The sequence below is a fragment of the Pelodiscus sinensis genome, chromosome 16 (assembly GCF_052426305.1).
Source record: "Pelodiscus sinensis isolate ZL-2025 chromosome 16, ASM5242630v1, whole genome shotgun sequence".
Lineage (NCBI taxonomy): Eukaryota > Metazoa > Chordata > Testudines > Trionychidae > Pelodiscus > Pelodiscus sinensis.
Genome location: NC_143067.1, coordinates 26185266 through 26328591, shown reverse-complemented (window position 1 = coordinate 26328591; position 143326 = coordinate 26185266). Strand labels below are relative to the sequence as shown.

The 143326-nt window shown below is 49.2% G+C and overlaps 2 protein-coding genes across 4 annotated transcripts; one reads left to right on the top strand and one right to left on the bottom strand.

Annotated features, from left to right (window-relative positions):
• Positions 1-61266: 61266 nt before the first annotated feature.
• On the bottom strand, positions 61267-111910 carry ARHGEF37 (Rho guanine nucleotide exchange factor 37). Of its 3 annotated transcripts, none has more exons than XM_075900219.2 (13): positions 111779-111910; positions 85824-86041; positions 84605-84728; positions 83671-83818; positions 78290-78489; positions 72833-72963; positions 71998-72102; positions 69433-69543; positions 67391-67720; positions 66139-66267; positions 65563-65758; positions 64330-64502; positions 61267-63644 (listed from the first exon to the last, which is right to left on the bottom strand). In XM_075900219.2, exons 2-13 carry the CDS (start codon positions 86025-86027, stop codon positions 63411-63413), a joined length of 2085 nt encoding a protein of 694 aa, XP_075756334.2. In that variant the 5' UTR covers positions 86028-86041; positions 111779-111910; the 3' UTR covers positions 61267-63410. The 3 variants fall into 3 exon arrangements, with proteins under 3 accessions (XP_075756334.2, XP_014436566.3, XP_089625655.1); XM_014581080.3 differs by lacking the exon at positions 111779-111910 and adding an exon at positions 97831-98159; XM_089769529.1 differs by lacking the exon at positions 111779-111910 and having other exon boundaries at positions 85824-86945.
• Positions 111911-121531: 9621 nt separating this feature from the next.
• LOC102451718 (uncharacterized) lies at positions 121532-125713 on the top strand. Its single transcript, XM_006138102.5, has one exon. The coding sequence runs from the start codon at positions 121759-121761 to the stop codon at positions 124621-124623; it is 2865 nt and encodes a 954-aa protein (XP_006138164.4). The 5' UTR covers positions 121532-121758; the 3' UTR covers positions 124624-125713.
• The last annotated feature ends 17613 nt before the right edge of the window (positions 125714-143326 follow it).

Genomic DNA, 143326 nt, shown 5'->3' with positions numbered 1-143326 from the left:
TTTTATATGAATTTATATCCAGAGGTTCTGATCTGAAGATGCAGGCCTTGTCTGCCTTATAGTTTTAGCTACCAGTGTCACTACCTTGTAGCTGCAGCAATACAAACCCGTAGTGCAGAGCAATGGGGTAAACTATTACCTAGGATAAATGTCCCAGTTCAAGTCATGGTTTATACAATGCAGTGCATCTGTGTGAGGGTTTTGACTGATACAGCTACAGCAGTGAAATTATGCCTGTGGCTAAACCCAAGAGTAGAGAAGGCCAAAGGTAAGATTCCAAAGGGTGAGATGTTTTTCCTAAAGGAACCTCTGAAATTGTCATTGTAGTCCCATCACTATAGGTATATTTACACAGTTAGAAGAGGGTTGTGGAGGGTTTGCTCAGCTGTGCCTGAAGGTCTTTGGCTGGGATGCAAAGTGCTGACAAATAAGTTTTGATACGCTTGGAGTATCCTATACACTGCAGTGCTTGTACATTGCAAAGGGCCTTGCATATGTGGCTAGTACAGTGAAGTTACATACTGGGTATGTTATTTCCAATGCCTCAGGGACTGCATATGCTGCTTTTTAGTCCTCTGTTTATATCCCAATAAACCAGCCTGAAGATTGTTGTCTTCATACCCATCTGGGTTCACACAGCAGGACCAATTAAAAGCAGACCGATGCAATAACGGCAGAAGGAGGAGTGCATACAGAGCTGCAGTCTGGAAAAAGGCCAATTAAGGCAACAGAATTTGGCTCATAAATGTGCCTCTCTATCACCTTTGCAGCATCTCCAGTTGTACTTTTGTCCAGTGTTCTGTGTCATTTCATTCCAATTGTCATGCCACCAGGAATGGATCTAGTCCTTGGGATCCACGCCTAGATATCTGAGGTGGCCCAGTGAAGCAAAGAGTCAGTGATCAAGAGTTGCTCCAGGCTCGGGAAGAGCTAATAGCCTAGGAATGGGGAGCAGAAGGAAGAATCTGGGAAGAGGAGGGATGTGGCTCAGTGTTGTTTAGAAGCACTCTCGGGCTATGTCTAAACTACAAAGATTTTTCGAAAAAGGATATGCAAATTCCGTGGGAATTTGCATATCTTCTTCCAATTGCATTTTTGAAAGAGGATCTTTTGAAAATGAAAGTAGTTTGGATGCAGTTTTTTGGAAGGGAAAAAACCCTTTTTCAAAAAACCACGTAAACCTCCTTTTTTAGAATGAGCGTTTTTTTTAAAAAAGGTTTTTTTCCTCCCCCAAAAAAACACATCCAGACTACTTTCATTTTCGAAAGATCTTCTTTCAAAAATGTGATTGGAAGAAGATATGCAAATTCCTGCAGAATTTGCATATCCTTTTTCGAAAAATCTTTGTAGTTTAGACATGCCCTCAGATATCACAATAACGATATGACAATGATAATGGGGTGCAATACAAGAACCTGAACACAACAGAAGTTTTGGGGATCAGCATCTCACTTATGCTGGTGTCTTGGCACAGTCTTATCCATCCTGGATCTTTTACCCACAGGGAGTTTAGTGAATATCTTACAATCTTTTTGCCAATCTCACTCTGTCACAGAAACACTCCCTCTGGTTGGGAAAGCATGCAAGCAAACCCTACGCTAGTCTGGAGATTGGCTGTATCATGGGACTTAAACGTATTGTAATTGCTAATTCTTTGCCCTCTATAGACGAGAAGCAGAGCAAGAACCAACCGTTAATTGTCTCCCTTATTCTGTTCACTTCCTTGTCTTTTCCCATTACACTGTGGTTAAGAATGGACTAATACACTAGATTTCAAATAACTAGCATGTCCAAACTCATGACCATTACTGATCCTGGGAGCAGATTTTTTTGGTCTCATAACATAACTTCTCCATGTCATCATTTCCCTCCCACTCTTCACAGTTCCCAACATGGACTGTTGGATTCTTGTTTATAAAGCTCTTTGTTATTCTTAGAATCTGAAATTAGAACTCAAAAAGGCTCCCATGGTGCCCATCTCCTGGGGGCCAGCACAAGATTGTTTACTACACAATATTTTCCAGCACTTCGTCCAGTCTAGTTTTAGCTGATCCAAGTGATGGGGTTTCTACCACTCCCCTTGGGAGAACTAGTACTGCTTGCTGTCCAGAAGCTTTCAAGCTTAATTTTACCCTTGTTTTATTCTTGCACTGCAGCGTTGGAGGAGGGGACACTTTGTGTTATTCAGTATTTTTGTTCTCTCTTTCTCTTTCTATAGAATGTAAAGTCATGTGCTGCCTGTAGCTTTTCAGTGGAGTCAATCTCAATTATTGTAGCCAGAATGATTCTTGGGTAAATTCAGGTTTCTGTATATTGTCCCTAAACGTTCTCTTTAGCCCTTCAGTTGTTAGTTCTCTCACTCTCTTCCTTACTTAGGTATTCTCAGTACACAGACACTGTATTACATAATCTCTATCAGTCTAGTCAATCCCCTGTATTCCTTGTGCAACACGAGCTATAGTGCCAAATGTACACTTTTGCTGGTTGCAATTGCATCTAGATGTGGGGCTTTGGTCAACACAGCTCTGACACCAAAAGTTTGTAAATGTAGACCTGGCTGCAACTAGACGAGTATAGCTATTCCTAGATGGGAAATGTAATAAACTACACTGGTATAAGCAGATTTATATCAGTATAACTGCATCCACACTAGAAGATGAACAGGTAACTATTGTGGTAAAAAATTACACCCCAGACCACCATTATAGTGGCACAGATGCCAGAGGATAGACAGGACCGGCCCACAACATTTTGGCACCTGAGGTAGGGAGTGCAAATGATGCCCCCATGCCACCTTTTCTCCTGTCTGCCTGTTATGTCTCTTGTTCCCTCCTTCCTCCAGCACAGCACTCCACCATCTCTGTGCATCTAGAGCAGAGAGAATACATATGCACCAGCAGCAGACACAATTTTCTACACTTTGGGTCCTAGAGGCGCCCCCCCACACACAGTCTGGCACCTGAGGCAATCGCCTCAGTTCGCCTCATAGTAAGGTCAGCCCTGAGGATAGATCCCGGCTGCTTTTCTAGTACAAGGCAGGCATGGGCAAATTCTGGCCCACAGGCCAGATCCAATCCACAGGATTAATTCCTGGCAGGCTCCCACTGCTATGTTTACCTGTGCTTTCTGTAGGTATCGGATGATTGCAGCTCTTGTTGCCCGCAAAACGCCATTCGCAACCAATGTGAATGGTGGGAAGTGGTGTCCCAGTCCATGCTGCTTCCTGATGCTCGCATTGGCCATGAATAGCAATCCATGGCCACAGAGAGCTGCAATTGTCCGATACCTGCAGTGACACAGGTAATAATAGTGCCTGTATAGTGAGTCCATGGGATCCTGAGATTCATCCATGGCCTCTTCCCAACGGAGTGATGTGCATACGCTCTTGACATATTGTACCATTAGGTGCACCAAGGTATGTGTCAACATCACAATGGTTTGATGCCAAAAAAGATCTATTCTTGTGCTGCTATGCGCGAGTAACCAGGACCAAAAAGGGCACAAAAAGACTGTGTCCTGTTGATCTTAAGCAAGAGGTAAGAGAGTAGAATTGTGGGGAGTTGCCAGCCAGAGCATTATGGGTTGTTGACGACATGAATCCATAACTACCTGCTGCAGTTTTAGTCTCAGCATGTGCCAGGAGCATTACCCAGAATGCAAAGCGGCACAGGCACTATGGAATACTTACCCACAGTGCATCACTCCCAAAATCGACAGCAGTCTCTCTAATGGGAATATGCTCCTTCGAACTACATTGAATTCTTCCACACAGTGGGGACATGGACTTTCAACTTTGCAAAGTTGGGTAACCAGAAATTTACCTTAATACATTTGACCTTGTAGTATAGACATGGCCTTAGGTGTGCCTTGCCAGAAATCTGCAGCGCCCATGGTCATCATATATACAGTAGCCCAGTGTCTGTGCATCTGTAACGCTGACGTATATGGCCACACCCCTTGGCCGTGAATGTCAGCGCCCCGCCCCCCTTCCCCTTGCTCCCTGGCGGTTCGGGCCCCACGGCTCCCCGGACACCCCCCACCCGCCAGAGCTGCTTCCCTCTCCCCTTCCTCCGGGCCCCCCCCATCCTCCCCTCCAGCCCCCAAACCTCCCCAGCTCTGCTTACCACCCCCCTTCCGGCCAGCCCCGCCCCCTTCCCCTCCCTCCGTGGCGCGCTCCCCCCAGCAGGGGAGCAAGCGGTGGCAAGCGGCCCTTTGGGGTCCATGCTCCCCACGTGTGGGGAGCGCAGACCCCAAACAGCTGCTTGCCGCCCCGGGCCCAGCTGACCGCCGCTCCCGCTGGGCCCACCTGAGCGATGCTCCAGCCGGGCCCCGGTGGGGAAGGAAGCGGCAGCAAGCCGCCACGGAGGGAGGGGAAGGGGGGGGCAGTGACGTACACAGCTGGGGGCGGGGCCGTGTACGTCACTGCCCCCCCTTCCCTTCCCTCTGCGCCCCTCAGCTGAGTGCTGCGCCCCTCAGCCGGGCCACCGGGGGAGCCAGCAGTGCAAGGGGCTGTTTGGGCTCCCCCGGGGTGGGAGGTAAAGGGAGTGCGGTGATGTACACGGCCCTGGCCCCAGCCGTGTATGTCACCGCCCCGCCCCGCCCCCGTCCCTCGCAGCAGCCCGGCTGAGCAGGCAGCACTCAGCCAAGCACCACGGTGTCGGGGAAGGGGAAGGGGAAGGGGAGCGGGGAGAGATGGAGGGGAGAGAGAGGCAGGAGGAGGAGGAGAAGAGAAAGAGATGGAGAGAGAGGCAGGAGGTGGAGGAGAGCTGGGGGGGGGAGGAGGCAGTAGGAAGAGAGACAGACAGACAGACAGAGCGAGAGAGCTCAGGAGAGAAGTTCTGAAAATCCCATCTTATGACGGGCTAATTGGCTAGTTGTGGAAGAGTATTGCCCCAAATGTTGGTTTCATTTTTAAAGGAATTTACCAAATCCAGTATGAACCTGTCACAGAGGTCTCACTGCCACATCACCTCCTGCCAGTAGCACTGGGAATTAGCTCATCAATAGGGCACCTCCCTCTGGCTGGTGTCTCCCTGTATCCTCACTCCATGTTTCAGTTCCGGACCCACATGGCTCCCAGACCCCCAATGTCCTCTTCAGGACACTGCAGGCACTACCGGAGGACAATTGTTGTCTCTCATCTCCCTTCTGGGGGCATGTTTATGAGTCTTTGCACTCTGGGGTCCTCCTCTCCCAGGGAACCCCCAATTTCCCCGCACCCACCTTGCCTCAGTGACTCACTGCCAATCTTCAGCTAGCTCCTGCCTCAGGGGCAACCTGAAGTCTGACATGGCCACTCAGCATTGGCCAGGGGGTGCGGACATGCTGCCATCTCCTATCCTGGCTGCCCCCTGAGCCCTAGTACTCTCAGGACTTGCTTCAGGCCCTGCAGCCTGGGAGTGAGGCCAGGCCAGCACTCCCCAGCACTGTTCAGTTTTAGGTAGCTCCCCGAGCTTCCTTAGCAGCCAGGTCCTTCCTGCTCCTCAGCTAGAGCAAGTGTGTCTTCCTTCCTCCATCTGGGAGCCCTTATTTATACAGCCCCCAGCTAGGCTCTACTTGGCAGTATCTGCCTCAGCTGTGGCCTTCACTCTCAGCCCTCTCCCAGGGCTAGGTTTTACCCTTAAAGGGCCAGTGTGGGGCAGATGCCCCATCACAGACCCACAATGTCTTCATAAGACTAAAAAGTAAAACACCAATGCAGCGCTTTTCAAAATTGTAAACATTCCACAGAAACAGGAATAAATCATGGAGCTATGGGCTGAAAACTTGGTCACAAGAGTGAGGAGAAAGAAAATGTGAAATTAATCCGTCTAGTGTCATTGTGTCCAGTCTGAGTCACTAACTCTTGTGAGTCACAATATGGATGATGAATACAAGGGCCAGCTATATTTCAAGGTAGAATGTGCCATTAGGAATGTATATTCCTGTATAAATTATGATGGCAATGCAAACATACACCCTTCCTGTCAAGAACAGATTCTGTTTTCTGAGTATTTGTTATTTTAAAAAGGTTCAGTAGACATTTATTGTGTGAGTAAATGAACAAATATGCCACATATAGATGATGGAGAGTAAATTAGGTTGTTAAAATCTGTGTTTTATTGATCATCTATGATTGGTTTAATAATCTGAGGCCTGGTGTACACTACAAGCTTAGGTCAAATTTAGCTGCATTAGATTGATTTTCTAAACAATAAGTCCACTCCACCAAGCCAGTTCCATGAACTTTAAGGGCCGTTAAAGTTGATTTCTGTACTCCTGCTTTCACAAGGAGTAACTGCTTAATTCAATCTCGCATGGTTGACTTTCTGGTAATGCAGACACAGCGCTGTGAATGTTGATGTTCTTGGCCTCTGGGAGTTGTCCCACGGTGCTGTGCAATGACCTGTCTGGCCCTGACTTTCAACTGTACTGCTCTCCAGGTGAACAGGAAAAGCCCTGGGAAAATTTGCATTTCATTTCCTGTGTGGCCAGTGTGGCAAGCAGACCTCAGAGCAGGCAGCACACCTGAGCAACACACTTGACCAGGAGTTCCATAAACTCAAGTTCCATGAGCTCCATGAGTTTCCAGGGTTGCAGATGAACACCAGCATGGAGTGTGCAGGAGATCCTAGGCCTCACTGCTGAGTGGTGAGAGGAATTTGTTCTCGCAGAACTATGACCCAGCAAAAGAAACACAGATATCTAAAAGGCATGGAGGGAAAAGGATATGCCAGGAACACCCAGAAGTGCTGCATGAAAATAAAGGAAACAAGGCAGTCATATCAAATGGCAAAGGAGACAAACTGATGGTCTGAAGCAGGGGTCTCCAAACTACGGCCCGCGGGCCGGATGCGGCCCGCGAGGCCCTCTCATCTGGCCCGTGGAGACTGTGACGGGGAAGAAACTCCCCGCACTAACAGCCCCTCCCCTGGAGAAGCGCCGAGCGGCGCAGCGCCGCGGAGCTGGGGCGGGGAAGAAATTCCCCACACTGACAGCCCCTCCCCCGGAGAAGCGCCGAGCGGCGCAGCGCAGCGGAGCCCAGGGGAAAGCCCACGGGGAGGGGAGCGAGGGCACATAGCCGCAGGCGCGGCAGGCGAGGAAGGCGGCAGGACCCAGGAGGAGAAGGGGCAGGGTGAGCGGCACGCCCCGTGCGTGCCGGCTCAAAAGGGGGAGGGGCCGGAAGGACAGGGGCGGCCGGCACTCACTTTCTTTTGGGCAGGCAGCCAGGAGAGGGAAGCCGGAGGAGCCAGCGGGACGGAGGAGGGACCCTGGACCCGCGCAGCCCTTGCCCTGGGCAGCGAGACTCCCCGGCCGCGGGTGCGGGGGATCGGAGCCGCCAACGGACGGCCACACGCCCTGCGGACCGACGGCCGAGCCCGGGCTCTGCGCGTCCCTCACAGCAAGAGGGGTTGGGACTTGGCGTGGACAATTGCTCCCTATTGGCCAGTGCGTTCTTATCCTATTGGCTAGCTCTCTCATGAGGTCACTAGTGGGCTGGGCTCTATTTTGGCATCCAGGAAACAATTTCACCATTCACACTAATACAGGTGTTCATGTGTAGTGTATCAATGTGTTATTAAATAATAACTGAATAAAATAATATTAAATAAATAATTAAAAACAACATCCATGTTTTGATTGTTTTTTATTTGGACCTCAAGTGTGTAGTCGGCCCCCGAACTGCTGTTTGATAGTTAATGCGGCCCTCGGGCAGAAAAGTTTGGAGACCCCTGGTCTGGAGCATCACTGCAAATATGCCACTTTTATGAGCAGCTGCATGCAATCCTTGGGGGGGGACATGACCAGCTTTCCTAGTCAGTTTGTGGGTTCTTCCAAAGACATTCAAGCAACGTCAGGAAACAGCATGGAGGACAGCATGGTGGAGGAAGAGGAAGAGGAGAATGGTTAGCAGGCAAGAGAGGCAACTGAGGTCATTGAGAGCCAAGAACTTTTTATAATTTTGGAAACAATCCCCTCCTCCCAGGACATCTTGCAGCTGGGCACTGATCCTGGAGAAGGCTCTTCTGGTGAGTTCACATTTTTTATCTTGCTAAAAGTGGGTTAAGGCATATGGATGTGATCTGTAGTGGCCACTATGCTGACACAGTAGGGTGTCTCCAGAACAGCTCTCTGGAGACAGAGCAGGAATCCTCCGTGCACATCTCCATGAAGCTCTCATAGGGGAACTCTTTGATCCCTCTCACAGAGTTTCTGGGGAGGCTGCCTTATTCTATCCTCCATGGTAGGATGCCTTCCCATGCCAAGCCAGTGGTAAGTGCTCTGGTGTCATTGCAGCTCAAAGCATTGCAGCATAAGGTTCAGGTTTCTGGCCACTTTCAGTCCGCATCTGGTCCTCATCACTGTGTGTGATTTGGAGAAGACTGATATCTCGCATGGCAACCTGGATGAAGCAGGGGAAGCTTTCAGTTGTTGCTTCTGGAGTAAACCTCTGTTTGTTCATCCCCAGTGAAGCATGGTGTGAGCCCTGTCCTCCCCTGTTGTCACACCTGACTCCCTCTCCCTGCCTGCTCACTTGCTCACTCGTGTGCTCCTGCAACAAGGAAAAATCGCACTCCCCCAGCAAATGGGAGGTGCTGAACACAGGAGCACCATGCAAGTCCCTGCCCAGCCACAAGGCCCAGAGCCCCTCCTTCCTTCCCGCCTGCTCGCACACTCACTCCTGTGGCAAGGGAAAGTTGCACTCTCCTGGTAAATGGGGGATGGGGTGCCAAGCACATGGGTGCCACAAGAGCCTCTGCCTGCCTTGTCCTGTCACCACAGAGCATGAGGAAAGGAGAACGTGAAGAGCCTGGAAATGAAGCACCAGGAGAGAGTGCAGTTGTCCATGGTGGATGTAATATGAATCTGACCATTCATAAAACTGTCTTTCAAAGCATCTCTGATTATTGCTGCCCATTGCAGTTCTCTCTTTATTGCCCTGGTGTCTGGCTGCTCAAAATCCCTGGTTTGGTGCTGTGCCTCAGCATTCCACCCAGACAGATACATTTCCCCCTTGCTCTCACAAATATTATGAAGCACACAGTAGGCTGCCACTATTATGGGCATATTGCTTTTGCTGAGGTCTAACTTCCCTTTAAACTCCCTATAGCACATTCTACCACCATTCTGCACTTGCTCAGCCTGTTGTTCAACTGCTCCCTGCTGTGGTCCAGGCAGCTTCATGAGTCATAGGAGCCAGGGGTAGGCTGAATCGCCAAGGATCACTATTGGCATTTCAACGTCTCCAATTGTAATTTTCCAGTCGGAGAAAAAAGTTCCAGCTTGTAGCTTGCCAAACAGGCAGGAGCTACTAAAGATGCGTGCGTTGTGCACCTTTTTGGACCATCCCACGTTGATTTCCTTGTGATCCACCAGCCCCTGCAGCACTATTCAAGTACCCCTTGCAATTTATATACTCCTTTCCAAGGTGGTTGGGTGCCAAGATGAGGTGTCCATTCCATCTATCACCCCATCACAGTTAGGGAACCCCAGCTCAGCAAAGCTGTCCACTATGTCCTCCTTGTTTCCCAGAGTCACTGCCCTCTGTAACAGAAGGGTATTGATTGCCTTGGCTACTTGGATCACAACAGCCCCCACTGTAAATTTCCCCACTACAAATTGATTCCCAGCTGATTGATAGTTGTCTGGCATTGCACGCTTCCACAGGGCTATTGCCACTCACTTCTCCACTGTTGGAGCGAGTCTCATTCTGGTATTCTTGCGCTTCAGGGCAAGGGAAAGCAATTTGCAAAGTTCCATGAAAGTGGCCTTACGCAGATAATAGTTTTGCAGCCACTGCTGATTGTCCCATACCTGCATCACAATGTGGTCCCACCAGTCTGTGCTTGTGTCAAGATATTGGAACCAGCATTCCTCTGTGTCCAGAGGCTCGAATGCCGGTGGCATTTGCCAGTTGCTCAACTCAAGTACTTTGCAGAAGAGTATGTTCTTGGCCTCCTGAGATTCTTCCTCATTTTAGCCAGCCCTGGATACTCCAGCATTAGGTACACCAAGGCTAACATCAGCATCATAAAACTTTGATGTTGAACAAGAGCCACAATGGAGTCCATGCTCAAGCTGCTATGGCATCTGCGTGGATAACCAACAAGAGAAAAAAAGGTACAAATAGACTATTTGCCATTGCAGAGGGGAGGGAGGAAACAAGTGCATTATGTTCCACTGACAACATGTACCCAGAATCACCGCTGCACAGTTTTGATCCCAGCATGCTTTGGGAGCATAACCCAGAATGTAGGTTAACCACAGTGCCTCAAAGTCAATGGTAGCCACCATAGTGGGAATGTGCTACTTTGAACTTCGTCGAATTCTTGCACACAGTGGGGACATGCACCTTCAACTAAAAATCAACCTTAATAAATTCAACCTTATTTCATAATGTAGATATGGCCTAAGATTTTGATAGTCAAATCTTACATTAGTAAAAGTGATATGGAATTTTATTTACCACTATTGGGCTTTGGTGGATTGATTAAAATCAAGGAGATTTAAATAACTGATTTAAACCACAGTTTAAATCACCAAAAATCATTGATTTAAATCAAGTTTCCCATTGATACTTCTTCACATTTCTTCCAACACTGGTGCAAATCTGATCACTAAACCATGTTAATTTGCAGGTCAGTCCAGCATTTTACAACAGCTAAGAGGGTATACATTGTGTATTTTTTTAGATACAGTAAACTTCCGATAATCCAGCACCTTTAGGACCCAGGGGGTGCCGGATTATCAGATATGCCGGACTATCGGAAGGGAGAGCTATAAGGGGTCTAGGGTGGAGTGGGGGGGGACGCCACCCCAGACCCCTCATAGCCCCCCTTCTGATAGTCCGGCTCTGCCCCAGGTGTCCCCGATTCAGCCGCTGCTGGTCAGTTTCAGCAGCAGCTGAATCGGGACGCCTGAGGCAGAGCAGCTGGGGTGTTGCCAGGTTGGTCCAGTAGCGCCGCCCCTTGGCGCTGTGAGATCAACCTGGCAGCACCTCAGTTGCTCTTGGGGACGCCTGGGGCAGAGCAGCTGGGGTGCTGCTGGGTTGGTCCCACAGCGCCAAAGGGTGGCGCTACCGGACCAACCTGGCAGCACCCCAGCTGCTCTGCCCCAGGCGTCCCCAAGTCAGCCACTGCTGAAAGTGACCAGCGGCTGACTCCAGAAAGCCTGGGGCAGAGCAGCTCTGCCTTAGGCTTCCCAGAGTCAGCCGCTGGTCAGTTTCAGCGGCGGCTAAATCAGGGACAGTTGGTCCCGCAGTGCCGAGGGGCAGCGTTACAGGACCTACCGGCAGCACTCCAGCTGCTCTGCCCCTGGCTTTCCCGATTCAGCCGCTGGTCAGTTTCAGCAGCAGCTGAATCGGGGGAGCCGGGGGCAGAGCAGCTCCAGTGGTCCGGCTGCCCGGAGCACTTCCGGGTTCCTGATGGTGCCGTACCATCAGGAGTGCCGGACCATCAGATGCCGAACCAATGGAGTTTTACTGTAACTTGAATTTTATTAATTTAGAAAATAGTACATAATACTCATTACCTGTGTCAAGTGCAGATGCAGCAGCAGTACATTAGGAATGGTAAGAACTTAATCACACACACAAACACGGTAGCACTTGTACGTTATTAAACTAAATCTTAGATGTTACATAAATGTTTCACATTTGCAATTGCAGCAGTTTCCTGAGTTGCTGGCTGATGGCTATTCTTAGCTCTTTTAATTTTCAAATTTTATTATCTCTAACAGACAAGTCATCAGAACACTAAATGTACGGTGTCCTTAAAACTTCTACAACTAGCTCTGATCTTCCCCACTCCCACTGCCGTTTTGATGCAGATCTGATTTTAAGTCACCAAAAAAGCTAAGACTGATTATGCTTAGAGTTCACTTAATTTTGGAGTAAGCCCCATTGAAAACAAGCATAGGATGGGGTTCCTTTGGGAAAGATGCGTTATGCTGAAGTAAAATAGGGACTAGACTTATGGCATTACCATTATGGCCTGTGACCATGATATTCCAAAATAAGAAGCATGTATTATATAATATAAAATAAGAAAATGACACTCAGTGGCAACTGGCAACTCTAGATTTCTCTTAATATAGCTTTCTGTACAGGCAGTCCCCGGGTTACATACATGATAGGGACTGTAGGTTTGTTCTTAAGTTGAATCTGTATGTAAGTCGGAACTGGCGTCCAGATTCAGCCGCCAGTTCTGACTTACATACAGATTCAACTTAAGAACCCCAGGCATCCCCAAGTCAGCTGCTGCTGAAACTGATCAGCGGCTGATTCCAGGAAGCCCGGGGCAGGGGCTTCCTGTAGTCAGCCACTGGTCAGTTTCAGCAGCGGCTGACTTGGGGATGCCTGGGGCAGAGCAGCTGGGGTGCTGCCAGGTTGGTCCAGTAGCGCCCAGAGCGGCTACTGGACCACAGGCATCCGGAGCAAAGCCGCGGAGCACGGGGCAGCGGGACAGCCCAGACGCGCCGTGGCTGTCCTGCTGCCCTCGGGCTCCGTGGCTTTGCTCTGCTTTGCTCCCCGTCCCCCTGGTCTGCAGACCAGGGGGACGGGGAGCAAAGCGGCGGAACACGCGGGCAGGCGGAACACTGCCTGCGTGCTCCATCGCTTTGCTTCCTCTCCCTGGTCTGCTGGAGACCAGGGAGAGGAAGCTCCCCGTTCATAACTGCAGATCCGACATAAGTCGGATCCGCGTAACTCGGGGACTGCCTGTACTGTTCACTTAGGTGAGATATTCTAAACCTAGATAACTAATTAAACAAGCCATAAGGATTAACTAAGCTAAACTTTTTTTCTAGCAACATCCAACATAGCAAACAGTTTGGGAATTTACTTGTTAAATCACTTATACTAAAAGGCACAGAGAGAGTCTTGAAGAATGATGCATTGTAAACTTGATCCACATGGTTCTTCAGACATACCCACATCTTCATCCACATAATTTTCTTCCAATAGGCAGTTGTCCTTATGATGTTTCATTCTTGCATCTCGGCCCTGCATTTTCTTCTTGCACTTCTTACACTTGATACATTTTCCTTTTTTAGCCAGGGAACAAATTTCTTCAAAATATTCTTCAGTAGGGTCTGGGAATGACAGTTTCTCTGTGGCAAAACTGTAGGGGAGTATAAGAAGCTGTGTGTGTGCTGAATAATAATGTCTTCCCTTTTTCTTTCCAGTCCACTCCATTGTTCCTTTCTATTCTACCTTTGTCCTTGCCTATATATTTTCTCTCTGTCTTTTGACAATGTCTTACCTAACTCTGCCATGCTCGGCCCAGGGTCACCACCTCATAAGCACAGAACACAAACAATCCTATCCAGCCTGTGTCTGTCTTTGCTCATGTTAGTCTTCTGAGAAACAGAAACTGAAAGCCCAGAACTTTCAAGAAGCAAGAGCTAGTTGTTAGGCTGGACAGACAAGAGCCTTTAATTATTTTTATGAGACTATCAGTGTACGTGTAGCATGTTTGTAATGAGATTCAATTGCACCTATTATTTTTAAATTACAAATTTAGTATTTTATTGATGATTATACAAACATTAAAAAATCTGATTTAAATTTTTAAAAATCTTTATTTATTTATTTATTTATTAAAAAATATTGATTTGTATCCACTCTTTATGGGGCTAGATATTCACACATCACATGCAAATGCATGGATAGAATTTATGTGCTATCGAGAGCACTAATCATGGCAATGGTTGTATCTGCATTTGCCTGAGCAGTCCTAGTAATTGTACCAACATAGAAGTGCACTTGCACTCCATTTTAAGTGCCTACATGCTCCCTCTACTCTGTCTGACTTACATTGTCTGACATTTCCAACCATAAGCATCATCTTGAGATTGTCCTTTTAAAATTCTTGTTCTCTTTCTTCTTCTCTGGGTAGCTTCTGGTATATGTTACTTCATTTTGGATTCCCTGATTCAAAACTAAGAATGTTCCAAACTGGACAGGAGAAGAAGAGAGTTTGATTAGGAAATGGAGCTTGTCCATTTGCCAAGTGTCTCTGTTATTCCTCCTCGCTCTTCTCTCTTTGGGTATGTCTATGCTTGCCCCCTAGTTTGAAGCATACCAAAGTTGCTAATGAAGCGTGAGATTTAAATATTCCGTGCTTGATTAGCATATTCGCGGCCGGTCACCATTTTAAAATGCTGGTAGACCGAATTAACTCGCTGCGTGTAGTCCGATCCAAAACCCTTCCCTCGAATTAACTGTTACTCCTCATTAGCAACTTCGGTATGCTTCACTTGCCTCCCTAGTTCGAACTAGGGGGCAAGTGTAGACATACCCTTCGTTAGTGTCAGAGATTGCTGAAGATGAGGTTGCAGAAGATGAGGATTTAATGAATGTCCTTACAGATAATAACAACTGGACTTTGACTTTCACTTCTCCTAAGGTTTATTTTTCTCTAGCTTTTTCATTATTTGGGGATAATAACTAAGATTTAACAGCAAAATCTCCTTGGGAGAGTCTGAGGGGAAATCCTCTTTTTTCCTCTTTGTAAGGGGATGGACCATGTCTGCCTAAGGCTGAGCAGAACCTACCACTACAGGGACCAGGTAATGATTGCAGCCTTATAGACCACTCATCCACAAGGATCTCAAAGCACTCCACAAACTATGGGCAACAACACTACTGAATGTAGCTACCCCTTGTAGGGAGAGTGGCCACTGATATGTGAGGGAAAGGGAATTACTGGCCGAGGGTACAAAGCAAACTCCTCTGATTATGAAACAATATGTCCTAGGACAATTTCCATACAAAGCAGAGAGGCCTTCTGTTTGTCAGCGCTCAGCTCAAAGGCTTAGCTTCCTTTGTTTTGAAGGTTGAATGGAATCTGATCATTCTGCTTCCATATCCTGGCCTTGCCCTGTACACATCTTTACAGTCATTTTTGCCCTCCCACCTTCAGATGTCACCAGTCTCCAAAGCAATACAATCTTAGGGTATGTCTACACGACAAAGTTAGTTCAAACTAACTTTAATAGGCGCTACACTAGCGCTCCGCTAGTTCGAATTTGAATCGAACTAGCGGAGCGCTTAGTTCGAACTAGGTAAACCTCATTTTACGAGGATTAAGCCTAGTTCGAACTAGCTAGTTCGAATTAAGGGCTGTGTAGCCCCTTAATTCGAACTAGTGGGAGGCTAGCCCTCCCCAGGTTTCCCTGGTGGCCACTCTGGCCAACACCAGGGAAACTCTATGCCCCCTTCCCGGCCCCGGACCCCTTAAAGGGGCACGGGCTGGCTACGGTGCCCGTGCCAGGTGCAAGCCTGCCAGCACCCAGCCAGCAGACCCTGCACCTGGCACGGCTCGAGCCAGCCACCCGATGTCCCCCAGCCCACCCCCTCTTCCCGGGACCAGGCTGGCAGCTCCCGGGAGCTTGCCCTGGACCGCAAGAGGCAGGCACCTGCCTGGGCTAGTGCGGACATCGTGGACCTTGTCCACGATCTCCGCACTAGGCACAGGAAAGTGGCCGTCTAGGGCAGGAGAGCTGCCAGCCTGGCCACCCAGGAGCAGGTGTGCATGAAAATCAAGAGGGTCCACTGAGACCCCCGACCCTGAGCCCTGAGCTTACAATGGCCGTCCTGGGTCAGACCAAAGGTCCATCTAGCCCAGCAGCCTGTCTGCCGACAGCGGCCAACCCTAGGAACCCTGGAGGGGATGGACCGAAGACAGTGACCAAGCCATTTGTCTTGTGCCATCCCTCTCCAGCCTTCCACAAACTTTGGGCAGGGACACCACTCCTACCCCCTGGCTAAGACTACTCCATGGACCCAACCTCCATGACTTGATCTCACTTCCCTTTAAACTCTGTTCTAGTTGTAGCCTTCACAGCCTCCTGCAGCAAGGAGTTCCGCAGGTAAACTATTTGCCTTGTGAACTTTCTCTTACTAGTTTGAAGCCTGCTACCCATTCCTTTCCTTTGGTGTCCTCTAGTCCTTCTTTATGGGAATTCATGAAGAACTTTTCTGAATGCACCCTCTCCACCCAACCCCTGCTTTTAGAGACCTCTATTCTGTCCCCGCTCCATCTCCTCTTTTCTAAGCTGAAAAGTCCCAGTCTCTGTAGCCTCTCTTCATATGGGACCTGTTCCCAACCCCTGATCATGTTAGTTGCCCTCCCCTCTCCCAGCCTTTCTCTTCCCCTCTCCCACCTCCTTTTCCCAGTCTCCCCCAGTTTTGTTAAATAAAGACAGAGTCAATGTTGGAAGAAACGTTATCTTTATTTTGTACATCAATAAGAAGGGGGGCTAGAGAAGGGTAAGTGGAAGAAGGTGAGGGAGGAATGCGGCACGAGCCCCCGATGGGGAGGACTGGGCTGGCTCTGCGGGCTTCTGGGGGTGGAAGCTCTCCTGCAGCCCCCCAATTGCCCCCTCTCCCCAGATGGCAGCCTGCGGCAAGTGCAGCCGGGCTGATAGCCGAGTGGTGTGATGTGCCCAGTGTGGGTACTCCGGGCAATCCAAGCCAGAACTTCTTTGCAAGCAGGGCACCCCTTAGAACTGTCTGTCCGGGGTGGGGGTCGGGACCCTTTAAGCGCAGCCCTCGGCTAGCCTGAGACAGCATCTCCATGCTCTAAGTCCTCCTCTGATGCCCTGCCGGCACTGCTTCTGGCCATCCTTAAGCCCTGTTCAGGGTCCACTCAATGTGGACTTGCTAGTTCGAATTAGCAAAACGCTAATTCGAACTAGTTTTTAGTTCTAGACGCGTTAGTTCGAATTAGCTTAGTTCGAATTAACTAATTCGAACTAAGTTAGTTCGAACTAGCGCTGTAGTGTAGACGTACCCTAATAGAGGCTTCACATTTGGCACCATTAGGTGGAGGTGGGACAACACTGAGGAAATTCCTCCAAACACAATGTCCTTTCTGATTTTTCAAACTTGTTTTATTTTCAAGTGAGATTCCCGTGATAGACAGTAAGGGTATGCCTACACTACAAAGTTAGTTCGAACTAACAGACGTTAGTTCGAACTAACTTTCCTAGGCGCTACACTAGCGCTCCGTTAGTTCGAATTTAATTCGAACTAGCGGAGCGCTTAGTTCGAACTAGGTAATCCTCATTCCACGAGGATTAAACCTAGTTCGAACTAGCTAGTTCAAATTAAGCGGTGTGTAGCCCCTTAATTCGAACTAGTGGGAGGCTAGCCCTCCCCAGCTTTCCCTGGTGGCCACTCTGGCCAACACCAGGGAAACTCTACTGCCCCCCTCCCGGCCCCGGACACCTTAAAGGGGCACGGGCTAGCTACGGTGCCCGTGCCAGGTGCAAGCCTGCCAGCACCCAGCCAGCAGACCCTGCACCTGGCACGGCACAGAGCCACCCACCCGATGCCCCCCAGCCCTCCCCCTCTTCACATACCGCAAGAGGTGGGCACCCGCCTGGGCTAGTGCGGACATCGTGGACGATGTCCACGATCTCCGCACTAGGCACAGGAAAGTGGCCGTCTAGGGCAGGAGAGCTGCCAGCCTGGCCACCCAGGAGCAGGTGTGCAAGAGAATCAAGGGGGTCCACTGAGACCCCCGACCCTGAGCCCTGAGCTTACAATGGCCGTCCTGGGTCAGACCAAAGGTCCATCTAGCCCAGTAGCCTGTCTGCCAACAGCGGCCAACCCTAGGAACCCTGGAGGGGATGGACTGAAGACAGTGACCAAGCCATTTGTCTCGTGTCATCCCTCCCCAGCCTTCCACAAACCTTGGGCAGGGACACCACTCCTACCCCCTGGCTAATACCCCTCCATGGACCCAACCTCCATGACTTGATCTCACTTCCCTTTAAACTCTGTTCCAGTTCTAGCCTTCACAGCCTCCTGCAGCAAGGAGTTCCGCAGGTTGACTCTTTGCTTTGTGAAGAAGAACTCTCTGTTACTAGTTTGAAGGCTGCTACCCATTCCTTTCCTTTGGTGTCCTCTAGTCCTTCTTTATGGGAACTAATGAAGAACTTTTCTGTATGCACCGTCTCTACCCAACTCCTGCTTTTAGAGACTTCTATCCTGTCCCCCCTCCGTCTCCTCTTTTCTAAGCTGAAAAGTCCCAGTCTCTTTAGCCTCTCTTCATATGGGACCTGTTCCCAACCCCTGATCATTTTAGTTGCCCTCCCCTCTCCCAGCCTCTCTCTTTCCCTCTCCCACCTCCTTTTCCCAGTCTCCCCCAGTTTTGTTCAATAAAGACAGATTCCATTTTGGAAGACACGTTATCTTTATTTTGTACATCAAGAAGAGGGGCTAGGGAAGGGTAAGTGGAAGGAGGTGAGGGAGGAATGGGGCATGAGCCCCCGATGGGGAGGACTGGGCTGGCTCTGCGGGCTTCTGGGGGTGGAAGCTCTCCTGCAGCCCCCCAATTGCCCCCTCTCCTCAGATGGCAGCCTGCGGCAAGTGCAGCCGGGCTGATGGCCGAGTGCTGTGATGTGCCCAGTGTGGGCACTCAGGGCAATCCAAGCCAGGACTGCTTTGCAAGTGGGGCGCCCCTGAGAACTGTCTGTCCGAGGTGGGGGTCGGGACCCTTTAAGCACAGCCCTCGGCTAGCCTGAGACAGCATCTCCACGCTCGAAGTCCTCCTCTGATGCCCTGCCGGCACTGTTTCCGGCCATCCTTAACCCCGGTTCAGGGTCCACTTAATGTGGACGCGCTAGTTCGAATTAGCAAAATGCTAATTCGAACTAGTTTTTAGTTCTAGACGCGTTAGTTCGAATTAGCTTAGTTCGAATTAACTAATTCAAACTAAGTTAGTTTGAATTAACGTTGTGGTGTAGACGTACCCTAAGTGAATACTGCTTCAGCGGAGTCGGGTGCTGTGAGGGCTGCAATACACCAAAGCTTAAGCCAACATTCACAAACATTCACTGAAATTCCCAGCACTGGTTCCCTTCCACCACATTTCTGCCTTTTATGTCTCGATGTTTTCAGACATTTGTGTGGACGTTCGGGGGGCAAATGGCCGCTTGTTGTGCAAATTCTCATAGTAATCTAGGAACAAGAGGTTCCATTATTCTTCAGCATCCTCCTCATTGAAGTTTTACTCATCCAATCAGGGAACATGGACAAAACATGTGATTTAGACCAGTCACAACCCTTCAGCAATGAAGAATCCAAGGGAACAGCTCAGGAGTAACAAATGGACTCATAATTGTCCAAATTATCACATATCTTGTGATGAATAATGATCAGGGCTGGATTACAAACAACTTGCAAGGGTTCTAAAAGGCTAACTTGGATGGATGTTTTATGTGCAATGAAATTGCACCAGTTCTCAATGCATCCATCAATGGGGTAGCCCATGCAATTGGTCCCAATGGGCTCCAGCTTTTAACTTCGCAGGTGTAAGGTGCATGAGCACTGAATTTCTGTCTGAAGCTCACATTGCCCTTCAAAACTAAAAACCACAGGGCCAAATTTCAGAAATGCTCATGTCCATGGCCCAGAATGTATGTGAAGATGCTTGGAAGGGCCAGCTCCCCAGGTTTGCGTATACACAGACTGGGGAGAGCTGCATGCACAATATAGGCAGTCTCTTTAGAATGTGGGTGCAAAGGGTGTGGAAGTTTTTAAGCCTTTCTCACTGGTATGTTTCAGTTGTTGATCTTCAGACTCACTCCCAGCAGTTGCACAGTGCCGCTGTGCTGAAAGTCTGTACATGAGGAACAGCTGAGGTGAATATAATACACTAGCTTCTAGCCGGGCTCCCCAGCTGCTCCATCTAACTGCCACTAAAATAATTTCACATCTTGTCTGGGATGGGCCCAGAAAATCATTTCCCTGTTAATGTCTAATAACAGCATGTAAGTGTCCCATCGTCCAGGTGCACTCCAGTGAAAAGGGCTGGAGTCAGCAGCTGAGCTATCTCTGACTCACTACGCCTGCATGCTCCTTGGTGATGCAGGCAGCGTGTGATCTGTGCGGCACAAAGAATGCTACACTCGCAGGGAGTCTCTCATTGCTCAGCCGCTGTATTCACACTAAGCCATTGTGCCAGGCGAGTGCCTTCATCCAGCTGTCACCGCATGAGTTACTCTGCTCACTGCCGGCTCTGCTGATCCAATGGTCCCAAAACCCTCCTGGATGGCTCTTGTGCAATTCCTGTAAGTCCTTGGTCCACTGATGCCTCCCTCTCAACAGCACAGCACAAGCAGAAAGAAAGAGTCCAAATCTGGAGTGCACGTCACCTGCTTTTATTTCAGTCCCAAACCATCAGCACACAAGAGAAGAGCAACCCAGGCTGTGTTGGTACCTCACTTAAGACCTACGGTGGAATGAACGGGCAGGGACAGATTCTGGTCTCTGTTACACAGGGGTAAATCCAGACTGAACTGACTTTAGTGCTGTCATCACGTCTGGGGAGCCCAGAGCAGAATGTGGGCCTCCCTATTTTGGATTTGGCACATTCAAAAGAAAAAGAAAAGACTTTGGTATTTATCCAGCTGCTTCTGTTTTTCCGAAAGGACTCCTACGTACAAAGGCCCCTTTCAATTAGGCAGGCAGCAGCATGCCGGAGATATGGCAGCAGGAGATAGTGGGTAGCATTTTCAAGTGGAAACAGGCAGCTGTTGTGAAGAGCTCATGGGTGAGACATCGTCTGAAATCTTATTGTGGCTGTAAGTGAGAATGAGCTTGCTGGCCTCAATTTAATTCCCATTTGTCTGCATCAAAATCCCAGCACCTAGACTAGCACAAATCCAATGGAAAGGCCCAGGATTGGGATAGCAGGCCAGAATGGAGGTGTACTGGCAGAACTGCATAGGAGGCATGTGCTGAAATAGCAGGGAAGCAGCAGGTCAAGAGGCTGAGTTCTACCCAGGAGCAGCATTGGGGTGAGGCTCTGCAGAGGAGGAATGGGAGACAGTGTTGGCTTTCCAGCACTGGCATAGCAGGGCATGTGGCAGATCAGTGCTAAGGAGAGTTGACAGAGGTCAAGTGCCAGGGGGTTTCTACATCACGAGTGAGGTCTTTCGACAGAGCAATGCACGGTGGCAGGACTGGTGCAGCAGAACTGGGGGGCATTGACCTGAGACCTGTGTTTTGCAAAAATAGATAAGCTGTTTTCTAAACTTCATAACCATCATAAGAAAAAAGCAAGTCAGACTAAAAATGCATAGTGCATTATTGGACCTGCTCAGGTCAGCAGATTGTGTGGAACATGTAGCTTGAAACTGTGATAGTGTTTGGAGTCTTTATTCTGCACCTTTAAATTTAAAGACACTGCCTGTGTGTGGAGGTCAGCAGGCATTTTATTCTCAGAGTTATTACTGCCTGATAGAGAGGAATCACACACACTGCATCCTCCTAGGGGACTTGACTATTACTCTTTCTTGGTGATGTTTTCCTGAATTTAAAATGAAAGCCATTCTAGACGGAAAGTGCAGTTTGCTTCACATTATAAACCAAGTCCTCGGGTTATTCCATAATTGTCCGTGAAAGAGTTTCTTGCACCCGCCTCTGAAGTAGCTGGGTTTGGCCACTGTCAGAGACAGGATTATGGATTAGAATGATAAACCATGGTCTGATTTGGTCTGGCAATGCCTTCAGTCTGATGTGTATGGAAACATTGTGGTTGAGATGATGGGCCTGGTTTATTCTTCTCCTTGACATCATTGTAATATCTTGAGACAGATCAAATCCCCTGGCCCAAGTGGAAACAGACAACCCCAACTTAGTAAAGCTGATCAGAGGGCGAGGAAGGATGCATCCGCCTGAAATGCCTAGGGCGAGCAGCCTGTGCTCTCTGTTCAATAACTCGTGAGGTTTGGCATCTGCATTTGCTTAGTAAGTCAGGGTATGTCTACACTACAGAGTTAGTTCGAACTAACGAACGTTAGTTAGAACTAACTTTCATAGGCGCTACACTAGTGCTCCGCTAGTTCGAACTTAATTTGAACTAGCGGAGCGCTTAGTTCGAACTAGGAAAACCTCATTTTACGAGGATTAAGCCTAGTTCGAACTAGCTAGTTCGAATTAAGGGGTGTGTAGCCCCTTAATTGGAACTAGTGGGAGGCTAGCCCTCCCCAGCTTTCCCTGGTGGCCACTCTGGCCAACACCAGGGAAACTCTATGCCCCCTTCCCGGCCCTGGACCCCTTAAAGGGGCACGGGCTGGCTACGGTGCCCGTGCCAGGTGCAAGACTGCCAGCACCCAGCCAGCAGACCCTGCACCTGGCACGGCTCGAGCCAGCCACTCGATGCCCCCAAGCCCTGCCCCTCTTCCAGGCCAGGCTGGCGGCTCCCAGGAGCTTGCCCAGGACTACAAGAGGCGGGCACCCGCCTGCGCTAGTGCAGACATCGTGGACCTCGTCCACAATCTCCGCACTAGGCACAGGAAAGCAGCCGGCTAGGGCAGGAGAGCTGCCAGCCTGGCCACCCAGGAGCAGGTGTGCATGAAAATCAAGGGGGTCCACTGAGACCCCCGACCCTGAGCCCTGAGCTTACAATGGCCGTACTGGGTCAGACCAAAGGTCCATCTAGCCCAGTAGCCTGTCTGCCGACAGCGGCCAACCCTAGGGACTCTGGAGGGGATGGACCGAAGACAGTAACTAAGCCATTTGTCTCATGCCATCCCTCTCCAGCTTTCCACAAACCTTGGGCAGGGACATCACTCCTACCCCCTGGCTAATACCACTCCATGGACCCAACCTCCATGACTTGATCTCACGTCCCTTTAAACTCTGTTCTAGTTGTAGCCTTCACAGCCTCCTGCAGCAAGGAGTTCCACAGGTTGACTCTTTGCTTTGTGAAGAAGAACTTTCTGTTACTAGTTTGAAGCCTGCTACCCATTCCTTTCCTTTGGTGTCCTCTAGTCCTTCTTTATGGGAACTAATGAAGAACTTTTCTGTATGCACCCTCTCCACCCAACTCCTGCTTTTAGAGACCTCTATCCTGTCCCCCCTCCGTCTCCTCTTTTCTAAGCTGAAAAGTCCCAGTCTCTTTAGCCTCTCTTCATATGGGACCTGTTCCCAACCCCTGATCATTGTAGTTGCCCTCCCCTCTCCCAGCTTCTCTCTTCCCCTCTCCCACCTCCTTTTCCCAGTCTCCCCCAGTTTTGTTCAATAAAGACAGATTCCATTTTGGAAGACACGTTATCTTTATTTTGTACATCAAGAAGAGGGGCTAGGGAAGGGTAAGTGGAAGGAGGTGAGGGAGGAATGGGGCACGAGCTCACGATGGGGAGGACTGGGTTGGCTCTGTGGGCTTCTGGGGGTGGAAGCTCTCCTGCAGCCCCCCAATTGCCCCCTCTCCCCAGATGGCAGCCTGCGGCAAGTGCAGCCGGGCTGATGGCCGAGTGCTGTGATGTGCCCAGTGTGGGCACTCAGGGCACTCCAAGCCAGGACTGCTTTGCAAGCGGAGCACCCCTGAGAACTGTCTGTCCGGGGTGGGGGTCGGGTCCCTTTAAGCACAGCCCTCGGCTAGCCTGAGACAGCATTTCCACGCTCTAAGTCCTCCTCTGATGCCCTGCCGGCACTGCTTCCGGCCATCCTTAACCCCGGTTCAGGGTCCACTTAATGTGGACATGCTAGTTCGAATTAGCAAAACGCTAATTCGAACTAGTTTTTAGTTCTAGACGCGTTAGTTCGAATTAGCTTAGTTCGAATTAACTATTTCGAACTAAGTTAGTTCGAATTAACGTTGTAGTGTAGACGTACCCTGACGGACTTTATTTTTGATGTGAGACTCTGGTTACTCGAGTGGGAAATTGGTGAACAGATAAGAAGGAAAAGGCCTGGCTGGAGAGGACCTGGTGACTTTTCACCAGCAGAATTTCCAGGGCTGTGTCTACACTACAAACTTTTTGCGCAAGAGGAAATGCAAATGAAGTGCATTTCATTTGCATAATCTCTTCCGATCCTTTTTATGCAAGAGGTTTTCGTGCAAAATTGACACGTCCACACTGCTTGTTTTTGTGGAAAAACCTCTTGCTCACAAAGGATCGGAAGAGATTATGCAAATGAAGCACAAGAAAATACTAATGAGCACTTCATTTGCATTGCCTCTTCCCCAAAAAAATGTAGTATAGACATAGCCCAGAGGCTGGAACCCTTCCAAAGGATTTCAACACAGCTGCCCATAATAGGAGCAGGATTTGCTTCTTTGCTGGGCAAATGGGGCTCCACTCCAGTGAACACAAACCAGCACTCCCTGATAACAAATCTGTATGACCAGTTAAGAGAGACTTAACTGGGGAGACTGCAGTGGCAAGAACAGTGGCTGTTTTATACTTGGTGCGCTCTCTCCTCTTTGCATTGCAATATCCTGCAGTGCCTAGCTCTTCCCACCCATGAGGCCTATGCTGGGGCTGGATTTTTTTGTATTAAAAGACCAGATGGTTTCATGATCAGTTCTGATATCGCTAGCTGTGCCACGAAGACAGGAGCAGGAACACACACATGCACTAGGGTATACTCTAATTGCTGCAGAGGTCACGAAGGAATCCCTGCAAACCCTTTGGGTTGTGGTTTTGATTGGGGTTTCCCGGAAGACAGGAAAGATGCCAGGATACCCTGGAGGATGCAACCTGCTCCCAATGAAGGCCAAGACGGTTATCCCATTGTGTCCAGTGGAACCAGGACCAAGCCCTTTAAGAGCCTGTGAGGTTTGTACAGAGAGCACATGGTGGGGTGGCAGCCACTCCATTGCCTTTTGAAGAATGGCAGCATGAGCTCCAGTGCCAGCCAAGTTCCACAGGGCCCCAGTAGCACTAGCTGGGCCCAGTCTGTGCTCACAAGGTAGAAGGATTGCTAGCCAGCCCCTGTGCAAAAACTCAAGTGGGATGAAGGCTCCTTGTTTAATTAGACCCCCTTATGCACCCTTGCATGGTGAGGCATTGGAACTTGGCTGGCACTGGCTTTGAGTGTAAGAAATTCTCTGGTGCCTTGATAATAGTTTAGCAGCAAAAGCTGGTCTTCTGCATATTGCCCCTGGGACCAAGTGGGAGTTACCAGGACTCACCTTTCCCTAAGGCAGGAAACTATCTTGCCTGCATAGGCTTGAGCCAGCGTGGTAAGCCTCATGCCCTATCTCAAAGGCTTTAAGGTTTCATATTCTTTTATCTCAACATTCCCCCGTAACACCCTGTGCCTTGGGCCTCCTCCGCTCTATGGGAAGAGGGTCCATTTCCCAAAATCAGGCAGGTTACACCAGTTCCTGGTTTGGGGCTGGACCAGCGTGCAGAAATCCATCCTTTTTGCTCTGCCCGCCTGGGCGGGGCTTCCAATTACTTCTTGTGGGTGTTTCTATGGCTTGTTTGGTAAACAAGAGACAAAGAGCTCTTCCCTCACCATCTTTTTACCAGTTGTCAGTCTATTGTATTGTAAATCCCCTGCCCCCATGCCGACAGTCTGGAATTCCTCCCTCAGTTCCCCAGTGATCAGCTGAGGTGGCAGTGCTGAATCAGAGGGAATAATGACAGTGGGAGTTAATCAGTCATAGAGCAATTCAGTCCTTGATTGTTACATTTCTCCCTAGCAAGGAGCAAACAGTCACTTGCAGTCTGCAAAAACAACCAGGAGTCCTGGGGCACCTTAAAGATGAACAGATTCTGCCTGGCTCCTGTTTTAGATTGGGAAAACAAAACAGCATAAAAGACAAAAGAAAAGCCCTCCTTCTACCAGTGTGGTCCCTCGGCAGTATAGGGCTTGTACATGATCTGGAGGGGTAAAATACCAGCCAGCCAGTCCAGAACACTAGCAGTTATTTCAGCCCTGTCTACACTCACATTCCACCAGGGGAGAGTGACAAGGCGTGCAGACTGCCTAAAGGGCAGCAGTGTGTTGCTGTTTAGAACAGCGGCTGGGCATCTGGCGTGGAGAGCCGGTTGCCCTCTGCAAGCCCCAATTTTATTCCTCCACCTGTAAAAGGCCTCATGTCTTGGTAGCCCCTATGGCTGACGTACACAAGTTCTTCAAAAATTCTTGAATTGCAGGGCTCCATGCTGCCACCTTGCTTCACTGAAACTGCCCCAGGAACTCAGTAAGTCCCCTGGTTCCGCCAAGCTTGTGGCCTACCATCCAATGCTGATCTCCAATACATCACATGGTGCATCTCTTATGCTCCCTGCCATTGAACAGAAGTGGCACATTACGTGACAGTCACCAATACAGGTTTTACAAGCCCTTGTGTGATGCAAGCAGGGCACAGAAGGTCACTGCACTCCTGAGTGCCAGATGCTGCCTTCGTACAAAGTGGGAGAAAGGCCAGGTTTACACTAGCCATGTTTCCCCATGTAGCCGTGTCAGCTGGAGTGCATTCTTTTACTGACATTTCTATACTGCTGGAAGTCCCAGCGCAGAGACAGCTATCCCCACATATGAGTACGAGTGCTTTTGCCAGTGTCGCTTATTTCACTCAGGAAGTTGGTATAAGTTACACCAGCAAAAGCTGTGTCCACCCTCAAAGGCTTTGCTGATACAGTTATACCTGAGTAACTGTACTTGCAAATCTGCTCTAATGTAAGCTATGCCTGAAGCGCCTCACACACCCACTCCCTCACTGAGAAGAAGGCATTGTAAAATGGAGACAGTGATTTCTATCAAAGATACTTATATGACCCCAGTCACCACAGTCTCTGAATGCCTTGTAATCTTTTGTTTTTCAATGTATTTATCCTCCCGACAGCCCTAGGAGGCAGGGCAGGGCTATTCTCCCAGGTTTAGAGGGTGGATTGAAACATAGCACGACTATGCAACTTGCCCCAGGTCCCGCTGGCATGGAAGCCCTGGTCTCCTGAGTCCCAGGAGAGTGTCCTAACCAGCCTTCCTCACCCAGGCCTGTGTGAGATGAGAGAGGGGGGGTTTCAGCAGCAGGTTCGAACTCATTATGCCCAGCCAACCAAAACCAACACCATTTTTGAGTCATGAGAATGACCAATAACCCAACCCCAGAACCACTCACTTGGAGCGTTTTGTTGAAATGAAGTAACAATTAGTTCTTTAATTAGCAGTGACTTACATTCTCCTAGCAAAGGCTCTCCAAATGCTTTGCAAGCTCAGCCACTTCTCCCGCCACTGCAAGGCAGCCTGAGAAATCAGCTCTGGCAATTAGTGACATGTCAGATTTGGTAAGGATGTTGAATTCCCCAGGTGGCACAAACAAGATGCTGGGCAAAACTGCCAGTTTCTTTGGTGAGGGGAAGGTTTATCCTCTCGCTGCTCGCTTGCTTCCAAATTTGTTAAATTCCATGGAGATCTGAGCAAAGCATTTTGCAGCTGGAGGGCTACAATTTCAGCCATTAAAAATAAATATAAAATGACCTAGTTTTCCCCAAGTCCAAGTACTAGAAAATGATACAGTAAGTGGAATCTACAAATGGATTTCAGATACGCTGATGGAGCCACAAGATAAAAGCAAAGAGAAACCCAATACAAGAAATGACGCACCAGCTCTGCCTCCAGCATCAAGGTGAGTGGTGGAAGACTCACTTATGATTCACTCATCCCCTCCCTCAATTAAAAGACAGCTCTGAAATGGGACAGAAGCTCAGGGCTATGGCAACCGCTAGCTAACTGGGGTCAGGAAAAAACTGCCTCCGAGGACAGGCGATCCCTCATTGCAGGGTTTCTTACTCCTGCTGCTGCCACATCCCATGCTGGCCACTGTGAGCATTAGGACACTGGAATACATGGATCACTAGTCTGATCCAGTCTGGGGAGCCTTAGGTTCTGTGTTTCACACCCCTGGTTTAGCCACACTCCCAAACGATGTTACATACTTGGACTTTTCACGCAAATCAAACTTTATCAGACCTGTGTACCTGGAGCTACTCAGTTGCAGGTGCTATGGCAGGGGTCCAACATGCTGTAACTGGATTTTACAATTGCTTTCACTCTAGGGGTTCATTGTTTTCCTCCTCTTGGGAAGTAGGGAACTCACCTCCTTGCAGATCAGGATCTATCTTCCCCAACATCAGAAAGGAGATCACAGAGTGAGAGATTCTTTCCAGTGATGAGCCTTGTACTGCTCCCAGCACGTCCTCACTGGAGGCAGAAATTGCCGGCTGGCTCCACAATTAAATGGAAATTATTTGATGATGGGATTCATCAGAAAAAAATAAAACCCGCATCAAAGTTATTGAGGGTTCTATTTGTGGCTCAGGACCAGTGTTCCCTGTAAGCTGAGCACTTGCACAGCCACTCAGGAGCAATTCAAATGCCACCTAGCTCATTAGCAGAGTTCCCACAGCCAAGTGGTGCACATATACACATGCCTCAGTACACATAGAAAAATTATTCTGTACATGGATGGAAAAAATCCACACATGTATGGGAAAAGATTACAGGGAACATTGGTCAGGAGGAGTGTAACAAACTGGACTTATTTCTATAGCTTATACATCTGCATGGTAACAGCGTAAAGGACACAAGGTTTAGAGTCACATAGTTTTCCCCCTTCAGTTAGAGACTTGGCAATATGATTTCCAAAACCTTTCCTTGACAGATTGATTGACTGATGTCAATTCCTCAACAACCTGCCACTTGTTTAAAAATCTTGGCAGCACACTTCTGAGTCCAGCAACTCAGTCACACACCCTCGCCTTTCTGATTTACAAGTCAGTTCCATTTATTTATTTTCTTGACTCTGTTGCTCGTGCAAGTGACTCATGAAGGCCTTTTGCCACTTAACACCAAGTTTGCCTTGATCCATTTTTCTACCGTCCATCTGGCTCTTCCCTGAAGGATCAAAGCAGTGGGCAATGTATTAATTAGCAGCAGGAATTTTCAGCAAAGTGCTCCTGGAATATGCAGGTGTTTGACTCCCTGAAGCTGCGGCATTGCTGGAGAAAGTAATTCAGTTAGCATCCCATGCATGTGAAACTGGTTCTGCAGGGCTGGATATGAGGAATGCCAATGAGGAAGTTGCTGAGAATGGTGTTCCAACGTTTAATGCTACATTAGAAATCTAGTCTATTCCATTCTCTTTAGTTTCGTGCCTAATCTCTGTCTAGCAGAGTGGATGCCTTGGGGTTATGCAGCTGAATCTGACATAGATCAGAAAAAGTGACTGAAATTTGTTACAGGTTCTTGATGAAATAAAGAGGTGGCCAGACAAGCCCACCTCACAGCTGGGGATTATGCACCTCTTGCTGTCAGTTCCAGCCAAGAGGCCAGGGAGACCAGTCTCTCCTCTTACTGCAAGAGGGAGGGCCCCTCTGGGGCAGCGCAAGGACACACGGTCAGAGAAGTTTGTCCTGCAGAAGTTTGTGCTGCACCTGTTCTGTGGTGCAAAGAGGCCTGGGATCAAGGATGAAAGTAACTTAAAATTTTGTACTATCCTATTGCAACCCAGGTCCCTGGCAGCTCTTTAAATAGCTCCCTGCTGGCTTCTGCTGCAGCTCAGCCAGCTCTTGCTGGAGCTGCGCATGCCAGCACACCCACTTACTTTCACCTCTGCCTGGGACTCTCCACCCAACCTTTCACCACCACTGCATTCACTTCAGAAAAGTGCTGCACCTGCGAGATTCCCCCCTGGCAGGAGCATTCAAGGGTGCTGGAACAGTTTGTAAAATGGGGGTACTAAAAGCTGTTGCATCAAACTGGAAACCACTTCAAGCTAGTGTTGTAAAATCCTGTTGAAATTAGGGATGTAATAGTATAGTCAATTAACCAACTAATCAATAAGCAAAAGCTTCTAGGTTAATGCTACAGACTACATGCATTTCCCGCACCCCCTCCCTCCGCCAGTACATTTTTAGCAAGCTGGCCCACAGCCTGGCTTGCAAAGGGTCTGGGACCTATCCCTGCTGCAGCTCTGCATTTCAAGTGTATTAAGAGCCAAGCGGGCATGCAGCCCAGCTCAGTTCTGGCTCGCACAGGGGCTGCTGCCACCCCATGCTGCTGCCTCTCTCTCAGAAGTGACAGGTAGCTGATCCGCGAGGGGAGCTGGTTTTTAAGCTGGCTTCCCTCACAGATCAGCTCATGCCTGGCAGCCTATGCTGCTGCCTCGGATACAGTGTCTGCCAGCCCCGCCCCTGGGGACTATAGAGTAGTCAACTAACCGATAACATTTCACGAGGTTACTTGACATTCAGTTAACCCCGTGGTCACCAACCCATCTATCATGATCAACTGGTTGATCCTGGGGGCCCAACCAGTAGATCGTGAGACTTTTGGGGCCACCCTTTGCTGCCCCCCATCCCCAAGATGGACACCGTGCTGATGCTACTTCCAGGGACAATGGAGGTAGCACGGGCTTCCTGTGGTGTGGGGGGGAGCTCTGCAGCTGCACACCAGGTCCCAGAAGTGCACGGGCTGCTCTTCCTCCCTCTACCCCCAACAGCCGGCGCGGTACCTAAAATGCTGGTCTGTCGCGCACTGGGGACTTTGTTCCTCTGCTGCTTTCCTATGCGTGGGGGAGTGGATGGGGGTCCAGGACTGTGCTGGCTCTGGCTGCTCAGGTGGTACGCACTGCCGTGGGGAGCAGAGGGGCAAGGAAAATGCTACCCGAGTGGTTGGGGCTGGTGCGGTCCAGGACTCCTCTTCCCTGGCCCTGCGCAGAAATGCAGCAGGGGAATAAAGTCTCTAAACTCAGGGGTTGTACCATTTGACTGAAGAATTGCTAATATAGTTCCTATTTTTAAGAAAAGGAAAAAAAGCAACCCGGGTAACTATAGGCCTGTTAGTTTGATATCTGTAGTATGCAAGATCTTGGAAAAAATTTTGAAGGAGAAACTAGTTAGAGACATTGAGACTAATGGCAATTGGGACAAATTACAACATGGTTTTACAAAAGGTAGATCGTGCCAAACCAACCTGATCTCCTTTTTTGAGAAAGTAACAGATTTTTTAGATAAAGGAAATGCAGTGGATCTAATCTACCTCGACTTTAGTAAGGCATTTGATACAGTACCACATGAGGAATTATTGGTTAAATTAGAAAAGATAGGGATTAATATGAAAGTTGAGAGGTGGATAAGCAACTGGTTAAAGGGGAGACTACAGCGGGTCATACTGAAAGGTGAACTGTCGGGTTGGAGGAAGGTTACTAGCGAAGTTCCTCAGGGATCAGTTTTGGGGCCAATTTTATTTAATCTTTTTATCGCTGACCTTGGCACCAAAAGTGGAAGTGTCCTGATAAAATTTATGGATGACACAAAGTTGGGAGCTATTGCCAATTCAAAAAAGGATCGGGATATCATACAGGAAGATCTGGATGACCTTGTAAATTGGAGTGATAGCAATAGGATGAAATTTAATAGTGAGAAGTGTAAGGTTATGCATTTAGGGATTAATAACAAGAATTTTAGTTATAAGCTGGGGACACATCAGTTGGAAGTAACGGAGGAGGAGAAGGACCTTGGAGTCCTGGTTGATTATAGGATGACTATGAGCCGCCATTGTGACATGGCCATGAAAAAGGCTAATACGGTCTTGGGATGTATTAGGCGAGGTATTTCCAGTAGGGATAAGGAGGTGTTAGTGCCATTATACAAGGCATTGGTGAGATCCCATTTGGAATACTATGTGCAGTTCTGGTCTTCCATGTTTAAGAAGGATGAATTCAAACTGGAACAGGTACAAAGAAGGGCTCTAGGATGATCCGAGGAATGGAAACCCTGTCTTATGAAAGGAGACTCAAGGAGCTTGGCTTGTTTACCTTAACCCAGTGTTTCCCAATTTTATTTGGCCACGGAACTCTTTTAAACTCAGAAGAATTTTGTGGAACCGCTAATAGCAGTCTTATATATGGAGCTGAAAAAGTAGACCACAAATATGTAAGGATAATAATAAACAAATGCCAAACAAGGTCATGAGATCAACACAAATGAAAACTGGTTTCAATAAAATTCATAAATGCTTAATATTTATTATTAATTATTATTATTTTAATAACAACATATTATTGTAATGGAATTTTCTCGCGGAACCCTTATTTTCACTTCATGGAACCCCAGGGTTCCCCAGAACACGATTTGGGAAACACTGCCTTAACCAAAAGAAGGCTGAGGGGGGACATGATTGCACTCTTTAAATATATTAGAGGGATAAATACCAGGGAGGGAGAGGGATTATTTAAGTTTAATACCAGTGTGGACACAAGAACAAATGGATATAAGCTGGCTAGTAGGAAGTTTAGACTTGAGATTAGACGGAGGTTTCTAACCATTAGAGGAGTGAAGTTCTGGAACGGCCTTCCAAGGGAAGTAGTGGGGGCAAAAGATCTATCTGGCTTCAAGATTAAACTAGATGGCTGTCTAGACTGGCAAGTTTTTCTGCAAAATCATCTGCTTTTGTGGAAAAACTTGCCAGCTGTCTACACTGGCCACTTGAATTTCCGGAAAAGCACTGACGATCTCATGTAAGATTGTCAGTGCTTTTCCGGAAATACTATACTGCTCCCGTTCGGGCAAAAGTCTTTTTCCGAAAGACTTTTGTGCAAAAGGGCTAGTGTAGACAGCACAGTACCGTTTTCTGCAAAAAAGCTCCGATCGCAAAAATGGCGATCAGGGCTTTTTTTGCGGAAAACCGCGTCTAGATTGGCAACGGACGCTTTTCCGCAAAAAGTGCTTTTGCGGAAAAGCATCCTGCCAATCTAGACGTGCTTTTCCGAAAATGCTTTTAACAGAAAACTTTTCCATTAAAAGCATTTTCGGAAAATCATGCCAGTGTAGATGTAGCCGATGGGTTTATGAAGGGGATGGTTTGATGAGATAACATGATCTTGGTAACTAATTGACCATTCATTATCAGTGGGAAATAGGTCAATGGATGAATGATAGGAGTTACTATAGAGTTTCTGGGTGTCTGACTGGTGAGTCTTGCCCACATGCTCAGGGTTTAGCTGATCGCCATATTTGGGGTCGGGAAGGAATTTTCCTCTAGGGTAGATTGGCAGAGGCCCTGGAGGTTTTTCACCTTCCTCTGTAGCATGGGGTACAGATCACAGCTGGAGGATTCTCTGCATCTTGGGGTCCTCAAAGTATTTGAAGGCTTCAATATCTGAGATATAGGTGAGAGGATTATTCTAGGAGGGGGTGGGTGAGATTCTGTGGCCTGCACTGTGCAGGGGGTCAGGCTAGATGATCATAATGGTCCCTTCTGATCTTAAAGTCTATGAGTCTCCAGCACGCCGGCTCGAGCTGCTCAGGCAGTGCACACTGCCGTGGGGAGGGGGGGAGCAAGGCGTGCGCTGCCCGAATGGTTAGGGCTGGCGTTGTCTGGGACACCCCCTCCCCCCACTTTCTCACGCGCAGGGAGGCATCAGGCGCGCGACAGATCAGTGTTTCAGGGATGGGGGAGCAGCCTGTGCACTTCCTGGGCCTCGACGAGCAGCTGCAGGATCCCCAGGTACCAGTCCCTGTCCTCTCCCCCCACCCAGACCACCACAAGTACCCTGGCCCAGAACCCACCAGCACCCTGTCCCCTGCCCCAGGCCTCTGCCCTTGCACCCACTGCCACCCTGTCCCCTGCCCCAGCACCCACAAGCCTGTCCCCTGCCCCCACCAGCACAGTTGGGGCCACATTAGTGAGGCTTGAGGGGTTTGGAGGGATTGTGTTTTTGTATCTCACTTGTGTGGCCCCAACTGACTTTTCTGTGGGTCAGTGACCCCTGACTCAAAACAGGTTCCCCACCCCTCTCATAAATAAAGACAAATGCTGAAACTTTTTGTGTTTGACATAATATTTTATTTAAAAATGAAGCCTGGCCAACAAGCCCCCAATTGGGGCCAAGCCCTCATCTGGCCACAGCATCATAAAACTCCAGTACCGCCCACCCAACCCCAAATCTGAGCCTATCATACACTGGAACCCCCTGTCCTGAGCCTCTCACACCCCCAAACTCCTGCACACCCACATCTCCAGTCTTCTGCCACAACATTCTTGCACCATCCACACACTGCAAATTGGTGTCCTGAGCCCATCATACTCCCAGCCTCCCTGCCCTGAGCCCCTCACATGCCCCAACCCAAACTCCTGCACCCTCACTTCCACAAGCCTGTGGCTTACTCAGCACCCCAACCTTACAACTCAGCCCAACACTCCCCAGCCTGGAGCCCCCTCCCTGAGCCAGCATCCTCTTCTCTGCATCCTCCTGCATCCAAATTCCCTCTGGGTATGTCTACACTACAAAGTTAATTCGAACTAACAGCCATTAGTTGGAATTAACATTCATAGCGGCTATACATGCAAACTGCTAGTTCGAATTCGGAGTGCTTAATTCGAACTAGTTGGAGGCTAGCCCTTCCCAGGTTGCCCTGGTGGCCACTCTGGGACACTCTTCTGCCCCCCTCCCGGCCCCGGAGCCCTTAAAGGGACACGGTCCAGCTACAGTGCTCGTGCCAGTTGCAAGCCTGCCAGCACCCAGCCAGCAGACCCTGCACCTGGCACGGCATGAGCCAGCCACTTGCTGCCACCCAGCCCTCCACCTCTTCCCAGGATCAGGCTGGCGACTCCCAGGAGCCTGCCCGGGGCTGCAAGAGGCGGGCGCCCGCCTGGTCTAGTGCGGAGATCGTGGAGCTTAGAACATAAGAACGGCCGTACTGGGTCAGACCAAAGGTCCATCTAGCCCAGTAGCCTGTCTGCCAACAGTGGCCAGCACCAGGTACCCCGGAGGGGATGGACTGAAGACAATGACCAAGCCATTTGTCTGGTGCCATCTATCTCCAGCCTTCCACAAACAGAGGCCAAGGACACCATTCCTACCCCCTGGCTAATAGCACTCCATGGACCCAACCTCCATGACTTTATCTAACTTCCTTTAAACTCTGTTCTAGTTCTAGCCTTCACAGCCTCCTGTGGCAAGGAGTTCTACAGGTTGACTATGTGCTGTGTGAAGAAGAACTTTCGCTTATTAGTTTTAAACCTGCTGTCCATTCATTTCATTTGGTGTCCTCTAGTCCTTGTATTATGGGAACTAAAGAAGAACTTTTCTTTATTCACCCTGTCCACACCATTCATGATTTTATAGACCTCTATCATATCCCCCCTCCGTCTCCTCTTTTCTAAGCTGACAAGTCCCAGTCTCTTTAGCCTCTCTTCATATGGGACCTGTTCCAACCCCCTAATCATTGTAGTTGCCCTTTTCTGAACCCTTTCCAAGGCCAAAATATCTTTTTTGAGGTGAGGAGACCACATCTGTACACAGTACTGAAGATATGGCATACCATAGTTTTATACTTCCCCTCCTCCTTCTTCCCCTGGCTTCCCCCTTCCAGCTCCCTCCTCCCAGGTTTCCCCCTCCCCTCTCCCACCCTCTCTCTTCCCCACTCCCACCTTCTTTTCCCAGTCTCCCCAGAGGTTAATTCCCCCCTCCCCAGTTTTGTTAAATGAAGAGAGTTTCTAATTTTGAACACACGTGTCCTTTATTTTTTACATCAGGAAGTGGGACTGGGGAGGGGTAGTTGGAAGGAGGTGAGGGAGGAATGGAGCACGAGCCCCCGATGGGGAGGACTGGGGTGGCTCTATGGGCTCCTTGGGGTGGAAGCTCTCCTGCAGGGCTTCCTGGATCTTGACAGCCCCCCGATTGACCCTCCGGATGGCAGCCTACGGCAAGTGCAGCCGGGCTGATGGACGAGTGCTGTATTGTGCCAAGTGTGGGCACTCAGGGCACTCCAAGACAGGACTGCTTTGCTGTCCCTCATCGAGGTAGACAAGCAAGCGGGGAACCCTGAGAACTGCCTGTCCGGGGTGGGGGTCAGGTCCCTTTAAGCACAGCCCTCGGCTAGCCTGAGGCAGCAGCTCCACACCTGATGCTCTGCCGGCACTGGTTCCGACCAGCCTTAACTTCGGTTCAGGGCCCACTCAATGTTGACATGCTATTTTGAATTAGCAAAATGCTAATTCGAATTAGTTTTTAGGTCTAGATGCACTAATTCGAATTAGCTAAGTTCTAATTAACTAATTCAAATTAAGTTAGTTTGAATTAGTGCTGTAATGTAGACATACCCTCTCAGAGCTTGCACACCTCACCTTTTCCCACACTTAAATCCCTCATTCCCACCCCAGAACCCGCACCTCCTGTCTCAACCCAGTGAGGCAAGACTGCAGGAGTTTTTCCTGCAAACACGCTCTTTTGGCAGCCCTTGTATTCCTCGTTCCATGAGGAATGAGGGGGCTTCCAAAGGAAGGGTTTTTTCTGACATTTGGCCCAGTCTACACTAAATGCCACTTGTGCATTTGTGACTGGAAACCTCAATGTGCAGGCTGGAGGCAGCATGGACCTGAGCAAGGCAAGAGGACAGGGTTATGGGCACTGGGAAATGGCATGGGATCCAGCCAGGCTGGGACAGGTGGGAGGCAGGCAGACACACAACGCCCTCCTTCTCCCAGAAGCAGCTCTTGTGCCTCTCAGCCGATAGCATTCTACACTGATGAGAGATTCACAATCCACAGGCAGCACAGTTTGCTTCTCTTCCTTGTTTTGCCTTCGCCTTGCCCTTCAGCCTCTCTGTGCAGGAACTGGGAAGGAGCGGCTTGTAATACTGCCCTGTGTTCCCAGCTGTCTCAGGTCAAGCGGGGCGCAGGCTGACTCCAAACTGGCATTGAACACCTGCCTCCAGCTAACAGCCCTTGCCTGACCAGTTAGTCTTGGGGGCATGAGACAGAGGGCTGGTCTGAAGGAAGAGCAGCAGATGTGCTCAGGATCCTGCATGTTCACAAGGCATGGGCCAGGCTTGATACCTCCACCTCAACTCTGAGCACTGGAGGACAGGGGAGGTCATTGTCCTTGACTTCCTTGCTCCACATGCTTGAGGAAGCCAAGCATGGCTCAGACATTCTTCTCTGTCCCCTTTCCCATCAAGATGGGTGTTAGAGGGTAATCGCCCCCTCCCTCTCAGTCCCAAAGGATTATGGGGCAGGGGCGGACCTGCGTTAACTTCACGGAGGGGCCCCACCCTGCCCGCTGATGGTTTACTCTAGGCCTTCCAGTCGGGGTAGGGTTCCTACGTTCTGGGGATGAACCCCGGTATGGCCCGCACCCCCCTTTTCTTCCCGGGGCCCCTGCACAGTTTGGGTTTATCCTCAGAGTCTACCTCCCGCCAGGCATACAGTCCTCCGCGTGGGCGGGTGTTCTCCAATGCTACCGATAGTGGCTCCAATGGCCTGATAGAGGCTTGAGCCCACAGGTGTGGCGTAGGGGTGCTTGGGCCCTCCCGCACCTTAAGGGTAGGACGTCTGGCCCTTACCTGAATGGCGAGGATCACGTCATCGTCTCCTCACCACCCCTCTCGGGGGCGTTGTCGGCCGCCCATGCCAGCGCACCCCTGTCCTGGGTCTCCTTCCTACCTCCACTAGAGGCTGCGTCTGCGGGGCTGCAGTTCCCAAGGTGGCGTTGGTCTTTCCGGCATCTCTCCCCGGTTCCACGGTCGGGGTGGCGGACTTGACGAGTCTGCCGCGCAGTCGGACTCCCCAGGACCTCGTGGGCCTCGGACGCTTTCCGGGATGGTTCTCGGGTTCCGGACTGCCTTTGCTCGGTCCTCCATGCACTCGGCCCCCTCTGGCTTGGGCCTGGGATCGGCATCGCCCTCTGTTGCGTGTCCGGCGTCTTCCTCCGCACTGGAGTGTGTGCCACTGCCTCCAGCTGGTTCCACCCAGCTTCCGGGGTCTCCAGCAGCCCCTCTCTTCCCCCCTTGGGTCGGGGCCGCCGTCGCCCTTGCCGCGGTGTCCCCGGCTCCTCCCTCGGTGGCACGGACGTTCCTCCTCCCCAGCTGAGCAGGTGCTGCGTTTAAATGTGGCCACCGGCTTTCTGCGCATGCACAGCAGCGTTGGAGGAGACTGCCCAGCTCCCCATTCTCGGCGCAGGCGGCCAGCCCACCTATACGCAGAAAGGAGGATGGGGCTAGCCCATCACAATAGGCCAGAACAGTTCACACAGGTGCAGGGATACACAGACATCACCCCCTCTGCTCCAGTTCATCCCTGCTGGCCCAAAGACGATTCTGCCCTCTGTGGGTACGTCTACACAGCAGGGATAAAGCTGAAATAAGCTATGCAACTAGAGCTGCACCAATTGTGGAGCTTAAGTCAAAATAGCTTAATACGGGTTTTGGCGCTGTCTACACAGCAGGAAGTCCAAGGTAGAGCACTCTTCCTCCAGCTTCCCTTATTCCTCGTAAAATGAGAGTTACAGGAGCTGGAGTAAGAAGTCTTCCAGCTTGACATTATTTCCACGTTATGTTGAAATAACTGCTTGCTAGGTAGACTTGGACTATGTTATTTTGGAATAAGGCCAGTTATTCTGAAATAACACTGCTGTGTAGACATAGCCTGTGTGGGCTGTTGGCTCAGGCTCTTCCCCCAGAGGCTGCTCCCTCAGGAAAGTGCTGAATCAGTGCCTCTCCCCGCCCTCCCCCAGTGCACACTCCTGCCAGGGCCTGCCCACCTTTCTGTTTTCCACAACTGCTATCTTCTCAGATGGGGAGTCCCCTGGCCATAGAGTGACTTGGTCCGTCCAAAGCAGGCTAGTCCAGTGCTCAGCACAAAGGGCCAAGGAGCCAGGAAGGTCCTTGATGCCCCAATGACTCTTCAAACAGAGGGAGCCAAGCAGACCCCCCAGTAAGAAGCTGCCCCCAAAATAATATCTGTAGGCCAGAGTGGTCCCTTCATGGAGCTGCAGCTTAGGTAGTTGCCAATCTACTGCCCTGCTCCCTATTCCAAGGAGAGGCAGGCAAGGTGGGTGTCCTGCAGCCTACAGTGCTCCTGACCAGCTAAGACAGCATGTCTCCCCCTCCCTGCTTGGCATCTCACCAGCACTCCCACTGTCAGCCGAGAGCCTCGGCGCCCATCTCCGCACTGGGCACGCGGCCCACTCTGACGCAGGCATGGCCCCACTTTCTAGGTTAGATGCAGATCAGCCTGGTTCCTGTTATCACTGCCTGAGGCTGGCTATGTCAGCTTGTCGCCCAGTGTACCTTCCAGCCCTTTCACTGATCTTCCGCCTGGCTCCATGCTGTGCCAGGTGTTTGTTTAAATGGGCTGGTCTGAGCTGATTCTTCCGTCTCTGCCCTGCTCTAGTTTCTGTTGCCATATCCCATGACAGTGCCTGATTCCTTGGGGAGAGGGCACCCTTGTGTCACCTGGTGTCTGCAGGCATCAGAGTCCATACTAGCCTAAGTGGGGGAGCTCTCTGGAAGTGTTGCACCTGTTTTGCACTGGAAGTGGGGCCTGCAGCTCCTTTGGGAAACCTCCCCAGCTTCTGGGACACCCACAGGAAACCTGTGAGGGGCAGAGGAAGGAGACGCGTACTAGAGCCCCACCCCCCATCTCCTCTGAGCTACACAGCTCTACCTTCTGCTGCGGGAATTAGGGATCAGGGTGAGATGTCCCCTGTAAATAGAACAGTCCCTGCTCTCCATTAACACTGAGGGCTCGTCTACACTGGCCCCTTTTCCGAAAGGGGCATGTTAATTTCACAGGTCGTAATAGGGAAATCGGCGGGGGATTTAAATATCCCCCGCGGCATTTAAATAAAAATGTCCGCCGCTTTTTTCCGGCTTTTAGAAAAGCCGGAAAAGAGCGTCTACACTGGCCCCGATCCTCCGGAAAAAGGGGCTTTTTTCCGGAGGATCGGGGCCAGTGTAGACGCTCTTTTCCGGCTTTTCTAAAAGCCGGAAAAAAGCGGCGGACATTTTTATTTAAATGCCGCGGGGGATATTTAAATCCCCCGCCGATTTCCCTATTACGACCTGTGAAATTAACATGCCCCTTTCGGAAAAGGGGCCAGTGTAGACGTAGCCTTAGTGGGCCAGCTACTACTCTGCCTGTCTCCCATTCCAAATACTCCGCTCCCTGCCTGCTGTGCCCTATGACATGGTAGGGACGAGCCCTAAGGCACCCAGCTGAGGAGGCCTCTTGACCAGTCTGATCAGATGCAAATGGACTTTGTCACCTGCGGATCTGGAACAGGGCAGGGTGTGATCAGGTGGCAGCAGCCAGCAGCTTCTGTCTGCACAAATGTGCTCAATTATGCAGCACTAATGGCAAAACATACCTTGTGTCTAGCTCTTTAACCAGAGCAAGGGTTTAACTTTATCAGTAGCTGGGAAAACATGAAGCCACTCCCCAGGGGCAAAGTATCTCCCTCTTGGCATTGCCCTGTTACCCTAAGCTCCAGTGCTCAGCCCTCTGCCCAGCAACTCCACCTCTCCCTAGAAATCACAGGTTCTGATCCTTCTGTGGGGGCAGTTCCCTCTCTCCCCTGGGCTGCAGCTATGAGTGTGACATCACTGGACCATGGCTGTGTGTGTGAGTCAGATTATGAAAGCGTCTAGCTTACATACCTAACTCAGCAGGCATTTATGCCAGCACACATCAGGCACCCCCCGGCCACATGCAGAAGGAAATGCCAGATTTTCACATGCATGCCTGGCGAGACACACAGAGATATCTGGAATGCCCAGCAGTGGGCCTGGAAAGAGGTCTTGGAACCCTGAAGGGGCACCTGGACGATGAGCTGGGAAACCTGGCTTTGACGCCCTGTACGCTTCCAGCAGTCATTTCACCTCTCTGTGCTTCAGCTTCCTGCCTGGCAAAGGACCAGGTGATACCAGCCCAGCTTTTCAAAGTGCTCAAAGAACCATGACTTAACAGTGCGAGGGAATGACTAATTCTTGTTATTAGGCTCAGTGACTTGCTGTGTAGCACTCCCAGTCTACCTTCCCCAGAGCCCTGGACAAGAGAAATATGTGACTCCCCTTTTTATGCCAACGTGTGCCAGGCCACCCCGTTCCTTTCTGTGTGCTGATGGTGCCCAGTGGGAAAGTCTGTGTATGGAAGCAGACAGCAAAGGCCTCCCAACATACTTGCCTTGTCCAAGGGGAGCGACATGGCTCCTGGTGTTCTCAGCACGTACCTGATTACGACTTTCACAGGTTGTTCCAAGCCACACAGGGCTGGCTATCTGATTGGCACTGCACCCGACACTCACTGACACTCAGAGGCCAGGCTTCACAGCAGTTCTTCTCACAGGCACTGTGCTGTGTGCTCAGCTTCCCTTCAGAGGCCAGAGCTCTGGCTGTGGCAGAGTTTTGGGAGGGTCTCTCCTCACCCCTGAGCTAATGGGGTGATGGCATGGCCCAGAGGGACAGAAATGGGCTGCGACAGCCCTGCACATGCCAAATGAGCAGAACACAGATGATGACTGGGTAACGTTGACCAAGAGCAACTGTGCTAGGTTAGGGCTGATTTGGAGCCTCAGCCCTTGTCATTAACTGTGTCTTCGGGCAAGCACAGCCAAATCTGCACCATGCCAACAAACACACCATCACTTTCTTACAGCAAAGAGACCTCCCGAAATCACCCAGCGCATCCCAACAGCTCTGTTATGGTGCCTACCACACGGGCAAGTCCACACTAGACTTTCTCATCATCCCCTCCCCCACAACAGCTGGCAAAGGGCTGGTGCAAGGGTAGGCAGGCTTCTGCCAGCCTTTTCCACCACCCTAAAGGGGTGAGCACATTAGCTGCCAGGACCTGGTCTGCAATAAGGCTCCCGGCATGAAATGCTGGAAAGCAGGCCTAGGGTTGCCAGATGGTTTCAACAAAAATACCGGACACACTTGACATTACATCACAATCTACATTACATCTTAGTTAGAAAATACCGGACATTTCTATTTTCTCAGTTTGTTTCCCAAACAGAAAGCTCAAATACTGGACTGTCTGGTTCAAAACCAGACACCTGGCACCCCTAAGCAGGCCTGATGTAGTAAAATGCAGCGAAGGCCCACACGTCCCAGTCATGCCCCTGCTCCATTCCTCACCTCAGGGCAAGGGGAAGCCTGAAGCCTGTGAAACCCACAACCAACCTGGCGGCAACAGTGAGTCCAAGGGCATCAGGAGTTCCCTGTGGTCAAAGTCCTGATGTGCCGGGCATCCGCGGCAAAGCCCAATGGCCAGGCGCTGGCGTTATGAGGAAGCAGCTGGAGGATGCTAGTGCATTCTGGGGCATGGTGGGCCGATGGGCATGGCAGCCCCGGCGCCCCCTGTGACTGCACTTCCCATGTCCAGTGCTACCACCACAAGGGAAGCGATGCTCAGCCCAGGGGTGCGTGGTCTGCTGAAGCTGGGAAGTGTCCTGACGGGAGTGCAGCTGCTCAACACTGCCTGGCTCCTAGCAGGCCTTGCAAAACATCCCAGGGCCGTCAGTCAGCTGAGCCTGAGCACGTGCATGAGACTGACCTGCTCATCTGGCAGCCCAGTGACAGAGGCCTGGACATCAGTAGCAGTCAGCTTGCTGGGGGGGGGAGATGGGAGGAGGCGTAATGACGGCTCAGAAGAGGTAGCAGAGCGTGAAACCAATTTCACACTTTATTAGTCAATTCAGGTGTCAATTGCTCAAATCTGAAGTGCATGATCCAGCCTCCCTCCTCCATTGCTCTTGCTCCAAGCCTTCCCCTAGCAAGCACATCCCCTTGCTTTTATCTGTGAGCAACCCAAGAGCCCTGAAGGATATCCCCTGGTGCTGCCACTACCACAAATTGCCTCTCCAGGGCAGCATTGTCCCAGAGTAGGTGCTGAAGGCTGCCCAGGACTGTGGGAATACCAATGGGGTTACTGCTGAGAGCAGTGCTGCTTGGTGCACACCCACTAGCACTTGGACGCAAGCCTATCTGACTTTTGCTTTATTAGACAATCTACTGCCAGTGGATCACCCTTCGTGGAAAGACCTGGTGGTGCACCGTGACCAGATTTACATAGGAACAGCAGAAATATGCCAGCCCCAGCAGCAGCAACACCAGAGCCATTGTAAACCCACCACTAGGATCTATGCCAGGCTGAAAATCACAGCCAGCTGTCACACCAAACACATGAATGTCAACATTGCCACCACACCAACAGGACAGTGAGAGCACCACCTACCAACAGCAGCACCTATGCCTCTGCACAGACACATATCGCTCCAATACCAGTGCTCACAACTGCCTGTATCACCCACCGTGGCATCATCTCCAGCAACTCTGTCATCACCCTGGCCATGTTTTCATTCCCAAGAGACCAGGGCTGGGATCATGCTGGTTCATAGCACATTTCTGAGCAGGCTTAGAACTTCAGCTTCTGCAGGATTTAAGCTTTGTTTTCTGAAGATAATTAAGTTCTTGGCCATCATGGCAGTTGAGAGAGAACCTTTCCAATATCAAAGATAAAAAGAGGTCAAAAACAGCTGTGCACTGCCCTTATTAATTGCATTGGGTGTTGACCCTGAAGTCTAATGACGAAAGCTTACATTTCAACATTAATTATTTCCCTACTCTCTATTTTAGCAAAAGCACCCAGTTCTTCAAGGATTGTAGACAAGGCTTAGGAATGTGAATGGGATTTATGTAGAGCCCCAGCATGCCTTCTCACCCTTTTCTAGCTTCTGAATCAAGCCAAGTAACAGCAGTCAATCATGAAGAGAGCACATAGCTGACGCTGCTGTTTCAGCAATGAGAAACAGGCTGGGGACTTTCTTGAAATATTTTTCTCTTCCATTTTCAATGATTTGGTGTCTGAAGATTAGCAAGGCTGCCTGGATTTAGGCTCTGCAGGAGAAATGCTGCAACAGACTTTCCTTAGTGCCACTTAGGACTCCCTGACCTGAAGCATCGGACAGATCAAAGTCAGGGACAAGTCCATTCTGGTTCTTCCTTGATGCAAACAGCAAAGCCAAAGAGCCTTTTCCACTGGAAGATGCTACTAGAGATGCTGGGTCAGCCCTGCTCCAGCCTGGAGACTCTGTCAGAGAGAACAAGCACGCGGCTAACAGGGGCAGCAGGCAGTGTGCACAGGCAGTGCTGCTATTTCATTTCCAAAGGTGCATTTTCACGTTCAGATCATGCTGCATCCCTGAAACACTGCAAAGGGGGCGGGGGGAGACATGCTTCCTCGTGAGTGGGAAGGGGACGTTCTTCCCCCTCTCTGTACTCTCACACTCAAATGGAAATGAGGGGAGGGATTTTTTTAGCTTTCTGCAGAGCCCAGGGTTGATACGGCAGCAGCATGGTTGGTGGATGGGGCATGGACAGGGTGACCATATTTCTCTATGTCAAATACAGGACCCTTGGTAAAATTGCGCTGATGTGAGTTCAATGGCAATCAATCAGAACTATGCAGTACAAATGTTCAAAATAACATTAAGTTGACTGAGCATTCATTAAAACACATACTGTACTATCTGTCTCTATAATATTTTAGAAATGTGCATCTATCTGTCTGTCTGTCCATGAGTCCATTTGTTCAAGAACTCATCCAAAACATAAGAGTTAGGACCACCAAATTTGGTATGCAGTTTCCTTTTATCCATAACTTAAAAGCAGGGACAGGGTTTGGTTGTGCCAGGAAAAGGGGATGTGTCTGGACTTTTATTGCTTTCCAAAACATGGAAAAGGAGACCGCTGATCAGAGGAGAGCTCTACTGCAGAGTGACCACTGGGGACAGCCACCTTGTGGCAAAGGCAAGACTGCATTGTACATTTTCCCACACCAGCATTCTTGTCAACAGGGCCCACTCAAACTTTTCTGTGTGCTCAAAGGCAGGTTTCCAGTGTTCCAATTACTTCAGAGACATTGAATAAAAATTCTCAATTGCATTGTAAAATTCCTATTCCTTAATATCCCCCACCCTTGCCTCAACTGACGATTTTAGCAGGGTCTTTCTGGTATGTCTACACTACTACCCTAGTTCGAACTAGGGTGGTGAATGTAGGCAACCGAAGTTGCAAATGAAGCCCGGGATTTGAATTTCCCGGGCTTCATTTGCATCTTGCCGGGCGCCGCCATTTTTAAATCCCCGCTAGTTCGGACTCCGTGCCCGTGGCTACACGCGGCACGGAGTAGGTAGTTCGGATTAGGCTTCCTATTCTGAACTACCATTACTCCTCGTGGAACGAGGTGTACCGGTAGTTCAGAATAGGAAGCCTAATCCGAACTACCTACTCCGTGCCGCGTGTAGCCACGGGCACGGAGTCCGAACTAGCGGGGATTTAAAAATGGCGGCGCCCGGCAAGATGCAAATGAAGCCCGGGAAATTCAAATCCCGGGCTTCATTTGCAACTTCGGTTGCCTACATTAACCACCCTAGTTCGAACTAGGGTGGTAGTGTAGACATACCCTCTAAGTGATGTGACAAGTCTTTCTCTGAGCCACATGCTAAATTATTTTGAAGGGTACAAATGTGCATGTAACTTCTGTCATTAGTTTTTTTTCCTCTTGATTGCCTCTAACATCTTTGGAAAGGTGGCTGTTTGCTTACTAGCAAAAGGAAGCCCAAGTTTTGTGCAAGGGTCACTGAAGACTTTCTTGACCAGTGTTGGGCAGTGGGCATATGCCTTGAGTAAGAAAATATGCCTTGTGCCCATCAAAAATCAACAACATTCTGTCTAGCGCTGGCCTTGCGCTAGCAATTTCAGGTATTCAGGGTCAACAAATGAGCTGAAGTCTTTCAATTCTTCCACAGGAACAGTGTAAATGTGAAAGTATTTATAAACTTTCATGGCAAAGGACTCCAAATCAAATGGAAAACAGTCAGCTGCTGTTCACAGGCCATTATGAATGATGTGACTACCACAACCAAAACCAAAGATCTCTTCCCCTAGTTTGACTTGCAGTTTTCACCATATATTGTTTTCCCAGCATATTTAGCGCACACTGTATTTGTAATGGCACTGTCTGCACACAGCCCAACAAGCTTTTCACTAAAAGAAGGCTTCTCAGTCAATTGATATAGAAATCCGCACTGCGTATCAGAAGTTTCACATGGTAGAGAAAAAAACTCAATAATATTTGTGTTTACCCCACCAGAGGAGGCAGCAAGGGACTGTGTGTGGTCAAGGAGTAACTCAGAGGGCAGGGAGGGCGGTAGCTAGGGGCTGTGTGCAGACTGGTGGATATCTCAGGGTTCAGAGAATGGGTATCTAGAGCTGGGGTGGGCAATCATTTTTAATGGGGGGCCACTCCGAGATTCTGGCAAGTGGTCAAGGGTCACATTTCTATGGAAGGGGTTTGGGGTCTGGGATGGAGGTTAGGTGCAGAAGGAAGCTTGGGGAAGAGGACTGGGGTGCAGGAGGGAGTGTGAGGAGGGGCTGTGCAGGAGAAGGGGTTTGGGTGAAGGAGGGGGCTGTGATGTGGGGCATGGCCTAGGGATGCACAGTCCAGGAGGGGTTAAGGGTGCAGGAGAGGATTCTGGCCTGGGGGAGAGGCTCTAGCAGGGGGTGCAGGGTCTAGGAGGGAGTTGTGACCTGGTGAAGGTGATACAGAAGGTTTGGGTGAAGATCCGAGGCAGGGGAATGGGGTACAGGAGCAGGAGCAGGTATGGGTGCAGGAAAGGATTCTGGCCTGTGGGAGGAGTGTTGGACAGCTGTGCAGTGTCTGGGAGGGAGTTGTGACCTGGAAGAAATGGGAAAGGGTTACAGAGGATTTGGGTGGTGGCCTGGGGCAGATAGTCAGAGGACAGAGAACAGGTGGGGTGCCAGAAACAGGCTTTGGCTGGGAGGCGCTTACCTAGGTGGCTCCCTGCCAGCAGTCCTGCAGAAACCCGAGATGGACTGCTGTAGTCAGAGGCTGTTGGCTGCTCCATAGGGCTCCATTCTGGGCATGATGGGGGGAGGGGGCCAGGCTCCCCACACTGCCCCCTCCCCAGCAACATTTCTCAGCGTCTATTTGCTGGAAACTGGCCAATGGGAGTTGAGAGATTTTGCTAGGTGGGGGCGGGAGCAGCATGCGAAGACTCCCTCCTCCCTCCCAGCCATCCAGAGCAGAGAGCAACTGGCTGTTTTAAGCATGAGCTGTTCTCTGCCTAAGTAAAGGTTCTGGTGAGGTGGCTGCAGGCCGGATCTGGTGGCTTGGAGGGCTAGATCCAGCCCGGTGGCAGCCTCTTGCCTACCATGATTTAGAGGCTGTGTGCCAGAAGGGCTTTGTTCCTGAGGGCTCTGCCAGCCAGGGAGCTGAGTCCCTGACCCCTGCGGCTCTTACCAGCTGTGTGAATAAAGTGGGCTTGGAGGTGAGGGGCAGCTTCAACCCCTTGCACCAGCACCAGAAGAGGTGGGAACAGCACAACTAGGCAGATGCCCTGGCCCCAGCCAGAGATGCAGCTGCCCTGCTTTGCCTGGCTCTGCCCTGTACTTCCACTGAAGTTTGCAAGGTGGGGGAGGATACAAAATTCCCATTGCTGACCAGCTCTGCACTTGGGTTCAGGGGCTTCTGCTGCATGGGGAGTGCTGTGAATCCAGGATTCAACCCTGCCGATCCCAGCTTCAGCTTTGGCTGAGTGAGGATCGGGATTTCAGCCCCTCCGCTCCTGCTTTCAACCCTGCCAGAGTTGCCAGGGCTTGTGGCTTCAGCCGTTGGGGGAGAGGAGTGCGGGAGATCGTGGCTGCTACTCTGGAGGAGGGACATGCTGGGGATTGGGGCTGCTACCCAGAGGGGCAGAGGAGTGCAGAGGAGCAGGGCTTCAGCCTGGGTGGTACTGGAATTTCAGAGGGTGCCCCACGGATCAGGGTTTCAGCCTTGGGGTGCTGGTATTTAGTATGGGAAGGGTCATCAGGAATCAAAAATTTCAAGCTCCACAGCAGGTGCCAGGGATCATGGCTACAGTCTCACTGTCTGAAATGGCTGGCAAATCCACCCCTCCCCCCATAACTCTGACACAAACCTCTTTTGACTCACCCCACACTCTTACCCTGCATGAGAGCGCCCCCTGATGGCCACCGCCTGCCGCATTCGCCTGCTGCATTCACCTGCCATCCTTACAAAGGAGACTGCTGCGGCAGCACTGACCACGACTGACCAGCAGGGGAGCACCGGAGCTGAAAATACTGGACAATTTGCCCATTTTATAAAAAAAAGTGGGGACAACTGCAAGAGGGCTCAACTACGGGACTGACCTGTTAAAAACGGGATGGATGGTCACCCTAGGCAAGGATTGGGAATCAGGAGATCTCCGTTTCATTGCTAAATCTGCCATCGAATGACTATGTGATCCTGGCCAAACCCATCCCTGTCTGTGCCTGTTTCCCCTCCAGGGAGCTCCACTGGGCTCTCTAGGCACTATGACAACACAGAGAGCAATAGGACTAATGACGTGGTTGTGAAGATGGAGAGGGCCTAGTGCTGTGAGCACAGGCACAAGAGCCAGGAATGTTTCATCTGCACTCTATTGACTCCCTCTGTAACTTGGCATGAGTCATTTCACTGCCCCATATGGGAACTGGGCATATGATACTTACTACCTATCTCTCTGGGGGGCTCTCAGAGTTAATGAGGATGACACATATTATTATTAGATGCAAGGAGGTAGGGAACACTCCCTACTGCTGTTACCCTTAGCCATGGTGGGTCTCCATTACTCCCTGGCTCTGCATGTGTCCCGCAGGACTGGAGACTGATAAGGAGCTGGGGGAAGATGGTTTTATGGAACAGCTATGGGCTATGGCTAGTAGGGTCAGCTCCGTGCCTTGTAGCTGCCTTTGAGTCTCCTTGTTCCAAGCCACTCGGGTCCTTCCTGGTTTGCATTTTGTAGTTGCTATAGAATCATGGAATCATAGAGCTGGAAAAGACCTCAGAAGGTCATCAAGTCCAGCCCCCCATCTACACTGCATCCTTAGCTCGAAATAAGCTACACAATTTGAGCTATGCAAATCACGTAGCTTATTTTGAGTTAATTTCAAAATAGCTTATTTTGAAATTTCGAAATAGAGAGCTATTGCAAAACATCCCTTACTCCTTGTAGAATAAGGTTTACAGGGACATTGGAATACAGCCGGTCCCCGAGTTGCGAACGGTTGACTTATGACCATTCGTATTTACGACTGAAGCTGTCGTAAATGGCAGATCCTGAGTTACGAACGCGATCCGCGCTTACAAACAGTGCGGTCGCGTGTAACTCTATGGGGTCCGACTTACGAACAAATTGAGTTACAACCAACTGCTTGGTCCGTAACCGGTTCGTAAGTCGCAGAGAGGCTGTAGTGCACCCATTATTTTGAAAACTATTTAGAAATAACGGGCACACTGTCAAGATTTGGAAAATGCTATTTTGGGACACCGGAAGTATCCTGAAATAGCGCTGCTGTGTAGACGTAGCCTACAAGAGGAATGAGAGCTGAAGGAACATGCATGACACAGAGATGCAGGAGTGCGGGGTGGGGGGGTGTGGGAAGAGAGCTGCAGGTTTACAAATCAGCAGGGAATGTTGAGTTAATGTGCTGCCTGGCCATGGGCCAACACATCAGCATTTATAGCCTGTGCTAGGAGCACAGAGCTTCCCTTGCATCCTAATACCGTCATTACCACAGCTGCGCAGCTGGCCACAGACATGCTCCCAGACTCACTGGCCAGCCAGCCAACAGTGCGCACAAGGGGACCTCATGGTAGGGTGAAGCTCTGAGGGATCTGCCTCCCTATTTCTCTGAAGTTGCAGCCAAGCTAAATGAAAGTTGTTCTCCTGGGGCTGATGAACTCCCCCATGCAGAGGATCAGTCATCCAGCCTGGGACAGGTCTGGACACACCTCTTCACAGAAAAAGATAGGGAAGGGTGAGGATCCTAAAAGGCCTCTGGTGCAGCAGGGAGCAGGGATCAGATATGGGGCTCCGATAGGACTCATCAGTCTGGCACAGGCATGGGGAGAGTTCAAGCCCTAATTCTGAGACTCGCTTACTGCGCTGCTATCTGAGGGTATGTCTACACTACAAAGTTAGTTCGAACTAACGGACGTTAGTTCGAACTAACTTTAATAGGTGCTACACTAGCGCTCCGCTAGTTCGAATTTGAATCGAACTAGCGGAGCGCTTAGTTCGAACTAGGTAAACCTCATTTTACGAGGACTAACGCCTAGTTCGAACTAGCTAGTTCGAACTAAGGGCTGTGTAGCCCTTTAGTTCGAACTAGTGGGAGGCTAGCCCTCCCCAGGTTTCCCTGGTGGCCACTCTGGCCAACACCAGGGAAACTCTATGCCCCCCTCCCGGCCCCGGACCCGGACCCCTTAAAGGGGCACGGGCTGGCTACGGTGCCCGTGCCAGGTGCAAGCCTGCCAGCACCCAGCTAGCAGACCCTGCACCTGGCACGGCACAGAGCCACCCACCCGATGCCCCCCAGCCCACCCCCTCTTCCCGGGACCAGGCTGGCGGCTCCCGGGAGCTTGCCCTGGACCGCAAGAGGCGGGCACCTTCCTGGGCTAGTGCGGACATCGTGGACCTCGTCCACGATCTCCGCACTAGGCACAGGAAAGTGGCCGTCCAGGGCAGGAGAGCTGCCAGCCCGGCCACCCAGGACCAGGTGTGCATGAAAATCAAGGGGGTCCACTGAGACCCCCGACACTGAGCCCTGAGCTTACAATGGCCGTACTGGGTCAGACCAAAGGTCCATCTAGCCCAGTAGCCTGTCTGCCAACAGCGGCCAACCCTAGGGACCCTGGAGGGGATGGACCGAAGACAATGACCAAGCCATTTGTCTCGTGCCATCCCTCTCCAGCCTTCCACAAACTTTGGGCAGGGACACCACTCCTACCCTCAGCTAATAGGACTCCATGGACCCAACCTCCATCACTTTATCTCACTTCCCTTTAAACTCTGTTCTAGTTGTAGCCTTCACAGCCTCCTGCAGCAAGGAGTTCCACAGGTTAACTATTTGCTTTGTCAAGAACAACAACTTTCTCTTACTAGTTTCAAGCCTGCTACCCATTCCTTTCCTTTGGTGTCCTCTAGTCCTTCTTTATGGGAACTCAGGAAGAACTTTTATGAATGCACCCTCTCCACCCAACCCCTGCTTTTAGAGACCTCTATCCTGTCCCCCCTCCGTCTCCTCTTTTCTAAGCTGAACAGTCCCAGTCTCTGTAGCCTTTCTTCATCTGGGACCTGTTCCCAACCCCTGATCATGTTAGTTGCCCTCCCCTCTCCCAGCCTTTCTCTTCCCCTCTCCCACCTCCTTTTCCCAGTCTCCCCCAGTTTTTTTCAATAAAGACAGAGTCAATGTTGGAAGAAACGTTATCTTTATTTTGTACATCAATAAGAAGGGGGGCTAGGGAAGGGTAAGTGGAAGGAGGTGAGGGAGGAATGGGGTACGAGCCCCCGATGGGGAGGACTGGGCTGGCTCTGCGGGCTTCTGGGGGTGGAAGCTCTCCTGCAGCCCCCCAATTACTCCCTCTCCCTAGATGGCAGCCTGCGGCAAGTGCAGCCGGGCTGATGGCCGAGTGCTGTGATGTGCCCAGTGTGGGCACTCAGGGCACTCCAAGCCAGAACTTCTTTGCAAGCGGGGCACCCCTTAGAACTGTGTGTCCGGGGTGGGGGTCGGGACCCTTTAAGCGCAGCCCTCGGCTAGCCTGAGACAGCATCTCCATGCTCTAAGTCCTCCTTTTATGCCCTGCCGGCACTGCTTCCGGCCATCCTTAAGCCCTGTTCAGAGTCCACTCAATGTGGACTTACTAGTTCGAACTAGCAAAACGCTAGTTCGAACTAGTTTTTAGTTCTAGATGCGTTAGTTCGAACTAGCTTAGTTCGAATTAACTAATTCGAACTAAGTTAGTTCGAACTAGCGCTGTAGTGTAGACGTACCCTGAGAGTGGCTCCTGTGGCTTGACTCCCTGGACATGGCCAGTGCCATCAGCCCTTACATGGTATCCTAGCGACAGGTTCCCTTTTTCTGAGCCTACAGTGGGGCTCCTTGTTCACAGTCCAGCTGATGCAGATCAGTCACAGCAGAGTGGGGGGAAAAGATGGGAGCCTTCTTCCTCCCTGGCTCAGTCTTGGCCCTGCAGTGGTGCTCTGCTGTTGGCACTGTTAGTAACCTTGGCCCAGCCAGGGTGACACTGGGGAAGCAGGATACACTTTTGTCTGCCCACCCTGTGAGGCTGGGGTGTTACCTGAACAGCTGCCCTTTCTCCCCTCAAATTGTGCTGAAAGCAAATAAGGGTTTCCACTGGGTGTAGGATGTGTAGACCAGGTCCTTCATGAGGCTCCCCTACTGAAAGATGTTCCAGCTTGGAACCTAAAGAAGGAGCAGTATTACTGTAATGGGTCCTAGGAAAAATGACCTGCCCTGGTGGTATGAGATTGGCATGAGGAGCAGCTTGGCCCTAAGGTCATAGTGAGGGGGATTGCCAGGTGCTGTTCTCCCTGTGATGCTTTTGTCCTGGGAGGCAGTGTTGCCTAACACAGACGTGATACCCACATCCCAGGGAGAGCCTCTGCTGTCAGCCACATGCAGTGTATGGCATGGGGATTAACCTAGTTAGTTCTATGCTCCTTCCTCCTGTGCAGCACAGCCTGTGACTGTCTGATCTCTCTCTGCTTCGGAGGGGTGGGACTAGCCTAGTCAGGAGAGGGGGCTGCCGAGCAAGGTACGGGCCTGGCTGAGCGGGAGGCTGCAGGTCAGGCTGAGGTACTCACTACTCTCCAGGTTTGTCCTGGAGTCGCTAGGGATTAAAGATTAATCTTTCATTAAAGTTTGTGTCAGAAACCTCCTGGAACACGTCCAGCCAAAACTGGCCACCCTGTGACTCAGCAGAGTTAAGCTGTGCCATTCCTGTGGCCTGGGGGAGGGAGGTGCAAGAGTTCCTGCAGTTTTGTAACCCTGCTGCACGCTTGAGCTGTACACGGAGACCCCAGGCTGAGAGGAGTGTGATAGTTTAACTGATTCAACTGTAAGCTTGCAGAGCTAGGAGGCTGTGGGAGATCCCAGCCTCAATGGAGGGGGAAGGAAAGAGTGGTGATGGATGTTTACCCACCCTTATTGTGACCTTGAATGGGCTAGATTTCACTGCCCTTCTCCAGTGACTACATAAACCCCAGCTCCCAAAGAAAATAGCGGGAGACCCAGAGTTCAGTCTCTTAAGGAATTTCAGCAAGGATTGCAGTGTCAGCCTCCCTACATTCAAGTCCCAAAAGAAACTAAAGAAATGAATTTAATGAAATAACTTTATAAAATCTTATGATGAAGAAACAAATAATAATCTAACTTTTACACCATAACCATTGTATAACCCACAGACATTGTCTTTAGTTACAACATAAAGAGAAAACCAAACATAAAATCTGAATAGTTCAGTTCACACAAAACACAATAAGAAGAAACAGAGATGTCAAAAGCTTAGATTTAGTTCACCAAAGTTTCAGTTTGTGTCTCTGATAATCAAATCTGCGCCATATGCTGAGTCTGAGCCATTTCTCCACTTGCTTATAGGGATCCTCAGCTGGAGTCCAGGCAGCCTCTTCCCCTGCTGTGGATCACTGCTAGACAGCCAGCTCACTGATTAACCATTCAGGTAAATCCCAAGTGAACAGCTTAAAGAACCCTGTTACAAGAAAATACAAAAACTGAGAACAACAAAATAGAAATGACTCTCTCCCCATTACACATTTAAAGAGGAGCTAAAGAGAAAGTTCACTAGAACAGTTTGGCTAAAATCAAAACAACATTCCAAGCATACACCCTGTCATGGCTTCTTCCCCACTCTGGCATGATAAATGCAGAAGTGGGGGCCAGCAAGTGTACCCCAAAGCCTTATCTACCAGGCTTTGGTATAAAACTTCCCCCCAAGATCTTAAAAACCTAGATCTTCGGAATAAAACTTCCGCTGCCACCACCCAAATGTTGATAAAGAAATCAGGGGAAAGATCATTTGGGAAATCTTACCCCTAAAACAAAAATCAGGGCACACAATTAACCACTGCCAGGTTAATAAAAGAAAAGAAAGAACTTTTATTATTACAACAATATTCCTGTTGCAAGCATAATGACTAGATAGGAAGGTAACAAAATATACTCATGGAGAAACTCCATGGGCCTAGAACTTAGTTACAAAGAAAAGCCAAAACATCTTTAAGCAGTGCCAGATCTCAGATCCCATACCCAATCCTTAAAACAATAAAACCTAACGAAACTACCTAAACTTTACCCTACTTACAGAAAATGAAGAATGGTGTCTTGGAGAGAGAGAGAGACATGCTTGTCCCTCTCTGTAGCTGCAGAGAACTCCTCGAGACAAAAAAAAGGAGAAAGGACCAAAAAACCAAATTCCTTTGTCCCAGTTTGAAAAGTCCCACCTACAGTCCTATTGGTCACTCCACCTGGCTAGGTGTAGTTAACCCCTTAATCCCCAGGCTGCTGGCTAACCCTCATACTCATGACACACCCAAAACAGCAGAAGTTAGTTTTCCCTCCCAGTTTCCCCTTGCTATAACTACCATGTGCCCTGGGGTTAACACCATCACTCTCCCAGCTCTCCCAGGGCACAAGGCCCTTAGAAAAGCAATTGATCTGCTTCCTTGCATATGGAGTCTGATCCCAGCAACTGGAGCAGACCCCAAACTACCACACCCAACTCCAGAAGCTTCTGGGTGTGGAGTGCTAAATCAGCCTAGCAACAATGACCCAGACACTACTCGCTCCTACCTCCTCCCCAGGGTCTCCTGACTTACGCCCACACACCTCCCAGACCCCAATAGGAGCACTCTTCTGTAGCCATCTGACCTGACCATGTCACACACTTGGCCCAGGGGGCTCTTAAAGAGATATCTCTCTATTAGGTACATGGGTTACACTTGCACATGAGCAAGACTCAGAAAATTTCCCAAAGCCAAAGCCTCAACAGATGCCATTAACCGTGAAGAAGGAGATCCCTAACCTTGTCCAGAGTGTACTTACTGAGCTAACAGGTTGGGTCAGGCACCCCCCCCCCCCGTTCCCTCACTCCCAGCCACAAACAGCATGTTCCAGTCATGGGGCCAGAGCATTCCTGCTGGAAGGGTATGTCCTTGCCAGGCTATTTAAAGGCATGCATGCTGCCCTTTATTCTCTCACATACTTATGCTGTAAGAAGCCTGTCCCGCATGCCAGGCTGAGAGGAAGCAGCCCAGGGTCAGGGTAGTGCTGGTTGGCAGGAGCGGATGCCAAATATGGCACGAGGGGCCCGTTCAGCTTCCTGGGCCCACTTGTCCTACCCCTGCTGTATCATAGCACCATCTCCTCACTAGCAGCACTGCAGGGAAATGCACGAAATGGGCCCCGGGTTTATGTTCAGGCCGGGTCTGATCTTACTCCAGGGGCTCAGTCCTGTTCTTGCAGGGGGTGGAGTCTGGGGTCAGGGGTTTGTCCGTTCCTGCTTGCTGACCTGCCGTATCCTAATGCTGCAGCTTGGCCCAGCTATGCAGTAATTACACTGCTGCTCAAGCACCCCCCAGGGCTGAGCTTCTACAACTCCTTTTCGACTTTTCTAGGGGGCTCCGGGAAAGCAACCCATAGGTTGGCTGAGCAATGGCCCCTCAGGCCCATGCCAAGCAAACAGCTGGTTGGAGATGTCACCCATGGGTCTTCAGCAACTCAGGGTCTGAGGGTTTGCTTGGGCCACAGCCCCTTTCCCACTGGGATGGGGAGTAGCAGGCCTCATTGCTGTCCCTGAGCAACCCTGTTACTGGTGGGATACCCCTGGGGAAGAGGGGCAGACTGCAGGAGGGTGCTGTCCCCAGCCAACAATGTGAGTCAGTGCTGTGGGGTGACAGTGACCACCAGGGCTTGGATGAGTGAAATGCCACGAGCGTGAGAAAAGGAAACCCCCCCACCACCACGTCTCATTCTTGTACTCAGGGTGGGTGCCAGGGCCAGCATGGTATCCGACAGAGGCATAGGCAGATGACTGAGCCAGCTTGCTCTGCATGTGACGTATGTTCCCGACTCCTGAGTCACATGCCCCTAGATGGGTAACATGCCCCCTTAGATCTGTGCTGTCTACACTGGCCCTTTTCCGGAACAGTTTTCTGGAAAAGGACTTTTGCCCGAACGGGAGCAGCATAGTTTTTCCGGAAAAGCACTGATGATTTTACAGTAGATCGTCAGTGCTTTTCCGGAAATTCAAGGGGCCAGTGTAGACAGCTGGCAAGTTATTCCGGAAAAGCGGCTGATTTTCCAGGATAAGTGGCCAGTGTAGACACAGCCGTGCAGAGGTGAAGTAGGAAAACGTTGTCAGACCTAGGGTCTTCCAGCTTTCACCCCAATTGGTCAGGAGCCCATTTTGGGGAGCCGTGAGCAAAGGGCAGGGCAGCATTTCCACAGGGCTTCCCTTCCCCAAAGAGGCCTGGGAGTCTAAGTGCCAGAGGTGCAGGACGTGTTTGAGTGGCAGTTACTCATAATTGCTTGTGTTGGTTGCTCTGCTGATTGTGTATGACCCCCCGCCAAGTTGGCAGGAAGACGGCTTGGGAGGGAAATCCAACCTGATTTGATTTGATTAGAATGGAGCGGAAGAAACCAGAGGAGCCATCAGTAGCTCCCTGAAGGTCTGAACCCCTCTGCCCTGATGCACAAGCAATGGGGGGCATTGTTCCAAGGAGAGGGGATGAATGAGCACGGCAGGGGACTCCCATCACGTGGAGCTGCCCAAGATAGCAGTAGCTGGAAATGTTAGAGAAAAGGCCCTGAAGTGACACCAGCAAGATCGGACCCTGACCATCAGCAGCAGACCTATTTAGTAAATTAGCTGGAGTGGCAGGCAGCTTGGTGGGGTTGGACGATAAGAAGTGATGCTTTCACTGTAATCTTCTGGTCTCACTGGGCCAGCAAAGGGCAAAGCAGTCTCAGGCAGGGCCCTTGGCAGTCTGGGGCCCAGTGTTCTGGGCTAAACACACACTCCCCTCCCCTTCTAGTCTCCCCATGGCCCCAATCCACCTTCTTCAGAGTTCCACTCTAGTACACCCTCACTGTCCCCATGACCTACTCTCCCCCCAGACACCTCCATATCCTGGCTCACCTTCTCATGCTGACAGCCCCCTAAATTCAGACCTTTCTCGCTCATCCCACACAGCTCCCAGACCACTCACGAACCCAGCCCCCAATGACAGAAACACCAGTCAGATACTCCTCCGACCTACCCACACCCAGGCATTCAACCCTATTCCCAGCTTCCATGTCCATCTGTAGAGCCCTGCAAATCCATGGATATCCCTGGGAACCCACATCCAGGGATGTAGAAGCAGATATCAACAGCTATTTTTGCAGATGCAAAATGTTGTATCCTTGGCAAGACTCTACCCATATACCCCTGCCACTCAGGTACTCTGCAGCCAGCAAGAGACCACAAGCAACTTGGCCTTAAATGTGGCCTGGGCTATTTATAATGCTGGGCCACCAAAGGCCAGCTCTCCAAAGGGGATGCAATTCCTGGCAGGCCACAGGCTGCTCCACTGCCAGGAGGGGCAGCAGGGCTGAGTGCTGGGGGAAAGCGCTTACCTGGACCTTTAAAGTGCTAATGAAACCTCCAGGAGGGATAGAGAAAGCCACTTCCCCTGCCCCCCAGCAAATAAAGGCAAACTCTTCCCCACAGCCCTATTCCTGCCTCTCCCTGACCCACTCCCATCCATGAGACTGCAGATGAAAGGAACACTGTTGACAAAGGTGGATGAAACCCAAACACCATTATGTTCCTGCTGAGAGGATGATGACTCCAGTTGTGTATACAGATGTTAAATGGACTCTCACTGCAGACTAGATTCCTCCCTTCCCACCACACCTAAGGGATCTACTCACCATCTCTGTAAATACAGCACCTACCCCGAGAGTACCTCCCCCACCCAAGTAGCCTGCTCTGGTATGAAAGGCAACTGCTGTGCCTGAGCAGTGGGCAGCAGTGATACCAGGCAGCCAGGGCAGGAAGAGAAGGACGCGAGCTCTCCAAAATGAGATGCCAGGAGAGCTTGTGGCCGGCAAGCTGTGGTCGGACCCAGGTCCATCAATGGCTAATAGCCAGGATGGGTAGGAATGGTGTCCCTAGCCTTTGTTTGTCTGCAAATGGACGACAGGGGAAGGATCACATGAGGATTCCCTGTTGTTTTCCCTCCCCCTAGGGCATCTGGTGTTGGCCACTGTCGGCAGACAGGATACTGGGCTAGAAGGACCTTTGGTCTGACCCAGTATGGCCGTTCTTATGTTCTTATGATGCCACACGAGACAGGGCATATCAAATCATTGCCCGCTGGGCAGTCATTCCTGTGTTCCCTGTCAGTTAACAGAGAGAGCAGTCGGCCTAAGTGCAGGCTCCACTTACAGTATATACTGGCATTGCTGTGTCAGCCAAGGGGTTGAAAAACGCACACACGTGGCAGCTAGTGTAGCTGCAGCCATGCTCGCAGAAGAGGGTGTCTGTCCGCATTCAGGGTGTTGTTCCCATGCCAGCATGCGCTGGGCTTACACGAGAGGGCTAGGCCAGCGTAGCGATCCCAGCATGGGCACTGTCATGCAGACATAGCCTCAAGGGAATCTGTTAGAAAATCCACCCAGGTCTCCCAGGAGCAGTCAGTGCACACTGCTGAGCCACTGATCCTCCAATCCCCTGGCTCCAGCATCTTTACCACTGGCACTGATTGGCCTCTGCTGGCAGAGTCTGCAGAGCACTGAGGACTGATGAAGCCATGGCCAACGAGCCGCACCCCAACCTTCTGCACACATTAACAGAGGCCGGAGGGAGGGAAGCTAGCCCTGTTGCAGTCCAAGCTATACCTGTTCCTGGGATCACAGAGGTCTCCAGGCTCCAGAGCAGTTGCCTAGTGCATGTCATGCCCATCAGCCATGTCACTGAGTCAGCCAGCGGTGATCATTGGAGACAGGTAACAGACATGTCCTTTGCTGCAGAGGAGCACACTGTGGCAACCTACTGTCGACTGGGATCTCATACCTTAGAGCTGCACAAGTACTCATCACAGAAGTGCACAAAGCCATGCACACTGCTACCCAGCCACCCGCCCAACCTGAACACAGATAGAGGGGCTTCCCTTTATCAGTTCAAATAAAGGTATACATCACAAGTATGATTGAAACCACTTTACTGTAAGCCCTGTGAATATGACGTGTGGGTATGTATCAGGGACAGATGCTAACAACAAATTGACAGGAGGGACTGAACCACATATTTCCTTTCCAGCACCATCCTGAGCCGAGGTATCTGGATATGTCTGATCTTCTGGCCTCATGCTGGCTTTTCAGTGGCCTGAACTGGATCTTGTGCATACCTTTGTCAGCGTGCACCTCTGAGTTAGCTGTCAGGCACCAGGAATGTCTTCCTAGAGCTGTCTCCCAGCTGGCCTGTGCATGGGCATTCTCTGCTATTTGCCCTGCAGCCAGTCTCTCAAAGACCCGAAGTACTAGGAACATATGTGTAGGGTGCACACCCACAGCTGGTGAACACTGGCTGCCCATGTTCATAAACCACTGCACAAAACACATGCTTGCACTACAGGCAGCCCAGCCATGTCTGCAGGCTGCAGCCTCACCCAGAGAAGACCTCTGCCTTCCTCCTCCTTGTGTAGGGACCCCGAGCATCAGGCTGGCTGGTGGCAAGAGGAGAGACGTTTGCATGGGCTGCACATTTTACTTGCTTTGCAGGGGCTTGAGATGACGACCTCGGCCTATTTTCATGCACAACAGGATGAAAGCGGAGGCTTTCAGCATTTATAATATATAACTTGGGATCGATTTTTCCAGCCCAGCATTTTTAATAGAAACAGCATGTTCTGAGTGCCTGGAGCCTCGCTTCAATAGCACCCCTCAGCCCATCTCCTCCCCTCCCCCAAGGCTGGTTCATCTCTCCACTGTATTGTGCAGCTTTGCTTCCCAATGCCATGCCCATCATGCTGTGTAGGGCAGTGTGCCTGGGATACTTGTAAGCAAGCATGGTGCAGCATAACCCTTTGCACCTACGCAGCATGGTACAAATATTCAGCAGTTACTCCTCAGCCTCCCTTGCAAGGTACAGAGAGGTTACCGAGAAGGGACGGCACGAGGCTGCTGAGGGAGGAGCATGAGCGTCAGGCTTAGAACGCTGTAGGCCCTGGTTGCCAGGCCTGGGCTCAGACCACAGCTTTCTCTGCAGAGCCCACCAGCTGGCACCCATCCTTCAGCAGCTCTCTCTGGTGACCACTGTTCCTCACAATCTCTCTCTCTCTCTCTCTTCCCTGACCAGTTCTTTGGGCTGGAAATGTTGCTGCTGTAGGCAGCTGTGTTGTTTCTAAATAGTTATTCCCATCCAAGGGTGAAGAACAGGGATGCTTGGAGACTTGGGCCCTTTGCTTATTAGCTGGAGCAGGCCACTGTCAAGTGACACAAAGCACTCCTTTCCCACTGGGCACCGCCAGCTTCTGCCAGCGCTGGGTGTGAGCCCCACACATGATGGAGGTAGTCACATCTCCTAGAGGAGGCACACAGATCCATTCAGCCGCCTGTGTAGTAAGGTCTGGCAGCTCTTTACAGAGCCCAGGAATTCTACACAACAGGTTGGCACATGGAGTGAAGACCCAAGAACCTGTACTCAGTAGAACAGACGGGGGGGTGCATGTAACCACCTCAGTGGGACTTGGCTGGGGCTCACCAAGAAAGTCTCAGTGCTTGAACAATAATGGAAAGGACCACAATTCCGATCTAAGATCGGTCCCCCCACCCCACCCTGGGGTCTGTCGGGCCCTCTGCTTCATAGTGCAAGGGGCTGTGTCCTGCAGCAGCAGCACCACACTGGAGTTCTGCTTGGAAACTGCATCCCTGCAGCTCCTTAGGACCCCTTAATGTGTCTTCCATAAGCACCAACCAGAGCTGCCTCAGCTGAACACGTGGCATTGCAGAGGAGCCCCAAGCCACTGAGGCGTGGGACACGGCGTGGCCTAGCATGGCAGAGCCTCCTCTGCAAACTGTGGCCTGTCCCCACTGGCTGTCAAATGTGCTGAGGCAGAGTGCTGGAATTCAGCAGCAGCGTGGCACAGCTGAGCCATCTAGTGGCCAAGCTATGAATACGCAGTGACAGAGCATTAAAGGATTCGTGTCGTCAGCCCCAGAGAGCAACAGCCTCACTGCCCTTCCTAACCAGGGCATGCTTGCAGTGCTCCCGCCTTGTGTTGATAATATACAAACAATCTGAAAGAAACACCCACCAGCCATGCTGCTCTCTGGCCAGAACCCCAAGCAGCTGAGTCCTGTTGTGGCGATGTGGAGGGGACGCCTGTGCCATGTTAGCAGTGCCCCGTGCCTGCCCTACCCACCGCTGAAGTCCAAACCATGACCGTTCCCCTTCAGCCACAGTTACTATCATTTAGCAGCTCAGCGGTATTTCCCCCCACGTGCCACTGAATGAGGCATTTGGTAGCTTATCCCCATGGATCAAGCAAGTTTGTTATGTGTGTAGCTTTATATACGGATGACACATCAGAATATTATTCAACACTGAGTATTATTAGTAGTGCCATTGCTAGCTCCACCACGAAGGAGATCATTTTACAGACGAGGAAGCTGAGCCACATGGAGGGGAAGTAACTTGCCCAAGGTCACCCAGCAGGCCAGTGCCATAGGCAAAATAGATCTCCTGAGTCCCACAGTGTTGTATGCATTGGGCAACACTACTCATTTGAATGATCTTTTAAACATACCAGCTGCCGCCATGAGCTTTTATTTAAAGTGAATGTAGTGCAAGTCTAAGGTGCTGGGCTTCGAGCCCTGGAAAATGAATGGGCAATAGCTGAGCAGACTTCCCCCAGCACAGTCCATCTATGGGCCAGAGAAGAGTTGAATCTCCAGGGCTCATTTGATCTTTGCTCTCTCAGCTTGTTCCAGTTGCGATGGTGCTTTCAGGTTGTAGACATGTGTTTGCTAGTCACGCTCTCATGTCCCAGCTGCATTTCAAAGAGGCCACCAAACAGCTGTCCAATTCAGGCTGGAGGTCTCCATTTGCCTGGGGTGCCTGATCTAGATGCTGACTGGGTTTTTTCTCCATTCAACCCAACACTCTTCTCAATGTTATTAGTTTCAGCAAATCACAGCAAAGGGACAAGACATGCACCCACAACCCTGCCTGTCTTCTAATAAAGCAAATAATTATAGAATCGTAAGATTGAAAGGGACCTTGAGAATTCTTTTTGTCCAATCTCCTGCACTCATGGTAGGACTAAGAATTATTCTATATTATGCCTGACAGGTTTTGTCAAAGCTGTTCTTAAAAATCTTGAATGATAGAGATTCCACAATCTCCCTAGACAATTTATTCCAGTGCTTAACTACCCTGACAAAGATTTTCCTAATGCCCAAATCTAAGCTGACCTTGCTGAAGTTCAAACCCATTGCTTCTTGTCCTATCCTCAAGGAGAAAATTGTTCTTGGTAACCTTTAAAACAACTTTTTATGTATTTAAAAACGTATGTCACTCCTCCTCGGTCTTCTTTTCTCACCTAAACAATTTTTTTTTCAAATCTACCCTCAGGGGTTATGCTTTCTAGACCTACAATCACTTTGGTTGCTCTTCTCTGGACTTTCTTCAATTTGTCCACATCTTTCCTGATCTTTCCAGTGAAGTACTAAATCAGTGCTAAGTAGAGGAGAAGAATGATTTCTCATGTTCTGCTTATAACACTCCTTGTTAATATATCCTAGAATGAGGTTTACTTTTTTTTTTTTGCGCAACATTACATTGTTCATTCAGATTTAGCTTGTGATCCACTATGATCCCCAGATCCCTTTCCGCACTACTCCTTTCTAAGCTGTCATTTCCCATTTTATATATGTATCCATTTGATTGCGCCTTCCTAAGTGAAGCACTTTGCATTTGTCCTTATTGAATTTCATCCTATTTCCCTCAAACATTTCTCGTTTGTCCAGACCATTTTGAATTATGACCCTATCCTCTAAAGTGCTTGCAGGCCCTCCCAGCTCAGTATCATCTGCAAATTTTGTAAGTGTACTCTCTATACCATTATCTAAATCACTGATGAAGTTATTGAACAGAACCAGACCCAGAACTAATCTCTGTGAGGCTCAATGTGATATGCCCTTCCAGCATGACTATGAAGTATTGATAACTACTCTCTAGGAGTAGTTTTCCAACAGTTATGCATTCACCTTCTAGTAGTTCCATCTCAGTTGAATTTCCCTATTTATTGGTGAGGTTATACGAGACAGTAGGAAAAGCCTTACTAAAGTCAAGGTATACCACAGCTATAGCTTCCCCCCCTCCACAAGGCTTGTTACCCCATCAAAGAAAATTCTTAGGTTGCTTTCATGCAATTTGTTCTTGACAAATCCATGCTGACTTATTTATCAGCTTCTAAGTGTTTGCAAATTGATTGCTTAATTGTGTGCTTCATTATCTTTGAGTACTGAAGTTAAACTGACTGGTCTGTAATTCCCCAGGTTATCCTTATTTCCAATTTTATAGATGGTCACTATATTTGTCCTTTTCCAGTCCTCTTGAATCTCTTCTGTCTTCCATGACTTTTCAAAGTCATAGCTAATCGCTCTGATGGCACAAACACAAACACAGCCCCACACTCTCATACCCTCCTGCATAACACAAGAGGCACCCTCAGACTAACACACACATGCACACACACACTCATCTGCATGCAAAGTTCCCTGTGCAAAATTCTGTGACCGTAGCTTTTGTATTTTCTATTCTCAGCCCTGTGTGACCTCTTCATTTCCTTGCCAGCTCATTCTCCAGCCTTACGCATTGCATGCCAAGCCTCTTTGAGGAGACGGGGTGGGTGGGAGAGTGGACTGCTCATTCCTAAAAATTGATTCTGCCACTAGGTTTGCTGAGTTGGTAGAGACCAAGCAGGCAAGCTCCAACTCCCTGACTCCTGGGTGGGGACCATCATCAGGTAACTGGAAGGTACGTAGCCCCGCTGTCCGTTTACTTCCACCAGGCTCCATTCCTTGCTTCCCTTCTTATCATGAGGTTCCAGCACTGTCACGGGCTGCCCTGCCTGAAGACTGACCTCCTGGGGGCTCCTGGCTGTGAACGCATAACCTGCAACCACCTGGAAAAAGCAAGGAGATCAGATAGGTACAGAAAACCCTCACTGGAGAAAAGATCCAAAGGGAAGCAGGACATGAGGGCTAAAGTGATGAATGCAAGAATCCCACTCATTTAGGCCATATCAATTCAGAGAAGTGTACACTGTACACAGAGGGACAAGGGTGTGGAATTTCAGAAGCTCTGGCTACCTGTTTGCTTCTCAATTCAAGGAGTGAGTTACTGTCATTTAAGCCATGAATGCCCTGAGTGATGGGCCACACTCTGAGTGATGAGACAGACACAGATCAGTGTTGCAGCCAGGTCTACAAAAGGTAAAAATAACATTACAAACCAAAGGACATTTATAGTTGTTTGTGCCCAGGGTTAATCAAATCTCATCTGATCATTGCAGAGGTCAGGAAGGTCTTTTCCTCTAGCTCCAGCTTTGTACAACGGTCAGTTACACATAGGAGGAGTTCCTTTTTCTGGGATAGGGAATGCCAAACTAAATGGGCTCTGGATCCAGTCTGCCCTGTTCATTCCCAGCTTCCTTGGATGTGGTTACGCACATACATAACCAAGTAAGTCCTGTAGACACGTGTGTGTGTTGTGAGTGTGGCTGTATGTGCTTCCTCCAGTCTTGTGCAGTATGTGTCCAGACAGCTATATGCACAGAGGTCGGTGCCTGCAGATGTCTCCGCACTCACCTGGAAAGCTGGAGGGGCGATGAAGACCTGTGGACTGGGCCCTTCGGGTAAGGTGTAAGAATGCCGTCTTCTCTCAGCCCCAGTGTCTGGCACCAGCATCTGCATCCTGGGCTTTTGACTTTGGACCAAGTGATATGGTTGGAGTTTCCCAGCCTGGACGTACCCTCGGTGACCTGGCAGGACACACAGACTCGGTCAGGCTGGCACCAGTTCCCTGCTGCCAATAGCATGCCCTTTGGTGGATGGATTTGAGCATAGGAAAGAAGGAAGGGATGGTGACTAGTGCAAGGCTGCTCAGCTCTGCCAGTGAACCTCTCTGCTATTTGACTGCTTGACCCCACCATGAAGCATCACAAAGGGATCCTGAGATATTGCTGAGTGCAGGGGACCAAGTCATGGAACATCACAAATTGGGCAAACCCTGAGCATTATGCCCTTTGACTGCAGGCATATTAGAATTGAGCAACAATGGGTTTGGCAAAGCCAGTGGTGGGTCACATCTAGCTCTTGTTTCATCCAAACCCAGGAAGTACAGGCTGGGTGAGATAAAAGGTTCTGCTTCAGGCTAATCACCAAATACACACTTGGAACAGAATCACAACCGTCTGCTTTCTCAGTACATCAAGCTGTGCCCCGTGAGTTCCACCAGCAAAGCTCTGATATATTCCCATGCAAGCACACAGTCCAGAGCTACAGGACTAGAGTGTGATACAGGTCAGGCTTCCCAAAGGACCATGGATCTCCGTAAGGTTGCTCCAGACAGAAAAGACATGCAGCCCATACTCCAAGCAGTCTCTGCTTCCCCAGAAATTCCCAGATGGAAGCCTCCCTTGGGACAGTTCACCAGCACACAGCACTTTACTTTCTCAGACCATAGTTCTCCCTCCTGTTTTTCATACCAGCATGAGGGACCCTTGGGGTACGTCTAGACTGTGGTGCTATTTTGGGATACCAGAGGTATCCCGAAATAGCTATTCCACAGCTTTTGAACCAGCCTATTTTGAAATAACAGGCTCGCTATTCTGACGTCCCTGTAACCCTCACTCCATGATGGTTAAGGGATGTTTCAGAGTAGCGCTTTATTTCAAAATAAGGTATTTCAAAATTAGATTGAAATAAGATACGCAATTTGCATAGCTCAAATTGCATATCTTATTTCATCCTATGGGTGCAGTGTAGATGCACCCTGGGTGTCATGGGAAAAGAGGAAGTTCCTATAGTCCGCACAAGTACCTCCAGCATCCACTAGCCATCGGTTAGTGTTGCCCTTGGTGTCCACACCATGCAGGAGAGCCACAATCTGTCCCCTCTGTAGGGTCAGGTCCAGATCTTTGCTGCCACTGATGTTGCTTGTCACCTGGTAGAGCTTTTCTGGGCCATGTTTGCTGACAAGTGAAAGGACCCTGCGCTCCTCAGCAGGGCTAAGAGGCTAATGGGAGTAAGACAGGGAAAAATCGAGTCAGAAAATGTTTCCCACTGTGAGATCTTGCCCCGAGTGTGTTTTCTTTCTTGATTATTAGGGGTTATGTGATGAGTGGCAGCAGGGTGAGGAGCTCCTGTCAGTTGCAGTTAAACATCTGATCTGCTTTTGGGTATGAAGCTGGGTCTCCAGGGCTGTAGTCTGATGTGGAGAATTCCCTGGATCTCCACAATTACCAGCCATCCATTGTCAAGGAGTCAAAGCCCTCTGCATTGCAGTTAGCTATCCCCAACCTCACTTACTTACTTTCCAGTGAGGTGTTCTCCTGCATTTGTGACCCTGAGAACTTACCTCAATATCTCTAATGGGAGAATGTGTCTGGCTCCTACCTGTATCATAGGACTCGGCGTGACCTTCTCAAATTTCTGGCAGAAGGAGTTAAGCTGAGCAGTAGATTGGCTTAAAGTGTCCTTGACCATCTTCCAGAAAGTGGGCATGGGGATGTGGCTATGTGGCAGCTGTGGAAAGAGACCCTGGGATTAGAGATAGTGCTGAGGGAGAAGGGCTGTGCAGAGAAACATCCATGGGAAGGCTATAAGGAAGAGGGGGAGTATAAGTAAAGGGAATCAGAAACCATGAGAGAACAGGAGTTTCTACATGTAGGTTGTGTCTAGACTGGCCAGTTTTTCTGGAAAATCAGCCACTTTTCTGGAAAAACTTGCCAGCTGTCTACACTGGCCGCTTGAATTTCCGCAAAAGCACTGACTTCCTACTGTAAGAAATCAGTGCTTTTTGCGGAAATACTTTGCTTCTCCCGTTCGGGCAAAAGTCTTTTTCTGAAAGACTTTTGCGCAAAAGGGCCAGTGTAGGCAGCAGAGATTTCTTTTCCGCAAAAAAGCCCCGATGGCGAAAATGGCGATCGGGGCTTTTCTGTGGAAAAGCGCATCTAGATTGGCACGGATGCTTTTCCGCAAAAAGTGCTTTTGCGGAAAAGCATCCTGCCAATCTAGACGCTCTTTTCTGAAAATGCTTTTAACGGAAAACTTTTCCGTTAAAAGCATTTCCGGAAATTCATGCCAGTGTAGACGTAGCCTTAAAGAAGCCTGAGCCCCCTCCTCAACAAAAGCTGCTCCTGTCTGACTTTGAACTACAGCCCCTTGCCATGCATGCAATGGCCAGTGATGCCCTAGGGTCTTAGGGGAAGGCTCCAAGGAGATGAGGAAAATTCTGGTTTGATCAGATCATCTCCACAGGACAGGAGCTGTTCTTGTTCTGCATTTGTATAGCATCTAGCAAGAGAGGCAGGTCTATAACTAGGACCCTTGGCAGTACCACAATCATAACCATCAGTGGGCCATGTGGAACTCCCTCATATGGGACAGGGCCATCCCTAGCAGTCTAGAAGAAGCAACTCCAGCCCACCCACAAAAGGGAAATGGACACATGCAAATAAATGTGTGACCTCAAGGGGGAGCTCAGTGTAGCTGCCTCTAGAGTCAGGGCAGGAGGAAAGACCCTGCTACTTAGGATAAACCTCTTCGGCTGCCCCCTGCCGCCCCATCTATGGGGATCAGTGGTGTAGCTTATCTACTGAGGCTACATACAAGAGCCCCTAATGCATGTGCTAGCTCAGTATATTACCTGGGCCAGCTCTATTTCTGCCTCTTGGAGCATCTGCTTGGCCAAGTCCCTCTGAAGGGCCACAAGTGAGTACAGTATCTGCTTCAGCCACTGCACGGCCACGTGGTTGAATGTGGGGAGCTCGGACAGCAATAGAGCGTTGATGGCGAGGTAGGTGTTCATGGTGGCCTCCTCATCATATGTCATGTTGCCTGTCTCACTCTTCTTCTCCTCGATCTCCTCATAGTCCAGCAGCTTGTCCAGGCGCTTCCTGATCAGCTGTTGTGGCCCCTTCAGAGTCTCTGACAGGCTGCAGAGCGGCTGGTAGACCAACTGGTCCAACCGTCTCCTCTGTTGGAGAGAATCCAGAGGCACCCCTGTGAAATCCTGTTGTCCCCAAATCTGCCAGGCACATAGCAGCACCCCAGCCTAAACATCAGGAATAGCATGGGGGACCCTTGCAATTCATGCTCTCCAGTCCTGTCATAAATGGTATGTTGGTGCCCAGCTCTCCTGCATGGCTGGTGGCCATGAGAGAAAGGAATTCTTAGGTCTGCAGAGAGAAACTTCTGGCTCCTACTCATCTGATATAAGAGGAGCTTCCATTAGGCTCAACAAGGAGGCCTTTTGCAAACAGACCCCAGGCAGCTCTCACTAGTTACCAGATTCCACACATGATTTGTATCTTCTCAGGCACCTTTCCACCCATAGCCAGATACAACAACAGGTATCCTTCCCCAAGGGTTTATTAGAACACTAAGAACCACCAACCCACCCAGCTAATTCTGAGCCACTGAAACTGCAGCAGTGATCAGTGTGGGACAGAATGTAGGAAGAGCAGGCTTCAGAGGGTGTTGAGTCCCTGGCAATAAGTAGGCATCATGGAATGACATAGGCATGGTGATAGTGAGGTTGGGGAACATTTGTAGTGATAAGCCTAAATTTTGATTAGGGGGCCAGGGATCCTTCAGAAGTGGTGGGAGGGCTGGAGCTGAGGCACACGTTCCCTGTGGAAAAATGTTCACCAGCAGGTGTGATGGATAGGAGGAGTGCTGTCCAGCATTTGGTGACGAAAGGATTAAACTCAAGTAGCTAGCGGGTGCTGGCAGAGAGCCTGGAGAGCCAATGGCTGAGGGTGTTGAAATTTGAATTAAAAAGATATACCTGCCTGCTGTTTTCTTTGTAAGAGTTTTTAAGCTAGGAGCTGGCAAAATGAATTGAACCAGGCAGAACTACCATGCCTACAAGGAATACTGGGCATGGAAATAGATTGGACCTTGAAGCACAGATCGTGAGTAGATGGGGGGAAAAATGTATATTAGTCACGATCAGGTTACTTTCTTTGTTTTGTTGTTTGATTAAACTTCTCTGTGCTAAGTCCATGTGCCCCCCATTCACTGTATCTAAGATGCACCCAGAGATACCATTTTTTCTGTGTTTTAATCTGTTCTTTTCTTAGTTGCTCTGTAATACCTAGAAACCAAGTATGCTTTATCATGTAAAGCTTTTTTTATTTATTATTAAATAAAATCACCTTTTTTTAAGGCAATGATTTGATTCTCATATCCTGGAAGGTAGCAGGAGGTCTGTATGTGCATGCCTAAGACTGAGAGGTCAGCTATCAGAGATTGCAGTTTGTTTTCTCTTTTTTTTTCTTCAAGCTCTCTTGTGGTAAAAGAGCTTGGGGTACCTCTCTGGAAAAAGTTCAAGTGCTTCTTCCTGGGTCTAAGAAGGGGATGTTTACACTTGATGGTGGCAGCCTATTTCCCAAGGCCAGGGAATATCTAACCTTTGGGAGTTTTTTTAAGCAGAAGCCTATAGAGGTAAGGTATGTAATGTCTCTTGAGGGCCCCCACCTCCCGCACTCGAAGTGCCAAAGCACGGGGAACAGCCTTGACAGCAGGCAAGTCCAAAAGCCTTTGTAATTGCCTTTCCTATGGGCCTCTCCTCAGATGCAGCCCTGCCCTCACTTCTAGCTGTAGGCTAAGGAGAACAGCTCTGGGTGGAACCCGCAGGGGCATCACTTAAGCTCCCTGCCCACACAGATGTGACACGGCACTCACAAACTCTGGGAAGATGGTGCGATGGAGCATTCCTGCCAGGCGGCGATACTGCTGGGCAGCGCCCTCTTCCATTTCTAGCTCACACTCATGTGGTTTGGAAAGGAGGAAGACCTGGGAGACAGGAGAAAAAGGGACAGAGAACCTTTGAACTGTCCATCTGTGTTCAAACTTGGCTGTGTCAGCCTTCCCTGAAGGCAAGTTCAGAATGCAACCTACCCTGTTCAAGCCAGTTGTAAACTCCAGGTACTTATCGTTTCTTCCACCCAACCTCCTGTCTGCTTTTCTTTGAGAGTAAAACTACCGCAGCTGTCCCACATCCTGCAGTGTTCAACACCAAGGCACTCAGGCTGATGCGTCTAAACTGCCTCCAATAATAAAGCAATGGACTCAGCCTGGCATCTCGAAGTTACCCTATATACGAAGCCAGTGCTCCAAGCAACTCTAGTAGCAAGCCAATTTGTGCGTTCAATGCTTAGGAATGACACCCAGATCAGGGTGCAAACCAGGTGCAAGAGCCCCCCTCCAGTAACAAACAGGTGTCTGCAGCCCAGCGATCACAAGAAACCCTGCAGAAGTCCAAATCCACTCCTGGTCTGAGATCTGGCTGTCAAGTTTCCAGGGCTGTTGCACTCTCCCCTGCAGCAGTGTATCTGGGGCCATTTTGGTACTCCCTGGCACACGGAAGTATGGGGGCGTGGCTACTGTGAACTCTCATGCTGTCCAGAGGACTTAGCCTGAGATCATATAACCTCAGGTTCTCTGCCAGGAGGTGGAGACTGGGGAGCTCATGCGAAGAGAGAGGTGGCTCACAAATGTCCCCGGTCCAATACTGTGACAGCCTGAGCTCCTAGAGGCTTTGGTTTGACATCTCCCCTCACGGACAGCATCTCTCCCACGGCTGCCCTTCAAAGGCAGCATTCAATCCTGAGGGGGGAATCCAACCTGTAAGGATTTGGCCTGGCCCAGAGATAAAAATCCCCTGCCCGCCAGCCATAAGGACCCCTGCCTGAGGGCAGCTGCTGAGGTGACTGGAGCTCTTAGCTCTGCCATCCAGATGGGTTCTCTTCCTCTTCAGAGGAATACTCTCCAATCCCCTCAGTCTGTGAGCTGTGTACTGTTCCTAGCAGGGCTTCCATGGAGCACTACCCGAGAGTGCCAGGCTCAGACTGGGCTAGCGTCTCCTCCATCCCAAGTGCGCCCTTCTCTCCCCCACCCTCCACCGGAGGAGGTCACGTGCAGCTCCTTTCAGGCCCTCTTCACTACCGAAAAAGTGGGAGCCAGAAGCAGTGACTATGATGCGGGGAGGGATCTTTGTCCCCGCAACCACAGTGTGGCTGTTGTTTCTGAGGGCTGAGCTACACTTGAGGCCTGTGGAGGCTCCTGTGGGAACACTGCAGGGTTTGCTGGGTTTGTTTAGAAGGTGATTTGTCTCTGTGCTTGTGGCTGAGGGACTGGCACGTGCAGCTGGATGAGGGATTAAGGAGCTGCTAAGCAGCCAAATGGTGCATTAGGAGTCAGGTCATTTCCATGCAGAGGATCATATCATCTCAGGCTTACCAGGGGATTTCCCCGGGGCCGGGATGGGGCACACGCAACATACAGCTTCCCAGCAGCCTTAAGTCCCTGAGGAAAGAGTATCTGATCACAGCCCTGCCCAGATAAGCCACTGAGCATACTGTCCTGGGTGCTCAACACTATTCCCTGACTCCTGGTGCCATGGTGTGAAAACTAGAGTGATGGCATAGTCCTCTCCGGGCTTCCAGCCAGTCCCCTGCTGCCAATACAGGGTTGTTCTCTGGGGCTTTTTCCAGGCTAGTTTCAAAAGTCCCAAGGAATGGGGCTTCCACCATTTCCCTGGCAGACCATTCTGAAAACTAGTATCTCACTGGCATCTCAGCTATTCAGCCTCTGTTTCCTTAGTTCCACGCCCCCCCCTCCCCAAATTCCCGTCTTTCTTTAAGCCCCTCCCATATTTATGAAGAGCTACTCAGCCCCTTCTCCTCCTCTTTTAGCTTAGCCCATTTAGCACTTTTCATTGCTCTTTATGAGTCCCTCCTTCCAGTCCCCTGAGCTTTCTGGGTGCTCTTATCTGAGCTCCCTGCAGTTGGTCAAAATCTACCAGGCAACTCCCTGTCTAGAGATGAAGGCAGGCCTCCAGGACAGCCTCCAGGACCAGGCCACCTTCCACAGAGAGATGGCACCTGTGGGAGGGCTGAGAAGCAAAGAAAGCCAGGGCAGTTGCTTGCTGTGTCATCCTGTTTATTTATTCCTCACAAGGTGAACTTCTCCCCCGTGCAGAGAATCAGTAAGGCCCAGGCATCATTTCAATTCAGTTCAGCGTGGGGACTTTAGAACCCACAGACCTTACATGACCCCTGAGAGTCCTCTGCACTGGGGTAGATTTCACCCATCAGAAACTAGCCCCCAATCCCGCCAGGTGCTGAGCACCCTCAACTCTCATTGGTTTCAGGTGGAGTGGAAGGTGCTCAGCCATCCACAGGAGCTTGCCTGGACTACCTCATAGGATCTCTAACCCCCAAGCATTATGGGATGAGTAGGCTTTACCTGTAAGTTGTCCAGGTAAGTGGCTATGTTCTCTTTCAGCTCAGCCGCACAAGATGCCAGGGACTGAAATTTTTCCTCCAGATAGTCAAACTCTTTATCCTCTGTCTGAAAGTCAATGGGGAGAGGATATAACATGAGCTAGTCCAAGCAGGGACAGTGCTCCTCCAGACCAGTGGGATGGGCTGGATTGCAGCACCAAATGGAGTGACTCGGACAATACTTAGGGAATACAGAGGGGAAAAATCCTGGGAGTTTTGCCATGGGCTTCATCAGACTCAGAATGTCTCCCAGAATATACATGAATGGTAGTAGAATCATGCAGGGTAGAGGCAAGGGACAGAAAGGCTTTTAGTGTTTTTTGGCAAACACACCAGCCAGAGCCTACAGTAAAGATCCACTCCACTGGGTTTGTTTCCCTTACTTGAGATCCTCAAGGGTCCCTCATTTGAGTCCCCCAATCCATGCCTTTAGGGTTAAGCAAGCTACCTCCACAATGCTCCATGGTTTTGCATACCAAGAGCATGAATCAGATACCTGAGCTCAGACCACTAAGCCAACTTTTAAATTTGGGACAAATGAACTCAGGCGAGTCACATGAGGACATAAGAATCTTATATGAGGTCATGAAGCACATGATCTCAGCATCGATCATCCTAGAACCTCCGTGTAGTTTGACACGTCACATTTACAAGCCACAGAAACACCACATGTGACAAATGAGGTGCTTTCAGTAAGTGGCCTTGCTGCCCTTGCTTTAAGAGTTTTCCTCCACCTGTGTAACTAGCACACACATACTGTCTGCTTCCTGGGAGCTGGATGTGAGCAGGAGCCTCACCTTGGGCACAATGCCAGCTTCGTGCATGAAGAACCGGCTCAGCCGCGTGGTCTTCTTGGCAATGGAGTGTTTGTTGAGCCGTCCAAGGCGCTCCCGCAGTGTCAGCTGCTCGACTTTGTTGTATTTGGTAGCTGCCTCAGGACAGAAGGGGAGGAAGATAAACAGGTGAGGGAATCAAGAAATATCTAAGCCCTGGATCCCTGGCAGGGATCTCATCTCATTCAGTTCTTTGGGGCCCAAATGCAGAGCAGTGACCCCTCCTTTGAGGGAGGGATCATGACAAGCTGTAAATCACCTACCTGTTTACTCCATTACTTCCTGTAGCTGTCCCCTGGACACTGTTACCCTCCCCCATGCCTCTTAACTTTCTGGCCAAGGCCTGTCTCTTGCTGAATGTTTGTGCAGTGTCTAGCACAACAGGGCCCTGATCCCCCCCTGTATCACAGGTGCTACTGTGATAGAATCATAGAATTGTAGAACTGGAAGAGACCTCAAGAGGTCATCGAGTCCAGTCCCCTACCCCAGTGGTCACCAACCAGGAGATCAGGATCTACCAGTAGATCTTGGAGCCTCTGACAGGGTGATCCTGACTGGTTTGGCTAGGAAGCTCTCAAGTGCTGGCACCTCAGTTGCCCCTCCATCCATTGTCAAGCTGCTCCTGCCCTCTGCCTTGGAGCTGACCCTTGGAAGCCTCCTGCTTGTGTGCAGGGTGTAGGGGGGGGGGAGGGCTGTTGCCAGGGTGTCCCTCCTCCCCCCACTCCTATACTCTGTCTCCACAGAGTGAAGGGGATGGAGGGAGCTGGCAATGCAAATCTCTGTCACTCACACACTGTGTGTGTCTCTCTGTCAGTCTCACAAACACGCACTGTCCTTCCCTCTCATCTCCTGACCCAACACGTACTTGGGGGGTTCTTGCTACTTCTTTTTACTGCTTGCAAAGTGGGTTAGTTTTAGTGTTTGACTGGACTGTGCATTTCATAACTTTAATTTCTCTCATGCTTAAATTTAATTCTTTGAGTACTAAAACACCTCACTGGTCATGTCTGGAGTAATTGCCCCTAGGGTTGGTTGGGCTCCTAGAGGTGGCTGGCATGCCCCCACAGCCCCCTGAGAAGGTCAGAGCAGGGGCTCTCCATCCTTGCCAGCAGACACCACTCCTGCAGCTCCCATTGATCAATAATGAAGAACCATGGCCAGTGGAGTCAGTGCCTGAGGGGCAGCACATGGAGCCATTGCTGTACATGCCAGCTGCTTTTGGAGGGGAGGGGGGCTGGGAGCTGCCTTGGCTCTGCTGCTCTATCCCTGGGGCAGCTGTCTAATTGCTCCTAGGGTAGGCAGGACTTGAGCCCACTCCTCTGTGCTCCCCAGGCAGCTGCCCTAATCCCTAGTCCACCCCCCTACCCTACTCTACCTTCAGTGGGTCCCTTATCCTGTGCCTGGTCACTCCCAGGGTGGGCGGAGGGGGTGGCTTGAAGGTAGAGAGGTGGAGTGGGATCTCCAGTCAACTTGAGGATGAGCATTAGCCCCTGGAGCACAGGCCGGTGGGCTCAATCCCGCCCCCCTCCACCCACTCAGGTAATGGCTGGGCCGCCAACACAGGCTGCCTGAGGGATAGACCTGGCTCCCATATTAGGGAGGCAGGATAAGGGACCTGCTGAAGGTAAGGTAAGGTGGGGGAATAGAGCATTTGCCTGCAAAATACAGTGTGGTGGTTTAAGACCAGTCCTCCTTAGGCAGCCCCAACCCATCCTGGGAGCAACTAGACACAGGAAAAGGGAACTCCCACCCAAAGGTGGGGTGAGCTCGGCTCCTGAATGGACCAGGAGATACAGCACTTGCCTAAGGAGAACAGGATTGTGGGTTGCGGTCTCTGCCCAAGCCCTGCCCATCCTGGGAGCAACCAGACAGCCAACACAGGATAGAGAACCCACCAAAAGTAGGGAGATGAGGAGAGCTCAGCTCTGGAGTGGCCTAGGGCATTCACCTGGAAAGCACAGGGCAGTGGGCTCAAGTCGTGGCTGCTCTGGGAGCAGCTAGACTGCTGACCCAGGCTCCTGCACTAGGAAAGCAGGATAAGGGATCCCCTGAAGGCAGGGCAGTGAACCCTGGAGTGTCCCAGGGCAGTGCCTCTCAACCAGTGATCCAAGCATTCTTAGGGGCACTGAAGAGAAGCCTGGGAGTACATCAACACAACTGAAATTTGGAGAAAACTGAGTTTTTGTTTTAAGTTTTACAGCATTTTATTATTTTTGTACTTTTTACACCCAACTATTCCATCACCCACCCAGATACAATTAAGTTGTTTAAACAAATGTGTTGCAATGGTAAAAAAAGAAATTGTTTGTGTGAAAACTGTAGGTACTGGGAGGTACTTAATTTTTTTTTTAAGGGATACTTTATAAAAAAAGGTTGAGAAACACTGGCCTAGGGGATAGGGCATTTGCCACACGCCCAAGACTAGAGCCTGCACCCCTACCCCAGTGAGGGTAGATTCAGGGAGGAAGGGCAATAGAGCAAGCAGGGTGAGGCCCCAGAGAAGGGAGAAAGGAAGCTGAACAAGGGTGTTTGGGTTGGAGGTAGATCTTACATTGCACTACATTGAAAAAGTGATTTTATGGTTAAAAAGGTTGGAGACCACTGCCCTACCCTCACAGCAGGACCAAGCACTGACTAGATGATCTCTGGCAGGTGTCTAACTTGCTCTTAAATATCTCCAGAAATGGAGATTCCACAACCTCCGCTAGGCAATTTATTCCAGTGTTTAACCACCCTGACCGTTAGGAAGTTTTGTCCAACCTAAACCTCCCTTCCTGCAATTTAAGCCTATTGCTGCTTGTCCTGTCAGAGGCCAAGGAGAATAAGTTTTCTCCCTCCTCCTTGTAACACCCTTTTAGATACTTGAAAACTGCTATATGTCCCCTCTCAGTCTTCTCTTTTCTAAACTAAACAAGCCAATTATTTCAGTCTTCCCTCATAGCTGCTCATGGTTTCTAGACCTTTCATCATTTGTGTTGCTCTTCTCTGAACCTTCTCCAATTTTTCCACATCTTTCTTGAAATGTGGTGCTGAGAACTGGACACAATACTCCAATTGAGGCCTAATCAGTGCAGAGTAGAGCAGAAAAATGACTTCTCGTGTCTTGCTCACAACTCTCCTGTTAATGCATCCCAGAATCATGTTTGCTTTTTTTGCAACAGCATCACACTGTTGACTCATGTTTAACTTGCAGTTCACTATGACCCCTAGATCCCTTTCTGCAGTACTCCTTCCTAGACAGTTACTTCCCATTCTCTATGATCGAAACCAGAGCCAGCCCAAGGTACGGGCCAGCCGGGCTACCGTCTGGGGTGCCCCATTGTAGGGGGTGCCAGGCTGGGCAGGGACAGGGCCGCGCATACACTGGGCACCTGGTGCACTCAAATGGCTCGGGCTGGCCCTGAGCGAAACAGATTGTTCCTTCCTAAGTGGAGTACTTTGCATTTGTCCTTATTAAACTTCATCCTGTTTACCTCAGACCATTCCTCTAGGTTGTCCAGATCATTTTGAATTTTGACTCTCTCCTCCAAAGCAACCCCACCCAGCTTGGTATCACCTGCAAACTTAATAATCGTACTCTCTATGCCATCATCTAAATCATTCATGAAGATATTGAACAGACTCCTGCAGAACCCCTTCCAGCATGATTGTGAGCTGTTAATAACTACTCTGAGAATGTTTATCCATCCAGAAATAATAGGACACAACAATAGTAAAACACAAAGAAAGGATCACAGGAAATGTAACGTTACTCTTATCAGACTGATTAGTGGAAAGAAACAGACTTCTCAAACCACTCAGAATATTCAGACATAACAGGCTGACATTTTAAAAGAGGGGTGAGGGATAATTTTTGACAGGGGGCCACTCCAAGATTTTGGAAAGTGGTCGAGGGTTGCACTCTTCCATGATATTAATGGAGGAGATGCAGGGTCTGGGATGGAGGTTGGGTACAGAATGGAGCTTGCGGTAAAGGATTGGGGTGAAGAAGGGAGAATGGAGTCTGGGAGGGAGTTGGGATGAAGCAGGGCAGGGGATTGGGGTTCAGGGGATTGGGGTGTGACCTAGGGTAGAAGGGGATTGTGATCTGGGGCAGGAGATTGAGGTGCCAGATCTGGGAGGAGATATGGGTATAAGAGGGGGACAGGGGGTATGGGTATGTTCAGTGGGGGCAGGGTAGAGAGTTGGGGCAGGAAAGGGCTGGGGTGCCAGAGGCAGGCTGTGGCCAAGAGGCTTACTTGCCAGCTGCCAAACTAGCCTGCCTGCCTCCCTGCAGAGCTTAAAATGTTTCCCAGCCAGCCTGCCTGCCTATGTGCTTCATGAATAACTGAGCAGAGGAGAGGGGGGATGGTTCTTCTTAGCTGCCTGTTATTCCAGTGTTTCCCAACTTTTTTTGGCCAAGGTACCCCTTTATAATTTCGAGGAACCCCATCAGGAAAATTGGTCGAGCAAAAAGAGGAAAAAAAAAAGAAAAAAGAAGATAGCTGTCTCTTTAACGGGGGGGGGGGGGGGGGGGGGGGGGGGGGGAGTTCCAAGTTCTCACTGAACCCTTACTTTCACAGAGCACTATTTGGGAAACACTGTGTTACTCCAACAAACAGCTCACATTGGCTGGGGTGTGCCAGAAACTGGCCTGTGGGAATGTGCTGGGGGCGGGGTGACTCCTAAAACTTCCCCCCTCCCTCCAGTTTTAAAACAGAAATGGAGCCCTGCAGCTGCGTTTCTGCACAGTGTGCGGGACAAGAAGGAGAGCCTGCCTGGGGCTCCCTGCTCACTCCGTGAGCTGGCCAAAGCCATCCCATGGGCTATATTTTGCCCAGGCCTGTTTTAAAAACTGCTTGTAGTTTCATGCCTGCAAATCATATGGCTAGGACAGAACTCTGGCACTAATGACTGGCTGCAGAAGTCATCTGCATGCTGCTAGATAGTATTCAGTGTATTCAAGTGAATTGCTTGGTTGAATACAAATAATTTAGAAAAGAAGAAATAAAAAAGAATGTTACAAGCTTGTCTGTATTTTGCACCATTGGGTAGGGTGACTTTGACTTTTACTGCTCTGAGACCAACAACAGATAGGTCAGTTTCACCTTCTCTTTTAGTCATTTTCAGTTCAAGGCTTCCCCACAGGCTGCAGTGTTTGTTCTGCTATTGGGAGTGCTAGTATAATAATATTCACCTGGTACCTTGAAGCCATAATGAGATCAGGACCCCAGCATGCTAAATGCTGCTAGAGGCTGTCCCAGTCTGGAAGAGTTTACAATCACAACAGACAGAGGCTGTTGTTCCTCGGCAGGTTAAAGCCAAAAACTAAAAACTCTTTTCAATGGAATAACAATGAGTGGAGATGTTTCTGACTGATCTTAGGTTTTACAGACCCTCCATAATCCTGACAAGCCCTCTAACTTGCCAGTTCCTTCTCACCTACTTCCTTGCGCCTCTTGTACTCATTGATGTTGGTGTTCATCTCGAGCATCATGCTGGCTGCGCTCTGCAGGGCAAAGTAAGCTTTGTCACTGGCCGGTGTATTCTCCAGGATCTTCTGCAGCAGAAGCGGGTACTTAGTGACCCTCTGCACTGGCATCACCAGGAAGAAGCTCAGGTCTGAAGCACCAGTGTGAGATCTGCATGAGAGGCAAATGGGGAGAAATATGAGAATCTTGAGTGCAGCTGAACTCGTGGGCTACGTCTACACTGGCCCCTTTTCCGAAAGGGGCATGCTAATTTTAAACTTCGTAATAGGGAAATCTGCGGGGGATTTAAATATCCCCCGCGGGATTTAAATAAAGATGTCTGCCGCTTTTTTCCGGCTTGTAGAAAAGCCGGAAAAGAGCGTCTAGACTGGCCCGATCCTCCAGAATAAAGACCTATTCCGGAGGATTTCTTATTCCTACTTCAAAGTTCAGATGTGCCCAGTCATGAGGGAGTGACTGGGGTGGCAAATGGGCATCTGATGATGCCTGTGATGAAATGAGGGCAATCACCTTCAGGGAAGCTCCATTTCAGAATAAGGTCCCAGGCTAATCGCCTCCACCCCCTACATCCATGTGATGTGTAGCAGACACCCCCACTACCCCACACACAGACCCCTAATTGCCCAGTAGTGTAGAGGGCAGGATCCTACGTGCACATCACAGATGGGCAGTGCCATTGTTCCCATTTTCTCTTCAAATTCACGGCTGGATCCTCAGCTGCTGAAAATCAGCATCTCTGTAGCTCCCCTAGTGCTGGAGCTTTGCTGATTTATACCAGCTGAGGTCCTGGCCACCTACACTGGGGAGCTCAGAGCCAGGTGTTCAGGGATTTCCTGTCTGTGAAGCCCAGATCGCAACCTTCCCAAACCTGTGAACTGCCACCCCTCATAGCCATGCCAAGCAAGGGAGGAATTTCAGAAGGGTAGGGGGGAGCAGCCGTGGGCACTGGGACATGACTTGCTTTTCATCCCATTTCCCAGCCTATCCGGAAGTGAGAGGAAAGTACTTGCATACTGTGCATGCCTCTCACACCTGCCTGGTGAAGGGAGGGAGCAGAGGAATAAATCACGGCATGAAAGTACTTTTTCCTCACTCCCTGATACCCAGGGAACAGGATGAAAAGCAAGTCATGTCCCAATGTGCATGGCTGCTGTACCCCCTACCCTCCCGAAAATCCGCCCCGGAGGCCAAGTCACTGTGATGACCATCTCAGCCAACACCACCCAGGGAGTGACAAAAAGAGACAGCCAGTCACTGAGGGATTTCCTAGCCTCAAGAAACAGTGCCATGCCTGGGAGCTTGGTGAAGGTAGGACTGGGGGAGGCAAGCCCCCAGCCCCACCTCCAGCTCCACCCCTTCCCATCCCTGGCCCCCAATGGGGAGGCAGGGCAGTGTGCCACAGGCGTCCCCCCCAACCACAGGGAAGGGAGGTAAGCAGGTGGGCATGAACTTGCCCCAGAGCACAGGGAGAGCTGGTGCTGGGGGCAGCAACACTCTGCCCCCAGAATGCCTACAGCAGGTATTCTGGGGGTGGAGTGTGGGCGGGGCCATGCCTGGTGGTTTGGGAAGGCAGAGCCTTCCCCCTCCTAGGCTACTGGATGTCCATGGTGCCATGCTTGTTTAGGGAACAGGTTCTGGGACCGATTCTTGTCTTGGGGACAGAGAGAGGGAGGGCTGGGGGAAGAGAGACAGCCAAGCGACGAGCTGCGGTTAGCAGAGTGTATGCTGCAGCAGGCTGACCAGCCTCTCTCCCTGCAGCACTGTTCACTCTGATTTGTCATGTTGAGATCCAGAAATGGAGTTCCAGGCTATGAGGCAGAGTAAGAAACTCCAGCAGCCCCCTCTCCTGCAGTACCCAGGCATCAGTGCCCTGCTTAAGAGCATGACAAGGGAAGTGAGAGTGCCAACAGCAAACCAATGTCAGCTCTTGCCCTGGTCATGCTGAGGGCAACCTGCAATTCACCAGCAGGCCCCTTTCCACATGTGGGCGAGGAGTCCCTGTTTGCTGGCTGTGGGAGGGGAGTAGGCAGGTGCTGCTCTCACTTATCTGCCTCCCTTCTAGTCCAGTCCAAGGCAAATGCAGCTCAAAGCAAGGGGTAGGATTTGTGAACCTTTCCTGGCAATGAATTAATACCCCCATCCATCAGGTGTGTCAGGGACAGCAGTGGCATCCCGAAATGCTGGGGAGTGCCCACCCCCACCCCTTCTTCTCCCTGTCCCCTTCCAACATCATATCCTGTCCAGTAGGACTAGATGGGTATCCCTTCTGAATTTGTCAAGGCTGTTTCTCAGTCAGCCGCAAGGGGGCAATATTGAGGCAGGATGGACCTGTCATCAGGAGCACATGGTCAGATAGGGTCAAAGTGCTGAGAATGCAGTTAGGGTCTCCCACCTGACCACAGGTGCCATTTATGGGAGGTTAGGAGGGTCAGCACTCCCCCTAAAGTTTGAACCACTGGATTTCATATCTGAGGTTTGCTTAAAGGGCATGCCTTCCTGCAGCTGGAGTTTGTGCTGCTCCCAGCTTTGCCTCTGGAGTAAGCAAGATGATTAAGACAACAAAAGGCTTTGTTATTCAAGAAAAACTTGTGTTTGTTGTTTTTCCAGTCGCAGACTCACTGGGCTGTCCCTCTGAGGCTTGTCTACTCACTGTCTTTTTTTCTTCCTCCCCCTCCTCTCCCTGCCCCCTTATTTATTCTTGGATCTGGACTTCCAACACTCCAGTCATCTGAAGAAGTGGATTGTACCCACAAAAGTGCATGATACCATCTACATGTTTTAGTCTTTAAAGACTTTAAAGTTCTATTAGACTATTTGTTGTTTTTAAAGTTTTTCCTGTTACAGACTAACTCAGCTACCCCTCTGAGGGTATGTCTACACTACCCCGCTAGTTCAAACTAGCGGGGGTAATGTAGTCATCCGCAGTTGCAAATGAAGCCTGGGATTTGAATTTCCCGGGCTTCATTTGCATGAAGCCGGCCGGCGCCATTTTTAAATGCCGGCTAGTTCAAATCCCGTGCCGCGCGGCTACACGCGGCACAGAGTAGCTAGTTCAGATTAGGCTTCCTAATCCAAACTAGCTGTACTCCTCGTTCCACAATATACTGGATTTAGAAAAGGTACAGAAAAGGAAACAGAAATGATTAGGGGGGGAAACAGCTTCCACAAGGAAAGATTAACAAGACTGGGGCTTTTCAGCTTGTAAAAGAAATGACTAACAGGTGAGGGGATATGTTAGAGGTCTAGAAAATCATGAATGGTGTGGAAAAACAGAATAAGGAAATGTTATTTATTCCTTCACTAACAATACAAGAAGCTCACTCAATGAAATATATAGGCAGCAGATTTAAAACAAACAAAACAAATTATTTATTCCTGGTCAACCTGTGGAACTCCTTGCCAGGAGGAAAGGCCCAAACTATAACAGGGTTCCAATAAGAACGAAATAAGTTCAAGCAGCATCACAGGAGCATTCTGGCTTCTAGCCAGGATGGGCAGGGATATTGTCTCTAGTTTCTCTTTGACAGAAGCTGGGAATGGGCAACAGGCGCTGGATCATTTGATCATTGCCTGCTCTGCTCATTCCCACTGGGGCATCTGGCATTTGGCCACTGTTGGAAGACAGGATACTGGGCTAGATGGACCTTTGGTTTGACCCAGTATGGCCGTTCTTATATCAATTATAAAAAAAATAAATTAATGAACATTGCCTATCTCCTAAAACTGGAAGGGACCTTGAAAGGTCATCAAGTCCAGTCCCCTGCCTTCACAGCAGGACCAAGTACCATCCCTGACAAATATTTGCCCCAAATGGCCTCTGCAAGGATTGAACTCACAATGCTGGGTTTAGCAGGCCAATGCTCAAACCACTAAGCTATCCCTCCCCCATATAGAGCCCAAATATTTTTGTCCCCTGCTGTAACAAACTAGATCCCACTCCCTTTCCAAAGCTGAAATACAGCCCAGAGTCCTGACAGTGTCTGTCTGTCTCTCTCTCTCTCTCTCTCTGCAGAATTAGTAACAAAGTAAGAATATACATTAAAAATGTCAGCCTAACCAGTGTCCCTTAAGAGACTTGCCACAAGATTCAAAGGGGTAGCCAAGTTATTCTGTAACTGGAAAAACTTAAGAAACAATGAATAGTCTAGCAGCACCTTAAAGACTAACAAAACATGTAGATGGTATCATGAGCTTACATGGGTACAATGAAATGCCACAAGATGTCATCTATGTTAGTACTGAAGCTGAGTGGGTCTAATAGTTATCTAATTTTCTTTTTTGTATATAGGAATTAGATACAGTTCTCCTGTCAGCTAATTGCTAAGCTACCTGCCAAAAAACTAGAATTTTTAATTTCCTTAATAGCCCCTGGAAAGAGGTGATGTGTATGTGTATGGGGAGGGCGGATGGGGTCAGTCCCCCACCCTCAATTTGCTGCTTGGCTTGTACTGAGCATGCTCAGTAACACTGCTGAATCTGCTGTCCTCATTCTGCTTCCCCCTCATTCTCTCGCCCCACATCACAACATGCACAGGTCACACACACACACACACACACACAAATTTGAGAATGGCATCCCTGCATCTCACAAGTCAATGCAGGGCTATCAGGCTGACCCCTAAACTACTCTTTGGTGCCTGTGCATGTTCCCTGCTGATGGTCCCTGCCCCACTTTTGTAGGGAAGGTGAATTATTCAGGTGTGAAGGCAGCTCTCCCCCATGACCCCATATTGGAAGGAGATTTCACCCACCATACTTGAACACTCCAGCTGAGCTACCAGATACCACCAAGGAGAAAGGAAAATCCAGCCTTTGCCAAGGTTGGTCTCTGGAGATCACTTTCATCAGCACGAAAGGAAAGGATTGGGTGCTCTCAATTCCTGAGTCACAGTTTCCCGTGGAAGAATCAGTAGCTCTCTGGGGTGGCCATAAGCCATCATCATTCCTCATCACCTATCTCCTGCTGAAGCAGAGTTACTCAGTCACTTGCAAATGAGTCTTCCCCATATCTGGGGAATGTCCATAAACCACAGGTCAGTGCTTCCTACAGAGCACCACGGCAACTAGGTAGCTAGAGGACTGAAAGAGGTTGTGGTGTAAAAATGGCTACCAACCCCTGTCCGGGTACAGGAACCAGCCAGCTGGCTGAGGACATGTGGCCCCAGCAGCAGCATCTCTGGAGACCGTCTATCAGGAGGGTAGGGACATCCAGCTAGTCTAGCCAGTATAAACTGAATGTGCTTCTAAGGCGTGCCTAGTGCATGGTGGATAGAGTGCCAGTCCGGCCAAAGCACGTAACTTCATCATGAGAGCTGGGGAACAGGTACTTACACTGTTGTGTTCAGGGTCTCCACAATCTCCTGCTGCAACCTTGGGTCCTTCCTGTGACTCTCCACCAGCACAAGGGCTTGCTCATAGCTGGCACAGTAAACATTATAGACACTTTCCATCTCCTCCTTGAATTCTTGGAATAGGGCACCTGGGCAGCAAAGTTACTAGAGTCACACTGGAGAGAATCCCCATTCACAAGGGAGGGACTGCCTCACCTTGCCAGCACAGTCTGGCCAGCTGGGTCAAAAAGAGCCCAAAGACTGAATGGATGTGGCAGCCTAGAGGAAAAAATCTCCAAGCTGAGGCTGAGGAACAAGGCAGGTCACAGTGTGGAGGAAGCCTTTGAAGGCTGAGGCAGAGATGGAGGGCCCCACTCTCCCCACCACACATGCAGGGGAAGTTCCTCCTCACCCAGCTGGAAATGGGAACACGAGGAGCTGGAGAGCAAACAAGACACAGCCACTCTAGGCCTGCCCCAGCCAAATGTAACAGAGCAACGAGCATCACTGCCTCTGAGGCACTCCTCCTAACCTGGCTGTGATGTCCCCCCACTTGCTCAGGTAGGTCTGATCTTGAGCCTCGTGCAGAGTGTGTTCCCCAGGGTTAAGCTCTCAGCGATTACACTGAGCTAGTGAAACAATCCGCTTTGATTAACACACAAGACCCAACAGTTCCTCCCTTCAGGCTCGGGATCCCTAGGAGAAGCAGAACATAAGTACAACTCATGCTGGCTGCAATGGAGCTTGATGCCCTGGATTGCTGCTCATGCCACAAGGCTGGCTAGGTCTGCCAGAGCTGCAGACAGCTTGCCAGGGGTGATGGCTGCTGAGGTGAAGCAGGCCCTTTCCGCCTGCAACTGCTGGGGAGCGACCGTATCAGATTAGTGTTAGCCTGGCACACAGGCACAGGGCCACACTGCCACCTTCACACTTACTGATCAGAAGCAGCTGCTCAGGCCCCTGGCTCTCAGTTGCTTCCAGGCCTTTCAGGAAACGTTTGGATACTTGGAGGATGTCATCTATGTTAGAGAAAAGCCCTTCCAGGTCTATGTCAGGCAACTGAAAGGAAGGAAGAAGCCACAAGCAATCAGAATGAATTTGGTTCCAATTGGAGCATGACTAGAAACCAGCCTCTGGGCAGCCGTATGTGCATCCTTCAAGCCACCCTAAGAAGCTGCACAGAGGGCTGGGTGGAAAACTATTGCATTTCTCAAACCCTCTAGAAGTATCAAAATCTGGTAACATTCCAGGGTGGAGGCTCTGGGGGTGGGCAGGCACACAGGTGTCAAGACATGAGGGGGCAACAAATGGAAAACAACTTACACTCTCCAGTGAAATAGGTTAATACGACCATCAGAAGTTTAACTGAGTGAGATGCTCTGGTTCTCTGTATCCTGGCTTGATATGAACCAGGGACTTGAACGTGGGTTTTCCACATCCTAGACCAGGATCTTAAATGGCTGACTACAGAGTCAGTCTCTTTCCTGCACTCCCCATCCACTAAAAAACGATTTGAGTGCCAATGAAATGGCATCTGTCGATGGAAATGCTTTGTTGATAATATTTTGACCAGCTCCAGCTGCATGCACAGTTTTCCACCTCAGTTCAGAGCAGAGCATTCACTGCACTGCATGCCCTCGGTTGGATGGTCAAACACACACTGGAAGTTTGTATATGTAAAAGCGGGCATGAACGTCTCAACAGGTAAAATCACAGCTGCAAGTTTATGGCTATTGTTGAAGCTGCCTCATGTCACAGGTAACTATGGGGTAGAACTCCTGCAGGGCATCTGCCACTCTCTGAGGAGTTGCTGGAGGGTTCTGTCTCCTAGAATTCAAGAGGATTTATTTTTAGGGTTTGACAGGGGTGCTGGAACAACATGTATAGGGGGAGGGGATGCCGAGAGCCATTGAACTGAACTGGAAACATGTATGCACTGAAACCACTTCCAGCCAGGGGATGCTGTGGCACTATGAGTTCCAGTCCCAATGGGCTTCGATGTCAATCTCTCAGGCCTGGCTAGACACCTCCCCATCTTCTCTCCTCTGGACCAGGCTATTGACAAGAGCCCTTTCCTTGGAAAGGGGAACAGGTATGGAGACACCACCAGAACATTCCCACACTGTGATTGGGAGATTTTAGTCTAGCTCTCACCTGCTTTTGCCGGAGGTGGGCCCGGATATCCAACACACACAGCTCAATGGTGTGGACATAACTGGCCTCTGTCTTGATCAGTTCTTCCACTGCCAGCCTTTGGTTCTGCTGCGCTCTGCCAAAGTGCGTCATGTCTTCATATATGGGGCACTCAGCTCCTGGGGTCTCCTCAGCAGGCAACTCATCTGGTCTGGACTGCGCCATGCCAGCAGCAGGCTCTGAGAGAGGTGGAGAGCTCAGTTTAGAAAAATTCTGCAGTTGAGTCATCTCAACAGAGGCTGTGTCTAGACTGCAGGCGTCTTTTGAAAGAAGCTTTTCCGGAAGAGATCTTCTGAAAAAACTTCTTCCAAAAGAGAACGTTCTCACTGTCAAAGCGCATCAAAAAAGTGATCTGATTTTTCGAAAGAAGCGTCCAATCAGTGTGGATGCTCTCTCGCATATGAGGCCACCTGGAACCAGTTCAGCCAGGGCTTTAGGTCACCAGTTGCTTCCGAATGCTGGTGCTGAAGCTTAGCTGAGATGTGCGCACAGCTGTTTTTCTCCTTCTGCTGCGTGTTTGCCTATCTCTTTGAGGGACAGCAAAGCTCTTGCAGTCCCTGTTGTGGTTGCCACAGCTTTTGTCTTGATCCATGGAGCCGGTGCTGCCCCTGGGCAGATGATTGTGGCAGGGCCATGCTGCAGTTTCTACAGCATTTTGGGGAGGCTGCCTTCCTGGGTTTGCACAAGCTCGACTCTGAGTTCATTCCTGAGACCCTCTCCCTGTGTGCGGGAGCAAGACCCATGCAACCACACACCACAGTGGAGAGGCGTTTCTGGAGGCTGAATAGCAGTTCCAACTGGTGGGACCGGCTGGTCATGGAGCGGTAGGAGGACCAGTAGTGACTCTGAAACTTCCACATGCGGAAGACCACTTTTTTGGAGCTGTGTCTGGCCCACCCCTGCCCTCCAACAACGCAAAACCCACCTACAGCCCGCCATCCCCCTGAGGAAGCGGGTTGCAATCACTGTCTGGAAGCTGGCCATCCCCGACAGTTACTGGTCGGTGGGCAACCAGTTCGGTGTGGGGAAGTCCACCGTCAGGGCCCTCCTCATAGAGGTAAGGCACTCTCAGGCTGCAGTCCCTGCGGGGGGGGGGGGGGGTATACTCCTGGAAAGGGGGGACCCTTGGGAAAGGGGGGTTGGGGAACTGAGGGGGAAGCCCTGTCCTCAGGGAGTTGTGCCATCCTGTCCTCACACAGCCCTGCTGCTGGGGGGGTGGGGGTGGCCTCATAAGGAGTGGTTTGTGGGGTGGCTTGTGGGGTGTTTGTGGGGGAAAGGGGAGGGGAGGAAGAGGAGGGGCACCTCCCAAGGGCTCAGGCACCCCCTCTCATCCTCTGTTTTGTGTGAGTGTTTGTCTCCATCTGCAGGTGGTGAGGGCCATCAACTCCATCCTGCTGCACAGGGTCATCCACCTGGGAGACGTGGACCCGATCAAGGCTGGATTTACTGCCCTGGGGTTCCTGAACTGCAGTGGGATCCATAGATGGGACCCACATCCCAATCAGAGCACCTCAACATCGAGTGGCCCAGTACATCAACCGCAAGGGCTATTTTTCAATGGCGCTGCAGGCCCCGACCATGGACATTTTACTGACATTTTTGTCAAGTGGATGGGCAGGGCACACGATGCCCGTGTGTTTCATAACTTGAGCCTCTACGGCGAGCTGGAGGCAGGCACATTCTTCCCTCGCCGGGACTTTGCGGTTGGGGATGTGCAGATGCCACGGTGAATCGTGGGGGAGGCAGCCTATCCTCTCATGCCATGGCTTATGAAACCCTATATTGGCCACCTGGCCCCCAGCAGGGACCAATTCAACTTCCACCTCAGCCAAGTGAGGATTCAGGTGGAGTGCACCTTCAGCCACCTCAAGGCGCATTTCAGGTATCTTCTGACCCACCTTGATGTGGGGGAACACAACATCCCCAGGGTCATCTCGATATGTTGTGGAGAAAAAGGGGGAGGCCTTACTTCTAAGGTGGGGGGCAGAGGCCGGCCATGAGGGGAGACCCTTTGACCAGCCGGGGACAGCTGCCATTTGCCAGGCCCATCAAACCGGGGTACGCATCCGGGAGGCCCCAAGGGAGAGTTTCTCTCCAGGACCCCAGTAACTCTCCCCAGGGCTCCCAACTAGGGGCCTGTGACTTGGTCCAATATCCTTTTCCCACCACAACTTCTCCCTTCATCCTTTCCCTGACCTGGGAATAAACACAGCTGTTTTGATTTCAACACAATGCACTTTGTATTTGTCTTTAAAAAAAACACTGGGGAGGGGGCCTCATAACCTGGAGGGGGGCTCAGGGCTGGGAGTGGCATGGGGGATGTCTGGATGTGCCACCTCGGGTGCGGGGACCTTGTCGAACTTGGGGTTGGGTGGGTCCTAGGACCACAGGAAGGTAGGCAGGAGGGGGGTGGAGCGGGGTCAGGGATGGCAGGAGGGGCTGGGAGAGGGGAGGGGGCATGGGCATCACTTGAGGAGGGAGTAGAGGCATCGCTTGGGAGGCAGAGGGAGAGGGAATGGGCATAGCAGGGAGGGCAGGAGCAGCAACAGCAGTCGGGTGTGCCATCATTTCCTGCATGATGGCACACGTTATCACCCTGGTCCCACTGTGGGTTGGCCAGTCTGCGTCCTCCCGGACCTTCTGTGCCAGAGTCAGCTGCATGTCGCGCAGGACGCCCACATGCTGCCTCATCAGCTCTTCCTGGACCCTGGAGCACTTTCAGGTCCCCCGGGCTCTGGCGGCTGGCTGTGGTGGTAGGTCTCACCCCTTAATCCCATCTGGTCCAGCTAGGGAGAACACAAAGAGGGAGAGGGGGTCAGTCATCCGCGCAGACACTGTTCCTGAGGCCGTGCCCTCCTCTGTGAGCAGCGACCAACAGTCCTCGGGCTAGAGGACTCACAAGGGCCCCAAGGTGCCACGGGAACCAGGCTTCTCGCTCTGCTCCCCCATGGACAGGCAGGCAAGGGAAGTGTCTGGTCACAGCAGGACCCCATGGGCAGCAGAGGAGCTGGGAGCAGCCTGGCCCTCCCTGGGGCCCACACACACACCTGTGCCTCGCAGCGCTGCCAGCTGGCGCAGGGGGTGCCTTGCACGTGCAGGCGTGCCCGTGTGCTGTGTGCGGTACTCCTCTGTGTATGTGTGGCTTCCCCTGCGCCCGAGCAGAAGCCTGGGTAGGCTCAGGGGCTACCTGTTGAGTCCGCAAGGCACGCAATAACGCTGCACGTGGTTCCACGTGCTCGGACTGCAGCATGATGTCCAGCCCAAGCAGGCCAAGCGACGCTCATACGCCTCCCCCTCTGCGCCCGCCTCCCCCGCCCCGTGTGACAAACTGAGAGCACTCACCTGAAGATCCCTCCCTAGCGTCAGATGATGCCTGGGACACATCCAGTCTCATGACAACCGGCTCCAGGAACAGCGTCACAGTGGCTGAGTCATTCTCCTCCTCCTGCTGCCCCTGCTGTCCGTCATCCTCCTCCTCCTCTGCGACCTCTGGCCGGGTGACAACAGGCATCTCCAGCCTGGAATCCATGAGGACGAGTGGGGAAAGGGCATCCCCACTCCCAGGATCTGGTGCAGCTCTGCGTAATAGGGGCAGGTGTGGGGTCCTACCCCGGAGCATAAGTTGTGCTCTCTGGCCCTCGCATATCCCTGGCGGAGCTCCTTCACCTTAATCCGGGGAGTAAGGTGAAGGAGGTCCGGGATGGGTGTCTCTGCTCCACCAGGGCCTTGGCTATCTTGCCATAAATGTCCGCATTCAGGCTTTTGGAGTGGAAATCCTGTAGGGTCTCCTCCTCCCTTCACAGCTCAAGGAGGGACAGGATCTCCACTCCAGACCAAGAGGGTGCCCATCACGTGCTACCTCTTGGTGGGTCCTGGGAGCCTTGGTCATGCTCCCTGCAAGGACCAGGGAGGTTTCAGGGGGCTTGTGGCTGTGCCATTGGTCAGCAGGCCTGTGGCAGGGAAAGCCGCACAGCCAGGATGCTGCTCCAGGGCTGGCTTCCTGCCACAAGGCTTGTCCAGGATGCCTGCAGCTTTAAGAGGGGCCGGGAGACAGGAACTATAGAGTTGTGATTACTTTAGACGGAGTGGCCATCAGGGCCCCTGTGTTATTTCCTGGAGGCCTCTTCTTCAGAAAAAAACCTCTCTTCCCTGTCCACACATGTCTTTTTCCAAAATAAGCTCTTGAAAGTAGGAATAAGGGATCTTCCGGAAAAGGGCTTATTTTCCGCAAGATCCCGTCTAGACTGGCGCTTTTCTCCGGCAAAACTCCGAGCCGGAAAAAAGTGGCAGCCACGTTCATGCAAATGCTGCATGGGATATTTAAATCCCCCGCGGAATTTGCAATTCCGAAGTGTCTCATTAGCATCCCTTTTCCGGAAAGGGGTGCCAATGTAGACACAGCCTCAGTGTGGAAGATAATGGTACTCCTTCTACTCTGAATTATTTGTTTAACTTTTATTCTGACCAAAACAATTCAGGGGATTTGACATGAATTTGTGAAATGTTCAGGGCCACAGAATCAGCATTTTTTGCCCCCCAAAAAATCAGTCAAAAATCCAGGTCTATTTCCATTGACAGCAGTGGACTTGGGATCAGGCTCTCAGACAAACATATCCCTGGTAGGGGAAATGAATTTTAAAAAGCTAACCCTTCATTTGTAATAGGTATTAGAAGAAAAAACATTGTTGTCAGGAAGTGATGTGCCTTTCACATTAGAATGTGTCTCTCTGGTTTCCTCCCTGCCTGCAGAGAACAGGAATAAATTGAGTTAACTCACACACAGTTTCCTTCCTGGATTCTGTATGTTGCTCATTTGAAACTACGGGGGAAGACGCAGCACTGCAACTGGCAAAGCAATACACTCAAAATCACTCCATGGTGGGAAGCTTTGAATGGGATAAACAGTTCCAATCTGTGTCAGCTCCAATTCACAGCGTGCTGACCCTAAAACGTCTAATGATTAAAGTGCTGGCCCAAAAGGGAGAGACATGAGCTAGGTGATGCAAAATAGGAGGATGAAGTGAAAAATCAGGGCAGGGTGCAGATGCGTTGGCAGGATAAGAGAGGTGCAATGGAAACTGAAATTGCGACTGCTGAAATGCAGTGCTTTTACTGGGTGTGCTCTCAACCCACCCACCCATAGTAGCTCTAAAGTTAAATTACTTAGATAAGTTTGTCGCCACTTAAAGTCCTACCCAATTGCTTGGAAAGAATCCTGCCCTGCTCAAAGCCCGTAATTGGAAGGGAAAAGACCAAGAGGTAAACCTGAAACACTGCTTTCATCCCACCAGTTTTAAGTCTGCAGTTTCTGTGACTCATCCTATGGGTTCTCAGTCACACTCCCTAAGGTTTGGCTGCAGCTTGATGTTTGAGCTCATCTGTTCAACTATCCCTAAACCTTAAGTGGTCCAGGGGTGAATATTTTGCTTTTGGTACAATATAGTAGTGGGTTTTGGTGCCATGCTAGCCTCACTGGACAGTCATCGTTCACTGTTGCTCTCTGATCTCTGCCCTCAAACCCAGATTATAATGTAACCTTCTGATCTTGTTTTATTCCTGCTTCTGCTGCTGACTCACAATGAGACCTCTGGCGAGTCACTCTGCCACACTAAGACTCAGTTTCCCCATCTATAACATGAAGATAATACGAATGATCCCTTTTTATAAAGAGCTTTGAGATTTTGGGATGCAAATATCCTCATTTCAATTAATAGTCCTTTATGAACTACAGACACATAAACACAGTTTCCTGTGCATCCTGCTGGAATGCAGCCTGGAAAGAGCTAATGGCTTAAGGGTTAAGCTAACACAGCATAGAGCTTTCTCCATCTCAGGCTCTGAGACTGCACAGCTATGTGGCAGACTCCCCCAGGAAAGTCCAGCTCTCAGAAAAGCCCTTTGGTGTGCACCCTTTGACAAATGAGAGACATTTGATTGTCCAATCCTGCTGCGGATTAGCGTATTTCTCTCCTCTGCTCCCCAGAGACAGTGATACTTATCAGCAGAAACAAAAAACAGGACTTTGTAGCACTTTAAAGATTAACAAGATGGTTTAATAGGTGATGAGCTTTCATGGGCCAGACCCACTTCTGGGTCTGGCCCACGAAAGCTCATCACCTATTAAACCATCTTGTTAGTCTTTAAAGTGCTACACAGTCCTGTTTTTTGTTTCAGCTGCACCAGACTAACACGGCTACATTTCTACCACTATACTAATCAGCAGTGATTCTAAAATCAGCGCCCTTCTTCCCCGAAGGTTCTGATCGCAAGGGAGGTTCTCCAGACACCAGACCAGAATTCTGAGCTGGTTTATATTCTGCTGAAGTCAGGGTGGGATCTAGTCCATGACGTGGGTTTGCCCTGCCTCACCCTTGGTGGCACCTAGTTTTTCAGACATTTCCTTAATCCTTATGAGTGGCAGCATTTTAGTAGTGAATGGCCCATCGACCACTGTCTGTATGTGATGCTTTGTGGGAAGGTAGCCACTTCATGCTTAATGGGCATGACCAATTCTGCAGCACTATACTTCTGGGATTTTCTTTCATGACACCGTTTGCACATGTTCTCATTCACACAAGTGCCAGTCACAGAAGTATCTGCCTGACTCAGCCAGTGCAAGGCAAGCCTTCAGGGATGACATCACTAGGGTCCTACCAAATTCACAGTTCATTCTGATTAAATTCATGGTCAGAGGATTGTAAAAATTATATATTTAATTATTTCAGCTACTGAAACCTGAAATTTCACAGTATTGTAATTGTAGTGGTCCTGACCCACAAAGAAGTTGGCCCGGAGGGGTGGGAGGCGAGCATTGCAAGGTTATTGGGTAAGGGGTTACCATTCAGCTACCCTTATTTCTGCACTGCTGCTGGTGGCAACGCTGCTTTCAGAGCTAGGGAGCTGAATTGCTGTGACTGCTGGCTGGGAGCTCAGCTTTTCAGACCAAGTCACCACCAGCAGCAGCAGCACAGAAGTAAGGATGGAATGACATGGTATTGCCACCCTTCCATCTGTGCTGCGTCCTGGGCCCTCATTCAGCAACTGCATCTCTCTGAGGGTACGTCTACACTACAGCGCTAATTCGAACTAACTTAGTTCGAATTAGTTAATTCGAACTAAGCTAATTCGAATTAGCGCATCCAGACTAAAAAACTAGCTCGAATTAGCGTTTTGCTAATTCGAACTAGCATGTCCACATTGAGTGGACCCTGAACAGGGCTTAAGGATGGCCGGAAGCAGTGCCGGCAGGGCATCAGAGGAGGACTTAGAGCGTGGAGATGCTGCCTCAGGCTAGCCGAGGGCTGTGCTTAAAGGGACCCGACCCCCACCCCGGACAGACAGTTCTCAGGGGTGCCCCACTTGCAAAGCAGTCCTGGCTTGGAGTGCCCTGAGTGCCCACACTGGGCACATCACAGCACTCGGCCATCAGACCGGCTGCACTTGCCGCAGGCTGCCATCTGGGGAGAGGAGGCAATCGGGGGGCTGCAGGAGAGGTTCCACCCCCAGAAGCCTGCAGAGCCAGCCCAGTCCTCCCCATCAGGGGCTCATACCCCATTCCTCCCTCACCTCCTTCCACTTACCCTTCCCTAGCCCCCCTTCCTGATGTACAAAATAAAGGACACGTGTGGTCAAAAATAGAATCTCTCTTTATTGAACAAAACTGGGGGAGACTGGGAAAAGGAGGTGTGAGAGGGGAAGAGAGAGACTGGGAGAGGGGAGGGCAACTAAAATGATCACGGGTTTGGAACAGGTCCCATATGAAGAGAGGCTAAAGAGACTGGGACTTTTCAGCTTAGAGAAGAGGAGACGGAGGGGGGATAGGATAGAGGTCTATAAAAGCATGAGTGGGGTCGAGAGGGTGCCTAAAGAAAAGTTCTTCATTAGTTCCCATAATAGAAGGACTAGAGGACACCAAAGGAAAGGAATGGGTAGCAGGCTTCAAACTAGTAACAGAAAGCTGTTCTTCACAAAGCAAAGAGTCAACCTGTGGAACTCCTTGCTGCAGGAGGCTGTGAAGGCTAGAACTAGAACAGAGTTTAAAGAGAAGTGAGATCAAGTCATGGAGGTTGGGTCCATGAAGTGGTATTAGCCAGGGGGTAGGAGTGGTGTCCCTGCCCAAAGTTTGTGGAAGGCTGGAGAGGGATGGCACGAGACAAATGGCTTGGTCACTGTCTTCGGTCCATCCCCTCCAGGGTCCCTAGGGTTGGCTGTTGTCGGCAGACAGGCTACTGGGCTAGATGGACCTTTGGTCTGACCCAGGACGGCCATTGTAAGCTCAGGGCTCAGGGTCGGGGGTCTCAGTGGACCACCTTGATTTTCATGCACACCTGCTCCTGGGTGGCCAGGCTGGCAGCTCTCCTGCCCTAGCCGGCCACTTTCCTGTGCCTAGTGCGGAGGTCGTGGACGAGGTCCACGATGTCCGCACTAGACCAGGCGGGTGCCCGCCTCTTGTGGTCCCGGGCAAGCTCCTGGGAGCCGCCAGCCTGGTCCCGGGAAGAGGGGGAGGGCTGGGGGGCATCGGGTGGCTGGCTCGAGCCGTGCCAGGTGCAGGGTCTGCTGGCTGGGTGCTGGCAGGCTTGCACCTGGCACGGGCACCATAGCCAGCACGTGCCCCTTTAAGGGGTCTGGGACCGGGAGGGGGGCAATAGAGTTTCCCTGGTGGTGCCCAGAGTGGCCACCAGGGAAAGCTGGGGAGGGCTAGCTCCCACTAGTTCGAATTAAGGGGCTACACACCCCTTAATTCAAACTAGTAAGTTCGAACTAGGCTTAATCCTCGTAGAATGAGGTTTACCTAGTTCGAACTAAGCGCTCCGCTAGTTTGAATTAAGTTCGAACTAGCGGAGCGCTAGTGTAGCGCCGATCAAAGTTAATTCAAACTAACGTCCATTAGTTCGAATTAACTTTGTAGGGTAGACATACCCTGACTGCCCACCTCTGAAGGCAGCAATGAAGAAGTAAGGGTGGCACAGTATGGTATTGCCACCCTTATTTCTGTGCTTCCTGTGGGGGTACTGGCTTCAGAGCTGGGTGCCGTGCTCTGAGACTGTGCAGAAGGGAGGATGGCAATTTTGTGACCATCCAAAACAACCTTGTAACAGCCCTTGCAGCTCCCTCTTGAGTCAGGGCTTCCAGTTTGAGAAACACTGGTCTCCCCTGTGAAATGTATACACAGTGTAGGGTAAAAGAACACAAGAGACTAGACTTCATGGTCCGTGACACATTTTTCATGCCTTGAATTTGGTAGGCCCTCCTAGACATTGACATATCACATGTAGGTTGATACCATCGGCATATCGTTATCCTCAGACAGGGCAGTGTCTCTCTGCAGCAGGAGGGATGTTGTGATATTAGACCCCATGGCCTAAGTTCCCACTAAGCTGCGTGGCCACCTGACTGCGCAGCTTCTCATTAAGGCCCACACAGGGGCTCAGAGCTGGCACAGGTGGAGATGCCTCTCCCCAAACACTGAAGCTGCCACAGCCAGCAGGGGTGCCCCTCCCTGTCAGCCCCAGCACTGAGCTGCCACAGGCGGGGATAGGGGGCCCCATGTTACTGTCTCGAGTGCGGAGCTGCCCTGGCTGGGGCAGTGTTGTCAGAGGTGTAGCGAGGGTGTTATGCGCCATGGGGCAAAGGAAAAATTTCCATCACCCCCCTGCCACTGCCGCTGTGCGGCAGAGCCCCCAACCTGGTGCACAGCTGAGCCTGACCCTGAGAGGAGGGGGGGAAGCTTATTCCGCATCTTCCCCTGCTCCCTCCAGTTTGGGGCCAGGCCACTAACCAGCCTGCAGAGATGGAGGAGGGTCGGGCTGAGGGCGGAGAGGCAGGAAGGAAGCTCCAGCCAGCAGCGGGGGGTGGAGGAGGAGCAGGTGAGCCAAGGGATGACGGGGGAGTGAAGAGGAATTAAATTGGTGCCCCCCTAGCATAGCGCCTTGGGGCAACTGCCCCCCGTCCCGATCTCCCTTGCTACGCCACTGCGTGATGTACTGTGGCCAGCAGGGAAGCAGCCAGCACAACGGAACCGTCTCCTAGGCGGGGACCATGGGGCTGCGTGAGCTGCCTTCACCTTGCAGATGAGAACAGCGCATGTGGCCTGCCCCAGAGCATCATGCACCCACCAGGATATCGACTGACCACTTCTGGGGCGCAGCTCAATGCCCCAGGACAGGGGACAGGGGACAGGCAGGCACCAGGCAGCCTGTCTTAGTACCGCTGTCCAGATAAGCCCGAGCCCCAACTCCCTCCTCTCTCAACCTGTAGCCACTTCCCGTGCCCCAAACACCTCATCCCTGGCCCACACCCTAGCTCAGAGCATGTACCCCCTCTTACACCCTAACCCCAGTCCTGAGCCCATCCCCAAACCTGGAGCCCCTCTCCTGCACCGCAAGCCCCTCATCCTCAGCCCCACGCCAGGCCCTGCACCCCCCGCTGGAGTTCTCAAACTCCTGCACTCCAACCCTCTGCCCCAAGCCCGATCCCCCGCCACACTCAGAAACTCTTGGCCCCTCTCCCGCCACCTGAGTTTTGTTCTGTTCACCCATATGAAGGTGATGTGCTGCACATGACCGTATCACCCATCATCTCCACACTGGTGCACAGAACAAAGTTCATTCCACTCAGGGGTGGGAAGAATCAGAGAGATCGCTGCAGAGGGCCATGCCCTGCAGCGATTTATTGCTGCTATAGTCTAGGGGGTGAATCTCGCCCCAGTCACAGTGCCAGGGGTAACAGTTTTCTCCCAGAGTGGTAGCTGCCAGACCTGGCCTCCCAACTCCCTGACTCTTCAGCATTCTGCAAGCTTGGAGCTGTCTCCGTCTGCCCAGGCACCATCCGCCTTCTGTCTTCTTCCCACCCTCCTGAATCTCACTGCTCCCACAGAGTCTCCCAGCAACAACTCATGCTGCATCAGACATGCCTGACCTATGTCTCACTGGAAGCTTCCTTCTGCAGAGACTGAAGCTGCTTGTATGTCTGACAAATACTTAGCACAGGTTCCCAGAACTGTACCATAGGACCTCAGCCAGTGCACCTCCCTACCCAGTGAGCTGTGCCCTACCACACCTCTCCAGTGCCTTCACCAGTGTCCTCTTACAAGCTCCAAGTGACAACAAGCAAGGGATTCCAGTGAGTGCATTGTCACTACTCAACAAACCTTAATAATCCCAATGCAAGAACCTGCCTTATAAGATACTAAGGCCCCTCCCAGGAGAAATTTGAAAGAAACTGGAAAATTCCCTAAAGAATATTCTGTAGGGATTGGTCCTGCCAACCACAACCCCTCTCCCCAGGCAGCTTTCATGTCCAGAGGTTCCATGTGGATCAGACCTGTTGCCAGAGATCCTGCCCTGGGCTGGGGCTGCGTCTGCATCAGAGTGCCTTTAAAAATCACAGATTGCTTTGGGAATAAATCGGAGTATGTGGCTTTGATAGTCCTCTTGCCTCTCTCAGAGCCTGTCATTGTTCAGTCTCCCGGGCAGCCAGCCCATCTGGAAACTGTGATTTAGGAGACGTCCCCAGTTCCAGCTGTTCAATTTTGGGTAAGTCACTTTGCTGCTCTATGCATCAGGGTCCCTGTCTAAAGTGGGGATATTATTGAACCACCTGCACAGCACTTTGGTGAAAGCTGCTATAGAAGCACAAAGTCTTATTGCTGCCAGTATGACTCAGAGGTGGTGACACAGAGGGGCTGGCTCTAAACCTGAGACTCCAGTCCGCCCCTCAGCGCTGTATGGATCAGGTGCCTGCATTCCTCCCTGTCCAATAGGCACCTAATTTTGTCCCCTACAGAGGCAGGCCTTGGAAGGTAGATGGTCCCCAGCTCGCTTACGCAAACCTCCTGCACAGGAGACAGAAGCAGCTGAGCAAAGACCAGGCTCACGCACTCTGCTAACGTGTCACCCCGGCTTTCCAGGCCCCACCTGGCTGCTGCTAACTCCAGGGGCAGCAAAGCAAATGTCATTGTTGTTCTTACCTGCCTGTGAGTCAGAGACTGGCCTCCGGGAGCTTCCCCTGGCGCAGGCTGTGGCAGCTGCTGCTCACGCTGCCTCTGTGGAAGTTAATGATGAACTGGCTGTGTGCGGCAATGGCACAATCTGCCTGGGCAGAGGGACCAGCCCACTCAGCTGTGCGTGCGTGTTTCTGAGCAGGGCCCAGCTCCTGTGGGTCATTGCCATCCTCTCCCCAAGCGGTTGGCTGCAGTAAGAGAGTCCAACCGAGTCTGATCAGCTGAGCTGGCTGTGCTCTCTCTCCCTGCGCAGGCAGGCACAGCCGCGGCAGAAAATGCTCTGGCAGCAGGCCAGCTAGGGAGCTTGCTGGATGAAAGCAGGTTGCTCCCTGCCTGGAAAGCCAACCAAACCTGCTAGCGAGATGGGGTGTGGAATAACACAGGCAGAACTGGGGGGTCAGGGTGCAATGGTCTGGGCAAAATATTATGGGATGCAAAAATGAGCAGATTACAGAGGCAATTGCCAAGCCCCTTTGTGGCCCTGCCCATTCCCAGCCCCAGGCTGGCGCTCTCTCTCGTGCTGTACCCATCACAGTGGTATCTTTACAGCTCACAACACAATCCATCATTTAGTGCCCCCTCACCTCTGACTGTTTGCTGAGCACCAGCGCTGTGCCCCTTGGTGAACACACACAAAAGGCATCCAGTCCCTGCATGGAAGAAATACATGATCCATCCCTGAGAGGCCAGCTTATCCCGTGTTACGGCTCTGTCGCACAGCTCTCACACAGGTTAACCCTCAATTCTAAACAGTAGCCCTTAAGCCTGCTTTAATAAGACAGCTCTAGTAAGGTTCTCCCCATGGTATTGTAGCCACAAACACACTGATTCCTCGCCCCTCAGCCCCTACCCACATTGGCTACTTCGTTTGTTTTTCAAGAACAAGCAGAGTGTCCGGTCTGACAGCCACAGAACAAACAGGTTTCTCTAACATAATGGCCCCGAATGGAAACAGACACTAAAGCCACTTGAGGAAGTACAGTAGTTATACAAATCATTCTGCCGGATGGCGTCTCGGAGTTTAATTTCTGCTTATTAGGCTCCCACAGCTTTATAAAAAAAGTATAGAAAATCGTCCACAGAGCAGCATCTGATTTACAAACAATCTCCCCCTCCATTAAATTTAGCCTTCTAGACTCAAGGAAATGACTTTGGCAGCCTGAACTCAGCTGGCATGCAAGACCAAGACTCTGTGCCCACAAGGTGACCTGGGGAGACAGACTTACAGCTTCTTGCCTCAAATGAAACTTCCGATCTGGAGCGAGGGCCAAGCCTCTCCACAATTCAGGAGTGTTTAGCTCTGGAGTCCCTCTGGATCTTACCCCACATGGAAATGGGAGCTGAAGATCGGAGCTGAAGTACCTCAGTAGAAGGGGTGAGGTAGCACAAGGCCGAAAGAGCCGGGAATGCTGTGGGCCAGGAGTGAGGGGCTTTGTCAGAAGACTGAGGGTGGAATAGCTGGGAGGGTCTACATGTCAGGATGGATTCTCATTGATTTTCTGCCTTGCTCCTGTGGGCGGAACTCTAGTCAACCAAAACCAGAAACAATCATGTGATATCTAATCATCCCTGTTGGGTACCTGCTCTATGGCCATGCAAATGCAGGACTAGGTGAACCTACCAGACCATTTCTTTCTTTATCTACTATGATATGACTATATGATGCAACCATGCGGTGAACAGCCACAATATCTGCACAGCATCCTGCGTGCTGGATAATATCCTGAGAGGACTCCGGGTCTCTAGTCGAAACCTGCACTAGCTCTCTTAATGGATTTTGTGGTGTTGGTTTTTGTGGGGGTCTTTACAGAGATGATGCAACTCAATCCTTGTGCAAACAGACTGACTTCCAGATGCCACCTCCAAATCTTCCATCCTGCAACCTATGCTCCTCCCGGATACAGGTGAGTCCCATTGTGGGGCTGAGGGGATGCTCTCTTTTGAGAGTTTTTCCTATAGGACAGAGTAGTGTCATGATGCCAGGGCACTCACGGTGTGGCTTTGCCTTGTTGCAGAGGCCCCAGAAGTTAACCTGATCTGGGCCCTCTTTCTCCCTGTCCAGTGAGTTTAGCCAGCTGCAGAGACAACCCCACAAAATCAGGACAATCTCAGGACAATCAGGACAATGGGACAGTTCTAGCGGCAGAGAGGAAATAAAGGAAAAGAAGTGCACAATAAATATAATCTTCACTCAGCAGTCCTACGAAATAAATATGCAAAACCCCACTGATTGCTGCTGGTAGGAGGAAATGTCAGTGGCACTGCAGTCTCCCTTACTTGTACCTTTGTGCTAGCTTTGCTGAGGCTCCTGAGCTGTTTCCTGCCAGCCTGTTTTCTTGGGTAGGTGTTTTGTCCCGCTCTCTGGGATAGGCTGTTTCATATAGTGATTTCCTATTAGTGCTGTGTTGCTTGCATTGCTACCGCTCTGGTTTTGACACCATCACCACTTCTCTCAAAATCGTGTATCTCTTGGCTTTATTGTGTAACATCAAGAGCACTTTATGTTGGATTAGAGAATGGAACCCAGGGCCTAGACAGGCAAGAGTTTCTTCCAATATTTCTCCTATCACGGAATGGAATAATGGAGCCATACAAGTTAGAGACAGAAAGGCATGCCAAGTCACCCACTCGGCCTATGGAGGGTCAATGCACCATTGTTTCCTCTTGTACATTGCCAATGCTTCATTCAGTCCAATTTAAAAAAAAATCCCAAGTAATGCAGCTTCTGCTATTCCCTTGAGAGTCGCCTCTATGCCTAATACATCTCACTTGCAGTTTTTCCTTATATTTAACTGACATTTTACCCTCCTTTCATAGCAATCTAAGGCTAGGTCTACACTGCAATGTTAAATTGGAAAAAGAAACACAATTTGCAGTACACAAATTGTGAATCTTTTTCTGATTTACTTTCGAAAGAGGCTTTTCCAAAACTTGGTGTATCTACACGGTGCCAAATTTTGGAAAAAGTGCTCTTTCAATACATCCCTAATTCCTCATAGAATGAGGTTTACAGGGATGGTGAAAGAGCACATCCGCTTTTTTGAATTTTTTTTCGGAAAAGCGGACACGTTCCTTGGACACGGTGTTTCTTTTCGGGATACCTCCAGAAAAGCAATGCAGTCTAGATGTAGCCTGAGTGGCCCTCCCGTGTGCTGTTTCTACCTTTCAAATATTTACAGACTATTATCTTTTATGCTCCACCCTCGCCATCCTCAAGCCACGTGGCACACAGCTAGGTTTTCTAGAGCCAGTACTTCCAGTGCCTGCTCCCAGTTCAGTGGCCTGTGCAAAGAGAATTTGGTGGGACTCCATTTAGTTCTCGGGGGCAATAGCATCTATGGGCATGTCTACACTAGTGAGCATAGGTGCTGCAGCACCTCCTGGCTTGAAGTGGTGTCCATTATGCACGGAGTTTATAGGATCTCCGCACCCCCACTATCAAAATTGTTCCAGCACCCAGGCTATTGAGTTTTGTAGAGGAAACTAATATCGACACACAGAAGTTGCCAAAGCATGTTTACACTGGCTTCTTCCATCAACAGATCATATCCACATCTTTAGCTCCCTTATTGACAGCTGGAGCAATGCAGAGTGGATGGTGACATCATGTGTCATTAAGGGTTGTGAGACTGCAGAATTGAGCATGGGGCAACTTGGGGCCATGTAGAACATCCCATTAGGATCCACTTTGTTCAGGGGCTTCCAGAGTCCTTTAGCACCCTTTTTCCAACTGCCGTTCTTTGCTGTGAGCTCCAGAATCTTCATGGAGAAAGAATAGATCCTGCACTTCTCTCACATGCTCTGTTAACTGTGATGAAGACCTTGGGCATGGCAGCAGAGATCATCTTGAAGTTACTGACAGTGGAAGAAGACTCGGAGGAGCTTGACAGTGTGCATGATAGAGACAGCAGCACCCTGTCATTGGTTTTGGCTCTCACAGAGCAATTATACAGGGTTTACTGGCATTTCAGGGCAAGGGAAACCAGCACTGATTGATGGGATTGCATCATCATTCAGGTGGGGGATGAAGACCAGTGGCTGCAGATCTTTAGGATGCACAAAGCAACCTTCCTGGAGCTAAACCTGTCCTGAGCTGGTTCCCGAATTGCAGCATAAGGACATCAGAACGAGAGCTGCCCTCTTGGTTGAGAAGCATGTGGCAATCGCTGTGTGGAAGCTGGTGACTCCCGATTGCTATGGGTCAGTTGCAAATCAGCTTAGATTAGGAAATCTACCTTTGGAGCTGTACTGATGCAAGCATGCAGGGCAATAAATCACATTCTGCTACAAAGGACCGTGACTCTGGAAATGTGCATGACATAGTGGCTGGCTTTTTGGACATGGGATTTCCCAACTGGGAGGGTGGGGAGGATGTGTGTGTGCCCATAGATGGCACACATATTCCAATTTTAGCACTAGCAACCTTACCACCAACAGGAAGTGATACTTCTCAGTGCTGCTACCAGCGCTTGTGGGTCACTGTGGGCATTTCACAGACATCAGTGTGGGATGGTCTGGAAAGGTGCATGACACGCACATGTTCAGGAACACTGGCGTGTACAGAAAGCTATAGGCAGGGACTTTCTTTCCAGACCACTAGATTACAGTGGAGGGTGTAGAAATGCCCATAATGAACCTGGGAGACCTGCTTTACCCCTTACAGCCCTAGCTAATGAAACCATACATGGGGCACCTAGACAGCAGTAAGGAGCAGTTTGACAACAGGCTGGGCAGGTGCTGCTTGGTGGTCATATATGCCTTTGGGAGATTGAAGGTGAGATGGAGATGTCTCTATGGCAGGCTAGACATCATGGAGGACAGTATTCCCATGGTTATAGCTGCATGTTGCACTTTACATAATTTGTGTGACTGTAATGGGGAAGTGTTTGCTCAGGGGTGGAACTCTGAGGCTCAGCACTCGGCTGCAGAGTTTGAGCAGCCAGACGTTAGAGTTATCAGAGGAGCTCAAAGGGCTGCTATCAACATCAGGGAGCCTTTGAGGGTGCACTTTGAAAATGAGTGGCACTGAAACCTTTGTTACAGTTGCTTCTTCGTGCCTCCCCCTCCAGTGTAACACATACTCAGGTATATGACTTTAATGTGAGCACCTGGGATTGTAGTGACTGGTCTGTGCTGTTATTAAACAGTAAATAAGAGTGCAGAACCATTCTAAAAGTGTGCCTTTAGTCATTAGACAGCAGCAAACCATCCCTCCTCCCCTGTTCAAGCTGATAAAGGAGGGTGCTTCCTTATCTGCTGCAACCTTGCTGAAGCACCACATTTCAGGGGATGCTAGGGTCTCCGATATTCAGCACAGTGCACAAGAAGGAGTCTGTTAATATCAAATCCTACATTGTAACTTCTCACTTTACATTGCCACTCACTTTGAAGTTGACCCTTACAAAGAACACATCTTGGTAAAACACCTTAATCACAGTGAGTGAGGGGATGGGAGCGGTGGCAGCTGTGCATGCAGAAAAAGGAAATTGCAGACGGGGCTAGAAAAATCCCTTTGCATGAACATAATTCTCATTATGCTACACTTGCCACACTTCTCCACAGGCAGGTAGCCCCCTGGCAGACATCTCCCTGCTCAGGGTAAGCAAGGAAACCAGGGCACATCTTCTCCAGGCTTATGGCTTTCACCCTGCTTCATATGAAGCCCACCTATGTTCTGCTTTGGTTCCTGCACAAGTGATAGCTGAATGGTACGGAGGAAGGGACAAAGCTACCATGAAATCTGCAGCAGAAAATTTGCAAATCCCTCTCCAAAAATGTTGAAGGCCTCTCTCCGTAGGATTCCATTGAGATCATAGCGAGCATCAACATGCTGATTGGCCATATTGATTAGCTACATAGGGATATGTGTAGCTTCCAGAAATACAGCCAGCCTCCCACTTTTCTATGCCCTTCACCCTGCGCTCTACAAACCACAGCACTTACACCATGTCTCATCCACTACTTAAGTTCCTGGTCCCTGCTAAGTGGTTGCTCTGACTGGCTATGTCTGTCAATAATGGAGAACTGTTCCTGGCTGCCAGACACAGTTGGTGACCCTGGGGAGGAGCCCCTCTTCGTCTACTTCAACCTCTTCATCTACAATTGACTCTGGGTTAGTTCCCCCATGTACTGTCTGTCTGCCCTCTGCAGTATCCACAGGACTTTTGGTGGTGGAGGTGAGGTCACCACCAAGGATAGCATCCAGCTCCTTATAGAAATGTCAGGTCTTGAGTGAAGCACCAGAATATCAGTTTACCTCACCAGCTTTATGACAGGCTTGTCTCAGTTCTTTAATCTTCACTATGCATTGCAGCATGCCTTGCTCATGCTCATGCTCATTTTCACACAAGGATCAAGAAAAGTGCCCGTATGTGTCCCAGTTCCTACGGGTCACTCATAACTGGGACTGGACAAACTTCTCTTCCCATGCACTGGTCAGATCCCATAGCTCCGTGGCAGTCCAAGCCAGTGAGCGTTTGAGGTGATGGCCAGGCATGGGCACCTGGGAAGATGCCATGAGACCACTGTATGATAATCCAGCCTGCTCTCCAGTTGCTCATTCTGCAGCAAATGGGATTTAAATTTCATGGGGCACATCTACACAGCAGCGTTATTACAAAATAACATAGTGTGCATCTACACTACAAGTCTTTATTTTGAAATAATGTTGAGCTGGAGGACTCATGGTAACCCTCATTTCACGAGGAGTAAGGGAAGTTGAAGGAAGAGTATCCTTCCTTCGGCTTCCTGCTGTGTAGTCAGTGCCAAAAGCCGAGTTAAGCTATTTTGACTTAAGCTATGCAATTGACGTAGCTGACGTTGCATAGTTTAATTCAACGTTAGTCCTGCTGTGTAGACGTACCCATGGAACTTGCAAGGAGATGGAGAGGGTAGCTGGTTACTTTTCTGCCCTGCTGCCCTGCAGCCAAGTTTAAACTATGGACCAAAGCAGCTGCTTGGGAATTATGAGCCACTTTCTGGAGGCCAGAATCAGCAGAAAAATACCTTGAGGTATCTGCAGGGCAAGTTTATCAACAACACATGGAAGAGAAAACAAAAAAGTGCTTTGTGAAGCTGGAAGTTTTTTATCAATGAAAATGATCAAATTTGACGACAAAAGCCATGTTGCAGAGTGCACACTCATGCAGTTTTGTTAACAAAACACACTTTTCCTTGACAAAATTTCCTAGTGTAGACCAAGCCCTCTATGAATCCCATTGCTTCTGCATAGCTTATCAGACTCCATGAAGTGAGAAGCTTGAACTAGTTGCTACTGGTGTTATTTTTTCCTTGCTAATTGTTTTTGAGAGAGAACCAGGATATTTATCAGAACAAGGAGTAGCTGCAACTCCACCCTAGTTCAACTGCCAGACTCCACTTTTGTAGCCTTGGCTTGCATCCCGGCCCCCTTACTGCTTAGACTGCTCTTGTTTCAAGTTTCCTTTTCTTATGTCTAGTCTACACTGGCAATTGAGTGAGAGATTTGTCATTCACGGCTCCTTAACTTCCACATTCCCATGACAAAAGCTTTGCCCCAGCAAGTACTAGTGTGAACAGCTCTCCTGCCAACAAAGCAAACACCACTGGGGGTGAGGGAGGAATGAGTTTTTTTTGTTGGCAAAAGTGACCACAAACTGTGGTTACATGGCCTGTTTTTTAGCAACCATACTGTGTGATTTTTAGGTTGCTAAAAGCTGTATAGTGTAGGCAAAGCTTTGATGTTTGTTTCCAGAGAAAGAGGCTCAGAAAAATCTGTGGAAGTATTTTCCAAAAAGTATGAAAGCAGCTGGTGAGCTCTATGGGTGCCTGCTATACCCCTGGTTTGGCCATCTCCAGAAAGGCCTCAGCCCAAACCCAAAGATGGCAGAGGAAAAGCTTCCATTGACATCTTTGGGCTGTAGATCAAAATGGGCATTGCAATAATAGCAGAAATAAGAGGGAGGGAAATTTGCAGATGAGTGGAGCAAATCTGTCACGCTCTATGGCAGGGGTGTCCAAACTTTTTTCAAAGAGGGCCAGATTTGATGAAGTGAACATGCGTGAGGGCCGACCATTTTGCCTGACATTCTTTGAACCATTAAAATTAAACGCAAATTAACTATTTTATGCAAAGTTTATTGCAAACGGCATACTTTTCATTTCGTCACATGGATGACAAATCTAAACAGGTGTTAAATCACTCTGCCTTTCATATCTGAAGGCCAGATAAAAAAAAATCCAGGAAGCTGAAATATATGTCAGGAACATTGTAAAGTACATTACATATTATTGGTAATAAAGGTTGTCTGTCAACTTTTAAGTTCAAAAAATATGAACAGGAACATAACACCAAGTATACATGTTGTGTCCAAATATATTTATAACTGATTTAGACCAACTGACATTAACTGAGATTTTACAATGTATTCATCTCAATACATATGGATTCGTTGGGAGGCCATAAAAGATAGATATTGCCAAATTACCTGTGGGGCCGTATTAAACCAGAACACGGGCCGCAATTGGCCCGCGGGCCGGACTTTGGACATGCCTGCTCTATGGCCATTGTAGTAAAATGAGGGCCTGAAACATAAGCCCATGTACCACAAGCCTGGTGTGAGGCCTGAGGCTTCGGCAACAATGTTCAAGACTTTGCTAATATAATAAATCAAGGTTAAGCTGTGAGCAAGAGGCAGGCTCCTGCTCATGGAACTTGGCTCAAACAGGGCTGCGGGTATGTCTACACTACAAAGTTAGTTCGAACTAACTTAGTTCGAATTAGTTAATTCGAACTAAGCTAGTTCGAACTAACGCGTCTAGAACTAAAAACTAGTTCGAACTAGCGTTTTGCTAGTTCGAACTAGCAAGTCCACATTGAGTGGACTCTGAACAGGGCTTAAGGATGGCCGGAAGCAGTGCCGGCAGGGCATAAAAGGAGGACTTAGAGCATGGAGATGCTGTCTCAGGCTAGCCGAGGGCTGCGCTTAAAGGGTCCCGACCCCCACCCCGGACACACAGTTCTAAGGGGTGCCCCGCTTGCAAAGAAGTTCTGGCTTGGAGTGCCCTGAGTGCTCACACTGGGCACATCACACCACTCGGCCATCAGCCCGGCTGCACTTGCCGCAGGCTGCCATCTGGGGAGAGGGAGTAATTGGGGGGCTGCAGGAGAGCTTCCACCCCCAGAAGCCCGCAGAGCCAGCCCAGTCCTCCCCATCGGGGGCTCGTACCCCATTCCTCCCTCACCTCCTTCCACTTACCCTTCCCTAGCCCCCCTTCTTCTTGATGTACAAAATAAAGATAACGTTTCTTCCAACATTGACTCTGTCTTTATTGAAAAAAACTGGGGGAGACTGGGAAAAGGAGGTGGGAGAGGGGAAGAGAAAGGCTGGGAGAGGGGAGGGCAACTAACATGATCAGGGGTTGGGAACAGGTCCCAGATGAAGAGAGGCTACAGAGACTGGGACTGTTCAGCTTAGAAAAGAGGAGATGGAGGGGGGACAGGATAGAGGTCTCTAAAAGCAGGGGTTGGGTGGAGAGGGTGCATTCAGAAAAGTTCTTCCTGAGTTCCCATCAAGAAGGACTAGAGGACACCAAAGGAAAGGAATGGGTAGCAGGCTTGAAACTAGTAAGAGAAAGTTGTTGTTCTTGACAAAGCAAATAGTTAACCTGTGGAACTCCTTGCTGCAGGAGGCTGTGAAGGCTACAACTAGAACAGAGTTTAAAGGGAAGTGAGATAAAGTGATGGAGGTTGGGTCCATGGAGTCCTATTAGCCAGAGGGTAGGAGTGGTGTCCCTGCCCAAAGTTTGTGGAAGGCTGGAGAGGGATGGCACGAGACAAATGGCTTGGTCATTGTCTTCGGTCCATCCCCTCCAGGGTCCCTAGGGTTGGCCTCTGTCGGCAGACAGGCTACTGGGCTAGATGGACCTTTGGTCTGACCCAGGATGGCCATTGTAAGCTCAGGGCTCAGTGTCGGGGGTCTCAGTGGACCCCCTTGATTTTCATGCACACCTGGTCCTGGGTGGCCAGGCTGGCAGCTCTCCTGCCCTAGACGGCCACTTTCCTGTGCCTAGTGCGGAGATCGTGGACGAGGTCCACGATGTCCACACTAGCCCAGGAAGGTGCCCGCCTCTTGCGGTCCAGGGCAAGCTCCCGGGAGCCGCCAGCCTGGTCCCGGCAAGAGGGGGTGGGCTGGGGGGCATCGGGTGGGTGGCTCTGTGCCGTGCCAGGTGCAGGGTCTGCTAGCTGGGTGCTGGCAGGCTTGCACCTGGCACGGGCACCGTAGCCAGCCCGTGCCCCTTTAAGGGGTCCGGGGCCGGGAGGGGGGCATAGAGTTTCCCTGGTGTTGGCCAGAGTGGCCACCAGGGAAACCTGGGGAGGGCTAGCCTCCCACTAGTTCGAACTAAAGGGCTACACAGCCCTTAGTTCGAACTAGCTAGTTCGAACTAGGCGTTAGTCCTCGTAAAATGAGGTTTTCCTAGTTCGAACTAAGCGCTCCGCTAGTTCGATTCAAATTCGAACTAGCGGAGCGCTAGTGTAGCGCATAGGAAAGTTAGTTCGAACTAACGTCCGTTAGTTCGAACTAACTTTCTAGTGTAGACATACCCTGCGAGTGTAACACACCAATTGGTAAGAGGCACAGGTGTAGAACTGTAATCGGTGCTAGGTACCAGCTGTAAAATAGTAATGGGTACTGGGCACAGGTGGAAAGCACATTCCACAGGGATCGCAACAGCACCTTGTTAAAAAGGACCTTGGTACCCACACTCTCCCCATGAATAATAGGGACATACTGATCCAGGTTCAGGAAAGGGTCTGACAGCATGATGGATCAAGACATTTTGACTGAATCGCCAGGTACAGGGTAACATCAGAGGGTGGCAACCTGACATGTCAGCAGTGATGTGCAACTTATTTGTACCTGTATATAAAGTTGTGTCTTGGAGGGGCTGTCTTTCTCCAGACTAGGGGACCGTGGGATCTCCCACTGACTGAGCTGGTCCATTGTCCGAGGGTACAGATGCATAAAGACTCTGTAGAGTCCACTGACAACACTTACCATACTTTGTTTGCCAAACCTGGCAGGGTGCCTGTCATCCTTAACTGATTTTGTGGTCCTGAGGGGCTCCCTTGGGATCTGCTGTGTTGAATTCTTGCACAAAGTCAACACAATACACAAGAGGAGCACACATGAACGTAACTGAATGGTTATTATAGGTGTCCGGTAGCTTGGGGGGGGGGGGCCTTTCCAAACCGCCAGGCATGGCCACACCCACACTTCACCACTTCACCCTCAGAACACCTTGCCCTCCGGGGGAGGAGGGGGCTCTCTGTGCACCATGTGACCTCCTCCACTAGCTCCATACTCTGGGGAGGTGGGGGAGCCACACCGCACACATGCGCCCCCTCGCCTCTCTTTCCCTCCCCGATGCTGCAGGGAGGCTGGGGAATGCTTGGCACATTGCTCCACCTCTTCCCCTCCGCGTGGGGGGCAGGGCCTCAGAAGAGGGGGTGGGGCTCTAGGGGAGGCGGACACCCAGCCCCAGCTGCACCAATGGCCCATGATGGTTATCATCATTGCTGGAGCAGGAGAACTTTCAGGACACCACTAGAGCCATAGGGTGCGTCTAGTTTTTTTTGCTTGTTTGCTTTTGTGGAAAAATTTTCCAGCTCTCTACACTGGCTGCTTGAATTTCCGCAAGAACACTGACGATCTCATGTAAGAAATCAAAAAACAGGACTATGTAGCACTTTAAAGACTAACAAGATGGTTTGTTAGTCTTGTTAAATATCCCGGGCTTCATTTGCATGTTCCCAGGCGCCACCATTTTTAAATCCCCCTTAGTCCGAACTAACTGCCATGAGGAGTAACAGTTAATTCGAACTAAGGAGTTAGTTCGAATTAACGTTTAACTGCCGCGTCTAGCCGCAGGCAGTTAATTCAGACTAAGGGGGATTTAAAAATGTCGGCACCCGGGAACATGCAAATGAAGCCCGGGATATTTAAATCCCGGCCTTCATTTGCAACTCCGGTTGCCCTCATTTGCCTACCTATCTCGAACTAACGAGCTAGTGTAGACTTATCCAAACTTTCTCAGAGGGCTGGCAAAGCTTAACTAAGCCAATTATACCAACTGTGCCAGACCCAATTCATGAGAGCTCGAGGACATCAAAGGCAGGTGCTGATGTCAGAGTGATGAGCCCAGGTTGATGGATGTCCAACGCTCTGCTCTTCTCTCTGTGATTTGAGAGCTTTCCTTTTTCCTCAATTTGCAGACCAAGCATTCTGAGCTACTGACACATCCACTGAAGTCCCGGTATTATTTGATTGCTTTTTTCAAGAAAATAAACAATGCAATATTTATTCATCTTCCTTCCTCTTATTAGCACAAAGGATGCAGGTGGCTGCCTTTGTTCAGGGGGTTCATTCTAATCACCAATTGGATTTTTTCCATTTCTTCATAATTCCTGACCACAACTGATGCTGTCTGTCTGAAAGATGCCTGGAGATCATAGGATGATAATGGGAACCAGGGATCTTAGGGAACAAGAAGAAAGGTATGGCGCCTTTCAGCTATGGGTCATGGGTCGAAATCCAGCCCCAGTTAGATTGAGGACATCCCCATCTGATAGCTGCAAGAAATGAGTGGATGGCTCTTTGTCCAGTTGCTAGAGTAATCACTGAACAGTCACACTTGGTCCTGTTTTTAGCAATTTAGGAAGAAAGTCCAAGGACTGACAAGGCCATGGACAGTGGCAGGAATAACTAAATAATGTAACAAGTTTGTCAGAGAGCAGGAGAAACTGTTTTGCAAGCTATTACACAAGCATCCACTAGAATTATTTACCCATCTTTCCCAATAAGGTTTCCACCCAACAAGCCCTGGACTCCTCACACAACTGACAGGAAGCTCAATGGCAGCCTGCAAATTTGCTTGCAGAGTTGACAGGTGGTTCCTGCTTTTGGACCCAGAATCTGAAGTCAGGCTGTTCAGGTTTCTGGGGATGATGTGCAATGGCATGTAGCACTGCACAAAGGACTCTGAGACTAGGGAGTGGAAGAGAAGGCTGATGTGATGGGACAGGTATTTGTGCCTCTCACTCAAATTCCATACTAACAAAACTGCACCAGCTGCACCTTATCACTGCAGGGAGAAGGGTGCTGTTCAATTGACACAACATGCTTACAGGTTCTGGTCACCAGCTCCCCCCTCAAATAGTTTCTGATCTCCATAAGGGAGAAAGTCCTGTCCTCATTAGGCAGGAAACATTTTCCAGTTCAGCGCAGAAGGACAAGTGCGACCTAATTTTGGGTGAGGAGGTAACATAGGATCATACACATACAATATGTGGATTACCTGGGGATCTCTTCCTATGCAGATCAAAGACACAGTAGACTGAAATACCCATGTATCTACCCTCGTGTATGTTCCAAAATTCCTTGAGATATTTTGGATGAAGTAGATTTACTGTAAATCATATAACTTGGAAAAAATAATTCCACCAGGGAAGTCTATTTGCAGTGCTATCTCTACAATAAATGGTTAAAATTAGTATTTAGATTAAATCAGTCCCTCTGATTCCACAGAGACACGAGAAAGTCTCAGATGTGGAAGGGCTTTTGAGAAACTCAGCTGTCCACATCTGAGAGTACCATTTCCCTTTCTCTGCCTGATTTTGCGTTGATTCGGAAGTTGTGTGTGTCCTTATCAAATCCATCTGACGTCAAGAGCTGGCCCTATGCTCTACTGTACACTACTGCCCCACCGTTCCAAAGACCTGGACTACATAACACACCCAGTCTGTAAAAAATGCCCCCACATCCTGCCATTGGCACCCCATATACCACATCACTAATGAAGCCAACACTTGTTTACTGGTATATTCCCCACCATCAGGGAGCAGTGACTTTGTGGAAAGATGAGCTGAGATACTTACCCGAAGTGAGCTCTTTCTCTCTGGTGTATGTCTTCCAGGGAATCACACTAATCCCGACAGCTCATCCACTTCTTAGGACCATGCATTTCTGAACCAAACTAACTAGGGGCCCAGTTCTGATGGCCCATTGTTGTTGGGAAGGTGAAATCAGATGCTGGTTTCCTAGCCTCTGCTGCCGGATCCGAACTCAGTTCTTCCTGCTTGGATTGAACGTCAAAGATGGAAAGAATGTGAGAGCAACCTTGTAAAGAACAAAGCTGCCAAGCCAGTTGGGACACAAGCTCTTCAGTCAACATTTCCATTGCTGCTGATGCAACTTAGAATGCATTTGCTTAGAATGAATGTGCCTTCCTACAGCAACCACACATTTGTCAACTACAGCCAGAAGACACAAGAATTTTCTGGCTCAAAATGGGTCAGCACTTGCTTTTCTTATTGCTAAAAAGATAAACCAACTCCATGAATTCTAACTGAGATGACATGTATTTCAGTGTAGGGATGTAAAGGGTTAACTGGTTATCTGCTAAGCATCACCCTTACTGGCATGACATAGGCTGGGGTTGCTCCAGCCAAGACAGACCCATTGCACCCTGCTGCGCCCCCAGACGGGGGGGCTGCTCCAATCTGCCCAGGCCTGCTGCGCCATAGGCAGAGGTCTGCTCCAAGGTTAAGTAGTTAAACCTAGCATTTAACCAGTTACCATGTTAAACAATAATTAACATCCCTATCCTAGTAGGGTACGTCTAGACTACACCTCTCTGTCGACAGAGAGATATAGATTAGGCATGTCAAAATTGCTAATGAGGCAGGGATTTAACTATCCCGTGCTTCATTAGCATACACATGGCTGCTTCTTTTTTTTTTAAATTGAGCTTTTTCGAAAAAACAAAACAAAAACAAAACCCCACCCTGGCAGTCTAGACACGGATATGTCGAAAATAAACCCTTTTTTGAAAGATCCTATAAACCTCATTTTTTGAGCAATACGGGATCTTTCGAAAAAGAGTTTATTTTCGACTGATCTGTGTCTAGACTGCCAGGGTTTTTTTCGGGATATTTAAATCCCTGCCTCATTAGCAATTTCAACATGCCTAATCTACATCTCTCTGTCGACAGAGAGGTGTAGTCTAGACACAGCTATAGAGACAGAGAAGTGTCAGATCTCATCTGGAATACCGTATGTAATTCTGGTCTTTCATGTTAAAGAAGGATTAATTCAAATTGGAACAGATACAGAGAAGGGCCACTAGATGATCCAAGGAATGGAAAACCTGCCTTATGAAAGGAGACTCAAACAGCTTAACTTGTTTACTGTAAGCAAAAGTAGGCTGGGCAGAGATATGACTACTCTCTATAATTAGAGGGATAAATACTAGGGAGTAAAAGGAGTTATTTAAGTTAAAGCCAATGTGGGCAGAAGAACAAATGGATACATACTGGCCATCAACACATTTAGGCTTGAAATTAGGCGAAGGTCTCTAACCATGAGAGGAGTGAAGTTCTGAAACAGCCTTCCAAGAGAAGCAGTGGAGGAAAAAAACCTAACTGGGCTCAACACTGAGCTTGATACATTGTATTGAGGGGCTGGTGAGAGGGGACTGCATACAATGGCATGTAGCTGATCTGTGACTGCTAGCTGCAAATATCTTCAACAGTGATGGGAGATTAGATGGGGAGAAATCTGCATTACTACAGAGAATTCTGTTCCAGGTGTCTAGCTGATGAATTTTGGGGCCAGGAATTTGCCCCCAGGTGAGACTGGCTGAGACCATGGGGGGGGGGGGGGAGGTTCACCTTCACAGCATGGTGGGGCACAGGTCACTTGCAAGTTAAAACTAGTGTAAAGCGGCATCTTTGTAACTTGAAATCCACTCCTCCTTGTTCTTGTAGCTCAGTCAGAAGGTAGAGGTCATTCTGATGACCCAGACATTTGCTGCCTAGCAACTAATAGCCCGGGTCAGCCAACCCCCTGCAGGAAACCAACCAGTTTGACCAGCCAGAGAACAAAAGGAACTAAGGTGGAAAACAGGTGACTAGAGAATTTCTGGAAACCAGAACAAAGGACTGGAGAGGAGCCAGAGGTGGTGGCTAAGCATGAGGCAGCTGGAAGGAGGGGGGCTGGTGAACTTGGGACTCGGGTTGAGAATGAATTCTCAGGGCTCCGGATCGGGCCAGGAAGGACTCTGCTGTAACTTCCTGCTTGCTGTGCTAACAGAGATTCTATCTGTGCTCCAGAAAACTAACAAACCTGTTTGTTTGTACAGTTCTGGGTAAGAGTCATGGCTGATTGAGGACTGTGGAAGGCAGCAAAGGCAGGGGTGCTTTGCTCACTGCTTTCTGTGGCAGCCTCACTGCAAGAAACTCACAGCATGAAGCACAGGTGCTGAAGGTCTCTGAAGCCAAGGACGGTTATGCTATGAGAGTACACCCTGGTAGTGTTGCCAGGTGTCCGGTTTTCTACCAGTCTGGTTTTTGGGCCCTCTGCCAGGTAAAAAAAAATCCAGAAAATACCGGACATGTGCAATGTCCGGTATTTCCTGGTTTTCCAGCTGGGTGCCGGATGGAAGCCTGGTGGGGGTGGGGGGGGAGTGACTGGGAGGCAGGATGCGATCGGTGCTGGGAGCCCTGGTTGCATGTGAGGAGGAGGAGGGGCAGCCCAGTCCATGCTCCTGTGCACTGGTCAAGCGTGTGGTGGAGCAGCAGCCGGACTGACTCGCGTGGGATGGGAGCACCCTGAGATCTGCACAGCCCAAGTCAGTCCTGCTCCCTGCCGGCTGATTCGCTCCCCAGCCCCCTCCTAGCCGGCCGGTAGGTTCATTCTCCCTGACTTCTCCTCCCAGTTTTCCCCGGCCAGTCCCTCCACCCCCACCCCCCTGCCGCCAGCTCTGCCTCCCGCTGGCCATTTCCTGCTCTGGATCTTCCCCGGCCAGCCCCGCTATAGCCCCCGCCAGCCCTGCTTCCGGCTGCCAGTTCTCCCCTCCTCCGCCCCTGCTGGCCGCCCCCCTTCCCCCATATCCTGCGGCCCGGTCTTCCCGACCCCCCTCCCCAGCCAGCCCTGTTTCCCGTCGGCCCCCCCATATCCCTCGGCCAGCCCCGTTGCCCCCCCCCCCCCATTAGCTCTATTTCCTGCCCCCTCCCTTCGCCGCCAGCACCGCTCCCCTCCCAGCTGGTCCCTCTCCTCCCTGCCCCCATGAAGTGTGTCCGGTATTTTTTTTATGCCTACTTGGTAACCCTGCCTGAGGGGGTTGTCACATGGATGAGGCTATTGCTTAACAGGGATTGATTCAGAGCTGTTCAAGAGTCCCACGTCTGTGGATCTGTGATGTTGATTCCAAAAGAGCTTCTACAAATGACTTGACAGGCTACTGGTATTTTCTGTTAACTTTATGGAGCAGCAGACAATGTAACAGAGGTCCACTGATGGGGAGAGGGGAGAAGAGGGCAGTTGCCCTGGGGGCCAGCAGTTCAAAAGGGCCTAAAGCTCCCACTGCAGCAGCAATGGTTCTGGAGCCCTGAGCCCTTTAAATCACCATTGGAGCATGGGACTCTGAGGGCTGGTTGGGGGTACTCCGGTTGGTGCTGATGACTGGCTGCCCCAGCCCTGCCCAAGGCCACACCGCTTCCAGCATGTAGCCAGGGCCTTTCCCTACCTTCCCCAGGGGCCTGGCAGTCTGTCAGCCCCTCTGGTTTTACAGCATCACCTATGTTTGGTACCATCTTCTTGATTGTTTTGCATCGGACACCACCTACAAGGAAATAAATATTGATTTTATTTCCTAAACTTCTGCTGAGAAGTGAACATCTGCTTCAGTGGTGTTGGGGCACAGGAAGGAGAACAAGAGTACAGGGCAGATTTTGCAGAAATACTACAGACTTTTTGCATGTGGAGTGTGCTTCAGGGAAAACAGATGGGTTTAACTACATCATTACTGCAGTTAGGTCATTTCTCATAGTTCTGCTTGCATTGCAGGTTGCACTAAAGATCCTCTTGACTTCAGTAGCATCAGGCTGTGCTCCTTCATGAGTTGCCACATGTTCCATTATTTTAATACCTACATGCTTATTTTGCTTAAAATATTCTTTATTGCTGAACAGAAAGGAGTTTCTCTCTGTGCTATTTCCTGTTGCCTTTCCAAGCACAGATACGATACTAATCTCTTTATGGCCTAGGGGAGCAAGGGCTGTTTGGAAAAAACAGTACTTAATATGGAGTAAAATAATGATGAAAATATGCAATAAAGCCTATGTTACAGCTCCAGCTACTCTCCTCACCCCAGCATCTCAGACTATTTGTCTCAATGTTCTGGGTGCACTTGAGTCAAGTTGCACCTGAAAACCACAGGGTGGCAGTGCCAAAGTTCTGTATTAGTTCATTGCTATTAGTTTGACTGAAGATATAAAAAGACAAATTCCTCTCTTTGCTGTGGTGCTATGGCCATACTGAAATCAATGAGAGGCAAATTTAAGTTTCACAGCATTAGAACACTCTGTATACAGTCCTGCTGCAGTCCCTAATGCAGGCACAACTTACAGGCTACGTCTAGACTACATGGCTCCGTCGACAAAGGCATGTAAAATAGTTTATTCGGCATAGTCAAAGAAGCGGGGATTTAAATAATCTCCGCTTCATTAAAATAAAAATGGCGGCCGCGCTGTGCCAACAATCAGCTGATCCAGCACAGCAGTCTAGACGCAGCGTGGTCAACAAAGGAAGCCTTTGTCGACTGCTCCGATAAACCTTGTTTCACGAGGCATGAAGCCATTGTCGACGGAGCTATGTAGTCTAGACTTAGTCACATTGACCATACCAAAGGCTTGCAGTATTTGCTTTTGGTTTCATGCTGTGAGCCAGATGTTCAGATGGTGAAAAATTGGTATAACTCCATGGCTACGTTGACATTGCCGGTTTTGCCGGCAGTGAGTATGCAAAGGAGGCATGGATTAGCATATCGTTGTGCCTCATTTGCATAATTTGTGCAAGCTGGTTTTGCTTAACAGATTTTTGTGGGAAAAAAAGTAATGTGGACATTTTCTTTTTGCACAAAACCCTTTTTCCTGCCAGATCCTTATGCCCCAAAAAAGGAGGTTTACTGATCTGGCAGGAAAAAAGGTTTTGCGCAAAAAGAAAATGTCCACACTACTTTTTTTTTCCCTCAAAAACCTGTTGCTTAAAACCAACGCGCATAAATTATGCAAATGAGGCATAGCAATATGCTAATCTGCGCCTCATTTGCATGCTCACTGCGGCAAAACTGGCAGTGTAAACGTAGCCCATTGGCTTCTATGAAAGAAGGTTGATTTATCCCATGGCAGATCTGGCCCCATCTTATTACATGATGTGCACAAGGGTGACTTACATAGGAAAAATTAAGAGAAAATTGTTATTTTAAGAACTTTTCAGAGTTATTTGCAACTTTTAAGCAGTGTGCTGTTAACAGCACTTGCCGAAACATCATATATTCAAAGCATTGAACAAACCAACCAGTTTGAATTCTTTAAAGCTAGTGAAGTTTCCTTTATGATCTATGGGCGTATGAAGAATGACTCAATTACTGTGACAGAACGAGTCATATCATAGACCTCATAGCCTATGGCTAGTAGAGAAAATTATCTTTTATGTCATATGGCCCAAACCTTCCTCCTCAAATCATATAAGTAACTCCAATGAGACCAGTCAGGCAATGAGAATCCACATTTGAGGGACCATTGCTGGCAGGTCAGGAGAGATATGGCATACCCACCAAGTTCAGAAGAAGTGACCCTGGAAATTAGGTTTCCATTTTGAAGTCCTTAGGTCGCATTCTAATCCTTTCCTAAGAAAGCTCCAGTTCTGTATTCACCTGCACTCTCCTTGGATACTTTCCAAGAAATACATAAGCCAAGCATTTCCAGTACTTTGGCCCCTTCTTCTATAGGGCAAAAGGAAGCCCAAGGAGTCCAGGATAGCTAAAGGGACTGAGCGCATTTGTGTGCGCACTTGGCGGGCGCACACAAATGCCTCCGCGGGCGTGGCCTAGTAGTTTGTTCAATAGACTTTCTATCAGGAATCAAATCCTATGATATCTAAACCCAATGCAAAGAATGAATCATAATTCCAGAAAGGAACTCAAAAAAAGAAACTCTGCAGTCTGTGGGACAGATAGCTGTGGGGGCTGGGGTGTGGCTGTAAAAATAGCCTCTCTCTGAGCATTGAGAAACCACTGAAAAAAAATGTTAATCTTAGTGCAAAGACTAATGGAGAAGTGTCCCTTGCACAAGACCATTTCTGCCAGCTGTGATGGCAAACTGAAGTGCCCTTTCACCCCAAGTGCTGGTTCCTCCTGGTTAGTGTTCAGGCTCTGACACTGCCTGTGTTGTGTTTGCTCTGGGACTAAGAAGGATTCGACAAAATGGGTTTTACTCCCCAGCTTATATTTAGGAACATATACAAGTGGCCTACTATTGTAAGGTGTTGTTTGACATCTGCCAGCTTCCCTTGCAGCCAAATGGTAGCTACTGGGTGCTCAACAGCTCTGAATAGCAGAAATTTACAAGTCCAGCTTAGGTCTCTACTTTTGAAAGTCTACAGAGCTGTGGCCATGACAAGCCCCACTCCAAAGGAATCCCTAGAAGACCTTGATGTGAAAAGTGCCAGATTAATGCAGCTTGCATCCTTTCAACCTATCACTCAAACCCTGGACTCAGAGCTAGAAAGGGGGAACCATGCATTGCAAACACTAGGAAGGAACAGGACTCTGCATCAAGTGGGAGGAGGGGGAATCACTTTGAAGGTGATAGTTATCTTACTGTGGCAACAAGAAGATGCAAGAATAACCCTTGCTTTAGCTAACACCTTCCATCCACAAATGCTAATTAATGGCAGTTCACTGCAACCTTTGAGAAGGGAAAAAACAAACCGAATGGCATCCCTCAGGCTCTGCTAAGCAGCAGATCTCAAATGGCAAGAAAAGCTACTCAGCTCAGTGGAGAGAAGCAGCCACCCGAGCCATAGGGGACAGAACTCTATTGAGCCTCTTCAGTCAAGTGATCAGTGTATCTATCTAGCCAGAAAGGAGCACATTTTCAAAGTGACCTGAGTTGCAGCTTTGCCTTCACAATTATCTGTCTGGAACTGGGTGTTTCAGTCTGGAGCCATCTTGGGGTCAAAGTCCCCAGATCTTTACTCCGGCAAAGCACCCTCCAAGGGCGTCAGGGGACTTTTCTTAGGGCCATCCAAGGGATTGGAATATGCTCAGTGCCTTTCAAGAGTCCCAGAGGGGTAGCCGTGTTAGTCTGTGAGGGTACATCTACACAGCCGTGTTATCTTGGAATAACTGATGTTATTCTGGAACAACATAGTCTGCACCTACATTACAAGCAGTTATTTCTACATAATGTCAAAGTAATGTCAAGCTGGAGGATTTCTTACTCTGACTCCTGTAACCCTCATTGTATAAGGAGTAACAAAGATCAGAGGAAGAGTGCTCTCTCGCACTTCTTGCCATGTCGACAACACCAAAAGCGGAATTAAGCTATTTTAACTTAAGCTACACAATTGATGTAGCTCAAGTTGTGGGGCTTATTTTGGCTTTAGCCCTGCTGTGTAGACGTTCCCTAACTTAATAAACTTAAAAAACCACAAATAGTCTTGCAGCACCTTCCCTATAGTGACGGACATTTACAGCAAAAGACTCAGGTTTCCTTGCCTCCTCTAAAGTGCCATGGGTGCTGAAGTATATTTCAGGCTCCACCTTGCAATGGCAGCTTCCTGTTTGAAGACAGATATACTGAGTAAGCAGAAAAATCAGAGCAATTGAATGATGCAATAAGAGAACCCCAGAGACTCTTTGCTGCCTTGGGAGTCCACAGACTGGTAGGGAGTGTGACACAAACTGATGGCATCTGAAGTTACAGGCTCACAACTGACTATAAAACACTCCACACAGTCAAATAGCTTGAGTGTGTATTGGGCTGGATTCTTACCTTTTGACTCCGTGGAGTGTATCCCTTTACAATAAAGCTTGTGCCCATTTATGCCAACAGTGAATCTAGCCTAACAGCTTGACCAACAACTTGTATCTAATCTGTTGCCACAGAAATACAGACATGATGGGCATCAACTAAATTACACAGCAGTAGCATTTGTCACTGCTTTTTTAATGTGTTGGGAAGCTATTTATGGGGACAAAAGGGCATTGGACCTGGTCTCACAAGCTTCCTAGCATCCAGGAGCAGTTATGGTACAAAGCCATGAGCTCACATTACAAAGGCTCAAGGAATGCCCCCACCCCTCACCCCAAGGCATTTCTCTAGTAGGCTAGAGAGCTGCATTCTAGCCCTTGTTGTGCTAGCTAGAAACTCACTCTGGGACCTTTGACAATTCTCTCCATAAATGACTCATAGTAGCTCTCAGGTGGTACATCATCTCTCTGTGCTCTCCACCAAAATTTTAGTTATTAAATGGGATGCTCCTGCATGCTCCCTATCCCTCTGAATGGCCTTCCCTGAAGTCCCTCCCCCACAGACACCAGACACCCTGAATCTCTCTGTGCCCTGCTCTGACAGGAAAGGTGGTGGTCACCTGCTGGTGGTTTTGGGGAATAGCTCAGTGAGGCCACCACCCCTTTCAGCAGTAATACCCAATCAGTTTCTCCTCCATAGCTCTTCTCTCCCTCCAGAATGCACAGTATCCTCTTCCTCACTCAGCTATCCAAAGGGGTTGGGTTTATATTTTAGTAGCCTCAGGCTGTCTTCCACTTCGCTACCTCACAGTGCCAAATCCAATACCACAGTGGCTAGGAGGAGAACCAAGGACCACCACTCCAGGTCCTGGCTCAGGGACATTCTGCACATCTTCTATGGTCCAGTTCCCTCCTCTCAGGGGATAACTTTAGGTAATTCATCTCTGCAGCATTTTTCCCCAAGGAATGCTCACAAACTTCTCCCTATTACTCTTTCTATTCCCAATTTACTGTCCTTTGTAGAAGCCCCACCTGTCCCTCACTGGTGAAATGCTTTCTCTTTTAACTAGCCATCTCCATCTTAAAACTTCCCCTTTACTATCTAATTAGCTGATTGGACCCACCTGGTCCTGATCAGCTCTTGCAGAGATGGTGTGAAGAGCAAACCCCATCTCACTCATTCTAACATCAATCCCAAGCATTCAAAAATCATGAGATTAGCTTAAAAATCATGCTGTTTCAAATAATACATTTGGGATTCTTTTTATTGGGCTTCTGGTGTTTGCTCTTTTAAGGGTCACACGTTCCAACATTTCTCTGCAACCAGAGTGGCTAGAAATGTACTTTTCAAAAAAGCTGATTCTCATGTGATGCACGGCAACACCCCATTGAATTTCCAAAGCACAGGACTTGGTGCTGATGGGGAACTATCCAGACATCTGTTGGGAAACTAACACAGCAGGGCACATATGTAGCTGGAGTTAACTTACCTTAAGCTGAGCTTGGCGCTGTCCACACAGTGGGAGGCCGATGGAAGCAAATGTTCTCATTGGCTTCCCTTACTCCTCATGACTGCAGTGAGTATAAGCACTTGCTGGAGCTGCCTTCAGCATTTGATTTATGGGTCTAAATCAGACCCGCTAAATTGAATGCCCGAATGTTGATGCCCGGCATAAGTGTTCACATGCCTTGACTGACCTAAATTGCAAAATCCAGGCCTGGTAAAGACCTTAAATTAAATTAGAACCCTTTCCGCACATTTACCCATTGTGTACCTGCCTTAGTGTTCTATGCAGGCCCAAACAGGTGTTCTCATACCCACTGCACCTTCCTTTGAAACTTGACTTTTAAAGGTGTCAGTAGGATGAGACTTAAAGCAATTAACTCCAGCTCTTCTGAAAACAGAGACCTCAATATTTTATTAATTGTGATGTGCAACACAAGGATTTTCTCTTCCTCATTTCTGTGATTACACAAGAGAACTAATTTCATTTTCCAGTCTCTTCTCACTACAACAACTAGCACTCAGGAGTTAGAGAGATGTTTTTCCTGCAGCTTTTTTCTGCCTTGATTTTCTTCAGCCAATGCCAAGAAGTTGTTCCTTACTGTCTGCAGAACTGCACGATCCATGGAAAGAGGAGCAAAAGGATGAAGGTACTGTGCTATCGCCAGAACTTGTCTGAAGTCCCAAGTTATCTTCCCTGGAATGTAAGCATCTTAGATCTGTCCGAGAATCAAATTGCAAGCCTGAGGCAGAATAATTTCAGGAAACTGAGTCTGTTGCAAGTCTTGAATGTTTCTCAGAACCAAATTCATTTAATTGAAGATGGCACTTTTGCTCACACAAGCAGCCTTGAAATCTTGAACCTCACTTCAAACCAGCTGAGAGCTCTTTCCAGCTTTATGTTTGATGGACTGGGGAGCCTCACAGTCTTGCTACTTAGGGAAAATAATATTGATAGGATTGAGCCATCTGCCTTTGCTCATCTAATGAAGTTAAAGGTAATTGATTTAACATCAAACAAGCTACATTCTCTCAATGCCTTGGATGTTGTGTTTAAGGTAAAATCTTTGGAAGAGCTGCACATAAGAGAGAACGAGATAATACATTTCACAACCAAAGATATTGTTAATGTGCCCTTGTGGCTTCGTGAACTGGATGTATCCCATAATCCAATCTCTTTTATGAATGTTGCAACTGATGCTTTGTATAGACTTCTTTCATTGGATTTATCTTTCTCTGGCACCCATAACCACACTACATGGATTATACAAGACCCTTGTTTTCTGAAAGGGTTAAAGAGATTATATTTAGGAGGAACAGTTATGACACCACTAGACATATTGGATGTGGTCCAAAAACTGAATTGCTCCTTGCTAGAAGAGATTCACCTAAATGAACTGAACTTGACTGATTCTGACAATCTCATAGAAAAGGTATGCCTTTGGCACCAAAATGTTAAGACTCTTAACTTACAAGGCAATAAATTCAAAAGCATTAAAGGAATTGTCTTTGAAAACTGCAGTCATCTATGGAATTTGGATCTAACACACAACAGATTAAAAGTGGTGCCATATATATCTTTTCATTCCTTGAATTCTTTACAGAGTCTTTCCTTGGCAAAGAATGAGTTCTCTGACGTACCAAATGCAACTTCGAATATAATCTCACTGAAAAGTCTGGATCTAAGCTTTAATCAAATTAAGAAAATTGTCCCAAAAGACTTTGCCAATCTAAGGAGCCTGCAGCACCTCAATCTAACTGGAAATAGGATCACTCAGATCAGCTCAGATTTGTTTCCAGATCTACATAATTTATTGGAATTAAATTTAGGAATGAACTTTCTTTTGGAAATCTCACAACCTTTTTCAGATAGTTTAGGGAAGCTAGAAAAAATGGAACTAAACAGTAATAAGATGAGCGCCCTCAAAAAAGGAACTTTTAGGAATTTGACTTCTCTGCAGTTTCTGAGCCTGATAGACAACCAAATTAGCACAATAGAACCTGGAGCCTTTGAAGGTCTGAGCCACCTCCAGACACTGTTCCTTAGCACAAATAAGATCACCAAGGAAACTTTCCAGAAAGGCATTTTCCAGGGACTAAGCTCATTGGTGGACCTTCAGCTTTTTGAAAATTACATCTCCTATGAGACATCTGAAAAACTTGACAATCCTCCCTTCATTCTCTTGCGGTCCGTAAAATACCTCTCGCTGAATAGCCAACGCAAGAGTGGACTTCAGCATTTCCCATCTAACTTCTTGCAAGGGTTGGAATCAATAGTGAAAATACAAGCAGGCAATTTGGTCATCTCTGACTTGGACCCAGCCACCTTCAGTTATACACCTACACTCAAAGAACTGGATTTGAGCAGCAATCCCCTCAATCCCATTAGCCCAGCTCTGTTCCGGCCTATACCGAAGCTGACAGAACTACATCTCCATAAAATAGGGCTGCAGTCCCTTGATTTTGTTCTCCACATAAACTTTTCTAAGCTGGTCATGCTCAGAGTGTCTGAAAACCAACTAAATGTAATTGAACCTAAGCACATAAGGGCTTTACCTTACCTTACTTTTTTGGATCTTAGACAAAATCCTTTCACTTGTTCTTGTGATAATCAAATGTTCATCAATTGGTCTCTTCATGACTTAGAAACTCAAGTGCTCTATTTCTACCAGTACACCTGTGCTTTCCCACTTGCCAGTAAAGGAAGGAAACTGTGGGCCTTCCACAACTCCTCCTGCACAGTTGACCATGAGTTTATCCTGTTTGTCGCAAATACAGCTGCAGTTATTTTGTTGATGGTAGTCTGCATCTGTTATCGCTGGAAGAAACAGGGGATTTATACTTATCACCTGCTACTTGCCTATATTCATGACAAGAGATACAAAAGGACGGGACGACATAAAAAATATGACTACGATGCGTTTGTCTCTTACAACACGCAAGACAAGGAGTGGGTGATGAATGAGCTCCTTCCCACACTGGAAGACAAGTACCACTGGAGGCTGTGTCTGCACCACCGTGACTTTGAACCAGGGAAGTGTATTCTGAAGAACATTGTGGACAACATCTATGCCAGCAGGAAGACCATTTGTGTCATAACCCACCACTACCTGGAAAGTGAATGGTGCTCTAAGGAGATCCAGTTAGCTAGCTTTCGCCTCTTCGATGAACACAAGGATGTCCTGGTCCTGATTTTCCTGGAACATATCCCCAATGATAATCTGTCACCCTATCACAAAATGAGAAAGCTGGTGAAGAAGAAAACATACCTCATGTGGCCCCAGGAGGAGGAGGAGATTCCGTTGTTTTGGCATAAACTCAATATGGCCTTGAAGACAAGTGAGGGAAAAGAGGATGAAAATCCTATTTTGTCAATGATCATTCCAGGTGAAGATCAGTAAAGATCAGCCTCTAATGAATCTCTGTATGTCTATGACATTTTTGGTGGGCCTAACTCTGCAAATATTAAACTCTGCGTTAGCCTGGATATTAAAGACATTAATGACCAGTATTTGAAAATATTTGGCTTCTCCTCACTGCAGGGTACTATGACAATAGCACTTACATTACACAGAGGTCAGTACTACAACCATATGCACATTACCACTATTTGACATCTTTGTCAACAGGCACAGCAGAGAGGCCAAGTATTGAACAGGCCATGTGACCATATGTGTGTGACGCTTGCATTGATACTATGTGTTCTGTACCTATTTTGTGTATAAACAGATGCCTTGAGTCTGCAGGGCCTTCAAGCTTAATTTGATTATATCTGTTAATTGGGTTTTAATGAACTTTAAAAATGTAAAGAAAAAAAAGAAAGCTCAATAGCAAATCTAAGTAATTGTGAATCAAAGAGAATACATTGGGGTAGGAAATAACCTTTGCAACCCCAAAACAAAAAACTTAACAAAATTATTAATACCTTCCTGTCTGTGTCTGTTTGGCACAGTGAACATATAACTCGTCTGTGTGACTATTCTAAAACAATTTGTAAAGCACCTTTGAGAAAGTTAGGTGCAAACTTTCATGTTCAAACTCTCTGAAGTTATGTAAATCCTGCTTTGAAGCAATTAAAGAGAACATCTGTGTTGAGAAAAAGCTACTACAAATATTTAATTATTGTGAAAATTGTTAAAATCTAATGTTTAAGTTAATTTCTGCATTTCATTTTTTAAAATCTTTAGGACAAGAGGTTGATTACAAGTGTCAATCAGGACAGGGAGCAAATGTCCTGCTATACATTGGCTGGTTTATATTTTTAATGAATTAATTATACTGGTACAACAAGTGGATATAGTTATAACAGTATGAAAGTGCTTGTTCCACTATTACTGATTGCATTTCCCATACAGAAATACCAGTATACATATAAAAATATACTAACATAGCATGCACTGTTTTATTGATATATAGCTGTGTCCACATTAGAAGGACTGTACCACTTTAATTATAATGGTGTCATTAAAATGGTAAAACTTTTGTGTGTCCATAAGACCTAAAGCTTAAATACAGTAAAGCATGTAAGCACATGCTTAAATTTAAGCAACTGTTCAGAGATTATGGTGAAGACTGAGGAATGGGAACCATATAGACTAGAATAGAAGCATGTGACTAGTTCCACTGAACTAGAGCTGGATTTTTCAACAAAACTATTTCACTGGAAAATGCCAATTTGTTGAACTTGAAATGTTTCACAAAACCAGGAACCACACACAGGCAGTGCTCTATTAGAAACCCATCTGCTCAGAGGCCTGTAGCACTGTGCTCTCAGAAGAGGTGGGGATGGGGCAGGCAAAGTTCAGCACTGCCTGTAGCATGTTGCATGGGGCGCCATCAATGGTTTAAAAGGCTGAGGGCTCTGGTTGCCACTGCCACTGCTGCTGCAGAAGCAGTGTCCAAGAACCATGGGCCCTTTTGAATCACTGGGTCTTGGGACATTTGCTGCCTTTGCTCCCCCCTGTCAGCAGTGCCGGGGGCCTGCAGCTCTGATCAATTTCACCACACAGACTGTCATATGGCTTCAAGATCTCTGCTCTGGATCAAAAAGTCTGCAAGGTTTTAGGGGCTTCCAAGGCTTCCAGGCTCCCAGCCACAAAGTGAAAGACTGGGAGCCAGGGCTCCTGAGGAGCCTGTTGGGAAGTTGGGGGTCTTAGAAGCCCTAGGAAACACAGTTGAGCTGGAAGGTCAGGCTCAGTTTGACTTAGAAATTTGTTAAACAAAATGTTCCACTTGTTTCAAACTAATTTTGTAAGATTTTCCCTGTTGCTGGGAATTTTTAATATGGAGATATACCTATCTCATAGAGCTGGAAGGGACCTTGAGATGTCATTCAGTCCACTCCCACAGCAGGACCAAGTACTATCCCTGACAGATTTTCCCTAGATCTCTAAATGGTCCCCACAAGGATTGAATGCTCAATTCTCAGTTTAATAGGCTAATACTCAAACCACTGAGCCACCCTTAAGGGAGGGTGCTGATGAATTTTGAAATTCTATTTGCACTTACGACCATAACTTTTTTTTAATTTTGGACTTTCCCACAGAATGAAAATTCCAACTTTTGGCCAGCACTAGTCTTAATGGCGTTGCTAGATTGAGTCCTTACTTCCTACTCTGGCAGAAGCAAATGGATTGTGAAGGATTCTCTGCTACTATAAGAAGTCACATAGCCAGACTAGTGGATGGTTTTGGTAGTTTAATTTGGTGACATACAGTAGTGAAGGCTTTGTTGATATCCTTGCTACTGCTCAGCATTTAAGTGTCACATGATAGCATCTTGTGCTAAAGGTTATTCCTAGGAGGAGGGAGAAAAAATATTCTCTGTAACCGCTGAGGATAGGACAAGAAACAATGAGCTTAAACTGCAGCAAGTGAGGTCTAGGTTGGTCATTAGGAAAAACTCCCTAATAGTCAGAGTGGTTAGACACTGGCATACATTACCCAGGGAGGTTGTGGAATCTCCATCACTGGAGATTTTTCAAAGCAGGTTAGACAAACATCTATCAATGATGGTGTAGATCAGGAGTCTGCAACCTGTGTCTCATGAGCCAGATATGGCTCTTCTGGAGCCCCAACTCAGGGTATGTCTACATTACAGAGTTTTCTTGGAAAATAAAAATTGAGGAACATCCACACTGCAATTGTGTTCTGCAAGAAAATCGAAAGAACAGAGGGGATTTTCCAGCATTGGTAATCCTCATTCTACAAGGAAGGAGCCTTTTTGCGAAAGAGCTCTTTTGCAAAAAGGTGTGTGTAGACAGGGCCGGCTCAAGCCATTCCTGCACCCCGGGCAGCGGGCGCATGACGCATGCGCAGCTCCGCTCCCGAGTACACGGTGCATGTGTGGCCCCGCCCCCCGGCATACTGCGCACCTTACAGCTGCAATTGGTTTGGCGGCGCCTGATTGCAGCTCTAAGGAGCACCACACGGCTCCCGGCTCCAGGCTCCAGCACCTGATTGCAGCTCTGAGGGGCACCGCACAGCCCCCGTCCCTGGGCACGCGGCGCCTGACTGCCGCTCTAAGGGGCGTCACGCAGCCTCCGGCCCCGGGCGCATGGAGCCTGACTGCAGCTCTAAGGGGCACCGCATGGCCCCTGGTCCCGGGCACACAGCACCTGATTGCAGCTCTAAGGGACGCCGCATAGCCCCTGGTCCCGGGCACACAGCACCTGATTGCAGCTCTAAGGGACGCCGCATAGCCCCCGGTCCCGGGCACACAGCACCTGATTGCAGCTCTAAGGAGCACTGCTCGGCTGGGTGCGCGGGTCCCCTTCCAGCTGCCATCAGGCGCCCCCCATAGGTTGGCGCCCCGGGCAGCTGCCCGACTAGCCCTGCTCTTAATCCGGTTCTGTGTGTGGATAGGGAAGAGGGAGTTCTTTCAGAAGAAGAGGAAAGAGGTGGCCCCTCCATCCCTAGCAATCACAGCTAACAAGCGAGAGAGCATCAATTCAGTCTGGATGCTCTCTTTCGAAAAAGAAGATCTCATTTTCGATGAATGTTTGCAGTATGGACGCTCTCTTTTGGAAGAAGTTCCGAAAAAAGCTTCTTCCGAATGCAGCCTGTAGTCTAGACATAGCCTCAGCCCACGCAGCTTCCCCCTCAGCAGAGAATCAGCACTGGCACTACAGCCTTACAGCCCCCTGAAAGATTGGAATGCCAGCACTAGGGGGAGAAAGTCCTGGGCCTCTCCACCAGATCCCCCATGCGGTGAGCAAGCGTGCTGTCCTTTTCCTTCCCCTGACATGCAGGGAACAAGTGGAGCCAAAAATGGCTCCGTGTGTGCTGTCACTTTCATTCCCCCAAAACATACTTCCTGGAGGCTTCCCCTGTGAATCCTTCCCGGAGGTTTCCTTCCAGCGAATGGGGGCAGTGGGAGGCCATATTACTTGTTTTCATGCCACATGGCAGGCACCATGTAAGTGCCCCCTCCACCCCGTCATGCCCAGACTCTGCAACCTCTATGCCCCCGGAAAGACACCCTGTTCCTCCTGCCCTCTCCATTGCTCCTGCCCCCCTAGCCAAACACCCTACTCCCAGCCTGCTCCTGCATCCTACCTCCCACCCAGACCTCGCACCCTCATCCCCTCCTACACACCAGCTCCCACCAAAATCCTGCACCCTCATTTCTATCCCATTCACTGGCAGCCCTGTCCCATACACGTACCCCCTCATACTCCAGAGCCTAGCGGGATCCACAAAATCCACTAACCCTGAAACCCCAAAAGAGGAAATCTAGCCTGAGGCCTTGAACTTCAGTCCTCTCTGCCCCTCTGCCCCTCCTGGAGCACCAGAAGAGTGAGGTGTTTCAGTTGGAGGTCACATCAGTGAGGGTTGGGGGGATTTGGAGAGGGTTATTTTTGGTTCTCACTTATGTGGTCTCTGGCTAGGATTGCCAGGTGTCCGGTTTTCTACTGAATAGTCCGGTATTTGTGCCCTCTGTCCAGTAGAAAAATTCAGAAAATACCAGACATGTGCAATGTCCGGTATTTTCTGAATTTCTGGCTGAGTGCGGGACAGAAACCTGGCGGGCGTGGGAGAGCGACTAGGAGGCGGGGCCGTGATTGGTGCTGGGAGCCCTGTGGTCACAAGCAGAAGCCGGGAGGGGAGAGGCAGGGCGGGGCGGGTCAATGGCTGGGACTTCCAGCCACTCCCCCCACCCAGCTTCTGCACACAACCAGATGCTCTTAGCGCAAATCGCGGCCACGCCTGCCAGCTGGGAGCCTCTGGTTGCGTGCAGAAGCTGGGCGGGGAGAGTGGCTCCCAGCCACTGCCCCTGCCTCCGCCCCCACCCAGCTTCTACTAGCAACTAGAGGGAGTGCCTGCTGGGGCCTGTTGGACTCCAGCTGCGGCCAGTGGCTGCACCCCCCACACCAGCTCTGCTTCCTACCCCCCTTCCTCCGCCCCCCCTCCTCCTGTCCAGCCCCACAGGATCCCCCCCCCCCCCAGCTCTGCTTCCCGCCTCCCTTTTCGCCCGGCCAGCACTGCACCTCCTGCTACCCTTCCTCCCAGCCAGCCCCACGGCCCCCGATTCCCCCCCCGCCAGCACCCCTCCCACCTCCTTTTCTCCCAGCCAGCCCCATCCCCTCCCAGCTGGTCCCTACCCCCCCCCCCGCCGCCCCCCGGCCACCCACAATCAAGTGTGTCCGGTATTTTAGAGGGGTCTACCTGGTAACCCTATCTCCGACTGATTTTTCTGTGGGTTTGAAAAGGTTTCCGACCCCTGGTTTAGATGGTGCTTGGTCCTGCCATGAGTGCAAGCTACTTGCCTTAATGACCTCTCGATATTCCTTCCAGTTCTATGATTCTGTGTCATACAGGATATTTTTAGATGAATTTGTTCTATTGCATTTTGCTGAGTATGTTTAGTAGCTGCTGTCTTAATTCTTTATCCTATGGGATTTTTTTAGTTAAACAAGGAAGATGATGCAATGTTTATAAAAAGATGAATGAATGACAGTCACATCCAGCATAGTGGTGTCCTCTGTGGAATTGTTTCCCATACTCTAATACTTAGCTGATGTCTAATACTTGGCTCTTGGCTTCAGTGACTGATTCTGACTGTGAAATTCACAGATTGTTATGGGTTGTGTAAAACTATTTTCTTGTACTAGTTTTAAGTTTGCTGCCTTTCCTTTCCATTGAATGTTGTGCTGCTTTAATATTGAGAAAGCATCGCATTTGCTTTCTCCATACCAATCATTATTTTCAGGGGTGGATATAGGGCAGGGAGAGCGGGGCGGCTGCCCCAGGCCCCGCGCTTCAAGAAGCCCCACGTATGCTCCGTGGTGCCACTGCGCATGCACGGGGTGCCACCGCCGTGTCAAAGGGGGGCCCCGCGAAATTGTGCTACCCTGGGCCCCGCAAAATCATCATCTGCCCGATTACTTTGATTCTCCCTCTTCTTTGTTTCCTCTTGAAAATAGTCTCGATCTTTTTTCATTTTCTCTTCTTACTGAATCCTCTCCAGGCATCTAAAACAACAAGGAATCTGATGGCAATGCTTGAGCTGTTTCTCAGCAGGAGAAAGAAGAGATGAGTGTCTGAGGAAGTAATTGCTCAATTCAAACTTAAAATCGAAAACAGTTTGCATTATACTATCATCAACAAAATACATAAAAAAAATTGCCTGAGACAAATCAATCTGATGGAATCATGGAAGTGTAGGCCTAGTTGTATCCTCATGAGGTCTTCTAGTTCAGAGCCCTGTACTCAAAGCAGAGCTAAGTATTCCATCCCTGACAGTGTTTATCTAATAACCTTTAATGGTGGAGATTCCACAACCCCTTAGGGAATTTATTCCAGTGCTTTAATTTTTTCAGTTGTTTGCAAAACCATCTTTAAGCTGGGAATGTGTGCTTTTTTGCTGATTGGATTGTCTATTGCTGATTGGATTATCTATTCTCATCTGACACATTCCACAAATCCCTTTGCAATTCACACTTATAGGCTGTCTCTAGACTGGCCAGTTTTTCCGGAAAATCAGCCGCTTTTCTGGAAAAACTTGCCAGCTGTCTACACTGGCCGCTTGAATTTCCGCAAAAGCACTGACTTCCTACTGTAAGAAATCAGTGCTTCTTGCAGAAATACTATTCTGCTTCCGTTCGGGCAAAAGTCCCTTTTGTGCAAAGCTTTTGCACAAAAGGGTCAGTGTAGACAGCTCAGATTTGTTTTCTGCAAAAGAGCCCCGATCGCGAAAATGGCGATCAGGGCTTTTTTGCGGAAAAGTGCGTCTAGATTGGCCTGGGCGCTTTTCCACAAAAAATGCTTTTGCCGACAAGCGTCCATGCCAATCTAGATGCTCTGTTCCGAAAATACTTTTAACGGAAAACTTTTCCGTTAAAAGCATTTCCGGAAAATCATGCCAATCTAGACGTAGCCATAGTGTGCCACTAAGGGTATGTCTACACAGCAGAGCTAATCTTGAAATAAGCTATGCAACTTGAGCTACACTAATTGCGTAGCTTAAATCAAAATAGCTTATTTCAAATTTGGTCATGTCTACAAAGCACTTATTTCGAAATAAAGCACTCTTTCTCCAACTTCCCTTAATCCTGGTAAAATGAGGGTTACACGAGTCAGAGTAAGAAGTCCTCCAGTTGGACATTATTGCAATATTATGTCAAAATAACTACTTGTGTGTAGACATGCACTTTAGGTATGTCTACACTTGCAGCCTAATTGGAAATAGGGCTGCAAATGTAGGCATTCGAAATTGCAAATCAAGCCCGGGATTTAAATATCCCACGCTTGATTTGCATCTTCCTAGCCGGGCGCCATTTTTTGAAATTGTCAAGCCCAGAATAACTGCCCGTGTCTACGCATTATCAATTAAAAAAAAAAATAGCGCCCGGCCGGGAAGATGCAAATCAAGCGCGGGATATTTAAATCCTGGGCTTGATTTGCAATTTTGAATGCCTACATTTGCAGCCCTTTGTTATTTCGAAATAACATCAGTTATTCAGAAATTATGGTGCTGTGTAGACGTACCCTAATACTTCCTGTCCTGTGGTTTACATCTTTTTATAAAGAAACCTAATGTCAGAAGTTTTCATCAATTCATTCTGTTTCGGACATTGAGAGTTTGTACAAATGTTGTTAATATTTGTGTTTGCTAACTTGGGTTTTTTCCCAAAATCTCAGAGTGAGAACATTTGGCTGTGGCTACATTTTTTAAAAGCCTCCATAACTTTTGGACTGTCAATATGATTCTCAGCTTTGTAAAGTAAAGACCAAACTTCACAGTTTATCCACGTGAAAGCTGGAAAGAGACTATTTCTCTTATAGGGCATAACAGTTGGAAAGGTACATTATGAAGGATGTTCATCTCCCTCTGAGATGCCAGATCTTTGACACTAAAGGCAGGATTCCAGAGTATATATATGTATCTATGGGTCTAACCTAGGACAGCAGAAGGTAGGGTACCACACTAGATACACTTGTGCATCTGATTTTATATGGCAAGAGGCAGAACATGAGCTTAGGCCTTTGAGTATGATACACTGTGCCAGAGATAAATACAGGACTGGATGGACCTATGAACTGATCTAATATGGGCAAAGTGTGAGATATCTGAATGGATAGCTGCTTTTTTTTGTTTAAAAAAAAAAAAAAAAAGGTGCCAGTACTCCAGGGGAAAAGTTATTGAGCTCTGACTGGAGGTGCCGGTACTGTGTCTGGTGGTGCCAGTATTTAATACCGGACAGTACTATCACAAAAAAACCACTGGAGGTCTATGATTTTCATTCATATCCTATGTGTCATTCAAACAATGTATTGAATTTCTGCCCATCTAGAAATGAATGTCTCTTTCTTGTACTTGAGAAAAATATTATCTTCTTGCCACTGTAGAAAGATGCATATACAAGAACAGCTCATAAAGTGTCAAGACCCAAATCTAAAACAGGCACTTAGAATGTGGACAGAACAGTAGTAGAAACAGGAAATGAGCCTATATCTAGATGTGGAAGAATAAATTTCTTATAATTTTGGTGGATAATATTGATTTTAGGCATTATTTTCAATTTGTATCAATGTAAATCTTCAAGTAGGCAAAATTATGGGATTTAAGCTTTTTCACTGTTATCAATTTACATTTTCACAGTTGCAGGAAAGTCCAGGGAATCAGAATCAGAGAGTCATTATTTATTAACCGCAGACATTGAGATTTAAAAGGTTAAAGCCTTATAACTATTTAAAACCACTTGTAAACATCACATGTCAAAATATACAATGTAAATATTCTTAAATCAAATTCTAATAAGTTCTCAGGCAGCATTTTTCTTATTTTGACTATTTGTAAATTTCAGTTATTAGTTATGGAAATATTTTTTCAGCGGTCTGTGTGTGCACAATGAAATGGACATTCACTGATAAAAACTGAGTCCTTCCAAGCCTCCGTACACTTTCTTGAACCTCAAGCAGATTAATTACATGGTGTAATTGTCCCTGTGATTTTGTGTGTACATGTGCATGCAAAGTCTGTGTGTATGCCTATGTGTGTTTAAATAGTGGGTAATGCACGTGATTGTGTGTGTATGCATGCACATGTGCACATATGTGTGCTTGGACTTGGATCAGCATGAATACAATCACCTCCCATCTTTCATGTGTGTTTAAATAGTGGGTAATGCACGTAATTGTGTGTGTATGCATGCACATGTGCATGCTTGGACTTGAAAGATGGGAGGTGATTGTATTCATGCTGATGCATTTGCTAATTAAAAGCATAGATAAATAGGTAGATCTCTTATCTTTCTGTCCAGACAGCCAAAACTCTCAGCCAGCTTTCATCTCCTTGCTACTGTGGCCTCCCTAATGGCCATTATCACCATAGAAAATGCAGCTGTTAAGATCATCTTTTTCGTTTTGTCCAAGTCCCTTTAAATGCCTTCACTGGCTCCCTGGGTTTCATGGCATCAGATTTGGCCTTCTTGTCCTCATCTTCAAAACCTTTCAGAACTCTGCTCTCCATATATATCTGTTCTTGTCTCTTCCTGTAGTACTCTTCCTCAATTCCAGCATGTTAGTCAGCTTCTCACACACATCTCTGTGCCTTCTTCTAGGCTGTCCTCTATGACCGGAACATTCTTCCGGAACTGATACTATTTCAAATCTTTCAAAACCCGCCTCTGTTGTGATGCCTGTAAGAAATTAACTAATTAATGGCTTGAGGGACAGACTGACATTTACCTTATATATTTAAAATTATCAAGAGAAAAAAAAACAACAAATGTCTATATGTACATTACAAATTGTGTATATTTCATATACCCCTTTGTATGGTACTTGTCTTTTTAGATTGTAAACTCTTCAGAGCAGAAACAGTGTCTTCATGGGATTCCAATCCTAATTGGAGTCTCTGTGTGCCACTGTAATATAAATATTCAGGGATGCTGGAACAATGTGTATAGTTGGTGAGCTGAGAGCCATTGAACCAGACTGTGAAACTTGTATATAATTATGCCAACCATACATCCCGGATTTTCCAAAACTGTCCTAATTTTAAATACTCTGTCCTGGTGTCCCCATCAAGTAGTGAAATGTCCTGGAAAGCCCTGCTGGACATTTCACTACTTAATGGGGACACTGGACACTCTGCCACCTACTACCCCAGCACCGTGCACCACATAGCTCCCTCCCTTCCCCCGTGGGACTATCTCCGGTGCATGGGGTCCAGGTCTGGCAGCAAGCCAGGTCTGGAAGGGAAGGTCTGGGTTTCTTCACACCCCCTCCCCCCCCGCCAGCACCCTCCAAGCAGGGAGCTGGTACTGCAGCTTCGTGGCTGCAGCAGGATCTCCGCTGCGTGGATGGGGGCTGAGCTCCCTCCCTCCCACCCTGCTGGGGGAACGGCAGCATGCTGCCTGGAGGCTTTTCCCCTTGCAGTGAGCGGGAAGCCAGGTAATTGTCCCCTCTTACGCCCAGACCCCCGCACACGAATGCCCCATATTCACTCCCCTCCCCCCACCAAGACCCTGCACCCCCCGTTTCGTCTAACACCCTCCTTTGCTCCTGCACCTTCCCTCCTGGCCAGAAACTCTACCCCATGCCTGCACCCTACCTCCCACCTAGACCTTGCAACCTCTTCCCCTTTTGCACCTCACCTCCCACCCTGATCCTGCCCCCTATGCCTATCCTACACACTGGCAGCCCCGTTCCACACACTGAACCCCTCATTTTTGTCCCCACCCCAAAGCCTAAGGGGGTCCATAAAATCCATTAACTCCAGAACCTCAGAAATGTAAATCTGATCTATTAGAAGCCCTAAGCCTCAGTCCTCCCTGTCCCTTCTCCTTGCCCCATGGGGCTGGAGCACCACAGGAGTGAGGTGTCTCAGTTGGGGGCCACATCAGTGAGGTTTGAGGGGTTTTGGAGGAGTTTTTTTGCTTCTCACTTATGTGGTCCACAACTGATTTTTCTGTGGGTCAGTTGCCCCACCCCACAAAAGGTTCCCACCCCTGCCAATAATAAAGAAAACATTGAAACCTTTTGTGTTGGACAAATTAAAATTTTACTTTATTTAAAATGAAGTTTGATAAACTAGCACGAGAAAGCTAAAATGTTTAATCTTTTTAATAATTTAAATTAAACCATTCTCTCTAGCTGCAACACTAGCAAAATGGCTTGGGTATAATTAAAGGTGAGTTTCCTGGTGGTCCATGGAAAGGTTTACATTGAGCCAGGTGGTTCACAGGCCAAAAAGTTTGGGAAACTGAAACTGAGGCACCCATGGCCTCTCCCCACAAGTTAATGTAATGCAAGTTGTGTTAATGCAATTGCGTTATAGTTTCAACCCATCTCTATTGGTAGAGGACAGTGAGAGGAGTTCTTAAAAGGGGTGTCAAACAACACCCTTTACTTCTGGTCATGTGTCCATCTTGACCCCAGAAGTACTACCTCAGGGGTGAGACTTCTTGTGGCAGGCAGGCATGGCTAACAGGGTCAGGTGCATGGCCAAAGGGGTCAGGGAATGGCTAACAGGGTCTGGGGGGTGATTTATGGGCTCAGGGGGCACGGCTAACATGTCCTTATTTTTGGTTCAGGAAATATTGTCACCATATATATAATGGATCACTTTGAATCCGAGCACCTGTAACCCAGCACTTATGTAAATATTATACAGTAATAATAGCAGAAGCAAAATGCAGGACAATGTAGCACTTTAAAGAATAGCAGTAACTTTTCAGCCATTAGATGGCAGCATCGCACCATTTTATAAATCTAGAGCAGTGGGATCACTAGCTCTCTACACCCATATATGGTCTATTTAGGATACAACCTATTTTTCCAACTCCTCCAAATAAATGTGACTCAAACCAAACACCTTCCCAACTGCTCAAATCCCTTCAACAGCAGCTCTCCTGTAGAGTCTTAAATGCTTCTCAGTCCTCCTGAGCTGTTTGCACATCATGATCAACAGTAACACAAGGGCAACTGGGGGTCACAAAACTCCTTATTTGGAAATGAGTTGAGGGAGATGTCATGGGACATCTCAAGTGCCCTTAAACATCCAGTTCCCTTTGGCTCCTGTGAAATATATCCATACTCCTTGGTACAAGATCAGTCACTTTCAGTGAGAGACCAGTGCAGATATTCTTACTTATGCAAACAAGTTTCAAAGGAGAGGGGTACTGCCAAATTAGTCAGTTATAGCAGAAACAACAAAGGATTCTGGGGATCCTTTAAAGACTAACACATTTATTTAGCACAAGTTTTTGTGGGCTGAAACCCACTTTGTCAGAACTGATGAAGTGGGTTCCAGCTCATGAAAGCTTATGAGGCCCAAATAAATGTGTTAGTCTTTAAGGTTCCACAAGACTCCTCAGTGTTTTTACTTATGCAAAGAATGAATTACAGAATTTACATCAGAATGGGTTTGGTCTGACCCTAATTTCAGGCATTCTTATTGATTTTAGCATATGTGGATTATTCAGAATGTGTTAAGTGTTGGTTAAGATCAGTTTTATTTCCATTGCAGGAAGAGATGGGACCAAAGTAAAATCTTAGATCCAAATACCAGGAGGCACAAAGAAGTTTGGATTTTAACTTTGCTGTTCAGGAACATTGCTAATTGCAAGCTTTATCCCTTATTTGGGCTTCTTTGGGCCTCTTAAAGGGTACGTCTACACTACAGCGCTAATTCGAACTAACTTAGTTCGAATTAGTTCATTCGAACTAAGCTAATTCGAACTAACGCGTCTAGAACTAAAAACTAGTTCGAATTAGCGTTTTGCTAATCGAACTAGCAAGTCCACATTGAGTGGACCCTGAACTGGGCTTAAGGATGGCCGGAAGCAGTGCCGGCAGGGCATCAGAGGAGGACTTAGAGCGTGGAGATGCTGTCTCAGGCTAGCCGAGGGCTGCGCTTAAAGGGTCCCGACCCCCACCCGGACAGACAGTTCTAAGGGGTGCCCCGCTTGCAAAGCAGTCCTGGCTTGGATTGCCCGGAGTACCCACACTGGGCACATCACACCACTCGGCCATCAGCCCGGCTGCACTTGCCGCAGGCTGCCATCTGGGGAGAGGGGGCAATCGGGGGGCTGCAGGAGAGCTTCCACCCCCAGAAGCCCACAGAGCCAGCCCAGTCCTCCCCATCGGGGGCTCGTACCCCATTCCTCCCTCACCTCCTTCCACTTACCCTTCCCTAGCCCCCCTTCTTATTGATGTACAAAATAAAGATAACGTTTCTTCCAACATTGACTCTGTCTTTATTGAACAAAACTGGGGGAGACTGGGAAAAGGAGGTGGGAGAGGGGAAGAGAAAGGCTGGGAGAGGGGAGGGCAACTAACATGATCAGGGGTTGGGAACAGGTCCCAGATGAAGAGAGGCTACAGAGACTGGGACTGTTCAGCTTAGAAAAGAGGAGATGGAGCGGGGACAGGATAGAGGTCTCTAAAAGCAGGGGTTGGGTGGAGAGGGTGCATTCAGAAAAGTTCTTCATGAGTTCCCCTAAAGAAGGACTAGAGGACACCAAAGGAAAGGAATGGGTAGCAGGCTTGAAACTAGTAAGAGAAAGTTGTTGTTCTTGAGAAAGCAAATAGTTAACCTGCGGAACTCCTTGCTGCAGGAGGCTGTGAAGGCTACAACTAGAACAGAGTTGAAAGGGAAGTGAGATCAAGTCATGGAGGTTGGGTCCATGGAGTAGTCTTAGCCAGAGGGTAGGAGTGGTGTCCTTGCCCAAAGTTTGTGGAAGGCTGGAGAGGGATGGCACGAGACAAATGGCTTGGTCACTGTCTTCGGTCCATCCCCTCCAGGGTCCCTAGGGTTGGCCGCTGTCGGCAGACAGGCTACTGGGCTAGATGGACCTTTGGTCTGACCCAGGACGGCCATTGTAAGCTCAGAGCTCAGGGTCGGGGGTCTCAGTGGACCCCCTTGATTTTCATGCACACCTGCTCCTGGGTGGCCAGGCTGGCAGCTCTCCTGCTCTAGATGGCCACTTTCCTGTGCCTAGTGCGGAGATCGTGGACAAGGTCCACGATGTCCGCACTAGCCCAGGAAGGTGCCCGCCTCTTGCGGTCCAGGGCAAGCTCCCGGGAGCCGCCAGCCTGGTCCCGGGAAGAGGGGGTGGACTGGGGGACATCGGGTGGGTGGCTCTGTGCCGTGCCAGGTGCAGGGTCTGCTGGCTGGGTGCTGGCAGGCTTGCACCTGGCATGGGCACCGTAGCCAGCCCGTGCCCCTTTAAGGAGTCCGGGGCCAGGAGGGGGGCATAGAGTTTCCCTGGTGTTGGCCAGAGTGGCCACCAGGGAAACCTGAGGAGGGCTAGCTCCCACTAGTTCGAATTAAGGGGCTACACACCCCGTAATTCGAACTAGTAAATTCGAACTAGGCTTAATCCTCGTAAAATGAGGTTTTCCTAGTTCGAACTAAGCGCTCCGCTAGTTCGATTCAAATTCGAACTAGCGGAGCGCTAGTGTAGCGGCTATGAATGTTAGTTCGAACTAACGTCCGTTAGTGCGAACTAACATTGTAGTGTAGACATACCCAAAGAGATCTTCCGCAAAAAGTTGTTGCACAAAAGAGGGTCCACACTGCCATGTGCTTTTGTGCAAGAGATGTGCTTTTGTGCAAGGAAGCATCAACACTGCCTTGGACGCTCTTGCGCAAGAAAGCTATGATGGCCATTCATAGAATGGCCATCAGAGTACCTGTGCATTTTCCGATAGGGATTTCTTGCATAAGAAACCCCTGTTGTCCATCCACACAAGCCTTTTTGCTCAAGAGCGCTTGCATAAAAAGGCTTATTCCTCATAGAAAGAGGAATAATTATTGTGCAAAAAGCCCTGTCTTCTGATGATCTACTGTACTTTTTTTTTTTGCACAAAAATGTGCTTGTACTGTGGACGCTCCGCAAGTTTTTGTGCAAAAACTCTGAGGTGTAGTTGTAGCCTTAGTTTCCTGCTTTGCAGCCATCTTAAGATAACAAATGAAGACCAAATTAATTTAGGCAAGTCTCAGAGTTCATTAATCACATGGCTACTTAGTGCTTGTTTGACAGAGAGTTCTTTTACCACAGTTATAGCCATTTAGAAACCAATAGAGTTAAAACAGTACAGCATTCTAATGTAGCTGCAGATATATAGAGGGAATAGGCTAAACTAGAAGCATCTTTATATTGGTATAATTGCAATCACAGGCTTGTACCTTTACCATATCAGTATAAACTCACACTCCTAAATAAGGTAATTAAGTGTCAGCACATAAACTGTTGTAGTGCCCCTATCCACCTGGTTACCTTCTTCAATGCCAATCTGCTTACAGATTTTGATGGATAGGTCTGGGTTCTTCTGGATCCCGCCACCCACTCAACTTTATTTTTTCCGATGAATTTATTTGGCGGTGCCTCCACTACCCTCACTGCTTCCTGGCAGGGTCACCAGGGCAGCTTGGGAGGAAAATTCTAATCCAGAGGAATCCCCACGTACTTGCCAGATAGCTGGAGACTCCCAGAAAATAACACACTCCCAGAAAATAACACAAACACATACACTATAATAACCACAATTAAATTAAACAGGAGACAAATATAACAGGGTAAAACACTATTTTTAGGGTCACCGGTGCCCAGCAACTGTAAGATTAGTGTCCTGTTGGTACGCGTACTTTGTTGGGGCCCTTGATGACTTATGACCACAAGGTTCTTCTCTGCAGTAGGTTAGCAGTGAGGCTGACTGGGTCCAGTACAGCCCAAAGGACTCACAAGTGGTAAATCCGTCCATAGGTTTAATATGCAGCAGGTTATAAAATCATCAAACAAATTCCCTAACTAAAAGATGGTGGTGCACTCACACACTCCATGAATGAGCCTCAGGTTCAGAGATGACTCAGTCACTGCAGAGGGGCTGGTCTCTGCTGGCAGGGATCCTCCTCAAGCAGGAATCAGGCTGCTTCGGTCCCAGGATTTCCCCTCACCACAAAGGGGTGCAAGGATCAAGGTGCAGGCCACACAACTGCACCAAAATTCAAACCGTAATCTCCTACCCCAGCATTCAGACACACACACAGTAGGCAGCAGCCCGGAACCAGCAGACAGAGCAGACCTGGCCATGTGGTGACTGGTCTCACCCAGGGAGCTGGAGAGCCAACTCAGGCTGGCTGGGGAAGCCTCCCAGCAAACTCCATAAACTGGGAATCAACAGTGGAGAAATAAAACCCAGCTGAGGGATCCTTCCTTCAGGTCCCTAGAGGCTAGTTCTCAGGAGGAACCCTGCATGCAGGCCTGGGGCTTACTAGCTCCCACACAGCCAGTCGTCCCCTTGCCCTGGCTGGCTCCAGACTCCCCCAACAATGGCCCCTCTTTCTCCTCCTGAACTCCCTGGGAGGGGCATCTCATTCCCTATGGGTTGCCGGGCAGACTCTGCCCCTGGTAGGGAGGGGGAGCCAAGGCAAACTCAGTGTGCCTGTCCCTGAGCTGCCAGCAGACAGAGCCCTGGGAATCTAAGTAACCTCCTTGGGGGTTACACTGTATAGACCACGCCTTAAATCAGGCTCCTCCTCATTCATAAGCATATGGTTAGCAACTCCAGGGGCACAGCAAAAGAGGGAATCGGGGGGGGGGGGGAAGTTGCCCCCGGGTGCCAGGCTAGGGGGGCACCAATTTAGTCCCCCTCCATTCCCCCTGTCATCCCTCCACTCACCTGCTCCTCCTCCGCCCACTGCTGCTGGCTGGAGCCTCCTCCCTGCCTCTCCGCCCCCAGCCTTGCCCTCCTCCATCTCTGCTGGTGGGTTAGAGCATGCGGGGGCCTGACCCCAAACTGGAGGGGGCAGGAGAAGACGCGATACCAGCTTCCCCCCTCCTCTCAGGGTCGGGCTCAGCCATACGCCAGGTTTGGGACCCCAGTGCGCTGTGGCAGGTGGGGAGTGGCACAAATTTTGCTTTTGCTCCCGCGTGCATAACACCCTTGCTATGCCTCTGAGCAACATCACAGCTGAGCTGAAAGGGAGGTTCTCTGTGGCTAACCCATTTAGAAAGAGGCATGCCAAGTTGGTATCAGAGGGATATTGCTCTTATAATTTGGCCGCATTTCTTTAAGTACTTTCTCAACAAAGTTGGAGGCCTAAATCTTCTCCCAAATTTAGTTTTACACAGTGGCACTCATCCTCACAGTGACTAATAATGAGTCACAAGGAATTCTCAGTTTCATGCTCTTGCAAAAGAACAATGTAGAGAATGGCTTAAGAAGACAACGAAGGAAAGAATGTTTTAAAAGGCAGAAAGAAACAGCAGCCCCAGATTATATCTGGTGGAAACAAAGCAGCTGCTTAAAGAAGTGGTTCCCAAGCTTTTTTGAGCATACGGACCCTTTTCAATCTATTAAAATTTCACAGACCCTCCTCCTGGGGGGAGAAAAAAGAAAATTAAATGGTGGGCCCAATTCTTATTTTTAAACTTTCCATGGAGCCCCTGCAGTACTGTCAAGGACCACCAAGGGTCCGTGGACCATAGGTTGGGAACCACTGGCTTAAAGAACTCCCACGAGAAATTTGCAAGGCATCTCCAGAAATTAGTGCTATGTGCTTTATAATCCAAAAAGGCCCATAGTTCGGAGTTAAATGAAATCATGTTAGAGCTCCCAAAACAGCTGTTGGGTATGCACAGAAGCTCCAGTCATTTTTTTTAATTCACCCCTCTTCTGCTTCTGGGCCTGAGATACTGCAGGGGTCTTAAAATAGCTTGGAGAACTTCAGTGCCACTCATTACTGTGAATTTTTGTTTATACAATGAACTCAAGCACTTAGGATTTGATTTGGGCCATACCCAGAGATGATATAAAAGGTGATATGTATAGGCTGATCAGAAAGATGGAGTATATGGTGTAATTTACACATTGAAGATCAAGAAGGAGGAGGAATATAGCAGGAAAAGTGACTAAGAGAACAGGTACAAGAATCTGATTTATGAATATTGCAAGTACAATGTAATACTTCTACTATTCCTCAATGTGATCTGAAACCATTAATTTATTATTATTTGTAAAGCACCAAAGTCAGGTACCTGTTCCAAAAAGGTTATAGACAAGATCCATCCACTCATAAAAAGGATAAAATGTAAACTGTTGAGATTCCCTTTACTTCAGTCAGAGCAGGCTCATTTACACCTGGTCTGACTTTTAGGTCCTTTATATTTTCAATTTATTCTTCACCCAGTGTCTCCTCAGCTGTTTTACAAAGAGCCTACCCTATAGCAATACTTAGCAGATTGGATTGTGGGATGGACAAAAAGTATCTGTCCCTGTGCAGCCACATTTTCAGAAGAGGCCACTGACTTTGCATACCAGTGCTGAGCACAACTGAACGCCCCCCACTAATTGCATTGAATGTTGCATATGCTCGGTATCTGAAAATCAGACTCAGGCTGTCACAAGCTGGGCATCAAAAATGAAAGCACTAGCATTTGGATGCCCCTGGCCTCTCTGAACATGACTGGTTTCTAATAAAACTCACTAGTCCAAGGCCCTGTCTCTGCTTGCCCCAAAGCTAGGCTGCTTGTCAGAAACAGAGATTTGGGTCTCTGGGATGGCTGGGGGGGGACATCTGTCTGGAGCAGGGACCAGACAAGTAAGCGTGCTCTTGTTGAAAAGCCCCGTGCCCTTGGCCCCATGTCTACCC

What these genes read in the sequence shown, in the direction of transcription:
- ARHGEF37 (XM_089769529.1), bottom strand. Translation starts at nt 86,090, where the DNA reads ATGACTCAACTGCAGAATTTTTCTAAACTGAGCTCTCCACCTCTCTCA. An exon ending in GCACCATCTTCCCAGAGTTT is followed by an intron (nt 67,721 to 69,432) that starts GTGAGTGCCGTG and finishes TCTCTCCAACAG; the next exon opens with AGGAGACGGTTGGACCAGTT. An exon ending in ATGGCTAGTGGATGCTGGAG is followed by an intron (nt 64,503 to 65,562) that starts GTACTTGTGCGG and finishes GTGTCCTGCCAG; the next exon opens with GTCACCGAGGGTACGTCCAG.
- LOC102451718 (XM_006138102.5), top strand. Translation starts at nt 121,759, where the DNA reads ATGTTTTTCCTGCAGCTTTTTTCTGCCTTGATTTTCTTCAGCCAATGC.